At 43.8% G+C, this 119980-nt stretch overlaps 1 protein-coding gene and 1 long non-coding RNA gene across 8 annotated transcripts; one reads left to right on the top strand and one right to left on the bottom strand.

Moving 5' to 3' along the window:
* Positions 1–726: 726 nt before the first annotated feature.
* Positions 727–115766, bottom strand: DDX4 (DEAD-box helicase 4). Of its 7 annotated transcripts, none has more exons than XM_075932449.1 (21): positions 115643–115766; positions 115095–115182; positions 109774–109837; positions 95186–95260; positions 92881–92931; positions 86234–86284; positions 80360–80458; positions 79965–80042; positions 69467–69508; positions 66504–66551; positions 66359–66403; positions 63644–63786; positions 48523–48675; positions 45004–45158; positions 43329–43458; positions 32105–32271; positions 30552–30697; positions 26646–26745; positions 12173–12443; positions 11886–11993; positions 727–1464 (listed from the first exon to the last, which is right to left on the bottom strand). In XM_075932449.1, the coding sequence occupies exons 2-21, from the start codon at positions 115164–115166 to the stop codon at positions 1387–1389; spliced, it is 2076 nt and encodes a 691-aa protein (XP_075788564.1). In that variant the 5' UTR covers positions 115167–115182; positions 115643–115766; the 3' UTR covers positions 727–1386. The 7 variants fall into 7 exon arrangements, with proteins under 7 accessions (XP_075788564.1, XP_075788565.1, XP_075788569.1 ...); XM_075932450.1 differs by having other exon boundaries at positions 80360–80455; positions 115549–115677; XM_075932454.1 differs by lacking the exon at positions 115643–115766 and adding an exon at positions 115549–115615.
* LOC142829949 (uncharacterized) lies at positions 60775–98639 on the top strand. Its single transcript, XR_012904906.1, has 3 exons — positions 60775–61329; positions 72766–73270; positions 73495–98639. It is a non-coding gene; the product is annotated as an uncharacterized LOC142829949 (long non-coding RNA).
* Positions 115767–119980: the final 4214 nt, after the last annotated feature.

Here is a 119980-nt window from a genome sequence, read left to right on the forward strand (position 1 = left end):
GGTTACATGGTCTTGGTATCAACTTAAGTATGGCTTACCCAGCTGCTGAGCGCATGAACAAAAGGAAAAACAATGGGAAAAGTTTGTTAAACAAGATTTGTGAAAAAGGCCCCAGACAGCTATTCTTTGGGACAGAGTAACATGTCAACTGGAGAGGCTAGTCCAAGTGCTACCACCACTGGAACTCGGAGCACCCTAACCACTTACCCCAAGCAAGTGTCCCCAGCTCTAGAAGGGTAAGTAGCATAACACCCAGCCTCAGAGCACGACTGCCAGCCAAACTAAAATCATTGCACTGGACAGGAGAACTGGCAGGAGGGAGCCTGAAAGCAAAGCGTGAGTGTAGCCACGTCTGGCTGTTTGGGAAGGCTCAGCCCCCTACCCCAGTCTAAATCCTCTGCCATGTAGGGCAACGTTACTATCACCTACTAAAATTACAAACACTTAAGTCGATATGAAGGCAAAATGATATTAATGTCTAGTAGACATCAAGATTTAATATCTGAGTTTTGCTGTTTTGAGATTGATTTTTAAAAAACTTCTGTTTTGTACTTTGCTACAGTCAAATTCAGGATGGATACAGTGACCTTTTTGTTTTGTACAGAAATAGTATGTTTAGACTACAACATGCAATGTTCAGTATTTAGCTGAAAGACTTCATGTGTAGGAAGGGAACATTATAAAAGCCTACATCAAACTTAAGGTGAAAATCACTAACGCAACACGTGATCCTCACATTTTTATTAAGTATGTTCACAAGCAGTCATCTGCAATAGCTCTTTATAGGCTAACATGATGTTATCTGGCGCACACACTATTTTACCTTTGACAAATTTGTAAAGTTCAATTATTGTGCAATTACAATTTTAAATTTAAGTCTTGTATGTTGGAATATTCATTCTCAAAGTATCTTTTTGTAATGGTTGTTTAGTTCACATATAGGCCATGGATTTGTGAATTTGGTAATTTGGACCAAACTACTGTTTTCATTTTAGAAATAACACAATTAAGGGAAATTTCACTCATTCCGCAACAAAGAATACTCATTGCTAAGGTATAATCAGTAAACACACTTAATGATAGTTACTGTAATATATTTTCAAGAACAGAAGTCTTGCTCCAGGACACATGAAACTTGCTAAAATGTCTCTCAAAGTATTCCAAAAGTAGCAATCAAATTATGGAACACTATACATTTAGTAGATCCACATTTTTTGATAGAACCACCACTTTTCAGTAACACCAACTGTTCTGTAAACATTAAATATTTTACATAACTAAATCCTTTCCTGCCTAGCTAAGTGCAACATCACTCAATTTACAAGTTTTTAAAAAATGAAAGCTTTTGTATGAAAACCAAAATCTGTAACTTGGAACTTGTTAGTCTTAATCCCACGATTCAGCTGCACTTGTAGCGTATGACATAGTAAATCCTCCTGCGTTCATGTCTTTGTCTTGGAAAGTCTAGGAAAAAAAAGTTGATACTAATTTGTATACATTTAAATTTTATTTTAGAAGTTCATCTGTTTTAAACTGAGTCAAAACTATACAACAGGACTATGTATGCACGCCCAGCAGAAAATCCATTAGTGATTTCCCTTTTGAGACTGACCTGTTCTCCAGTGTCAGGCACTTGGGCTGCGGCTGCCTCCTGGGAAATGAAGGCAGTTCAGGATTGTCCACAGGATTATGGGGTTTGGCGATGCCTATTCTGGTATTTGACCAGATGATATGGAAACAATTCCTGGGTTCAAGCATCTCCACTGCAATCCCCCCAGCGTATTTCCTGATCTAGTCTGTAGCAAGTTGATCTATTCTTGTATAATCCCATCTTTGAAAGAGGCTGTTCCAGATCGAGCTGTTGACAGCACTCATGGTCACCTGAAAATTACCTACTAAGTTGATGCTCTAGGACATTCTGTAAGACTGGCAGATAGAGCTACCTGATGGAATGTTATGAGGTGTCAATTCTGGAGAGTAAAATTTTCTTGACTAAGGCAAAGGGGAGAACTGTGCTTCTTCTTGAAATAAATCACTACAGTTGTGTTGTCTGTCATTACTTGATTTGTCAATGCATGCAGCAGAGTTAGAAAACTACTGTGCACACAAGGCAATTGGCTCCGAGTTGTAGAACATTTAAATGGAAGTGACTTTTCAGGTGAATCAAGAGCCTTATGTCTGGCAGTGGTCTATTTGTAAGGAATTCTCAGGCAACCTGTACTCTCATGTCCATGTGATATCTGATGTGTACTGATTTCAGTCACTTTTGAATGGACTGTAGGTGAAGTCCAGTGTGTGATGGGATACATATAGAGTCTGAGGCATGCTTTTATAGGTGTCTATGGGTAAGTGTACAGATGGCTGACGTCTACCAAAATCCAGAACCTCTCCTCAGTAAATAATTCCTTGCTATTCTCAGATCTAATCTGATTCCTATTAATTTGATATGGTTTCACATGATAAGGCATTTGATATGGTTGTGCATGATCTTATCAATAAATTAGGCAAATAAAACTTACATGGGGCTACTATAAGGCAGATGTATAACTGGCTGACTAACCATTGTCAGAGTAGTTAACAGCTCACAATCCTACTGGAAGGGCATAACAAGGGGGGTTCCACAGGGGTCTGTTTTGGGACAGGTTCCATTCAATATTTTCATCAAAGATTTAGCTATTGGCATAGGGAGTACGCTTAAGTCTGCAGAGGACACGAAGGTGGGAGGGGTTGCAACTGCTTTGGAGGATAGGGTCATAATTTGAAATGATCTGGACAAACTGGAGAAATGGGCTACGGTAAATAGGACAAACGAGAAGTACTCCACTTAGCAACAATCAGTTTCACACATACAGAATGGGAAGTGACTGTCTAGGAAGGAGTACTGCAGAAAGGGATCTAGGGGTCATAGACAAGCTAAATATGAGTCAACAGTGTGATGCTGTTGCAAAAAAAGCAAACATGATTTTGGGATGCATTAAGAGGAATGTTGAAAGCAAGGCACGAGACGAAATTCTTCTGCTCTACTCTGCACTGATCAGGCATCAACTGAAGTATTGTGTCCAGTTCTGGGCACCACATTTCAAGAAAGATGTGGAGAAATTGGAGAAGGTCCACAGAAGAGCAACAAGAATGACTAAGTCTAGAGAACATGACCTATGGAGGAAGACTGAGGGCGACATGATAGCGGTTTTCGGGTATCCAAAAGGGTATCACAAGGAGGAGTGAGAAAAATTGTTCTCCTTGGCCTCTGATGATAGCACAAGAAGCAATAGAAAACCAGAATCAAGGGAGGTTTAGGCTAGACATTGAAAAAACTTCCTGTCAGAGTATGTCTAGACTACGTCTAGACTACAGGCTTTTGTCAACAGAGGCTTTGTCGACAAGAGCGTCTAGACTACATCCAGTTCTGTCAACAAAGCAAGCTGCTTTGTCAACGTGAGAGTGTAGACACAAAGGACAGTGTAGATGCAATAATGCCTTCTGTCGACAGAACTGTCAACAAAAGGCGTTAATTCCTGAGTCCCTTCCAGATCTATTTCTATGAATTCTATTGTTTAGGTCTTCAAAACTGTCAAAAGTTGCCAAGGAAGAAGCAGAGGTTCCAACACAAGCAGCCCTTTTACTCTTCTTCCTCTACTGAACATCCAACATCAGCCTCGCAGCAGCTAGTTTTATGCCACTGTCAAGAGCTAATTTGGAGTGATTCCAAATTTCAGATTTAGAATGAGACCCCATTCCTTGATAATTCCTTTGTTAGAACCCCAGGACAATTTTATGATTCTCAACCTGCAAGATGACTTCTTCCACATTATGATTCATGCAGCATATACAAAATATCTCCAATTCAAAGTAGAAGTGTCTTACTAAATACAAAAACCTTCTCTTTGGCCTTGCAATAGCACCAAGAGTGTTCAAATATTTAGTAGTCAGCTCACATGAGGAGACAAGGAATCCAGGATACCTGTATCTCGATGACTGGATCATTTAAGGAAGACCACCACAATAGGTGAATAATTCCACTTGATACTAGAACTTACTTTTCACACTGGGTTTTGGGATCAGCAGAAAAGTCCCTTTGTGGATTAAAGTAGTAAGCAAAGGGCCTCTGTCTGGTGAAGCTTTATGATTTGGCTGTGTTATCTTAAGAGCAAACAAGTACCGTGTGGCTCAAACTTGAGAATGGTTTCACAGACACCTTAAAAAGGTCACAACATTCAAATGGGAAGGTCATCAATGATTGTTTCTATCTCTTTTACTATTCCTGAATATAAAAGCATGGAGACTTGTATGGGCAACCAAAGTGTCTATTCACTGTCAGAAATGCCTAATACACAGTAATATTTGGATCACTAGCTATGCATCAGATACAATGGATTTCAGAACCTCCATGTGTTCTTGTGGGAGCTATTCTATCAAAATATTATCGCCTCATTTGTACAAGTGCCTAATAATTTGATACAAAGATTCAAAAACCCAGTTTAGTATGGAACTCTCCTATCAAACAAATCATGTCATGGTGGATCTGTGTCTCCTGTAGCCATTGTTGTAAGCCTTTGTTATTTTTAAAGCCACCATAATGTTTACCTGATTTTTAGATGAGGGTGCCACAGATAAGAAGAGGAGTGTGCTAGCCAAGCCTGGAGTAGGGATGTTTAAAGAGAAAAAAAGCCCACCAGGGAGTGAGGGCTCCAAGCTGAGACCAAGAGGTTTAGGGTGCTAGAGGGCCTGGGCTGAGACCAAGAGGTTTGGAACACAGAAGTGTGTGGGGACTCTGGCACTCATGGTTTGGAAGTGTAGGAGAGAACTTGGGACTGGGACTGAGAGACTCAGAATGCAGGAGGAACTTGGAGCAGGAGTTTCGGGTGTATGTGTGGGGGGCGCTTCAGGGTCCAAGCTCTGGGCTGAGCTTACCTCAAGCAACTCCTGGAAGCAGCATATCCCCCCTTCCAGCTGCCTCCTTTGCAGAGGCACAACTAGACAACTCAGTGTGCTGTCTCCTATCCACAAGCACCCCTATGTAGCTCCCTTTGGCCACAGTCCACAGGAAATGGGCAGTGCTTGGGTCAGGGCATGAGCCCTTTGGCTGCCCCTATGCATACAGGCCAGCCAGAAAGGAAACATACTGCTGCTTCTGGGAGCTGTGCTGAGCAGGGCAAGCTTCAGGCCCCACTCTCCAGCAGGAGCCCAGGGACTAGATTAAAATTACTGACATGTCAAAAGCAGCTCACAGGCCATAGATTCTCCCCCACCCTCCCTTCTTAGGGTTTCTCAAATATCCACCACAATCTGAGTAGCAGCACCCATCATTACTGAGGCAAACTGTTTCCTAATGTCAAAAAAGAGCAGCAAGGGTGATTGTCAGGGTGGTCACTGAATTATTGCCCAGTACAAAGAATCTCTTCAATGCCTAAGTACCTGAAGTATCAGCAACAGAGTCATTAGCACAAGAGTCACGTGCACAGATAATAGCACCAGAAACTGGAAACAAGGAAGTATGGATTGACACTTCTGGGTGCTTGGTGACTGGTTTATACCAATACTTTAAAGGGACCTGATGTGAGCCATGAACTGCCTTCTGGATGAGCAGCATGAGAGATTTTGTGGCATGGTCAGGTTTTGTATTCATTTTACTAGGTCCAACAGATGATGACATAGGCTCCTGTTTGGTTTCTATAGTGTACTTTTTTTTACCCCTTTCTGAGGCTGGATATGAGGAAGGTCTAGGCTGCTGTACGTGAGTGTGGTTAAAAAATTTCAGTCTCCTGGAGAAAGAACACCAGGAGCTTGGAGTAGGGCCACAGCCCACAAAAGCACCAACCAAAGCTGTTCAGGCTCGGTAGGGCCTTTTGTCTCAAGGAGGCTCTTTCTAAGCTCTCCAGGAGAAAGATCAAGATTGATCTCTCTTGATTCAAAGATGGTGGTGAAAAAGGAGCAAAAGATCTGACTATATACTTGGGATGTGTCCCTTTCCCCATCAGATAGAGACAGATAGGATTTGTGTTTTTAAATGGAATAGCCACATCTTAAGAGGGGCCTGTTTTGAACCTTGAGGACAACAATTCAGCCACTGCTAATTGATCCCAGTAACTTGAGTTCCCTAAATACAATAGCAATAGAGGTGGGATTTTGTTGTTCTTAATTTTTAAGGCACTGAATAAAGAAGACTGCTAAACTGCATCAAGGAAAAAGATGCACAAGGTCAAAAGTAATCTGGCACAGCAAGGGCTCCACCTTGCTGTCATGGGAAAGAAGAAGAAATTAAGGGATGGTTGGGTCCACTCCATCATTTATGCTCACAAGTGGATGCTAGAAGTGCAGACATCCTCAACAGATACTGGTCAAAACACATCCAGTCTTGAGTACATGAACACCGTAAGTAGAAACCATGTGGCCAATCGCTAGAAGAACTCTGACTAGACTGCTCATCTCTTATAGCTATATTTTCTATTTGGGGCACTGATGGTTTTGTACAAAACAGGGGAATAATGTGCTACTTTTGTTTATATATGAAGTAAACCTGGTTCTTGAAGATTACCTCTACCAAGAATTGTGTCCTCCAAGAGCAGTCATTTTGGAGATTTTTGCTGCCATAATTGCAACTAAATATGTCTTGAAGAAAATACAGGGCATTAGAGGTCACTGGTTTCAATGGCTGTGTCTCAGAATTCATTTACAAAATCCCAGGTATGGAAGACAAGGCAGAATACCTTTAGATAATCTACTGGAGACTTGTAAGAGACTCAGTTGTGACAGATGGCAGAACAAGGAGCAATGGTCTCAAGTTGCAGTGGGAGAGGTCCAGGTTGGATATTAGGAAAAACTATTTTACTAGGAGAATGGTGAAGCACTGGAATGGATTACCTAGGGAAGTAGTGGAGTCTCCATCCCAAGAGATTTTTAAGTCTCGGCTTGACAAAACCCTGGCTGGGTTGATTTAGTTGGGATTAGTCCTGCCTAGGACGGGGCTGGACTCAATGACCTTTGAGGTCTCTTCCAGCTCTATGATTCTAAGAGCTTGTATTTATAATATATATGAACCTCTTAAATCCAGTAACTCTGGGAAACCAGATATGCTCAATTAAAGATTTTGCCAGGCCTGGGAGGTTGCTATTGGGTCTGGATGTGAGAATACAGGTGCTTACCTGCCATCACATTCCTGGGAGCACACACAGCTCCATGCTCCCTGCCACTCGTAGACATTGCCCCTCAATGCAATGGGAGCGGTGGGGAAAAGCCTCAGATGAAGCAGCTCTGCACACTGTCACCCACCCAGCTTGGTGGGAGGGGGAATGGCAACACATACAGCCACTTCCTCCTCCATACTACAGGCATTCCCAGATGAGACACCTACAGTATGGAGATTTAAGTGTACTATTTAACTCTGAGATAAGATCTAATTGTTGAAAGCCAGACCCAAGACCAGGCCATCCTATAAAGAAACAGAGAAGCTGAAAAATGAATTTTCTTAAAATCAACCTAAAAAAAGAAAGATTCTGTTCTAGTCCTTGTCTTTCCATGATCATGGCCTTATGGTGCAAGGTAAACATGGAATTATTTTGTACAGCCTCAACTTTGTTTCAAATGAATGTAAATACATCTACATAGTTCCCTGGATATCATCTAGAAAAGTATCAGAGGGGTTGCTGTATTAGTCTGTATCCACAAAAACAATGATTCTTGTGGCATCCTAAGTATTTACTTGGGTTTTGGCAAAAGCTCACTATCAGTTGCATGAAGCGGAATTTACAGGCAGACAAATATACTGGACATGTGACAAATTGGGTTTTTACCTATGAAAGCTTATGCCCCCCAAAAATAAGTCTTTAAGATGCCACAGAACTGCTTGATGTTTTTGTAAGACAAGTCAGAAGGGTACAGTAGTCTGGAAACGGTCATCTGCTATCTTATTAGCAGATAGTTCATTCAGCATACTTTTTTTAGTGTCTCCTTTGATGTGGATGGCCTCCATGGAGCTAGCCAGCTTTACACTTGAGATATCATTTAGATAATCTGGGAAAGGATGTTTGCAAACTTTATCTGACTGAACCCAAGTGTGTCTAGGAAGGCAATACAATAGTGGTAGGGGTCTGGCCAGAGAAGGCATTGTCCCTTCTGATGTATAAACATGTTTTTCCCTTCATTTTTGCAGCCTATAAAGATAAACATGCAGTTGCACTACGACTATAACTTTCATGAAATAACTGTTTTTCTTCTTGCTTGTTCTCACTTGTTCTATAAAAGTACTTTCAGGGACATACACTTTGTAATCTCTGTAACCTGCTGATTCAGGAAATCTGTAGTGAAGAAAATTTTGTAAACAAACCGGGGGAGGAGGGGTAATAATATTCATCATGTGCCTGTTAATAGTCATTGTATAGGAGTTAATATGATTAAATAATGATTTAAGGGAAACAGCGATAAATGTGTGAATTAAACATACGAAAATGGATGAAGGAGTGAAACTGATGCCAAAATCATTGCTCACTCTGAACGTCATGTTGGGGAAAAGAGGTGGAACCAGTATTTACAATAAAGAGGTCCATTTACTCCATCTGCTCTTGGGTTTCCTGTTTCTTCTCTAACATCTACGTCCTGCTTTGAGCAGAGGGTTAGACTCACTAGATGATATTCTGACCACCTCCAACCTTAACCTTATATGATTTTTCTATATGAGCTACTTGATGGACTGCATAAGTTTGGGTAGTACCTTCATTTTCTCTTGCATCTGCTGTTGGAAATAGTTCCAAACCCTTAAAAGAAACCACACACTCTAGTGTAGAGTCTTGCCATTGGAGTAATCCCTGTTCGTGAGAGCAGAAGACCTAAGTATCTATAAGTAAAATATAATGATGTTATATATGCTAGATCTTTTAAAAATTTTCTATATTGGGAAGACAATGCCTGTCTCCTTATAGATCAGATATTAGGCTGATAATTCTCAGACAAAGGAAGAGCTCTTCCTTAAATCATCAATGCCAAGCATTCAGAACACTGTAAACAGAGGGACTTTGACTTGTTTACAGAGAGGTCCACAAGCATTGCATTTTGATTAATGTGTTCTCTAAAGAAACTTCTGAGTCAGTTTCAGTGTGTTCACTAAAGTACTGAGTAATGGGTATTATTTTATATGGGAAATGGTGAATTTAATGAAAAATTAAAAAACTGCTTTGACGAGAGCCAAACAGAATATAGTTTGACAGATTCACGGACATTAGCAATTCAATCTTCATTGACTTATCCTGTCTTTCAAAGTTTAAAACCTTGATCGACTTTAAAATTATATTAGAATACAAAGTATGGCTCTGGACACCAACTATTCCAAATGACAGGTTCTTGCCCTTTTTTGATGGATGGGAGGAGTGCTTTCATTTTCTGGGCATTCCAGCCTTCAGTGGCAAATGGTTTAAACTCAGGTAGCTAGGAGATGTTGGCAGGCAGCCAGGAGAGCCAATGGGAGAAGGTGTTGAGATTAAACTTGAAAGAAACTCTGTTTGCTGTATTGTTTTCTATGGGTGTGTCTAGACTACAGAGTTTTTTTTAGAAAAAAGTAGCCTTTTTCGAAAAAACTTCACCTGTGTCTAGACCGCAGCTGCATTCTTTCTAAAGTAAATTGAAAGGACGCGGTAGTTTTTCTGATTGTAGTAAACCTCATTTTACGAGGACCACCACCTTTTTTCGAAAGTACTCAAAAAAAAGCGCTACTGAATGCGAACTTTGCTTTTCGAAAGAACATCTAGACTTCAGAAAAAGCGGCTCGCTTTTTCAAAAAGTCTGCTTGTAGTCTAAATGCTCTCTCTCAAAAGAGGCTTTTTCAAAAGATTCTTTCAAAAAAGGCTTGTAGTCTAGACATAGCCTATGAGTTTAAGCCAGGAGCTAGGGGGAACAAGATGAATCAAACCAAGCAGGAATACCATATGCCTACTTACTTCATGTATCTGTACTTCAAGGACCATTGAATAGATAAACTTTCCCTATTTAGACACGATCAGTTTATTTTCTTTGTTTGGTTGAACTGCTCTGTGCTAAGTCCAGGTGTTCTCTCTCCCTCCCCCCCGCAATACACTGTAACTAAACTGAATCCCAGGGAAACAATTCTCTGTGCTTTAATCTGTTTTTCCTCAGTTGCTCTGTAACACCTAGCAAACAAGTATGCTTTACCAAGTATGTCTTTTTGTTTTGGTAATAAAATCACCTTTAAGGCTATGATCTGATTCTTATGTCCTGGAAGGCAATAGGTAGTCTGTGTATGTATGCCTAAGACTGAGAAGTCAGCTATCAGAGATTAATTTTTTTTTTCCAAGCTCTCGTGGTAAGAGTTTGGGGTACCCCTGTGGAAAAAGTTACCAAGTGCTTCCGTCCTGGGTTCAAGAAGAAAAGTTTTTTCCCCCTCATTCGGATGGTGGCAGCTACCTCCGAAGGCCAAGGAATCTGTGACCTTGGAGAGCTTTTAAGCAGAAGCCGACAGAGGCAAGATGTTTTAACGTCTCTTGAGGGCCCCCACTTTCTGCACTCTGATTGCCAGAGTGGGAAACTGCCTTGACACCCTTAACTCTAGATGATATCTTTCAGGTCCGCTGATCTTTCCATTCTTCAGAAACCAGGAAGCCAGATATGGAGTAACCTGAAGCTATACGAGATGCAGCACAGACATCATCCTCTGTATCCACCTTTTTAAAATTGGTGGCGTTTGAGAAATGAGACATACTAGCCCCTAAAGTGTTTGTGGAAGCAGGAAATCTGATCTGTATTGAGACACTGTGAAGTGGAACATCCTTAAAAGATATCAGGCCTTCCACTGGTCAGTGAGGGAGATGCTAGAGCTATCTTTTAGAAGTGATTGAACCAAGAGATTGAGGGAATTTTTGGACTTGTACGTTATCAGATCTTGTTCAGTGGAGTTTGTTGAGTCTCAAGAAACAAAAAGAACTGGCTTCTATGTCTAAACAGGCCCCCATCATCAGAGGCATCTCAGGAGATGTGGCATGAAAGGAAGGTCCCAACAGTTCATGTCCAGAACTATGGAAGAGCTCCATTTCTAAAGGTCTTGAGGTGTTTTCTGATCAGCTGCACTAGCCTTTGGTTTCATTTTATGGCCTACTCGGACACAATCAGGATAAGCAGAAGAAAGTGGGCTCATTTGGTCAAAAAAAAAAAAACAAACAGGAATTTTTGGGACAGGAGAGATATCGGCCAATCCTGTCCTAAAGTTATACAATGAAATGGCAATAATAACGAATGAGGTGGAAACAGTGAACCAGGACTTAGTTTTCAGCACTGCAGGTAGAAAAGTTTAATGCAGGGCTGAAATGGAAGGTGGCCAAGCCCTGAGTCTCATGGACAAATCTGAACTGCTCCCAGTATGCACAGGGAGACAGAGAACCCAAATGTCTTGAAATCAGAAGAGTCGTCAGGATCTATGTTCTACAAAAACTTCGTAGTTGTGCCCATCACTATCATGTCTAGATAAAAAGCAATGTGCTCACTTCTATATACACCATCACCTCCCAGTTCAAAACGATGAACAAGTGAGCCATACTAAAGCAGCTCAATAGAACTCAGCATGTATCTCCTTCACGCAAGGCAGATACAACAATTCCACAAATGTAATTGCTGCTTCTAGGTTAGTAGCTTCAGTATAGCTAAGTGTCAGGGCAGGGGAATGAGAAACAGCTTAAAACAGCCTCCTTTTCAAATACAAAGTTAAAATTCAGGCTCTTTTGTAACACCTGAGAACTGTCTATCTTCACCCTTGAATTCTATACATAGTTGTTTATTATTTCAAGTGCCATCTTGACCAAACTGTCTCAGCTACTCAAACTACAATATTAAAGGACAAATGAAGGCATTCTACACTGATATGGATCTAGCTTTTGTTCCAAACTTACTTTTCGAGTATCAACAGATGCAAAGATATTTCCTCTTGGATTGCTAAAGCCCATTCCATGAGTACTAAAAGCAATTTCTTCCAGCCATGATGGAACTTCCTGCTGAGCCTACAGAAGAAAAAAAAACACTCAAATTTAAATGCTAATTAGATTGCCAAACTACGTATTAAGAGTTTTTCAAGTGCATCACAGAAAAAATGTCTAGTTCATACATTATAATGAAGTCTTAGTAGTATATGAAAAAAAGAACATATTAAAGTTAAGTTGTAAAAAACTGGACAACATACATCTGAAAGAACTTTAACCAGAGGTTGGGCTATGTGACTGTCTGAAACAGAATCGAAGAAAGAAATCGCTTTGCCAATGTTCCCACAGCGTCCAGTTCGTCCAATTCGGTGAACGTATTCATCAATAGTGGAAGGAAGATCAAAATTAATAACATGTTGAACATTTTCGATATCCAGGCCTCTTGCGGCTACTGAAGTTGCAACAAGCACAGGACATTTTCCAGAGCGAAAATCCCAAAGAGCCTCTTCTCGTTCTCTCTGCTCTCGATCACTGAAAACAAAGTAAGTATTGGTTAGAATACAGATTTCTCTCTAAATGCTACAGATTAAGATACAGCAAGTGAAAGATCAACAAAAGCTATGCATATTAAGACATGCGGGCTATACTGGTTAATGAATGCTTCAAATGTTATACAACCAAACTGGCAACATTTCACTGAGAAGTAAAACTATTAAAATACACAACAGGGATGCTTAACTTGTACCTTTAGAGATAAATTCAGCTCTGCAGACTTCCAGCAAATTGTTTCGATAGGAGCACCTCAGGTCAGACCTGAGAGTACAATGATCACCGCAGCACTCTCGCAAAATGCCCAGGGACAGGTGCAAGGGACATGGGGGTAGGGGCAAAGGTGATAATCACTCCAGGGCCTGGCAATACAAAAGGGGCCAGAGCTCCTGGTCACTGCTAGTGTGGCAGCAACGCCCACTGGAGTCTTGGTCCCTTGAAATCATTCCCAGCAGGCAGTGCTGTGCACTCCAGGAATCGCTGACAGCTGCTTAGCTCCAGCCCCTCCCCTTCTGACCAAGGCCCTGTCCCTTCTGGAGGTGTGAAGCAGGGGTCCCCCACTTTGCTCAGGGACACAATATAGTGTGTAGAAGGAACAGCCTGAAATGTGAAGAAAAAATGATGGAAACTGCAGATCAGTTTTGTGCTTGGAGGAAAAAAAAAAAAGTGATGTTTATGTTCATACTGAAGTTGCTTCAATATACATTTGCAATTATGCTGCATCAATGTATTGCTGTGACAAACTCAAGATTACCCATATCCAGTAAAGCATCAGTCTACCAACTTCCAGTCATAGCCAAGATAGTTTCTGCCAGCTCCTTATTACCAAAGCCCTAAAAGAGGACATCACTGATCCCAGCTAACTACTCCCCCAACCATTCACTACATTGTCATGAAAAAACCTGTCTGATCAGTCCTTAGGTGTTATATGCTTCCAGAGGCTAAATGGAGCATAGCTACTCCACCAAGTCTTTGGGCCTAGGCATACTTAGGGCCTTGTAAATACCTTTAGGCCATAGACCTTTTGCTTAGAAAAAAAGAGCTGGATTCTGCAGTAGAGCTGCCTAGCCCCTAGGCTCAGTGCTGACTCCCCTTCAGACTCACCCATAACTTAAACATACCCTCTCAAAATCTCCAACCCAAGATGTAAGCCTTCTGAATTACAGTACAACACTCAGGAGGGCCCCTAGTATTATAATGCACTACACAAGATTCTCAACACCACTGCTCTTACACTTAAAGCACAGATAATCCAAAAAAATAAATATCTTAGATGCTCCCCACTAGCTCATCTTTCCCTTGGGAATCCTCAGAGAGCGCATGGATTCAAGAATATAGGCAGGGTCCCCAGCCTCATCGAGGCCCTACATACTGGACTGCTACTCCATCTTGTACTGTACAAGACACCCTCCGCCCCAATAGATCACTCTCTTACCCCTAAAAGACTATTTAGCTAGCAATAAAATGGAAACAAGGTAGCTCAGATCAAAAGGCACACATGGAGGATGTACTATTAGCAGTGGTTGACATCTGCTTCCCCAATATAAATTATTACACTTAAATCTTTTAAATCACATCCCACTTTGGGATGGGCACACAGGTGGGCATGGAATTACTCCAAACAAAAAGAGGCTACAAGTCTAGCTACCTAAGCATTTTGACTCTAACCAACCAATATGAATTTGGCCCAGTCTGCTAATGTCTTAAAGTACTCCTTGGAAAACTCTGCACCATTGTACAGAATTCATGTCAACCACAAATTTTGTTTTCGTCTCTGCAGAAAATACATTCTTGTGGGGTGGTGTTAATACCTTCATTCAACAGGAGCTGCTTTGGTGCCAGAACAAATGGCATCAACCAAGCAGCCAGCTACAAAAAAAGAAAGGGAGAGAAGAAACTGCATGCCTCACAATGTCCTACCCAAAGGGCCAGGTACGGCAATATGGAATATCAGGAAGGCTGATGGGGGTGGGACTCGATCAGATGGTTTCTCAGGAACTAGGGATATAGACTGGCGCAGGGGTACAGAAACTAGTTAGGTGACCACACAGAGGCAGGGACTAAATGGGAGTGAGTGCATGGGAGTGAGTGCAGGGACACATGGGGATGAGATGAGGTGGCTGAATGAGGGTACAGGAACCCAGAGGGAGAGGGGCAAATGTGACTGACCAAACTGGAAAAACTAGAAATCCGCCTAAGTCTGCATGGGGGAAAGTTCAACAATCGCTCCTCATCCACTCAAAAAATGCTCCATACGTCTCCTACCTGTACCCATAAGTTCTCCAGGTACATTCCATGGCTCCTTCCCAGCCATTTACCTTTCCCTCAGCTCCCCCATTATCCCCAATTCCCCCAAGTCTTTCCACTGATTCTGAACAGTGCAGGAAACACTTCTGTACCGTAGTTCAAATTAATTAAGCAAACTTCTGTATTAATGTGCTTACTACTGCATTTGTCAAAAACATGTTCTGAATTTGTCTGTATTACAAACATACTTGCTGACATTTTAAAATAAATTATAAAAATAAATCAAACTGGCATGATTCTATTGCAGTATTTTGACAAATATGCAAAATTTTAAACTATGATGCCAGGACTTTTTAACTTTTGGCACAGAACTCCTCAGAACTTTTGGCACAGAACTCCACAGATTCCGAAGAGGAATTTGAGGGCTTGTAAAATTACATCCCTCTCACTCCAGGCCCAGGGAGCATTATTCCTCACTGAAAATGCCACAATCAAAAATGTTGTAAGAAGCCAAGGATTCAATGTCTAAGAGAACAACATTACTCTTACATCTCTGGAGTTAGGTAGGAATCCAAGCATATTTGGAGCAAAGTACTCTCCCCCACCCTCCATATGCCTTACAATACCTCTAGGCAGACCAAAACATTCAGCCCCAGAGCCAGAAAGTAAAACCAAACTTCCATGAGCTTCAAAAAAACAGGGAAATGAAGATAAAAATAGAAAAGAAAAAAGATCACCGCAGGAAAAAGCAGATGGTAAAAATGACATATTACTGATCTCATTTCCTCATGTATTCTTGCTCCATCTCCTTGCCACCTTTTATTACTTAACATGAGACGTCAAGGCTAGTACTGGAAAAGCCAACTCTAGATGCTTGTGCCTGCTCTGTAATACTTTCATTACACTAGCACCACATGACTTAAAGTACACTTAAAGTAATGAAAACTGAAGTTGTTCATTTCTCCCTCCATTGTGAGACACAACTAACTTGGTATGGACAGCTTTAATTTGACTGCTTCTGGTTTCCTCCTCTCTGAAGATAAATAAGACTTTCGTCTCCTACCTTTCAAGAGTTTTAAATTCAAGTTACTAAAGTGATCTGAATAAACTTAAAAAACCAACAAATAGTCTGGTAGCACTTTATAGACTAACAAAATATGTAGATGGTATTATGACCGGAGTTTTGAGTTTTGGATGTGCAGACCTGAAATAAATAGGGAAGGAAGGGGCAGAGAACAAGGAACAGATAGTATGGAAATATCACATGGAAAAACAGGATGGCAGAACTGGGAATCAGTAAGCACCTGAAGATTGGGTAGTTAAAATGAAGCAGATAAGAATCAAAGGCAATAACAGGAATCTACACAAAGAGTTGTTTGCATCGTCATTAAATGTTAGGTTGATAGTGTCCCAACCATCTCTCATCACAATTGAGGCCATTAGCATGGGAACTGAACTCGTGGAAAAGGCTTCTCTCAGTTCTTCGGATGTTTTGTTCAATGGCTTGCCCAGTAAAGACACAATCCTCTCCAGAATAAAAGACTTGCCTTTGTCTGCCAGTTCAATGGGGAAGTACATAGGTGAAATGGCAGAAAACATTAACACACACAGACAGTGGCATTAAAAAGATGCAATGGTATTTAGTGTTGCGCTTTATGAGCGCGTGGACCTAAATGATCATAGAATCATAGGGCTTGAAGAAACCTCAGGAGGGCATCAAGTCTAGCCCCCTGCCCAAAGCAGGACCAATCCCAACTACATCAACCCAGCCAGGGCTTTGTCAAGCCGAGTTGAAAACCTCAAGGGATGGAGATTCCACCCTGTGACGGGGCAAGGGACCCAGCAGGCACTGAGCCCGCGAAGCCCCGCACTCCCCATAAGGTAGCCGAAGCATTGGCCACTGGCCGCACTGCAGCGTGGTGGTTTTGCTGGGCCTGCTCCACAGCCGCCTCCCCACATGTGAGGGAGGAAGCACGGGCGGCGGCTGTGGCACAAAGAGCCTATGGGGCGGGGCACATCTGGCGTGGAAACGCTGACGTGCAGATTCAAATGGCAGCCAAGAACCATTAGCTCTTAGAGGGGAAAAAAAAAAAAAAAAAAAAAAAAAAAGAGGAGCTGGGAGGACGCCCAGGGAACACGGGGGGAACCGCGAGGGGATCGAGGATGGGCTCCACGCAGGCGGGACACCGGGCCTTGACAGCATGACACGGAGGGAAGGAAGTGGCCCAGGACGGTGTAAGGAAAACCCCTAAAATCCCCAAGGGTTGGTGAGTTTCAGGGAATATCCCCACCAACCAGGCAGCAGAGCCTTTCCCCTGCTTTTAAGGTCGTGGGTTGGGACCTGGAGAGGGAGCAGGACCAGGTCCCCCTTCCACTCCACCACCCAGCAAAGAGGCCCAAATAAGCCTATTGATCACAGCAGTAGACTCAGACTAGGCTCGCCTGAGCCAAAGACTCGATAGGGAAGTGGGGAGCACTCAGCTGTTGGGGAGTCAGACACGGATAGCCCCGATGATGAGGCAGATGTAAGCCTGAGGGGAACCTACCCTTTAACACACCCCCACTTTAGGAAACCCATCCCAGTGCTTCTTCACCCTCCTAGGGAAACAATTTTTTTTTAATAACCAACCTCGACCTCTCCCACTGTAACCTGAGACCATGGCTCCTCGTTCTGCCATCTGTCAGTACTGAGAACAGCCCCTCTCTATCCTCTTTGGAACCTTCCTTCAGGAAGCTGAAGGCTTCTATCAATATTGAAGGCTAACTATTCTCTTCTGCAGACTAAATAAGCCCAAATCCCTCAGCCTCTCCTCGTACGTCATGTGCTCCAGCCCCCTAATCATTTTGGTCGCCCTCCACTGGGACCTCTCTAATGCGTCCACATCCTTTCTATAGAGGGGCCCCAGAACGGGACACAATGCTCCAGATGTGGAGTCTGGAGAGCCAAATAAAGGGGAATAATCACTTCTCTAGATCTGCTGGCAATGCTCCTCCTAACGCAACCTAATATTCCATTCCATTCGCCTTCTTGGGTACAAGGGCACACTGTTGATTTATATCAGGGGTGTCCAAACTTTTTTCAAAGAGGGCCAGATTTGATGAAGTAAACATGCGTGAGGGCCAACCATTTTGCCTGACATTCTTTGAACCATTAAAATTAAATGCAAATTAACTATATTATGCAAAGTTTATTGCAAACGGCATACTTTTCATTTTGTCACATGGATGACAAATCTAAACAGGTGTTAAATCACTCTGCCTTTCATATCTGAAGGCCAGATGAAAAAAAATCCAGGAAGCTGAAATATATATCAGGAACATTATAAAGTACATTACATATTATTGGTAATAAAGGTTGTCTGTCAACTTTTAAGTTCAAAAAATATGAACAGGAACATAACACCAAGTATACATGTTGTGACCAAATATATTTATAACTGATTTAGACCAACTGACATTAACTGAGATTTTACAATGTATTCATCTCAATTGAAAAAAAAAAAAAAAAAAAAACTTGCCTGCACTAATGTGAAGGGTGAAACTGAGATCTGGACTGCAGCACATAGGCTAGGTCTGGTTCTAAGGCAGTGGTTTTGATGCGCAAAATGTCACACAGGTGAGAGTCACTTAGTCTTGTCCTCACGCGGTTCTTGTTAAAGGTCATAGCAGAGAATGTCTTCTCACACATATATGTTGAGCCAAACAGGCTCAGCATTTTCTTAGTCAATGTTCGAATCTCTTGAAACTGGCTCTTATCCAGTTGGCGGTAAAAGTTCACAAGAGAGAGCTGTTGGTGACGGCTGCATAACTCGCTGTCACAATGCTGCTCAATGAGCTTGAGCTGCAGCTGATCTGGAGCATCATCGGGGTCAACAGAGAATGGAGAGGAAAAAAGGCTGATCTCCTTTTCAATAGCTGCAAAATCCTGAAAGCGCCATTTAAGCTCCCCAGCCAGAGATGCGATGTCTGCTGCATACCTTCTCGTTTGCGCACTGATATTGTCCTGTGGAAAACTGTTCATTATTTCCTGCAACGCTGAAAAATGTATGGTATTGGGCTGTGTTTGTGACAACTGCCTTATGACAAGTTGCAGCTTTGTTCCAAAGGCTTTGAGGTGTGAATAAAGCTGGTTCACCGCTGCATCTTTCCCCTGAAGACTCGTGTTCAGTACATTCAGATGCTTTGTTATGCCAACTAGAAACCCCAAATCAGCCAGCCAAATAGGATCGGATAGTTCTCGCATTGGTTGTCCCTTTGTTTCCAAGAATTCTCCGATTTCCTTTCTGAGAGAGTAGAAACGCTGCAGTGCAGACCCCCGACTGAGCCATCTTACATCGTTGTGATATAAAACATCTTCGTATTCAGCCTGGATGTCCAGTAGAAACTGTTTAAACTAGCGGTGGCACAGGGCTTTCGAGCAAATAAAATTAATAGTCTTTAGCACCGGTTTCATAACATGATCATATTTGAGATGTTTAGCACAGAGAACTTGTTGATGAATGATACAATAGAGTTTAATAGCTTTGCCTCCTTCTTTGATCACCTTGTTACAGATTAGGGTTGATAATCCACTTCGTTCACCAGCCATGGCAGGTGCCCCATCAGTAATAATCCCAGTAACTTTGTTCCAAGGCAGTTTCATGTCATCTATGGCGGAACTAACAGAAACAAATAAATCTTTTCCTCTTGTTTGGTCCATAAGGCTCTGGAGGTCAAGTAGCTCTTCAGTCACATTCATTTCATCGTCCACCCCCTCATAAAAATCAGCAATTGAGCTGTATCAGATAGGTCCGTGCTTTCATCACAGGCTATTGAAAAGAAGTCAAAATCCACTCCTTTGGATGTCAACTGTCAACTGTCTCTGAATATCTGATGAAATCTCTTCAATTCTCCATGCTACGGTGTTACGAGCCAGGCAAATGTTGGCAAACTCTTGCTTCTTCTCGGGACAGATATTCTCAACCATTTTCATAATGCACTCTGATAAAGTCACCCTCAGCAAAAGATTTGCAATTTTTAGCAATTAACGTTGCCACCTCATAGCTCACCCTTGTGGCATTTTCATTTGACTCATGGGCTCTTGTGAAAAATCGCTGTTGTGACATTAAAACAGCTTCAAGTTGCTTCAACTTTTCACTGCGGTCGCACCCTGTTAGCTTGTCGTATGTGCTATGTCTCGACTGATAGTGTCTCTTGACATTAAATTCCTTATAAACAGCCACAGTCGCTTGGCACATCAGACAAACACAGTGATTCCGTATTTCAGTGAAGAAATATTCCACTTTCCACCTGTCCTGGAAGCGGTGGCCCTCACTGTCAGCTTTCCTTCTCTTATTTACAGTCGCCATTTTTGAAATTGACCAGAAGGGGAAGGGATCATGTGAGCACAGTGCCAGAGGTTTTGGTCTAAGTGTGTTCGTCCGAGCACTAATACACTGCCCAACAAGAATTCTCTTGCCTTTGTGGCTGTGTGTGGTGAAGAGTCTAAGGATGAGCTCGGGCGTGTTCACAGCTCCACGTGCCCGAGCCCGCCAGGAAGCTCACAGTGCACAGCGCCAATCACAGGTACTGAGACATTTCCTGATCTCTGCAGCTGCAGACCGGGAAAATGTCTCAGTACCTGTGATTAGCGCTGTGCACTGTCAGCTTCCCGGCGGGTTCGGGTACGTGGAGCTGCGAACACGCCCGAGCTCATCCTTAGTCCTGAGTGGCGCTCGGGGATTCGTTGGGGGCCATAAAAGATAGATATTGCCAAATTACCTGTGGGGCCGTATTAAACCGGAACACGGGCCGCAATTGGCCCGCGGGCCGGACTTTGGACATGCCTGATTTATATCCAGCTTCTCATCCGCTGTAATCCCCAGGTCCTTTTCTGCAGAACTGCTACTTAACCAGTCAGTCCCCAGTCTGTAACAATGCTTGGGATTCTTCTGTCCCAAGTACAGGACTCTGCACTTGTCCTTGTTGAACCTCAGATTTATTTTGACCCAATCTTGTAATCTGTCTAAGTCACTCTGGACCCGATCCCTGCCCTCCAATGTATCTATCTCTTCCCCTAGCTTAGCATCATCTGCAAACTTGCTGAAGGTGCAATACATCCCCTCATTTAGGTCAGTAATAAAGATGTTTAACAAAACCCGCCCTAAAACTGACGGCGCAGCCCGCTAGAAACCGACCACCAACCTGAGATCGAGCCATTAATCACTATCCTTTGAGCCCGACAGTCTAGCCATCTTACAGTCCATTTATCCAATCCATACTTCCTTAACTTGCTGGCAAGAATGTTGTGGGAGACCATATCCAAAGCTTTGATAAAGTCAAGATATATCACATCCACTGACTTCCCCATGTCCAAGAGCCAGTTACCTCAGCACAGAAGCTAATCAGATTGGTCAGGCATGACTTGCCCTTCGTGAATCCATGTTGACTATTCCTGATTGTCAGGGCTTGACAAACAGCGGTGAAAACCGCTCGCCAGCCCCACACTGCGCATGCACAAGAGCCGCACTGCGCATGCATGCGCCGCCGGTAAACCGGGCACGCAGATGAAATCTACTCACCAGAGGTGAGTAGATTCTATAGTTTGTCAAGTCCTGCTGATCACTTTCTCCTCTTCCAATTGTTTCAAAATGGATTCCTTGAAGATCCCCTCCATTACTTTTCTGGGGACTGAGGTAAGGTTGACTGGTCTGTAGTTCCCTGGATTGTCCTCCCCTCTTTTAAAGATGGGCACTACATTTGCCTTTTTCCAATCATCCAGGACCTCTCCTGATCTCCACATGTTTTCAAAGAGAATGGCCAAAGGCTCTGCAATGACATTTGCTAACTCCCTCAATACCTTCAAATGCATTAAATCCAGACCCATGGATTTGTGTATGTCTAGCTTTTTAAAATAGTTCTTAACCTGTTTTCTCCATCACGGGCTGCCCATCTCCTTCCCCTACTGCACTGCTTAGTGCAGCAGTCTGGGAGTTGACCTTGTCTGAGAAGACAGAGGAAAAGAAAGCACTGAGTACTTGAGCTTTTCCCATATCATCTGTTACTAGGTTACCTCCCTCATCCAGTAAGGGCCCCATACTCTCTCTGATCACCCTATTATTGCTAACATGCTTGTAGAAACCTTTTATTATCCTTTCACATCCATTGCTAGCTGCAATTCCAATTGGCTTTCACCTGATAACTCCCCTGAAGTCTCAAGTAATATATTTATACTCCTCCCTAGTCATCTGTACCATGATTAGCAGTTCTTACAAGATACTGTGCCTCAGACAGTTTGAGAAGAGCGGTGCTGCCTAAAACCCACGAATGGCACAACAACAGGAGAAGACAGAACGAAGATGTTTATCGTTTTGAGGGAAGAGGAATTTACATCAAAAATATTTTCTGACACAACTGGCAGGGCCCCTGTTATGCTTGGAAAACAGAAACGATTTGTAAGCATAATGAAGAATCACATTGGCCACCCGATGATAAATTTTCATTGTATTATTCACCAAGAAAATCTGTGCGCTAAGATTTCTAACTCTGAGCTCAACAACATCATGACTGCATGACAACAAGCAACTACTTGTTGCTTGATCTGCTTAGACACATTGGCAGTTTCAAGCCCTGCTTGAAGTGGGCACTTGACAATGCGTAGCATTTCTCCCAATGTCACCCAATGCTCTTCCGTTCTTCCTTCAGCTCAGAAAACAATCCATTTTGGGAGGCGCTGATCAGGCATCTGGATCACATGACCTGTCCAGCAAAGTTATTGGTAGATGATGATCACTTCAATGCTGGTCATGTTTGATGCTTCCAGGACGCTAGCGTTTCATGCGCCTGTCCTCCCAAGGGATATTTAGGATTCTCCTGAGGCAGCGTGGACAGTATTTTTCAAGTGCCTTCAGCTGGTGTTTATATGTTGTCCAGGTTTCACATGCATACGGCAGTGTTGGAAGCTGTGTCTTGGCACTGATGTCCCGGTTCTTAAACACCCTTCATCTCAGATGATCAAAAGCAGAGTTTGCGCAGCTCAGGTGATGCTAGATTTCCGCATCAATGTCAACTTTGGTGGAGAGATGACTTCCAGGGTATGGGAAATGCTCCACATTTTCCAGCAGTTCCCTGTTGACTTCAATAGATGGTACATGAGATTGTCCTGTCGGTGAGGGTTCATAGAAAACCTTGGTCTTTTTGATGTTCAGTGTGAGGCCGAGATTCTCATACGCTTCATCGAAGGTGCTTAATGTGGTCCGAAAAGCTACAGGGAAAACAGCAGTGACCATATGGTCATCCGCATACTGGAGTTCCATGACCAAAATTGTAGAGGTATTGCTTTTGGCTTTTTGCTCATGTTGTTGTGAAGACGACCACATCAACTATTCCCCTTTATCTAAAAGGCTTATTAACCTATCCAAGAAAACTATCAGGCTGGTTTCACATGATTTGTTCTTTACAAATCCATGTGGTTACTTATCACCTTCTCTTCTGCATACTTGCAAATGGATTCCTTAATATTTGCTCCATTATATTTCTGGTACAGAAATTAGCTGATTGGCCTGTAATTTCCTGAGTTGTCATTACTTTTTTACAGACATATTTGCCCTTTTCCAGTTTTCTGGAATCTTTCCCATGATCTATGGCTTTTCAAAGACAATAAATAATGACTCAGATAACACGACTTCAAAATATTTTGTAGCTATAGTTGTTACAAAGTTTACTTATACACCCACACGTTTTCATGACTGTAAAAATCTAATCAAACAGTTATAATTGCCATTCAATTTTCATTAACAAGTCAACATTTTCTCAATCTACAAAATTATATCTATCAAGTGAAAATAGCATTATGGATTAGATGGACATTATGACCTCAATTACTGCAATTCATAAAGATGGGGACCCACTCGCAGGAGAGCACTCCACTCGTACAGTGTATGGAAAAGATCCACTTTCTACATGCAATACGCACAATTACATGTACCTAGGAAACTTCATTTTCTGTTATCTAATATGTAAAGGAGAATGTTTGTGCTCTAATAACTCTGGTATAAGAGCTACCGTAACCAAACTCTCCATAGGATAAACTTTTCTCCAGGAGAAGATTTTAAGGTAAAAGATGAGAGACCATGGACTACATGGAAAAGATGAGACCAATGCCTCTCCCTGGGGCTGCACAGAACTTGGCAGTGCGGGGAGAAGCGGATTCCCCGCCATTGCTGGAACCATATGGAAGCCCCTCTTCAATACAGCGATTGGCTTGGGGCCCAATGGCCCACCAATGGGCAGGTGGGTTGCTGCCGGGGCTTGCTCTAGGCAGACGGGGCGGGGCTGATGTTACCGCTCAGCTGCCACTTTGAAAAAAGTGTCAAGAAGGAGGTGCATCGGGGACCCGGAAGTGAGAGCCGGGGGAGGGGGGGGGAGAAATAAATGGGGGGCTGGGCCGGGGGGGCAGGACCTTTGGGGGGGCAAGTGGGGGGAGGGCAGGATTGGTGGGATGAAGTTGGACCGTTGGGGGTGAGGGCAAGATTGTAGGGGGATGAAGGAAGTGGGGCTGAACAATTCTGCAGAGAGTTAGTGAGAAATGAAGCCTATGGCAGGGGGATCCTCCTTTGAGGGTCACTGGCCCAAGGGACAGCAGTGGATGATGCTGGGTGGGTGAGAAATTAATCCAAGGTGGGGAGGGAGGAAGGAGGAAGAGAATCCCTCAAATCTGGGCACTGGTCCTGGGTTTGACACTGGATGATCCTGAGTGTGGGGAGGGGGTCAGAGAGAGGGGAGAAGGTGAGAGATGTAGTCCATGGGAGGAGCAGCTGGTCAAGGGAGTGGTGCTGGAGGAGGGACTATAGAGGTGCCAGCAGGCTTAGGTAGGGTACGTCTAGACTACATGCCTCTGTCGCCAGAGGCATGTAGATTAGGCTACCAGACATAGGAAAATGAAGCGGCGATTTAAATAATCGCCGCTTCATTTAAATTTACATGGCTGCCGCGCTGAACCGACAAACAGCTGATCAGCTGTTTGTCGGCTCAGCGCGATAGTCTGGACACGCGGGGGTCGACATCAAAGGTATTTGTCGACCACCCAGGTAAACCTCATCCCAGGAGGCATACGAGGGTGGTCGACAAATACCTTTGATGTTGACCCCCCGCGTGTCCAAACAGCTGATCAGCTGTTTGTCGGCTCAGCACGGCAGTCATGTAAATTTAAATGAAGCGGCGATTATTTAAATCGCCGCTTCATTTTCCTTTGTCTGGTAGCCTAATCTACATGCCTCTGGCGACAGAGGCATGTAGTGTAGACTTACCCGTAGTTGACTCCGTTTCATCAAAAAAGATGGGAGAAGAGTTTGAGGTTATCACCTTGAAATCTCTCAGATTCAATAGGGCCAGCCCCATTGATTGAGGCATTCCTATGTTCAGCTCTTAGATGAGAATTTGCAGATCCAGCATGCCTATCCCCTACTTTCCTACCAAAAAACCATTAGCTTCTACAAGGATAATTAGCAAAGATACCATCTGATAGGAAGCAAAACATTGCATTATTGAAGAAGGGCCTCCATATGCTTCCAGCAATGATGGGGAAACAAGCCATGGTGATTTGGGGGCTCTCGCTTCCACTGTACTTTTAATGGCTCCAAGACTCATGACATGGGAAGAAAACAGAGACAGATACAAAAGTCACAATAGAAACTAAGTTTGCCAAGTCAAATAGCTCTGATTCTTAACATTGCAATGCCTCTTTTTTTGAGTCAGAGATTTTGCTTTATGCAGCAGTAGAAAAGCATGGGGGTCTGCCATAATGGCCAGATGTCAGGCACTGGCAGCTGCGATGTGGCTGGAGGCTGTCAGGACCAGCTTCTGTTTTTCTAAATTTTGTTGTTCCCGTTTCCCAGGCAATGCTGAGTAAGTCCAGCTAGTTGAATTTAATTTTTTCTGAAAATATATCAAATGTTTATAACCACAACCAAAACAGGTGAAAAAAAAAAAGACCAGTGCAAAAATATTAGTTAAGTAAATATCAGGATTAATTTTGGTGGATGGAAAGAGGAAAAAATATTCAATAGATTAATGTTTTGAATTCTGTTTGTGTGGTTTGCTGTACAACTAAAACAGAACTCAGAACACAATGCGACCTCTGAAATTCAGATCACTATAAATCTCTAATCACCAAGTAAAACCTTTCATTTGAATAAACTGTTTATTGTCACAGACTTAGACCTATTAGCCTATAAATATTTACACTTAATAATTGGGCCACACGGTTTGCAGAGTGCACATACAATTTAATCATTCTCTCCTATTTTTGTAACTATTAAATACTTCCTTGTGCTGCAAAACATTCTCATTCTTTCCCATTTTAGTGCATCAAATCTCTAAACCATTATCTGTTAACAGTTTGAAATGTGCACACAACCGGTGTGAGATCTCAGTATATTCAGATGCACTTCAGAATTTGCATGCTGTTTGTGTATGTGCATCTCTTAGAGACCAATATATAGCCTTATTTCAACAGGTAACTTTGCATATACACAGACTATGTATTTTTTTATATATATATTTAATTAATTTCAGGGTATTTTTTCCTAACAAGTTATTTGTATATATTTCAATGATACAAAAGGGTGAAAATGGGGGGAAAATGAGTAATACTTTTCATAAACACTGGGAATTTCAGTAAAAATTCATTTTAAAAAAGGAAACAAGAGGGGCTTACATATACAATTTATCCCAGAGAAAACTGAAAAATATATGTACTCTTTTGGTAGGTAGAATAGGATTCTTTCCACCCTCAACTCCTATGCTGCCCAAAAAGCATTGAGAGTCAGAATCCTGGTTCCAAGTGTTTTGTTCCAATACCGGCTTTGCTCATGACAGGACTAAGTTTAACACAAGAAGTCATCTTACATTTAAATGAACTGTAACAGAGCAAAATAATTCGTTCTGTAAAACACTTACCCATGAATACTGGTGGTTGCTATTTTTTCTTGACAAAGAAAAGTTGCAATGAAGTCTGCTTTTTTCTTTGTTTCCACAAAGACCATGGTTCGCTCATCTCCTGCAACAGATTCAAGACAGTCTGGTAAAGAGGGACATTACAGACAGTCTCAAAAGCACTCATGTGTTTTTAACTTTATACCATGAATACACTGCCATAATTTAAATAGATTCAGTGTTTAAAGCTACAAGAGAGAAGTCTGATCATCTTGTTTCATATCCTGCACAATATGTCTCAGAATTTCACCTAATAATTCCTGCATCAAGCCGATGCCTTTGGGATGAAGTATCTTGTATTGCTTTCTTCAATGCATGCATGACTCAATTTATGCAATCTGCAGCTCCTGCCCTAGTCTTTGCTCACCAATAGCAATAGAAATAACAGTAGTATGCTATGCTTGGGCACAAGGAGCACAAGTCACCTAGTTTTTTAAACATTTGAGGGCTTATATTTCAAAATAACTGCATGCATGTGAAGGAGAGTTCTGTCAGGTACCTAAAAGGTCTAAGTGATTCAAGCTCATTTTACCTGCCCATCCTGCCATTTACTTAAATGGTCTCCATTACAGGACCTTCATAGATGGATAAAAATTATAAAAAGGTCCCCAGTGGGGGGCTCTTGCGTATTTCAAAGCAGAAGCACCCTCATGGAGGCTGGGATCAGCTGACCCTGGGTTCCATGCTGCTTGCTGTGTGGCACTGCCCCTTTGAACTGCCACTTGGGCATTTGAAAGCATCAGCACCGCACAGCTGAGCCCAGGCTCCAGCATGGCATTTCCACAGAACCTGGGATCAGCTGTACAGCACTGCCCCTTTGAATACCACCTTGACCATTTCAAAGTGGCAGCGCTGCACAACTGATACCGGGCTCAGCTATGCAGCTGCTACCACTTTGAAGTACCCTCTCTTCTCTCCGCTCCTTTGCTGTCTCTGTCTGATAGAGGCAGCAAGGTGGGGACGGGAGGGAGAGATCAACTAGTGGATTAGTTGACTATCTGATAAGCATTTGATTATCAGATAGTTGACTAGTCCTTAACATCTATACTCTGCATCCAATGGAAGTGCGGCTATGGTTCATCAACTCACTCAGCAAATTCTAGGTATGCAAGCATAGTTAACCAAACTATCCTATCCCAGGAGACTACCTTGGTTATGATAATCTTATGGCCCACTGCGATGAAGAAAGGCCACTCATATGGCCCACTCACTAACCTAGGCTGCCCCTCACAATGCTGAAGGAAGTCAAGGATTAGTGCTATAACACCTCATTATAAAGCGACTGGGACTTTTCAGTTTGGAAAAAAGAGGAGACTGAGGGGATATATGATAGAGGTATATAAAATCATGAGTGGCGTGGAGAAGGTGAATAAAGAAAAGTTATCCATTAGTTCCCATAATATAAGGACTAGAGGACATCAAGTGAAATTAATGGGTAGCAGGTTTAAAATTAATATGCAAAAGTTCTTCTTCACACAGCATAGTCAACCTGTGGAACTCCTTCCCAGAGGAGGCTGTGAAGGCTAGAACTATAACAGAGCTTAAAGAGAAGCTAGATAAATTCATGGAAGTTAGGTCTATAAAAGGCTATTAGCCAGGGGGTAGGAATGGTGTCCCTGGCCTCTGTTTGTCAGAGGCAGGAGACAGATGGCACGAGACAAATCGCTTGATCATGATCTTCCATCCACCCTCTCCGGGGCACCTGGTGCTGGCCACTGTCAGTAGACAGGCTACTGGGGTATATGGACCTTTGGTCTGACCCTGTACGGCCATTCTTATGTTCTTATTAGCACATTTCACATCAGCAGGACTACAGTGTGAAACTACATGCCATATTCTTCATAGTGATATTGTAAGATTGCAGCATAATAATCATGTAATTTATGCAAGACAGGTCATGTAAAGGGTCCTTGGAAAAATTATGATTTCTTGAATATGATTATCCTATTTGTAAGTATGATGGAGTGTGGTCACAAGACTGTTGGAACTGTTCCCTGGTGTGCTGATTATGCCATTGGCCCTTGCCTTCTTGCTCTCAGCTCCGCATCACTCTGTCATAGAATCACAGAGCTGAAAGGGACCTCAGGGGGTCCATCAAGTCAAGCCTCCTGCACAAAGCAGGACCAATCCCAACTAAATCGATCAAGCCAGGGCTCTGTCAAGCCAAGACTTAAAAACATCAAGGGATGGAGATTCCCTAGGGAACCCATTTCAGTACTTGCCCTCATGAGCCAGATTCTCTGGTCTCCGAGGGAAGGCACAGAGCAAAGGTAACTGCCTTCAATGAAGACCAATGTAGACATTGAACCACTTCAGCTCTGAGAATGCAGTTCTAGAGCACAACACACAAGAATTCAACCCTCAAAAAGAGATCAAAACCGCAAATAAATCAGTCTCTTTGTGTAAGTGTTTTGTCTAAATGAGCTTTCATTGTGTAAGCCCCCTTTATCAATGAAAGAGGGATGTGCACACTGATTGTTCATAACTATTATTTATACTGACTTGATAGTAAACAAAAGTATTTCTATTATATAGAAACAGAATTTCAGTGGTTGTAAGTGAACACAGATCAAAGTAAGTTACAGTACTGAAGTGAAGAGAAAACGCATAGCTAGTTCTAATACACTGATGCTTATTGCATACTTACCCTAAAAGGCTGTCCTTGTCTTAGACATTATCTTCAGGTCAGAGACTCTTTGCCTGACCACGTTTCTGTAGCTGGAGCACCAGGGGAGAGGACGAGAGGCAAGGGAGCACACGTGCGAGCAGCAGGGGAGGGGATGAAAGGCAAGGGAGCGCATGTGCGCAGCAGTTCCCTTGCCTCCCTGGAGCACTAGGGGAGGGGAGAAGGCCACGTGGCCTGGCTCCCAAAGCACCGGGGAGGGAGGAGGCCGTACAGTTCCAGCCTACCCAGCACAGATCACAGGGAGAGCCAGGTGCTGGGGGCAGCAACACTCCACCCCCAGAACCCCTAAAGTAGGCGTTCTTAGGGGGCAGAGTGTGGATGGGACCAAGCTGGTAGTTGGGGAAAACAAAGCCTTCCCACGCTTAAGCCACCAGATGCCTATAGATACCCCAATTCCAAGTGGCATGCTGGAGGAGGGGATCGAGGGAGGGAGAGCACCAGTCACAAAACAGTACTTCCCCTACTTCTCAAAAAAAATGCAATAGGACATGTGTTGAGACCTAGCATTAACACCAATATTACATTTACAAGATACAGAACACAACATTTAATAATGTAGTATCACAAATGAATACCTATCAAGTAGATAAAATTTGATTATATCTGTACTTGGCATTTCTGCAAATCAACAAATCATCTAGAAACTGGGATATTTTTACTTTGGACTGCATTCCCAGCCAATTGGCAGAAATCCAGTGCCGCCTCTCCCCCCCCCCCCCCCCAACTAAACAAACTTACTCTGATGGTCAATATTTCCCTGACGAACTCCAGTTTTAAAAAATAAACTGAAATTTGATCAGAGTGCAAAGACAGACTTATAGGCGGAATTACAAATTGTATAGTTCCTTCATAGCAATTTTTGCTTTATGGGTGCCAGCAATCCAGGAAACTTTTTTTTGTCCAGCACTACCCTATATTAATAGACTACCTAAAGAATGCCACATACAACATAAACATATCTAAAACAAAGTAACTTAAATTAACCAAGGCAATGAAATTCATTAAAGAAAAAAATGTTTTACTGAAATGGATAGTGTCTTGCTATATACAACAGTACAGTAACTAGAAAAATGGGGCATGACCTGCTTGAGCAGTGAAATCAAGGGCTAAAATAAATCTATTCACTTTTAAATTCTTTTCCAAAGAAAGAAAGAATGGGAGAAAAGGTAATAAAGGAAAGTTACTTATGCTTTGTAGAATTTCAACCAGTTTCTCTCTCTTGGAATACTGAGAAACTTGAAGAATGGTCTGCTGAACATCACTGCAGGCTCCACCCACTTGTCCAACAGCAACAAATAAATATTCAGGTTTCAAAAATTCTCCAGCCAGCCTTCAAAAAGAAGGTATACCTTATTTTAATGAGTCAAGCTACTTACACATCAGATAAGTAGCATAAAGCTTTTTATTATATATAAACCCAATTACCAGAACACAGATAAAGAATATAAGTTTCGACTTAAAAATTAGGACTTTTCCAGCCAAAATATATCCTGTGAAATATAGTACAGGCAGTCCCCGAGTTACGCGGATCCGACTTATGTCCGATCCGCACTTATGAACGGGGCTCTCTCGCCCTGGAGCTCGCAGGCAGTGGGACCGCCCAGAGCGCAGTGGTCCTGCCACCTTGACCTCCAGGGCGAGAAAAGCTGCTCCGGGTGCCCCTGGTCTGCTGGGGACCGTCTCCAGCAGACCAGGGACACCTGGAGCAAAGCCGGGGAGGCGGCGGGGTCCCGCGCCTCTGAGGCTTTGCCAGAGCAAAGCCGGGGAGGCGCGGGACCCCGCCGCCACTGCGGCTTTGCTCCCTGTGTCCCTAGTCTGCTGGGGGGGGGGGCGGGGCGGCGCAGCTAGTGCACCCCCCCCCCCCCCAGCAGACCAGGCTTTTGTTATGGACCCTGGGGTAGAGCAGCTGGGGTGCTGCCAGGTTGGTCCTGCAGGGACCTACCTGGCAGCCCAGCTGTTCTGTCCCAGGTTCGAGATTCAGCCACTGTTTAAACTGATCAGTGGCTGATTCCAGGAAGCTGGGGGCAGAGCAATTCTGCCTCCAGCTTCCTGTAGTCAGCCCCTGGTCAGTTTCAGCAGCAGCGGCTGAATCTGGAGCCAGTTCCGACTTACATACAAATTCAACTTAAGAACAAACCTATAGTCCCCATCTTGTACGTAACCCAGGGACTGCCTGTATTCCCATGAATGTTACAGGAATCCTGCATACAAATTACAGGAAGACTTTTTGCTCTACTTTTTTAAAATAATTAACACATTCTGTAAGAAGCAAAATTAACAGCTCTGCTTTCTCAAATTGCTGTACAAACAATTCTCAACATATCTGCAAAATGAGTATTCACCCCAATTCTACACATAGGAAACAGGATTAGAGCGCTGGATTACTGAATCTCAACAAGTTCAGTTGTTCAGCAGTTCACCAGACCTTACTGCTTCTAGCATAAATCAGTACTGCCTCTGCTTATCTGCGGAGAATATACTGATTTATGCTGCAATAATTCATGTTAACTCTTTGACACAGTGAATGCATAAACTACACAAAATGAGTTCAACCAAGGACTTTACAGCAATAAACCTAATATCTTAACAAGTCTGTTGAATATTAGTACTTAGTACAACAGTAATAAGTAACAACTTTAAATATTTGTATTTGTCCAAACAAAATCAGATCACAGATTTTAAAAAACCACACATTTTCTTCAAGTACATTTCCAGCTTTGTGCAAATTATCACACACCTTTGAATTTCTTCTGGGAAAGTGGCACTAAACATTAGTGTTTGACGCCTGTCTTTTGATGGCATGCCTGGACAAGAGATTAATTTCTTCATCTCTGGACCAAAACCCATATCAAGCATACGGTCAGCTTCATCCAACACCAGATATCTTACTTTATGCAGTCCAATCTTCAGTGGATTTTTATTTAAATACAGTAAGAAAGAAAACAGCTTTAAAAATATTTCAACAAAGAAACATTCAAAACAGAACAGGCTAAAACCAAGAAACTTTCCTTATCTATCAATGCCATTTTCTGAGACTATTTTATCAGTGATAAGGTATTCCTTTGTACTCTCATATAGCAGATCACATTTAAAATGCTTCATATTTCTCCTTAGAATCCTCTTATTCCTGCTCTTTTCTATCAGTACACAACTAAAAAAATCTAATAATTTGTGTGGGGGAAAAAGAAATTAAGTGCTTACTTGCACCACAAAATGTCATAGAATTTCAGTACAACACTGTTTTCTGATCTAGTTCAATGTAGTTAAAATATCAGTCTAGTTTGGACATATACATTTCATCAAAACCAAGTATGTGACATTTATTAGTGACAGGCCCCCAATACACCATACCCTTTGTTCCGTGACAGGTCCCCTTAATAGAGGTCTGCATTAGTGACACTAGGTCACAGAATTAACTAGCTATGACAACAGTTGTTTGATTATGATAGTCACAAATCAGAAGTAAGAGTCTGACTAGTAGTCCTAGAAAAATGGATGGAAATCCTACACCTTATAGTTCTTTGGTAGCAAGTAATATATAAATCTGCAGGAAGATCTGAGGTATCTTTACTCCCCAGGGGGTCCATTTAATGAGCACTACTTTAACACCATACATAGATTGTTGGCTGAAAAACACCTAATCATTAAAGCACAAATTATTAGGTCTGTCAAGTGACTAAAAAATTAACCCTCCATTAACCAATAGAATTATAATTTGGATGTTTTCTACATTTTGAAATATATTGATTTGAATTATAACAAAGACTATCAAGTGTATTATGCTCACTATTTTTATTAGAAAAATGTGAACTCTATACAACAAAAGAAACAATATTTTTCAATTCCCTTAATAAAGAGAGAACACTACACTATCATGGAAACTAATCCTGCAAATGTAGAATTATATACAAAAATGACTGCATTCAAAAGTAAAACTTTATAGAGTCCTACTAGACCACTCAATCCTATTTCTTGTTTAACCATTTGCTAAAAAAGTTTCTTTATAGTTGCAAGAGATAATGCTGCCTGATTCTTGCTTACCATGTCACCTGAAAGTGAGGAAAGAAACTATTACCTATCTCATAGTACCTCTTTTGAGATGTACTGCTCACATCTATTCCAAGTAGGACTGTATGTGCCACATGCACAGTCAAAAGATTTTTTCCCCTTAGCAGCACCAGTCCGGTTGGCTGTGGAGCCCCTGGAGCAGTGCTGTACATAGGTTACTGCCAACTCCCAGCCCACTTGGTTCCTTCTTATCAGAATACAACAACAAACAGGAAGCAGATGGGTCTTGAAATGGATATGAGCAACACATCTTGATCACTTAGGAGAGGTAATTAACTATTTTTTCTTGAATGATTGCACATTTGATTCCAAGTAGGTGACTCCCAAACAGTGATCTGGTAGTGACTCCCAAACAGTGATCTGGTAGAGGGGTAAGATCAATAAATTTCAAATTGGAGCACCTCTCTACTGAATGCAGCATGGTCTCTGACCTGCTGGGTAATATTGTAGTGAGATGTGAAATGTGTGAACTGAAGACCAAATCACCACCTAGCAAATATCCTGGATGGGAACATGAGGCAGGAATTTGGGTAGGCAATGCCTGTGTGGAATGTGAAATTAAGTGAGGAGCTGGAACCTTGGCAAGATCATAACAGGTCCTAATGCAACCTGTGATCCAAGAAGAAGTCCTCTTGGAGGAGACAGGCAGGCCTTTTGTTCCATCTGTGATAGCAATGAACAGCTGGTTAGATTTCCTAAAGGGTTTAGTACATTTTATATAGAAAGAAAGAACATGTAATATCCAGGAAATGCAGCCACCATTCCTTGTGGGTTACATGTGGCTTTGCATAAGACTGGTAGAAAACTGTCCCGACTGGCAGGATATGACGAAACTACTTTAGGCAGAAAGACGGAGTGCAGTCAAAACTACACCTTACTCTTACAAAAGACTATGTAGGGCTCTAATATCAGGGCCTTAAGCTCAGATACCCTTCCTAGTGAATGTAACTAGGAAGACTAACTTCTAGGAAAGAAAGGAGGAAGTAGGTTGTAATGGCTCAAAGGTAGGCCCCAATAACTTAAGACAGCAAGAGGTTAAGATCCCACAGAGGAATTGGCTGCCTCACATGAGAATAAAGCCTGTCCAGATCTTTTAAGAAGCAGTCTACCACTGGTTTAATAAACAAGTAGCAGCACACTAAGCCAGGATAGAGTGCTGAAATTTCCAGCAAGTGCACCTTTATTCAAACTGCTGCTAAACCCTTCTGCTTTAGATTAAGTTGGTAGTCCAGGAGAACTGGAATGGAGGTCTCCCTTAGCAGGATACTCTTTTGGAAAGACTAGATGGAAAAATCTCTTCCACTTAGCTAAGTGGCATAGCTGGAAATCTTCCTGCTATCTAGGAGGACTTCTCTGACTGTTTGAACATGCTAACTCCACATGATTTAGCCATGGAGCTTCCAGGCCATGTGGTGAAGGAACTCCAGGTTGGGGTGTTGGAGTCGACATTGGTCCCGAGTGACTAGATCCAGAATTGGGGCAGAGGTGTGATTATGCCCATAGAGAGATCTAGCAAGGCTGTGAACCAATGTTGACAGGGCTAAGCTGGAGCTACAAGAATTACTATGCATTGTCCTGATCCATCTTGAACAGGGCCTTGTGGGTGAATGGAAGTGGCGGGAATGCATAGTAGGAGGCAAACCCTCCACAGAATGTCTGCCAATGACCCATTGATCAAGGAACAGAACTGCTGGCACTTCCTGTTCTGGTACACTGTAAAGAGGTCTATCTGGGGACCCCCACTTTTGGAAAAGATAGCTGTCAACATCTGGGCAAGAGGACCATTTGTGGCAGCGGAAGGATCTGCTCAGCTGGTCAGCCAACTCAATCTATGTACTGAGCATATACAAGACTTTTAGGTGTATCTTGTGCATGATGCAAAAGTCCCAGAGCTTGAGGGTTTTGCAACACAGGGAAGAGGAGCAAGCACCACTCTGGTTATATACAACATCACACTTAGGACTGATACACATCTGCCCTGGAAGTGGGTGCAGAAAGTTTGTCAGGTAAAGCGTACTGCAGGCAGTTCCTTGACACTGACATGTGGCAGAATCTCTGCCTGCTACCAAAGGCCACATGTTCTGAGATCGCCTAAGTGAGCACTCCAGCCCATCACCGATACATCCATGACCAGAGTGAAGATCAGCTGTGATTTGGGAAAGGCGATGTGTGCACAGAGTGTGCACAAGTTGAACTAAAGAAGGGCAAGACCTGGGGTATGAGTGACCTCTCTGTCTAATCTATCTTGACTGTCTGGAGACCTGGGCCAGACACGCCTGAAGAGGGCAAAGTCAAATCCTGGCATGCCATACTATGCATGTACAGGCTGATATGACCAAATAACTTTAGACTGTTTCATGATGTCACGGTAGGGAAGGTTATAAGGTCTCTTCTAACAGTAACTCCTAGAAACTCTATCCTCTGAATAGGGATGAGTTAGCTTTGCCATATTCAGGGCCAGATCAAGTCTTAGAGTGCTGCATAGTCTCAGATGGTCCTTTGTTTGTACAGGAGACCTGCCCCGATCTATTACCCAGGTAGGGGAACTCCTGCCTTCTCCATAGGAAGGCTGCCACAACAGCCATGCATTTTGTGAACACATCAGGACCACCAATATGTTGAAGGAGAGGACTGCAAATGGAAGTGCTTCTTGCCTATCACAAATTGAAGAAGCTTCCTGTGGGATGGGATTGTCATGTGAAAATACACATCCTTCAGATTAAGGACAGCATACCAGCTGTGTGACTCCAGCAAGGATATGATGGAGGCAAAGGAGGCCATATGAAATCTCGGTCTCTTCATGAACTGGTTCAAGTTCTGCCAATCTAAAATAGACTGGAACCCACTCTTGGCCATGGAGATTAGGAAATAATGAGAGCAAAACACCTTGCACGCACCTGAACTCTGGAGGGACCTTCTCTACTGCTCCTAACTGCAGGATGATTGCATCTCCTGTGTAAGGAGTTGTTTGCAAGGAAGTTCTTAAAGAGGCTTGGAAAGGGAGAAATGGAGAACTGAAGGGAATGTCCTAGTTCTACTGTGCTTAAGATCCAATGATCTGAACTCACCACACAGCAGAAGTGGGATAAATGGTTTCCAAACAGTGGAAAAGTTTTCAGGATCACCTCTGGTAGACTGACCTCAAGCACACCTCCAAAAGGTCTCTTTGGAGACTGCCTCACTGAGCACTGGCTCTGTTTGTTGGAAGAGCTAAGAGGCCCTATCCTATTGCTATGGCTGCCCCATATTAGGAATAATAATTATAATCAACTATTTGACTAGTCAATAGAAAATCCATCGACTAGTCGATAAGCAGGGGAGCTGCAGCAGGGTCAACTCCCAGTATTGGCAATAACCCCGCTATAGCTCTGCCTTATAAATATATTAAGAGTCAATAGGCTCTTAATACATTTAAAGGGCTAAAGTGCAGTAGGGGGACAACATGAGCTGGGAATCAGCTCGCCCAGTTTGCACCAGCCCCAGCCCCCCCCCCCCCCCCCCCCCGCATTTCTGATTTTTAAACGTATTAAGAGCAGGCAAGCCCTTAATAAATTTAAAAAGCAGAGCTGCAGCATCTGGGACTGGGCATGAATCAGGAATCAGCTGACTCCAGGTTCGCGCCCAGTTCCTGCTACTCTCCTGCGGAGATGGTGCTGGGGGAAAAAACAGCTTTTAAGCTGAATTCCCCCCGCACCAGCTCCTGCTTCCTTTCTTGTTGCCTCTGCTAGAACCAGCTGGGGGGGGGGGGGGGGGGGCGAAGGGAGAGGCGGAGATTGACCAGTCAAGAAATTAGTCAATGATCCGATATGCTTGCTTATTGGATAGTCGACTAGTTGCGTACATCCCTACCCCGTACTAAAGTCCTGCCTGTGCTGGGAACGATAGTAGCGAGGTGGAGACTTTGTATATGTTGCACTTCTGGAGGGAGGCCAAAGACTTGCAGACACCAGCTCCTATATATCATGATGCTGGTGGACACTGAGCAGACTATAGAGTCTGCAGAACCTAATGCAGGCTACAAGGCAGTTCTGACAATGATCTTTCCCTTCTCCAAGAGAATCATGAACTCAGAGAGAATCCACAGGGAATTCTTTAGTCAAGGAATACCAAGAATTAAAATAATGACTCAGCACCCTTGTTGGTTTGAAATCTAAGCTGGAGACCCTCCATAGTATAGATTTTTATAGCCAAAGAGGTACAGCTTTATTGCCTCCTTTGATTTAAGGGTGGGACTATGTTGTTCCTGCCTCTCCTTGGTGTTCGCTACATTCACAACCAGAATGCTCATGGGTTGAGGGAACAAACTATTTCTTCTCCACTCCTCTTTTACTGTGGGAGGAATAGAGGTAAAGTTTGCACAAAGTTTTGTGGTGCTGGAAATGGTTTTTGATCAGTGTTAATTGCCTCCCTAGAAGAGGAGCGGACAATTTTTGATGCAGGGTTTTTTTTTTATGCAGATTTTTGATAGTCATCAAGTACCATACTTCTCTATGGGGGGGGGGGGCGGGGGGGTTGGGAATCAAGTTGGGAGCAGAAGGAAACTCTGGGTAGACACTCAGGTGCAGGAGTGGGTAAGGGGTCTGAAAGGGAGTATGGGTGAAGTAGGGGATTATGACCTGGGGCAGTGGATTGGGATGTAGGAATTAATTTTGACCTTGGAGAAGGATAGAGCAGCAAGTACAAGGTCTGGGAAAGAATTGTGACCTCGAGTGGGACGTGTCTGCAGAGAATTTGGGTGGTAACAGAGCAGGAGCAGGTAGTGACCTGAGGCAGGGAGTTGGGAAGTGGGAGGGGCTGGAATGTAGGAGGCAGGGGGTGGGGTACAGCAGGCAGAGGCTGGCTGAGAGTCATTTAGCTAGTTGGTTCCTAGACAGCAGCCCAACAGGCTCCCTCATGCAACAGCCCCAGGCTGCTCAAGGAGGTTCTCTGCATGTGCCACTCAGGGCTGCGAGTTCCTGTGGGGTGAGAAACTTCACATGCTCCCCCACCCCAAGGGCCAACATCCGGAGCTGGGACAGGAAATGCACGAGTGCACCATCTCTCACCCACCACCAGTGTAGGGTAAATTGAGGCAGTCCGTGGTATCTTGGTGAGAACTGAAACTCAAATCTGAAAGTATCAGGCCAAGCCTGAGAAGCATATAGTACAGCAGTTACTGTGACCCTGGCAACCACATTCCAAAAGGGCCTCACTTTGATAAGGCCGGTACCAAACAACCGCTCGAGATTGTTTTTCACTGTCTGCTTTGTTCCTAGAAAATAAGCTTGGATCCCAAAGATTGCGCTAAGGCAGTGGTCTCCAACCTTTTTACACCCAAGATCACTTTTTAAATGACAGACCAAGCCAAGATCTACTACCACGCCCCTTCCAGGAAGCCTCGCCCTCTCTCTTCTCCTCCTCTCCATCACTTGCTATCCCCAATCCTTATACAGCTACTTTAAAAAAAATTCCCACCATTCCTCGCAGCTACTCACCTGTGCTGTTGCTTGGTGAGTAGCTGCTCCTCAAATGAGGATATCTAATGTAAATGTACTGCGCAGGCGCGCAGTTCAGAGAGGGCTCAAGAGCTATTCTTAGAGCCTCTGAGATCTACCGGTAGATCGCGATCTACTGGTTGGTGACCACGGCGCTAAGGCAATACCACCTCGCAGGAGACACATTATATTTCCAGCCGACAAAATGACCATCAACATACCTTTGTTTATGTTGGCTTATTTAGCTTGTTAGGAATAACTACTTGTATTAGTAATAACATGTTTAATTGGCAATGGGCAGAGATACTATGTAACTGCGTAGACTATTGGCTTATGTGCATATCTCACTTCTGCTGCTAGACCTATCAAATCACTCCTCCTCTGTCCATCTGCTATATAATCTAATGTATGTTTTGGTTAAGTTAGTGCTCACTGGGTTTACCCCGATGAGTATTCCACCAGCTGTGTGAACCAATAAATCCTCTGCTTGTTTTCACCTGCATCCAGTGTGTCCAAGAATTATTCCCAACAACCAGGAATCTCAGTACCTAGAAGGCCCACCAGCCATTTTGAACAGCTGATGGTTCCTACTACATGCTGTGTGCGCGCTGGTGTGGAGGGGAAGGAGACTTCACACGCACCCCTCAACAGGTCAATCAGGGCCTGGGGTGGAGGAGAATGCAAAATCTCTCACCCTCAGTCCCCCCAGCCTACCCCTGCCAGGTGCACACCTCACTGTTCAAAATGGCTGACTGCTCCCTCTAGGCAGTGTGCACCGACTGAAGGAAGCTGACAGACATTTTGAACAGCCTTAGAGTCTTGGCAGGGCCAGCCGTGGGCTGGATCAAATGGCTTGGCAGGCTGTATCTGGCCTGCAGGCAGTATCTTGCCCATCCTTGCCCTAGAAGGTTTACCTGGGCTGAGTGTAGAGCCTGGGGCAGGGAACTTCCTTGGGTCAGGGGCCACTGACCCACAGAAAAAAAAAGTCAGTCGGGGCCCACAAACAAGAAAGCAGCAAAACGAACAAAAAACCCTCACTCATTGACACTCCCCACATACTCCTACACCAGAGCCTGGGGGGGCCAGCCTAGTAGATTTTGTGGGCTCCAACCCTGTCCACTTCCTCACCTTGAAAGCCCAAGTTCTGACCCACCCTCCTAAGTAACTATCGGTGGGCTTTATTGTCCATGGCTGCCAAAGATGTTGATCTGTCTTGTATTGCTTCGTTTAATGAGGACAAGGAGGGTCCAACTGATCTTCAAGCTCCCAGGAAGAAGATGGTGTGAGAGGAAGTACCAGCACACTAGTGACCCTTGCAGGCATTTATGGGCCTGCATCTGACGCAGTACTGGGCTGGGTGCCAAATGTGGCACCAATTGCAGAGTGGGGCTGGATGACCATTGCAGAGACAGCCAATGAAGCAGTGTGGAACCTCCCAGAACACTGTTTTCTGATCATCTCGGGGGTTCTTTGGCCATTCAGCAAGGTGCTCCTATCCAACACCACTGAGACAGACCGGGAACTGGGGCCCTGGACTTGGTGGTATGCCCAGGGCATCCAGAAAGCCAAGTGCATGCTAGTGGTTGCCACTGAGGTATCCAGGGCATCATCAGGGCCCAAGAGGCTGCTTCCTGCAAGAGCATCTTTAACAGTACCTACTTTTCCAGGATACATAGAAGTCTAGCTCCAAGTCCATGGTCAAGTCCAACTGAGGACCAAAGGGCTGCTGTCCCAAACCTGCTGGCAAGCAGTGAAAAGAGGAGCAGTGCTAGGGAAAGTGATCTTGGGGTTATCAGCAAGGTAAGGGAAATAGCTGGTGCCGCATGGCAGATTTGCCTCTTGATGGTGCCAGCACCCTAGAGGCCCAAATTCAGCTGAACTTGCATGGGGACTGTTGTACAATCTGCTGATGAGGTTTCTGTCAAGTGTTGGGGGTACAAGGCATGTCCAAATCCCCATATGGCTCTCTCAGGATAGGGTATCAACATGCACTAGACGCAATGGCATAGGCTACTCTCGGGGCACTGCAGCATGTCCAGAAACAGAACGCAATCCATTAGCTTTGTCACCCCGGTGGTAGATGACCTGCCTCTCTCCAGTCACATCTACCTTTTTTAAGACACTTTAAGACACTGGAGAATGAAAACAGTGCTGAGATGTTGCTGTGCCCATCTTCAATGGAGTCATGGTGGTGCCAGGAACATCACCTTAAGCTGGAGCAGCTAACTCCATAAGGACAAGCTTTAGACTGACATCCCTTTGTTGGTTAATGCCAGGGCGGAAAACCCTACAGAGCTTGCCCATGTCCATTTGGTGTGTTTCCTCCAAGCACTTACAGGAAGACTGCTGAGGGTCTCGTGTAGGCATAGGCTTCCGGGAAAAAGGACAGGTTTTAAAGCGAGGGGGCTGGGGAGGAGGTTGCTGGGAAACAGCACAGCGAGCAGCAAACCCTCCGCCGCTTTGCAGGGAGGTGGGGGAAGCCCCACGCCGCTGCCATCTACGAGCTGGCTGGGGAAATCGTATTATTCCGGGGACAGTCATGTAATTCAAAAAAGGTTCCCCCCCAAAAAAATCATGCTATCATGAAAACGTGGTAAGCAGGAACGTGTTAAATGAGGAATTACTGTATTCGGACTTGTACTTTCTAAATCCAAGTGTTAGTCTTAAGGCTTTTGAAAGCATACACCATGCCTTGTCCTTTACTAGCTTCAGAAATCTCAAATGGGTACATTGTTTGAGATTTGTCAAATCTGCAAAAGACATCCTTAAAATGAACAACAACATGTGCTGAGTGATCATCAGAGACTGCTAACACGTAAAATGTATGGCAGAATACATACAATGCAGAAGGAGACACAATTCTATCCAAAGTTTCCAATCATAAACAGAATTAAGGTTATTGTTTTTTTTTAATGATCATCATCACAGGACAATGTCCTCTAGAACGATTGTCTTGCAATTCCAGCCACAGAAGTCCCATGCTAATGCTTGTTCTCACTTTCAGGTAACATTGTAACAAGAATCTGGTAGAATGATCTCCTATAAATGTGAATAAGCTAGCTTGTCTTAGCGACTGGCTGAATAAGTAGGACTGAATGGATGTATAGGTTCAAGTTTTACAGTTTTATTTTGCAGTGCAATTACATACAAAAAATAAAATCTATATTTGCAAACTGCACCTTCATAATAGACTGCCCCACAGTACCGGAAAGACGTGAAGCAAAAATACTATTTATCATTTATAGTGCAAATATTTGTAATAAAAATAATAAAATCAACACAGTACATTTTGTATTGTGTTGTAACTGAAATGTCTGAAATATTTTTAAATCCACAAATATTAATAAAATTGGTATTCTATTGTTTAACAATGCATTTAATCACAATTTTTAGTCAGTCACTAATTGATTAATCAACAGCACTACAAGCTACCGATGTAAAATCCCATTTAACTGGTTACCACTTAACTGATTCAACAGGCAGCAGGTGGGCTACAGCAACCCAGGTACACCCCTCCCATGTGTCAGGGATGGGCTGGAGCAGCTCTTCCATCACAGACAGGATGCTTCAGCTGGCCTGAATCAGCCTTCTGGCCACAGCGAGCCCCCACCCGTGGCATATGGGGAGTTGCTCCAGCCCCACCAGTTAACCAGAAAGCCTCCTGGTTCTGGTTAACCATTCACCAACTTACGAACTGAATAATGGAAAAAATTAGCTATTTTCAAACAGGTTTAACTTAATTTTACAAATTAAGTTATATACAAACACTAAAAGCTGGTAATCCTAATGATTTTACTACCAAAAGATGACTCTGACAGCTTAGGTCAGATAGAATTTGCCTTAAAGAGAGACCCCTGGGGAAACACAAATTGATGGCCTGCTCCAAAGTTTTAATTTTCTAAAAAAATCAATACACAAGGAGACTGTGCCTATAAGTAAATGGGATTCATTACATTTAAATTGTGTAATCCTTTTCCTGCCATGTAACCTTCCAAACACTTGTCTGTCTCCCTGGCAGGTATTATGTCTCACTCAAGTTTGAGGACAAGAATATTGTCACAACTACATGTTTTAAGGTGCCATGTACTTTTATGGTGTTACAAAAGAGTCTAAATATAAATCCTACTAAGTGCTCTAAATATGCATCTACTTACCAGCATGTTAATTTTACACTGGCTAGTTATACTACTGCAACAAGTTTAGTATTTTTTTCAAAAATGTTACCTAATTAGGTCATGCAAATGGAATCACTATTTCACAAGCAAATTCATTCTAAACAATGTTGACAAGTGTGCCCATCTGTTTTCCCTGGGTCAAGTCACACTAGCACTGACATGTAGTCAAAATTATACAAACTTTAAAGGAATTCAAGGTAAATGATATCTTAAAACTGAATAGAAACATTAGGTAAGATCTTACCTTTTCTTTACCTATGATGTCCATAAGCCTTCCTGGAGTAGCACATAATATATTACAGCCTTGCATTATCTGACGAATTGAATGACCTGTTTGCGTACCTCCATATATCACGACTGGCCTTATACAAGTGCTATTGAATTGGCAAGAAACTGTGATTACATATGCAGAAGTCAATTTATAGTTACACACCTTCATTTATAACACACATGCACCTAGGAATTACTGTAATGTTGTCATAGCTACAGCATTTACAACTTCGCATGAAATAAACTGCTCAAGTCAAGAACTTAAACTCTGGTTGACGAAACCAAGATTGTGTGCTCGTGGTCTCTGAGGATTTACTATGACAAGTAATAGTAAATCATTGGGTAATTCTGCATTCTCTCATTTATTAATTAATCCTCCTTATCGTTACTATAGAGAGAAGTGTCACAGTTAATTTTTCTTGCACAACTTATTTTGCTCTGTTGGGCACATATATCATGACTGTCTTACATGGTTACGTAACACTTGCTCCCACATGACCTCTCAAAGTGATTAAAGCAGCTACCAAGAACACCAAGGGCTTGCACATGCTCTCACTTACATCAATAAGAAGTGCAAATGGATCTGCTGACAGATTTACTCCAGGTCTACACTAACAACTACAAGTAGAATTTGCTTTGACATATGTAGATTTCATTCATAGTGTCCCTTGTTTTATTCAACAGGCATCATCAACTCACAAGATGAACAACTTAGGCACTCTTCCCAGTTTTTGCCCAGGATTCTTAAGTAACTTTGCAGTTGCACCCAGTATGCAATCATTGTAAGTACAGTAACAAATGCACACAAGGAACAGATTTAATGCTGTGCAAGCAATCTTAACTGAGACACTTCTTGAGTGTCTGACAAGTTGTTTGCTTTAAAAGGACACATTCTACCGTGTGAAAGTTTAAAACTACTACGGTTGACCAATCAGTTTTGTACAAGATGTATTTTCAATGAAGAAAAGGCAGCAAAGTGCTTTGTGTATCAAAAGAGTGATTTGTTTAAAAACATAGTACCTAAAATTGTATTTAATTGTTGCACATATATGCTTTATCAATAGAAGTTGGGAAGACTATGAAGTTACAGTGCTTGTATAAAATATATTTTTCTAGCTGGTCCGTCTGCTAAGGGGGACACACAGATTTTTTTAATTAAATTAACAAAACGTACTCTTACTCAATTTAAGGGCTCAGTGCTGAATTTCTATCCTTCTCCTTTGAGGCAACAGAAACTGATGTTAAGAAAAGACTTTAAAAACTTGAAAAATAGAAACACTGAAGCATAGTTACTGTAATTGTTAAGATGAGAGAATGCCAAATAACCTTACCTTAAATTATGAAAGGAAAATAGTAAAATGAGGTAATTTAATCTAACGAACAAACTGGAATTCATTTCCTTAGAAGACGTTTTGTGCTTATACAAAAATTTATCAGAAATCACCTGAAACTATCCATTTTATCTTCTTGTCCATGTATTAAAGTTAAACTAGCCTACCCAAACACTCTTTTTGTGGCCTAAACTCCATTCTGATCTGAATATAAACCGAAATAGATGAGAGTAGGGATTTAAGGCAATGCCTCGTTTACGGGAATTAAATTAAGCCTCAATTTTGCAATTTTTTTTTTTTTTTTTTTTTTAAGCTTACCCATATGCAAACTTTCTTGCTTCGAGAAAGATCTGGTTTATTAGTTCTCTAGTTGGGGCTACAATAATACATTCTGGTTCCTGCTGTTCTCTGAAGTGACTGGCAGTTATTCCATCTTTCATCATATGATCCAAAATTGGCAAAAGAAAGGCTGCCTGGAGAACAAACATGAATACTTTATTAACATCAGATTTAAAATCTTTGTTTCAGTAGTGTCAGAATTTTGTGCAGCAATTATGTTCAAGGAAATAACTTTTCTAACTTCATATAAAGTTATAAAAACCTAGCAAGTTCTATATAAATTCAGAGACAAGTAATTCATTAATCGTGTAGTCAACAAAAATTCTGTCAACTACACAACTGATAAGGGTTAGAACTTCAACCACTCAGTCCCAGCAACTACCCTTGTTGCGACTGCTCTAGAAGCACTTTAAGAGCTGGTTCATGGGCAGGCTGGCTCAGTCCCGGCATCAATCCCCACTGTGGTCCTGCCCGTGTACCAGCTCGTGTCCCATGCAGAGCGGCAGCAGGAGTTAGTGCTGGGACCCAGCCTGCAAAAAATGTACTTGCATAGCTGCGGAGGGTGGGGGTTGATATGATTAACCAGTAAGTGGGTGCTTATCAGTTTACTACTTAAACACCTACACTATTTACATCCCTAGCTTACATTTCAAATCACTTATCCCTACGTATATTTTGTTGTTAAATTTATTTCCTTTTTCCTATATACCAACTCAGTGATAGGTTTAAAAGAATGAGTATGTCAGGGCTGTTCCCCACTCTCGCACTGCATGCAGAAGGTGGGGGCCCAAAGACCTTAAATACCTTGTCATTAAAGGCTCTGCTTACAAAAAAACCGACCCAGAGTCACAGATTTACTGACTTTAGGGAGCAGCTGCCACCACCACCAAGTGGATCAAAAGAAAAAAAAAAAACCCTTTCTTCTTGAACCCAGGAAGAAGCACTTTGACTTCCTCCAGAGTGGTAACCCCAAACTCCTTTACCGCAAGACAGAGATTGAAAAACAAAGAAAATAAACTCAAGTCTGTGGTATCTGACAGTTGTCTTAGGCAGGCAAGCACACACACACACAAAGCCACTGTTCCTTTCCAGAACACAAGAATAAACTCATCACCTTAAAAAAAAAAAAAAAGTGATTTTTATTAATAAAACCAAAGATATACTTGATAAGGCATACCTGATTGTTAGGTGTTACAGAGCACCCAAAAGTAAAACAAATTAAAAACACAGAAAAACTCTGGGAACAACTCTTAGATGATGAATGGGGGAGGGGAGGAATGGATTAATACGGAGCAGTTCAAATCAAACCATAAAAATAAAGAAAAATGCCCTAATTGAGACTAAACACAAGTTTTCCTTTATTTACTCACGATCCCTTCGTGGTTCAGTCCATGTCCATGCCCTGAATTGCTTGAAGGCATGGTAATCCAGCCTGGGTATAAATCATTCTTTGTGTCTCAACTGCTGGTTTAATATCCCCACAAAGAAAGCAGGCAAGGTATCTTTCATAGAGTTCAAATTTCAGCACTGTATCCCTATTGGTTCTTCTGGTCTCCTGCCAACACCCTTGCTAGCTACCTGAGTTTAACTCCTTAGTCACTGGGTGGGGCCAGCACTCCTATCTCATCACAAGGTATATTTACCCTTAGTTAAGTTAATAAGCAGTGAGGTGGTTTTTTTTAATCTTTAAAAGAACAAATATTTCTCATACACTTCAGGACATAGATTTGGGGAAATTCAGGACTGGGAGTGTGTTAGGATCATCTTGCTGGTTTTAACCGAGGCTAATGGAAGTTATGGTAGGATTGTGGGGCTATACACAAGGCGGCTGGGGTCCAAGCTTCTGAACTTGGGATGTAAAATCTCATTCAAGTGGCTAACCAGTTCAACATATTGTTTAACTCATTAACCCATTAAACAGGAGACAAGCAGCTCCCCCTCCCCCCACTCACTGCGCAGGAATAGCCCCCACTACCACAGGCAGGGGCTGCACCTGCTGGGATGCTAGATCATCTCTGCATGTGGAGGGCTACAGCATCCCAGTCTGAGAAGTCCTTGCATGCAGGGGGTCTGGGCCCAATGCAGACAGAGGATTGATACAGCCTAGCCAGAGCAGCACCTGTCCATGGCTGGCCCCCTGTGGGGCTGGAGCAGCCCCTGCTCACAGGAGGCAGGGAGCTGCTCCAGCCCCCCCCCCCCCAGTTAACCTTAATCGGTATACCTCAAACATTAAGGGTGATGCTTACTGTTAACCAGTAAAACCTTCACATCCATATTCTGAACCAGGATTGTCTAACTACAGACATCCAGGGTGTAACCTGGTAGACCGACTGTGAGTGGACCAGGTGGGCAGCTATAGCACCAAAACACTGAGACATCTGGGGTTACGGGGCAGGCAATTGTAAGGCCTGGATTTGCACCCCTGGACTGATGTCCATGACAGGAATATCATCTTATATAAAATAAGATACTTGAGATAGTTCAGTATTATATTTGTGATTTTGCTGCTAAAATACTGTTACTTTTTTCTGCTTAATTGCAAAATAAAGTATACCCAAAATAGTGTTCTCAGATTTTCAGAGTATTTCTATTAGGGCTTTGCAATAAATTGTCAAACCAACTTTCAACCTTTTTTCCCCTAAAATTATGATTTGTGCAGAAAGTAGGAATTTCTCAGTGTTACAAATAAGCTAATACACTGCATAAAAACTGAGCACTGAATTTCAGAGTTTGCAAGCTCTTAGCATAAAGCCTATAAGGTTTACATTTTGGAAACAAGGCAGTATTAAATTTTAAGAAAAACCAGGCCTACTAAGTGTTTACTTGAAAACACTTAGCTACCTATTCAATTGATTAAAAACCAAAGAGCTACTGCTATGGCAAGACAATTTACTGAAATATGCTTTCCTAAAAACAGAGTTCCATGTAACAGAAATCTGTAGACTTGGTATCTAACTCCCATTTGTACCAAAAGTAACAAAGTTGTACCACATGTAACTAAAATTAACATACAGCTCAGAATTTACCAGAATTAGTGTTAGAACCCTTAAACCAAAGAAATACTATTTGTTACTTAGAACAGTATTTCTCAACCAGTGGTATGAGTACCCTTAAGGGGACTCAAGAGAAGTCTGGGGGATACAGCAACAACTGAAATTTGGAGAAAACTGAATTTTTCATTTTAAGTTTCACAGTGTTTTTTTGGGTTTTTTTTACTTTTTACACCCAAAAATTTCATCATCCACCTGGCTATGATTAAGTTGTTTAAAAACAAATGTGTTGCAATGGTAGAAAAAATATGGTGTCTGAAAACTGTAGGTACTGGGGTATTTTTTTTTTTTTTTTTTAAAGGGGACACTTTATAAAAAAAAAAAAAAAAAAAAAAAAAAAAAAAGATGGAGAAACACTGACTTAGAAATTCCTGATGAGCCTCTCTGCAACTCTCTCATGTCACAAAAATAATGTTTTGTGTGTGTACATCGTTTGAAGACGACTTACTGTTTTTCCAGATCCTGTCTGGGCACATGCCATTAAATCTCTCCCTGCGAGAATAATGGGAATACTATACTTCTGCACCGGCGTCAGTTTTGAATATCCAGCTTTAGCAATATTCTTGATTAACGTTTGACAAAGATTAGCTTCTTCAAAAGTCTAGAAAAAAAAGAGAAAGTCTTTAACAGTATATGATTATATTAAAATTATTCAAAATCACAAGCTGGTAATTACAGGTAGTAAGTAAACTGCATGCTTGAAATATCAGAACTACCCCACTGCCCCATAGGAGTCAGAGTTCTCAATGTCCATGGGTACTTGACAATGTTCCCCCGCAATATCCTCAAACTGCTCCTCCACTGAGTCTCAGAGGGATAGCCATATTAGTTTATAACACATGGGTTGTGCCCACAAAAAAATTATACCATCTACATTTTTTGTAACGTTTCTAAGGAGAACCATTCATTGTTTAAGTTTCCTCCATATGAGTGTCATTCAGAAAAGTTTAAATGTTTGCCAGAGTAATACGGAGCGTTCCAATGGCTGAACAGTTACAGATTTCAAGACAAGATTCAAATGCCATTTTGGTATCTTAATAGGTGGAAACTCTGCTACTGTATCTGGTTTAAAGAAACTGCAGACAGAGCTGAAAGCCATTTCTTCAGATTGTGGACGTGTACTGAATGACGATTTCCCATGCTGCAAGTCTCACTTCCCCAAGTCCAAGTGAATTTCTTCTTAATCTGCCTTTTCCATCTAATCAACTTATCCCCAAAGTGCCTCAGACTGGCTTAAGTAGTGGAGTACAGGCAGTCCCCGGGTTACATGGATCCGACTTACATCGGATCCCTACTTACAAACAGGGTGAGGCAACCCCGCACTAGCTGCTTCCCCCCAGCAGACCAGGGAGACGAAGCTAGCGCCCCCCGCAGCAGACCACGGAGACGCGGAGCGGCTTTTCTCAGCAGACACCTCAGCTTGAGAATAAAGGACTGAGGGAAGTGAAGTGTGGGAGAATAAAACTGAGCTCTGGAGAAATGTTTGGCTAGAGTTTCCCCTACAATATGTACCAGTTCCGACTTACATACAAATTCAACTTAAGAACAAACCTACAGTCCCTATCTTGTACTTAACCCGGGGACTGCCTGTATTAAAATAGTTTCTAGATACAACATGGAAATAGAGAAGTCAACATACAGGATTAGTCCAGAGGGTCCATCAGTTTCCCCATCAACAGTACCTAGCAAAAATATTTTGGAAGAGGTACAAGAAACTCTGAAACACACTGTTATGGGGCTCAGTGGTTCTCAAAGTGTAATCTGCAGGTCATGGGCTTGGCACTCAGTGTTCCACTCCCCAAGGAGCCCACACTGACACTTCAGGCCTACAACCCCCTTCCATATGGTTAGAGCACTAGCACCAACTTCCCGCTACAGGGGGGGAAGGCAGGAGTCCTGAGCCTTGCAGGCCAGAACCAGCTCGCACGAAGAGAAAGGGCTCTACATGCTGGCCTGGAGACTTTCCCTGCTGCTCACACTGGCCAGAATCGCAGCTAATGGGAGCAGCAGGGGGCAGTGCCTGTGAGCAGCAAGGCTTGTGGAGCCAGGTAATAAGCCCCACTACCATGCCGGAACTCTGTACCCCAATTGCTCTCACATTACACACCTTCCCAATGAGACCACATCCACCCACACCCTATTCCTGCACCCTCCATCCTTCCCAGCAACTAGCATCCCCAACTGCACTCCACCTCTTGCCCAAACTAGGGATGTTAAGAAGTGAGAGATTAGCGGGGGAACTTCTGGTACTATAACCTCATCAAAAGATGCAGATGGATTATCCTCAAATGTCTGCTGGGCTTGTGTGACACTATCGTCATCAGGAATTTGACCCTCTTCCACCTGTTCCGAGTTTGCTGAGGCCAGAAGGCTATGGGATGGAGAGGCTGGTGGAAGGCTCTTCAATGATGCAGATGTGTTCCTGGAGTGGTGTCTGCAAGGCCCCCAATAATCCCATGGTGTCTACCAGGGAGGATAACTTGGAGGGGAATATTGCCAGTCCAGGTACCAATGGGAATAGTGAGGTCTTTCAGGGTAGTGTTGAAACTGAGGAGATGTAGCTAGAGGCGAATGTTGCGAGGAGAAAAACACTCCTCTGATCATATTCAGCAACTGCAGTGTTTTCTTGTGTCAACGGAGGTCTAGCGCAATGGGAGATGGACTCCAAGAGCAAGCTGATGCCAAGGGAGATTTTGGCCGAGTGCTACAGGCTTCAGCTGTAAACGTGCAATTGTCCTGTTTGCACCTAGTTAGCCTACTGCACCTGTGCTGCACCCTCCAGTGGGTGGGAGGTGAAGAGGGGTGCTTCCTTTGTAGGTGTTGGCTCTGCAGAAGGCTGTGCCGAGGACTTATGGGGCCTTTTGGCAGGTGGCTTCGCACTCCTTCACTGCACCGAGTGTTGTGGCGGTGCTATAGTCTGTCAGCACAGTCCCTCTCGTGGTGCTTATGAGAACATCTAACCTGACAGTGTGCAGAGTGCAGCTGTGGTGGTGCCTGATAAAGGTCTCACCACCAGCTTTGCTGATGCACTCAATGCGTCCCTAGTGGTCAATCTGGGGGACAGCTTGACCGGAAATGATCTTGCTGGAGAGACTTATCCTGTGGTGTTTGTGGGGCAAGGGAGACACAGATCTAGGTTTCAGATCTCCCAGAGTCGAAACGGGTTGGGGCTCTTCGGAAGGCTGCAGCGCCCATTCAAATAATATCATATGGAGCTGCATTTCACTGTCCTTCCTAGCCCTGGCTGAGAGACTCCTGTAGTGGTCAAATTTTTTTGGGGGGGGGGGGCATGTGTGTCCCCCAAACATCTTATACAAGAATCGTGCCCATCCGAGGCTGGCATGGGCTCATTACATTGGAAGCACTTCTTAAAGCCCTGAGAGCTGGGCATGGTAGAGTACTGCTGAAGCTCAGGCTGCGTTATTTCTTTTCCTTCTTCTCTATCTTTTTTTGGGGGGGGAACTTGGGGGGGGGGGCGCGAGTGAAGGGATAAGGACGAATGAAACAGGTCATGAGAAAAATCAGAGCTGCCACCTCAGAAGCGGTCCATCAGGACTGGGACTAGGGGAAAAAAGTGTCTTTTTATTTAATGAAGTTGTAACAAGGAATCATTTAACAGTAACAAAAGAAACTTAGTAACAAGAAACGTGTGAAGAAGTGAGCGCTTGAGAGAAGACAGATAAAATCTCTGTCCATGACCAAGGGGGGCTAGAGAGGAACTGGAGGGGAGGGGGTGATCAGGCTGCTGTGCGAGGCACCAACCTGTCAGTGGCACAAGGTGCCTCCCACACATGTGCAGCCCAACTATCAACTGCTAGGAAAAGCTCCAAACTGCAGCTCCAGGGATTACCCATCACCAACAACTGAGCACCCACAGGGACACCACCTGAAGAAGAACCTCTCCCCCTCACTCCCACCCCTTGGGGGCTGGAGTGTGAGGGAAGTAAGATATCACAGTCTGAGGCCACTTCAGTGGGGGGGGGGGGGGGGGGGTTTGTGGCGGCCTTTTTCTTCTATGTGGCCCCCGACCCAAAAAAAGGTTCTCCATCCCTGCTCTTAAAAAAGGTTGAAATCTTTTGGTTTGAACACAAATTAATATTTAAATCTTTCAAACTTAGTTTGTTAAACTAACATGATGAAAATTCTCAGAGGGGTAGCCATGTTAGTTTTAGCTTTAAAAGAAAACAGGAAGATCTCTGCTCATCTGAGGAACGGAGTGTTACTTCGTACAGTCACAATTGTTCTTTGAGATGCATAACCCCATGGGTGCTCCACTACTGGTGAAAGGTCACCCGGAGCCACAAAATCGGAGCACTGCAAAGCAGTACCTCCCCTCCCCCCACCGCTGGGACATGCATGTGAAGGAGGCATCTCGCGCTACCTACTCCCGAGCTCCTGACATGCCCGGCCCCTCCCTTTCAGTTCCTTTGCTATGTCTGAGTAACTAAGACTCCAAGTAGTGGGGAGGGAGGAAGGATTGTGGAGAACATATGAAGACTCATCTCAAAGAACAGTCGTTTCTGCATGAAGTAAGTAACTCCCCCTTTTTCCCCCCCCCTTCGAGTGATGGTCCCATGGGTGCTCCAGTGTTGGTGACTAGAGAGCTGTATTCAAGTTGGATGGAAGATGTCAGAGTAATTGTTTGGCGGTGGTGGACAAGACTGCAGTGGCCACCGCTGAGTCAGATGCTAGCTGTGGTAGTATTGCAGTGTTTCGCAAAAGTGTGGTCTGAGGAACATGTCGCAGGCTGTGGAGACAGCTGTAGCTAGAGTGAAATGTGCCCGTGGTGGATGCTGTAGGGGCCCCAATCTCCACAAGCCACCTCACTGAGGTATTAACCAACTGAAAACAGACCCTCATGTATAGGAAGGGAAGTGCAGCTGTGACCAGAGGCTCGAATGGAGGACTAGTCGAACAGTCCAAAAATAAGGTTCAAGTCCTATGCTGGATGTGGAAGTCTGCAGGGTAGGTATATATTCTGGAGACCCTTAAAGAAGCTTTTTGTGACCGGGTGAGTAAAAATGGAGAGGCTCTCCACCAGGGTGTGGAAAAGCTGTTATAGCCCAAAGGTGGACTCTTAGGGGAGCAAGTGAAAGTCCAGCTGTCTTAAGTTCTACAATGTAATTAAGGAGAACATTCACTGGAGATGTACGAGTGTCCCTCACTGCTCTTTGACACCAGTGAGAGAAACAAGTCCATTTTTGCACGTAAGTTTTGTAAGTGTAAGATCTTCTAATGCGGAGAAGAACATCCTTCACCTGTTGAGAGCACTGGGTCTCTAATATCCAAAACCAGGTAGGAGCCACACATGTAGATGTAAGGTGTGTGGCTGAAGATGCAGCATTGTCCCATGATTCTGGGAGAAAAGATCATATTGACATGACAATGGGTATGGAGGTTGAGTCAACAGCCTGTGCAGGAATGGAAACTATGATGGAGTTCAAGAAGTGCAGGAAAAGTGGCACTGTTTGCTGAAGAATCTGCATTCCATGTTGCAGGGGAAAATTGCTTTGCCCTAGATGAGGCAATAATGGAGACATATGATGAGCTGTGGCAAACGCCCACACTTATTCAACCTACTTGTAAAAGAGCAGACAGAAAATACTTTGTTCCCCCAAAGACACTGAATTTTTGTTCACACATCTGCAGCCAAACTCTTTGGTTGTAGAGTCAGCTCAGCACAGATCTAAACTGCCCCAGAATACAACAGCTAATCAAGACAGGGATACAAGAAGTTAGATCTTTACTGTAGAAGGGTCTAATCTTCCTCCACATTTCAGCGTAGAATAGCAAATTATAATGCCCTCTTGGTAAATCATGATTTTGATAATAACTTGAAATTGGGAGAGCTCATAGAACACCTTTCCGAATCAGAGGTCTATATTGAAAGCAATAGTCCATGAGGGCCACGCTATCACACATACCACTCTACAAACAGCTCTAGACGTGGTTGATACTATCACCAGGGAAGAGCCACAGTGGTTGTGGTGCGAAAGGCATCCAGGTTACAAGCTTCGGATGTTCCTCATGAACTCCCGTCTAAGGTGGAAGACCTCCCATGTGACAAGTTATTTGCATCCAACACAGATAAGGTCCCTTCATAGTAGCAAAGATTCAAGAACCATGCTGCGCATATTGGGCATATATACTCCACCTTACCAGCTCAAGTGTTGTACTCCATATAACTGTAACAGATATGGCCAATATAAGCAGCTCCCTCAAAGATCTTATGAGGATACTTGATCTTGACACTGTCCTCAGAGGTGTCGTCCCAACCAGTGTCACCCCGCTACCATTCGGGCCTCAAAATTGCAGGTTTGAGGGTCTGCATGACCTCCCCCACGATCCAATGCCAACACAGCTGTGCCATCTTTTTACCCACCATTTGTGTCCCTACCTAACACCCTGGTGAGTCCATAACATCGGACCTCTGGGTGCTGCAGATAATCTGTATGGGGTACAGTATCCTCTTTACTTCTACCCCCCAACCCTACTTCCTACCTTGCCCCTCTTTAGGCAGCGCTCTCACGAAAGCCTGCTAAAACAGGAGGTTGATGTCTCCTGATGCTCAGAGCCACAGAAAGAGTATCCAATGGATTCTATGGAAAGGAGGAGTGGGAGGTCCACTCAAAGTATTTCTTAACAGAGAAAAAAAAAAACAGAGGGTTGGAAACTGATCCTTGATCTCTGCAGACTGAACTAGTTTTTCAGGAAGCAGTGCTTCAAGATGGTCACGCTAAGCACAATTATTCCAGCATTGTATCAAGGGAACTGGTAGCTCTCGACCTACAGGACACATACTTTCACATTACCATTCACCCAGCTCATTGCTGTTACCTTCATTTCACACTAGGAGCAGACTATTACCAATACAAGGTTCTGCCTTTCAGCCTCTCCTCCGTTCCCTGAGTGTTTTCAAAGGTCCTAGCTGTAGCCACTGCATACCTATGACAGCTACACTTAGTTGTCTTCCCATACCTAAACAACTGCTTGATAAATGGGAGTTAAGAGATGAGACAGCCTCCATCATGAACAAGACCAAAGCCCTCTTCATTCATCCTGGTCTTCTAATAAATGCACAACAGTTGAAGCTAAAGCCAACTCAAGACACAAAGTTAATTGGTGCTCAACTCAATTCACTTTCACCCCGTGCTTATTTACCTCAACATGGATTCGCAGTCATCTAAAATCTCAGTCATATCCATGAGCCCTTCTACCGTAATACCTACCTGCCTTCAGTTGATGAGTCATACAGCTGCAACTATATACGTCATCTATTATGTACTCCTGCTATCCATAGCTGAAAACATCAGAAACGCATCTGTCTACACTCCCTCACACCACTCACTGCACAAGAGGGTTACTGTATCAACAGATGTCCTTACATCCCTATGCTGGTGGACATCAGTAGACAATCTCCTGGCAGGCGTCCCCTTCCACCAACCCCAGTCCATAGCATAAATCACAACAGACGCATCCCTGCTGGTTTGGGGAGCCCATCTTCAAGAACAGGTAGTCCAGCGCAAATGGTCTCCATACAAGATGTCCCTGCATATCAATCTGTTAGAACTCAGGCCAGTGAGAAATGCCTACACACACTTCGTGTCCCAAATTGCCAATCATACAGTTGAAGTCCTCACGTACAATATCTCCACAATGTTTTATGTAAGTCTACAAGACAATGCCTGCTCCCATTCCCTGTACACAGAGGTCATTCACTTATGGAACTGGTGCATTCACAACCAGGTTACACTTGTAGTATTATACCTACCTCGGGCGTACCAACACCACAGTAGACTCTGAGCCACAGTTTTTCTGCAGACCACGAATGAGAGTTGCATCCTGAGATCACAAGTCTGATCTTCTCTCGATGGGGTTGCCAACAATAGACCTTTTTGCCTCTCCCCACAACACCAAATGCCCCCGATTTTACTCCAGAGCAAGTCTCTGCAAGGCCTTGCTCAGGGATGCATTCCTGATCCAATGGAAGGCCCCTCTACACTATGCCTCTGAGTAACTCCTGGAATTGTTTAAAACAGTTGGTTGGGCATGTATCAGACGTTATGAACACATGTGGAAATAATGAAGAGTTATCTGTGGGAGAGGTATCCAGAATATGAGAGTCTGGATCCCTATCATCTGTCTGTATCCTCCTCTGAATCTTTGGGAGGGGGAAGATATCGGGATGGAGGCAAACATCTTTTTGCTGATGCAGAGTAGGTTGTCGAGCGCTGCCTATATAGATTCCAATGATCCTAAGATGCCCACTGTGGTGGGTAAGGTGGAAGGAGTTAAGCCAAGTGTTGGTACTAGGCAAACTGATGAGGTCTCTCTGCAACAGTGAGTGTGAGCCTGTCAGTGGTGAGTGCTGGGATGAGAACGCACTGATTTGGTTATCAGGAGGCAAAGGACTATGGTGAGAGAGTACTGGAAACCTAATCCCACGTGGGGAGGTGCAAGCTGGAGATACTGCAGGCGACAGACCTGTAGAAGCATGGCATGTCAGAGTGCTTGCCCTGTCAAGTAATGAGTTAGACCTACCAGATATTGCTCGTGTTAACTGCGGGTCTGTATCAAGAGCCAGGGTGGCTGGTGCTTACGGTGATGGCATTGAAGGAGGTGCCAGCTTGTTAGAACGCACCACTTTTGCATGCGGCGCTATGGCTTTTTGTGATGCCAAGCTCTTAAGCAGTACAAAAGAGTAGAGCACCCTGCTGCTTCTCTAGGAACCAAGGAAGTGCACCAATGTGGGTGCTACAGTATGGGCTCTGCCTCCAAATGTTTGAACTCTCTTCCCCTCTGCTCTTTCTTGGGAACGAGGAAGAGGGAGAGAATGAGCTGGAGAAGCTCTCCTTCATGGCTTCCTGGGGGGTGTGGAGGCAGCCTCTTTTTTTGGGGGGGCGGGGGGGGAATAGAGAGGAAGCCATCCTGGTTAGAGGAGGTGTCTTGAGCCTCAGCAGGCTGTATAGCCTTATCAAACAGTATCCTTCACCAGCAGAATTCTTTAACTTTTCTTGCTCTTGCCATCAGACTTGAACAGTGCTCACATTTTTGAGGGTTCCCCCCAAACAGCGAATACAGAGGGAATGGCCATCAGATACTGGCATGGCCTCTCTGCAGTCACAACATTTCTTAAAACCTGAAGCGGCAAACATATTAGTTAATATTTGTTAATCTGATTCCATTCCTTCCCTCCCTCCAGATAAGCATGGAACCAAGAGGCGCACTCTTTGCTGGGCTGGAGCAACTAACACTGCGTTCAAGTCCTGAGGGGAAGAAAAAACAGATAAAAATAAAGGAGAGAAACTATTTACACAAATTTCTAATGGTAACTCTATAAAAGGAACCGTCCAAACACTAAATAACTGAGGTAATGAGCGTATGTTGAAGTCTATCTGTAGAAGGCCTGAAAGGGAAGGGCCAGGCCGTGCGTGAGAGGCGCTTGGGAGGTAGTGGCACGAAATGCCTCCTGCGCATGCGCGGCCTGATAGGCGGGGTGGGGACAACAACTGCCTTGCAATGCTCCATTTTATGGCTCCAGGTGACCTGTCACCAACAGTGGAGCACCCATGGGGACATCACTCGAAGATGTAGGTTTTACCTACAAAATCTTATGCTACCTATATGGTTTTGTTAGTCTGTAAGGTGCAATAGGACTACGTGATTTTTAAAATGAAGTTAAACCACTTAATCTGTTTTATGATTATGATATTTAGGGCTCTCAAGCGATTAAAAAATTAATCACATGATTAGTCACACTATTAAATAAGATGACTCCGGCTGACCTCGGGCTACGTGCAGCGCTGCCCCTTTGAAACGCCCCCGTGGCATTTCAAAAGGGACACTGCAAGTGGAGCCCGGGATCAGCTGTGCGGCACCCCCTGAATCATCTTGCAGAAGAAGAAACAAAACAAAATCAATTTAAAAATTAAATAATTTTGGCATCTGACCCTTCTACTGCCATAAGCCACCTTTGAACAAGTTTTATTTTAGTCATGTTAGTATGGGAGCTCTGCTTCAGGCTAAGCTGCTATCCAACTTGCTTTAATAGATAAAGAGTTTCTTGCATAGGGTGCTCATACTGCTAGTTTAAGAGACAACGTTTCAGCAATACCATAAAATCTAGCTACAGACAAATTCCAATTTTAATTTAGGAGTGTGTTTTAACATGTTTTAATAGTGAGGGTTGTAACCTTGACTTCTCTTGTGGTAGCCTTAAAAAAAAAAAAAAAAAAAAAGAGTTCAAATTAAAACTATACTAGGAAGTTTGAAAAAGAGGTGAAAAAATGAAGAAAATGTTTTGGAGAATCATATTTAGTAAAGTATTCCTCTGAGCAACTTCTAATTAGTTAAAAAAAATTGGTTAAAAAAACATGGTCTTCCCAAAACACCTGTTCCTCAAAGCAGAATTTTTTCCCCCACTAAGCAGTAGTAAGATGAAGGCCTAAAACAGGGCCACTCAACACACACAGCCCAGCAGGGCTCAACATGCAGATCACGGTTGGGATCCTTTGAACATGTCCTCCACTGGGAACACACTCCACAACAGTAAGGCATCTCCCACGAGGGGTGAGCATTCAAAGACAAGTGGATGGAGTGACTTGAACAGACAGGAATAAGGTGTCAAGTGTTTCTAACCCTCAGGGAGGAGGTTCTAGGAGCACCAAGACATTGTGGAAAGTGCTGGCTGCTTAGCCTTGTGGACAGAGCCTGAAGGGTGCTTACTGGCTCATACTGGCCACGTTTGGGGCCAGCAGCGCAGCTGGGCAGCCCTGCCTCTGTCCCGCACGGAGTGATGGATGCCCATGTGGGGATGTCAGCCCCGCTGGAAATCCAGGATGGGGCTGCTCCCAGGCACATGTCTGGCCTGACTCGCCCAACTCCCTGCCCGCTGCAGGTTGGAGCACTCTGGCTTGGTAAATTTTCTTTTTACAGTAAAATCACTCCAAGAAAAACACAACCTCAAGCTTCAAGCTCAACACCCAAAACACTGGTATAACAATTTTCTTTTTTACTGAGAAGCATTAAAAATGTGCTGAGTCCACGACTAGTGAGTTAGGGTGTGGGTGAGTGAAGAGAAAGTCATTGTCTTTTGAGGGAACAAAGTACTTTCTGTCAATTTTCCTGTTAGTTGCTTGGATAGATGCAGGCGTCTTCCACAGATCTTCTGAGGTCTCCATGATTGCCTCGTCTATGGGTAATGTCAGATGTAGATTCTTTAACAATTGGTATTGTTTCTTCTGCACCTCTTGCAGGGAGACATTCTGGCTTGTCACTACTCTCTTGACTAGTTCTTGGAACTGTTTTAGATCGTCAATCGTTCCAGTGTCTGATGGTACTACGGCGTCTTCTGGTTGTGCATCAAGGGCATCAGAGTGTGTGACATTTACTGACGGAGTATCTGAGTCGTCTGAGATTCGTTCCACCTCATCCTCCAAAAAACTTGCTGGAGGTAGGGGTTGTGGCCGAGGCAAACTTCTCCGGGATGCAGTGGAACGAGGTGGGGAGCGGTGTCCATATGGCTCCCAGTGTTCCCACGGTCCCCATTGCGGTGGATAAGGTGGAGGTGCGTAAGGCCAGCACGGGTGCCATGGGCCATGTTGTGGCGGAGCCCTATAATGGTGAGAGCGAGCCCTCCCAGGTAACGGATGTCATGAGGAATAGACCGTGTGGTGGTCATCATCAGGAAGGGGAGCATCGTGAAGAGACAACCGTGACATCGACCTGGGAGGGGATTGCCTTGATGGAGACCCCTCAGGAGAGTAAGAAGTAGAGGGCAGGCACAGATAATGATGCCTGCTGTATGGATCAGTCTCTTGTTGGGGCTAATCCCTAGAAGCCTCATCTGGCTGCTTGGCTGTGGGAGGACCAGCGGAGCATCAGCTGTTGCCAGAGGCTTCGGAGGCTGCCCATCGTTTTGCTGCGGTGCCGTGACTTTAAGAGGCACCACAGCTTTAAGCCATGGTGTAGCTTTCAGCGCTGCAGCGGCTTGAAGCAGCGCCGGGGCTGGAAGCGGTGCCGCACTTGCAAGCGGCACCAGGGTTTGAAGCAGCGCCAGCTTTTCATGCCGTGCCGGCTGCTTAGAGTGCTCCCGGGGCCGCTCAGCTGTTGAGCGCCCCGATACCGGCGCAGAGTGGGAGGATCGCCTCGAAGCCTTAGTGGCAGGGGACTTCCCAGCCTGGTGTGCCTCTCTTCTATGTTTGGGAGAGGAAGAGGCTGGAAGAGAGCGGGATGGAGAGGCTCTGGGTCTCGGGGCATTTCTGGAAGGCGGCGGAGGCAGCTCTTGCCGCGGTGCAGATTCTTCTCCTGCAGGCTGTAGAGCTTTTTCAAATAAAATCATCCTGAGGCGGAGCTCACGGTCTTTTCTGGCTCTCGCCGTCAGGGAATTGCAGTGGGTACAGTTGTGGGGAGAGTGAGTCTCCCCCAAACACCGTATGCAGTCCGAGTGGCCATCTGAAGCTGGCATTGGGTCCCGGCATTGACCGCACTTTTTAAACCCTGAGGAGCCGGACATTGCAGGCTCTCTCCCTCTTGAAAGTATTATATTTATCTTCTATATTGTTATAGTTTATGTGGTTTTGCTTTTTTTTTTTTAAAGTCTTTATGTGTTTCTTTTTTGACAGGCGGGAGAAAGCCGGTTCACTAGAGTCCCGGTCTGAGGTAAGTTCAAGCCCCCTGAGGGGGGGATTTAATTACATTTATTTTTCCTATTTCTAGGGTTTTTTTTTTTTTTTTTTAATAAAGAAACAAGGAAAGAGTAACTAGGATAAAACAGGGGAAGCTAACTATGCATCAATAACTAAGAGGAAAGTAGTCAGATAATCTGACAGGGAGCTCCTGACTGCTCTGTCTGCTGACGAGGGCGGTTAAAGAGGAACTGAAAGGGAGGGGGTTGAGTCACACTCCTCAGGAGGAAGGAAGAGCTCAAGACGCCACCTGGGCATGCGTGGCTCAACAGGGGAAACTGCAATACAAAGCTCCGATCTGCGGCTCAGGGCAACCCTTCACCTACAGTGGAGCACCCACGGGGACACTACTCGAAGAACAACAGAGGGTTTTCAACTATGTTTGGGAGATGAAATTCGCTTTTGAGGAGATAAATGGAAAACCAATGTGTTGTCTTTGTCAAAAGACTATTTCTGCGTTAAAGAAAACAAGATTCACGGTGCTGTTGCAAGTTTATCACTCTGAGTTCCAAGACTCGTATCTACCTGACAGCAATTGAAGAAAAACTAAGATACGCTTCCCTTACCAGGTAAAAGTAGTCAATATAGGGGTCTTCTGTTGGTGTGTGTTTTAGTCGTTAAATTTCTGGACTGTCATTGCTCATTAAAAGTTGTGTCATATGGGTGGAAATTGGGTAAAAATTACATTTTATTAATATCAGCAGAACTGACTTAAAAGGGGTCTGTGCGTTGTATAGACTTGCCTTAATCTTTGTATTCATGCCCATCTGTGTGAAAGAAGCTATTTTCACGTATATGCAACCACACTTAAGTTGCGGCATTCGGTATGTGCTGTGAGTATCACTGTCCCCCAGGGCTTGCAAAGTTGAGTAGCCCTGGACTAAAACTTAAGCCCATGTAGCACAGGCCTGGTGAGAGGCCTGAGACCTATCTAACAACAGACAAAACCTGGCTAACAAAGCAAAGCTAAGCTGTGAGCAAGAGGCAGGCTGAGAAACAGGACTGAGAAAACACAACACACTAATTGATAATAGGCCCAGGTGTAGAACAGTATTTGGTGCTTTCATAAGTTGAAAGTACATGGTACTAGAAGCTCATTAAAACGACCTTGGTACACACTCCCCACACACACAGACCCAGGTTCAGGCAAGAATCTAAAATGAAAGCATGATGGATAGAAATGATCTAATCCAATGAGAAGGTACAGGGCAATGGGTGGTACTCAAGTAGCATCAGAGGATGTTAACCTGACGTCAGAGGGAGGGAACCTGACACATCAGCAACAAACAGCCATAGAGTTTTGGCCAAAAACCTTCAGAACACAAAAGAAAACCATTGCTTTAGACACATGAACAGTAATTTCAGGGAAAATTTTAGTTAAAGCCATTTGTTCCACATGGAGCACCCAACCATTCAGTATCAAAGTATGCAACTGGCTCTCAGTTCTTAGTTTTGTATCCCTAAATAGCCGGACGATCACCAATTGAAGTTATAAAGTTTGTTTTTTGTGTCTTGGATTCTGGGTCATTTTCAAGTTCACACACACTAATGACACTCAAGACTGGTCTAATCTGCCCTGCAGCCCAGCTCAGCTGCACATTGGCTCCCAGCCCCTCTCCCCACACTCCCACAGCACAGCTGAGATGTATGCCATCTCCCATTTCCTCCACAACAGACCATGTAAACTGCACATTACCCTCTCCCCCCACATAGTTCTGGCTCCTGACCCCCTACAGCACACCGGGACTCTCTGACCCTGGAACATCTGTGATCCTTCTGGACCATGGATGTTGCCAGACCAGAGAGTTCTGGTTTACAGAGGTGCAACCTGCAGTAGGAAAGTAGGAATAAGAAATCCTCTGGAAAAGGGCTTATTTTCCAGAGAATCACGTCTAGACTGGCGCTTTTCTCCAGCTTATCCCCAAGCCGGAAAAAAGCGGCAGCCATGTAAATGCAAATGCCGCGGGTGATATTTAAATCCCCCGCGGATTTGCAATTGCGATGCGTCTCATTAGCATCCCTTTTCCGGAAAGGGATGCCAATGTAGATACAGCCATGGTGTTTTAGTTTCTCTCATTATGAGCAATGGAAACAGACTATCCAAGGGGAAAAATGCTGTATTTTCTCTAACCAAGGATTCTCATTTGCTCTAAAATGAACAGATTCACAAAATGTACTTTTTACTAAAATCTTCATGGTTTTCTAGAGGTCAGTATTTTTTATAAAAAATATTACAAAGGGAAAAAATGGGTTTGTACCTTTTGCTTCTTTTTAATAAATATCTGAAGGCCCAAAAGATAGTTTGGGTTCTTTACTTTAAAAATTAGAATCCTAGTAAATCTGGAACAATTTAATGGTGGAGCTAGTGAAATTTTGCAACACTAATACACAAAGCACATCAGCTGAGAGGTGAAAGGTGGGTTTTGTTTGTTTGTTTTTTTACACACTCAGGCTTTGGTCTGACTGACATTTAATTTCAGTAACAATTTGGAAAAAATTAAGATTCCACATTAAGGCTTTTTGTCACCCTTCAAAGTTGTGAGAGCTAATAAAATAAGTCCCTAAAAACAAAGTGTAGTCCTGTGACACCTTTTGCTAACCTAAGGTGCCACAGGACATGTATGGACTAACATGGCTACACCTCTAAGTCATTTTAAAAAGTCCCTGAAACTCTACCCCTTTCCCCAAAAAAAGAAATATTTGTACAAAAATAAAAAAAACACCCACACCCACCATAGCCCTATTTTGCTACTCATTTTCATCAAAAGGGAAAAAAAAACGAAGAAGTTTTTTATATAGTACAAAGCATCAAAAGGTGTAGAAACTAATTTTTAAAGTATCTTTTGCAACTAGCTACAAGTAAAAGGCTAAAAATGCACTAACCAGTATTGCTGGAGGAGGATCAAGTCCTGAGACCTCCACAAGGATTGTGTCATATTTGTCAAAATTAATTCCTGTCTGGTAGTGTGCAAATATGGCTTCTTCATTGTCAGGTGGAGGTGGAGGCACATAGGTCACCTTTGGACCTTCAGAAAACAAAAGAAAATAAATTATTTCAGATACATGAACAGTAAATTTGTTCCATGTTCTACTGAATTGTTTGGGTGCTCCACATTATTAATCTGAACTTAATAATTCACGTACGAGAAAACCCTTCCCATTTCTCAGCAAAGACCTCAGTAGTGTGCTGTACAGTACTGATGTTAATACCTTTTTTTAACCCAAAATATACTATTGTACTTTTATAAGACATCAAACAACATTTGGGGCGGGGGAGGAGGAAAACGTACCTATAGTTGCCGAAGAATCTATCACAAAGCTATCTGCTTAGCATTTTTTATGTACAAATGGCTCTTCCAATCAATAGAGATAATTAGTGAGAGTCTACCATGTAACTACAAAAACAAGAGTGTTTTTGACACTAGAAAGTGCTGAAAACAAATTTAGTCCCAACTTTGTCTGGCACCTCAGTAAACTGCAAGTAGCCCTTGTATGTGGAAGTGAAGCTCTTTGTAAGTGCATTAGGAAGAGCAAACTGTTCAGAAAAGTATGTTTTAGAACAAGTGTTTGATCAGAATATAAAAAAATTTGGATCTAGAAAATTTTTTCAAGACTCATTTGCAAGTCATCTGGTAAAGCAGCAAGAAAAGCAACTGTAGAGTGACTTTCAATATTGACCATCGACAAAGTATAATCATAACTACTGATTATAGCTTTAATTTGGGGAGGGGAGGGGAGGGGGATAGCTCAGTGGTTTGAGTATTGGCCTGCTAAACCCAGGGTTGTGAGTTCAATCCTTGCAGAGGCCATTTAAGGATTTGGGGCAAAAATTTGTCAGGGGTGGTACTTGGTCCTGCTGTGAAGGCAGGGGACTGGACTCTATGATCTTTCAAGGTCCCTTCCAGTTCTAGGAGATAGGCAATCTCCATTATTATTATAAAAATTCTAAATAAAAAGAAAACAGTAACACATGCATAATTGTTAATTAACACATTGTACAGTAAAATCATAAATTATAAGGCCAAAAAGGATCATCTAGCCTGAACTCTTGTGTGTCACAGGCACTTTAGAGATAATGGGTGAAATTAGGCACAATAACTTATACTTCTCTAAAGCAGTCTCTCTCAACCAGTGGTACAAGTACCCTTGGGGTACTTCAGACATCTGTGGGGGAGCAAGAGGAGGGTACATCAACACAACTGAAATTTGGAGAAAGCAGAATTTGTGTTTTAAGTTTTAGAGTGTTTTATTATTTTTGTACTTTTTACACCCAAAAATTTCATCGCCTGCCCGGCTACAATTAAGTTGTTTAAAAAAAATGTGTTACAATGGTAGAAAAAAACAACATTGTGTCTGAAAACTGTAGGTACTGGGAGTACTTCTTTTTTTTAAAGGGGGTTTATAAAAAGGTTGAGAAACACTGGTCTAAAACATATCTTTCAGAAAGGAACAAGTTTTGAATACTTGATGAAACAGAGACCATCACTTTGCTTTGGGGTAAACTCTTCAAATGGTTAGTCACCCTTTCAAAAATGTGCATCTTATTTGCTATTTGAATTTGTCTGGCTTCATCTTCCACTGATTTCTTGTTATCTACTAGATTAAACCATCCATATTACCTAATATCAGAAGGGTAGCCATGTTAGGCACTTCCTCATTCTTGCAGATTCAGACTATCAACTAGTTCAACGGTCAATAGAGATTCCATCGACTAGCCAATTAACCACATTTTAACATCCCTATCACTGACCACAGAGCTGACAATATGGGTCTATACACCCCTGTGTTTAGCCCATTTAAGTATGCTGATCACATACTTACGTTTTATTACTATTCGGATGTAATAAATGGATTATTTTTAGGCATGTTTAGTTGGCCTTAGACTTTAAAAAAGGAATTTGATTAAATTAGTTTGGTGTTTTCCCATAACTCCAAATATTAATTCCAACAAATTCCCTTCTTCTACAGAACAGATTATAAATGCCAGAGTAGTCATCCTGAACTTTTGAGGCTTCTCAAACTTGTTAATTTTTTAGCAGTAAGATTAGCCTGCAACCGCCATCCTTTTTTGGTAGTAGGAAGTATTCTGAGAAGTCCCTGCACCATAAGGAAAAAAGGTTGGTTCTATTGTTGCTAGTTGAGAAGAAAATCCACCTCTTGCTTAAGTAGAAGCTTGTGAAAGGAGTCCGTTAAGACGGATCAAGAAAGGGGTGAAAGGCTTCTGTCTTTCAAGTAAATTCAATACACTTAAGTGAATTCTATTCATCAAACATCTAGGGAAAAAATATTTTAAAGTGTCACAAAAATTATGGCAAAGTGATAATTCCCAATTCTGTTTATATGGTGCCTATGGCAACTGAAATGTTTTGAAAACGTTTAATGGGTCTGTGGATTGCCTTGGTGGATGGACACTAAGATGGATCCATTGTGTACCTGAAGGTATTTACAATACATTTTTATATAACGTGCTTGGCACGAGTACTTCACTCAAATTATATTTTCAAATTAATGAAATCTAAAATGGAATAAAAAACAAGGGTCTTCTGGCCTTGTAAGTAATTCTACCTACATGCATTCCCAATGAATTTCTCTATTTACCTTGATAATCACCATCTTCATTTTCACCATCTGACTTCCAAGAACCTTAAGTAGAAAAGAAATATATTAAGAAGAAAGAATAGTCTGGCAATTAAAAAAACAAAACATTGAATTATTTATAAGCTACCTTAGATAAACTACTTACTTCTTCCTGAACCTGCAATTACTTCTTCATTGTAACCTCTGTATCCCCCTGTTAAAAAGTGTCATAGAAGAAAACTTCAGGCTCTAGTGCTTTTCAAAAATTAAAAGTACAGTCACACCATACAAACATGTACAATGGACAGCATGGAAGGAGCTTAAGTCCTTGTGGACATAAAAAAAATGGATGATAGAGGCAGAGAGTTGTAAGTGCCAGACAGTAGTAAGAGAGTAAATGGGCAGCAATTAAAACATGTGAGCTAAGCTACTGAAGACTATTATCCAAAGTTTGCGTTTAATACAGTAAAGAAGAGTGTGACCTGATGAAAGCAGTGAGTTGGGAAAAAAGGATTGTCCTGTCTGTTTCAATATAGGTGACAGCCACATAAACACTCACATGGTGGGGGTCAGAGTTCCTGTAAGCCAAACTAGAGGATCACTGTCCTGAATGCTGCATCATTCCTTGTTTGCTGAAACCTACCATGATAGTACAAGTCACCCACAGAGCATCTACAATCTACTCTTGATTCAATTCATCATGAGGCCTGTGACTCTCCCTGCAATTTTAAGTGAGAGGACCCACTGCTAGGCTACCAGGGCAATGTCATGCTCCATGGTTCCAACTGTCCTTATCTTGATGAGTAGCACAATGAATAATGGTGCCACCATTGGCAGCACTGCCATGCTGAAGAGCAATGTCTCGACGCTGAGCTGTGCTGAAATCGGTTCCTAGGCAACAAGCAGTGCCACAACAGGGAGGGGAGTGGAGTGGAGTGGAGACTGCAGCCAATGCTGAGAGTTAGACTGGGGTCTAAGCAGGGTGCCATGTTGCTGCAGTGAGTGTGGTCTTACTGCAGTCTCCTGATAATGAATGGGATGGAGAGCAGTGTCTCTGTCAATGCAGGCTTGTCCAGCGTCGATGCTTGCCCGTTTGTGGCCAGAACCCGAGCTGCCTGGTTTACTTTCTGCAGACCTGGGCTTGGAAACAGCCATGCCAGGAGATTTAAGAGATTATGTTCCACCTCATACACCAATGGCATCGATGGTGCTGCCACAGCTATGTCCCCATCTTGGCTCCCCCTATAGCTAGGGGTTTTATGTGCCACACTCAATGGTTTTCCTGCTGGTGACAGTCTACGGTGCTGGTTGAGCTGCCTTCAATTGAGTGTGGCCTGCCATAGATTGCACAATCTTTCGAAGGGGAATATCCCCGGTCATAACGACTGCTTCTTCAGCACTAACGATCAGTGCACCAGATAGTGGGCATCACCTTCTTGAGCACCGAGGAAGTACACTAGGAGAATGGTGCCAGGGAGCTCAAGCCACTCTACGTGTCCCAAATTCTGGTATGCTTCTGGTACAAGAGGTGTTCTGCACTGGGTCTGGTTGCTACTGAAGCAGGACAGAGAGCCATCTCCATAAACAGGAACTTCAGACTATTGCCTCTTCTTTGGTCCTTAGTCTGAAGTTCCTAAAGATCTAGCTCTCATCCTGAATATAACCTTCTCCCAATCACTTTAAATAGTTCTCTTGAAGGTCACTGACTGCCATCTGCTTTCAGCATATTGCCCACTGTGTTTAGATCCCTGGGACCAAGCAATGTCACAGGGCCCAAGCAGGAAAGCCTCGCTAGGCAGGTACTTACCCACTATTACCTACTATCACTACACTTATGTCTGAGCTATTTATACTTTTCTACTACAGTCTACAAGTTTGCCGCCCCCCCCCCCCCTCCTCTCCCCCGACTGGTCTCAAACAAAGGAGTTTGCCAGAGTAGGGAAGGTCAGGCCTTGGGGCTCTCCTGAGTACCTGCCAGCCTCTGGCTGGGCTCCCCTGCCACCGGGCTGCCAGTCTTTCAGAGAATCCCAAACCAGAGAGACTCAACCTGTATTTACAGGGAGAAAACTATGGGCATCTCTTGCTGAGCAAGAGATAGGAGCATTCCAATGACTGCCACATACAGAAAGAGTAAACTGAAGAGGGGTTGGGCCAGCAGGTGCTTATATACTGCACCAGGATGGTACCACTCAAAGGGTACAAAATACAACTCAACATACCACTAGGGGGATGAAATCTTCCAATAATGCTTCACACATGTGCACACCTATTCTGGAATGGACATGAGGAAGCCCTCCAACAATCATTAGAAACTTATTTTCCTAAAATATACAGCTACACCACCACTTCCTAATAGCTAGTGACAAAAATGATCATGAGATGCTAAAAGTATCCTATACCTCTCTACAACATGATCAAGATTCCTTCAAAATTCAACAGTCACTGAACCAAATGATAAAGGAATTCAATGGATGGAATTAAATGCTGGAAAACTAAAAATGTTATATTTGTGAATGACATGCAGCATCTTACCCTAATGGTTTGATGGAAGGAAAAAGATGGATGCCAGCCCGGACTAGTGTTTAAGCATATGCACAGTAGCCATGGCAACTTCATCTATTAACTAGCTAGTTGCCCTTTCTACATCCTGAACACTACAGTTACACTGCAAACATTGGTCTAATGCTTGAAAACCTAACAGAAATGCTTAAAAACCATCCTTGGTACTATATTTTCATTATCCAAGAGGAGGGAAACGAAATAAGCAAACAGAATGAAAAGCAAATGTACCTTTTTAAAAAAAGCGGAACAAAAATATTTCATATATAGTGGATACAGAAATTTAAGACAGAGAAATTTAACCAATATCACGTCAAGATACTTCTGCTAAATACTAGCCAATGCAACTTTAAGCACTTTCCAAAGAATAATAAAATAAATCAGCCTCTTAAGGTAGATATTATGCCATTTATAAACAGAGAAAATGAGGCATTGCAGTGACATATGATTTACGCAACTTGCCACAGAAGCAAAGTAGGAATACAAGACCCAAAACTTCTGACTCCCACTTCCTTCCAAATCACTAGTAAATACACCATCTTGTGTAACCCCAATAAATACAAATCTGACCTTGTCTTCCAAATCCTCTGCTTTTGTTATTGTCATTATCACCTGAAAAATAAAGACAGAAATATTTAAATTAATTGGGTATGACAGTGCTTTACAAATCCTAATATATTATCTTTAAGCATTTATGACTACAGATAGCAGGATCTCTCCTCTGTGGAAGCAGGCTCTTTGTTGGCCAGGCCTCTCACACGTATTGCCATCCATGCAAAAGGTCAACTTCCCCTTGATGAAAACCCTTACACTATGTAACTTAAAGGTCAGCGACGAACAGGAACCAAAACCAGACCTAAAAAGTTCATGTAAAGTTCATGCTGGTTGTGCTGACTGTACCATGCCCGATAAGGCAGGAAAGGAAAAACAGGAAACCATCTCACCTCCTTACTCCTGTCACTTAGCAGACAGGGTCTGCTAGCCTATCACAAAAAGTGAGCAAAAGCTCTCTATAAACCAGCTACCCCTCCTATATCAAATTGAGGAATCCCGAATAAACATTGGATGGCAGAATACGAGCCAGGCCCAAGGACTAATCACCCGAAGGCCACCTCCTGCTCACCAAACCAGAGTTCCTGTAGAGTGTAACGTATACCAACTATGCTGTTGTTGCTGTTGTACTTTGTGTTTTTTCTAAGTGTGAGTATTACTATCTAAACTTAGTTAAAAGTTTTGTTAAGTAGTATTGTTAAGAGTTTTAGATAAGTAATTAGACTTGTGAGTAAGATTAATGTAAACGTAACTGTTGATAATCCCTGGTCCCTTATTGACAACTATTGGGACTTAGAAAAAGCTCAGAGAATTTTCAGTTATTGTATTGCACTTCGCTTATTGCTACTACTAATAGTTATTTGGCGGCCACGCATGTAAGAGACTAAAAGAAAAACTATAATTGGAAGTATTCTAATAAAAGTTTAAAAGATATTTAGTAATGGTTTGCCTGTTTCTGCGCCTCCCTGGGACTAGCCACATTTCCGAACCTTTTACTTTTAACCACATCCTCAATAAGCAACACCAGGCAATAATTGTGTCAGCCATCTTACTAGTAAATCCTCATGTAAAAATAAAATACAGGACTATGTAGCACTGTAAAGAATAACAAGATGGTTTATTAGATGATGAGCTTTCGTGGGCCAGACCCACTTCCTCAGATCAAATAATGGAAGAAAATAGTCACAACCATATATACCAAAGGATACAATTTTAAAAAAAATGAACACACATGAAAAGGACAAATCACATTACAGAACAGAAGAGGGATGCGGGGGGGGGGGGGGGGGGGAAGGAAGGTGAATGCCAGTGAGTTAATGATATTAGAGGTGGGGAAGGGGAAATGTCTGTGAGTTAATAGTATTATAGGTGATAATTGGGGAACCTATCTTTGTAATGTGTAAGATAGCTAGGGTCTTTGTTAAGTCCCGTGCGGAGAGTGTCGAATTTTAGCATGAATGCCAGTTCAGAGGATTCCCTTTCAAGTGCAGATTTGAATGTCTTCTGAAGTAGGATTCAGGTTAGCAGGTCATTGAGACTGTGTCCTTTCTGGTTGAAATGGCAAGCAACTGTTTTTTCTTTGTGATCCTGTCTAATGTCTGTTTTGTGGGCATTGATTCTTTGGCGAAGTGTCTGACAGGAGTTATTCTTCTATTGGTATAGCCACAACATGCATCAAACTAACACCAATTAAGTTGAAAGAAGCACCGGTATTAGGGTTTTTCCAACAACTATAATTTTTCCACACTTCTAGCAGACATAGCTGTGTCAGTAGAACTTTGTAGACTAAATCAGAGTGGAAAGGAAGGACAGTGACTAAGGTACTTGAAATCCTTTAACTCCAGTGGACCAGTCCTATAAAGCATCTCTTGGTATGTGATAAAACAGCAGCTTCCATCCAAAAAGCCAACCTGCATTCAATTATGGGACTTGTTTAATTTTGTTCACTAAAAGACAATTACTTTTTCCGTAACTAGTGTTCAAGTAGTATTATGTGTGTCCATTCCATATTAGCCACACGAGTTTGCTACATGCACTGGTACTGGAGGTTTCCCCCATCAGTATCTGTAGGGGAACAGCTCTGGTACCCTCTGGAGAAGCACCTGCATGCTGCCATACAAAGGGCACTGCTGGCTCCCCTACCCTCAGATCCTTCTTGCCAGAAATTCCAATAGTGGTGAAGGAGAGTAGGTCATGGAATGGCTACTAGCAATACATCTCAAAAGAACACCAATCATAGAAGAAGTGTCTACTTGTGTCCATTCCATATTAACTCAAAGCTATACCAAGAGGCAGATAGGAGTTTATCAACATTTAGGTTGCAACACTGCTCTGCCAGACCCAGAGTCATCTCTGGCCTACTGAGGGATGAACAGTATTCTGTAAACATAGACAGAGGACCACTTTGTGGCTCTACAGATATCCTAGGTAACAACGGATACCAGGAAGACCACTGAGGATACCTGCCAAATGGGCTCTGATGACAGGCAGCAATGGTTCTCTCCCCTCCTCTTCCCCTCCCCAGCAGCTGGTAACAGGTTTTTAAAAGGTGATAAGGGAGTTACTCAGCTCGTGCAGTAACCAGTGTTCTTCGAGATGTGTGTCCCTGTGGGTGCTCCACTCTAGGAGAAGGGTCGCCCTGAGCTGCAGATCGGAGCTTTGCAAAGCGGTTTCCCCCCTATTGAGCCACGCATGCTCAGAAGGCATCTCGAGCCCTTCCCGCCTCCTGAGAAGCATGACTCAACCCCCTCCCTTTCAGTTCCTCGTCTCCACCCGAGTAATTGAGACTCCGTGCAGAGGGGAGAAAGGGAGGGTCGTGGAGCACCCACGGGGACACACATCTCAAAGAACACTCGTTACTGCATGAGGTGAGTAACTCCCTTTTCTTTTTCGAGTAGTGTCCCCGTGGGTGCTCCACTCTAGGTGACTACCAAGCAGTATTCAATGTATGGCTGGAGGGAGCCAGAGTCAATGTTTAGCGGTGGTAGAGAGCACCGCTGTAGCTACTGCTAAGTCATGTCTAAGTTGTGGTAGGATTGCATAATGTCTGGCAAAGGTGTGGTCTGAAGACCATGTTGCTGCTCGGTAAATATCCCTTAAGGGGACATTGTTCAAAAAGGCTGTAGAAGCGGCCGTGGCTCGAGTGGAATGCGCTCTTGGTGGGCACTGTAGTGGCTTATTGCCCAAGATATGACACTTGACTATGCATGTCGAGATCCATTTTGAGATTCGTTGTGATGATAGAGGTGTTCCTTTTGAATGCTCAGCGATGGATATAAAAAGCCTTTCGGATTACGAAATGGTTTCGTTCTCTCCAGGAAGAAGGTGAGAGCCCTCCGAATGTCCAGATTATGCAGAGTGGCGTCCTTCTGTGATGCATGCGGTTTTGGGAAAAAGGTAGGTAGTACGATCAGTTAGTTGACAAGGAATTCTGTACAGACCTTTGGCAGGAATGTTGGGTGAGGTCTAAGTATGATCCTATCCTTTGTAAAAACTGTGTAGGGGGGTTCTGCCATTAATGCCCCAATTTCACTCACCCGTCTGACGGAAGTGATAGCTAATAAGAAGCAGACTTTCATAAAGAGAAAGGGGAATGGTACTGTAGCCAGAGGCTCAAAAGGAGGTCTGGTGAGGTGGTGGAGAACAAGATTTAGGTCCCATAAGGGGGGTGGTGCCTTATAGGGTGGGTATACGTTCTGGAGCCCTTTAAGGAATCTTTTAGTGATAGGATGGGCAAATATGGAGAAGCCATCAATGAAGGTATGGAACGCTGTTATTGCAGAAAGATGGACTCTTGAAGAGATTGACAGTCCTGACACTAAGGTCTAGAATCGATGAGGAGTCCTGTGGCACCTTATAGACTAACTGAAGTGTAGGAGCATAAGCTTTCGTGGGCAAAGACCCACTTCGTCAGATGCATCTGACGAAGTGGGTCTTTGCCCACGAAAGCTTATGCTCCTACACTTCAGTTAGTCTATAAGGTGCCACAGGACTCCTCATCGCTTCTGCAGATTCAGACTAACACGGCTACCCCTCTGATACTTAAGGTCTAGAATGTAGTCCAAGATTGTATTTAGTGGGGCGACACGGGGTTCTACCTTGGTTCGCAGGCACCAGTGAGAGAATCGTGTCCATTTTTGCAGGTAAGTTTTTCAAGTGGACTGTCTCCTACTGTGGAGGAGGATGTCCTTCACTTGCTGGGAACAGTGATTTTCTATCTCCGAGAACCAGAGAGCAGCCAAGCCTGAAGGTGTAGGGTATGGAGCTGTGGGTACAGTATCGTTCCATTGCTCTGAGATATCAGGTTTACACGGTGTGGTAGCATGTAAGGAGGGTGAACCGCTAGCCTGTGCAGGTACGGGTACCAAGTTTGGTAGGGCCACGACGGGGCTATCAGGATGATTAGGGCTCCGTCTCTGCAGATTTTGCGTAAGGTTTTTGGGATTAGCATTATGGGGGGGAAGGCATAGTGTAGGGGGGCTGTCCATTTGATTAGAAAGGCAACCCCCAGGGAATGTTTGCCAAGTCCTGCGCGTGAGCATAACTGGGGGCATTTGGCATTGTGGGTAGACGCAAAGAGGTCTATGGATGGCCATCCCCATTGGTTGAAGATTGAGTTTAACTCCCACTCGTGATCAGAGGTGAAGTTGCAGCTGAGTGAATCTGCTCTGGTGTTGTTCACCACGGGCAGGTAGGATGCTATCAGGGTGACATGGTTGTGGATGCATGAGTTCCACAGGCAGATAGCTTCCACACAGAGGGAGTGGGCTCCGCCTTGCCTGTTTATATAGAACATTGTGCAGATGTTGTCCGTTAGGATGCGGACCATCTGATTGGCAATGTTGGAGGCGAAGTGTGCGCAGGCATTCCTTACTGCCCGCAGTTCGAGGAGGTTGATGTGTAGTCGTGCCTCGGATGGGGACCACCTTCCCTGAACCCCTTGATCGTTCATATGTGCTCCACAGCCAAGAAGGGAAGCATCTGTGGTAATCTGTATAGTGGGTTCGATCTGTTGGAATGGAACACCTGTCAGGAGGTTGTTCGGTATCGTCCACCATCGTAAGGATGCAAGAACGTTTGGAGGAATAGTCACCGTCTTGTTCAGGGAGTGTCGTGACGGTATGTACACACTTGCTATCCAGAGTGGGAAGCATCGAAAATGCAGACTAGCGTGGTGGACTACATAGGTGGTGGAAGCCATGTGGCCCATTAGTCGGAGACAAGTAAGTGCTGTAGTGGTAGGAGTTGTAAACGTTACGCTTATAATTTCTTGTATAGTTATGAAACGTTGTCGAGGTAGGTATGCTCGAGCTGTGAGAGTCGAGACGTGCACCAATGAACTCTATATTTTGAACTGGGTGCAGTGTTGATTTGTTTTCGTTGAGTAGAAGGCCTAGACGATTGAGGAGGGATGTGGTCATACTTATCATGGAGGCGGTTCCGTCCTGTGTTGAGCCCTTTAAAAGGCAGTCGTCTAGGTAGGGGAATATGATGACATTTTGGCATCTGAGGTACGCAGCGACAACTGCTAGTACCTTTGAAAATACCCTCGGAGCTGACGAGAGGCCGAAGGGGAGAACATTGTATTGGAAATGATCTGGGCCGAGAGTAAAGCGTAGACAGTGTCTGTGGGCAGGATGGATAGTTACATGGAAATACGCATCTTGCAGGTCGAGGGCTGCGAACCAGTCCCCTTGATCTAGCGCAGGAATGATTATTGTAAGGTGCGACCATTTTGAAGCGTTGTTTCCTGAGAAACCTGTTCAGTTTGCGGAGGTCTAATATGGGCCTCCAGCCCCCCTTTTTTTCCCTCCATCAAGAAATAGTTCGAGTAAAATCCTTTCCTGTGAAACTCTACTGGTACTCTTTCTATGGCTCCAATTGAAAGGAGTCGATCGACCTCTTGTTTTAGTCGAGTCTCGTGAGAGGGGTCCCTGAAAAGGGACAGGGTAGGGGGAAGGGTAGGTGGGGTAGTGGTAAATGGGATAGTGTAGCCTACTCGAATTATGTCTAGAACCCAGCGGTCCGATGTTATAGATTCCCATTGTGGGAGGAACGGCCGCAAACAGTGGGTAAAAAGATGGTCATGTTGCGTTATTGCTAGATCGTGAGGGAGGTATTGCAGACCCTCAACCACCTCTTCAAATTTGCTGCTTGGAGGACTGAGCAGTTGGTGGGCAGCCTTGATTAGGCCGCCTTCTCTGAGGTTGTCGTCTTGGCCTAGTGTCCTCATAGGGTCTCTGTGGTTGGTTGTATTGCCCATATCTGTAGCGATTGTACGTGTTATTGGGGTGTATCATCTGCGTTTGAAAGGCGGTGTTGTACATGCCCAATGTGCGAAGTGTGGTTTTCGAGTTCTTACTGTTGTGTAGCATTTTGTCTGTAGAAGCTGCAAATAATTTTTGTTTATCGAATGGTAAGTCTTCTACTTTGGGCTGAAGTTCTCGGGGAACTCCAGATGACTGTAGCCAGGAAGTTCTGCGCATGACTATCGCCGTAGCTGTAGTCCTAGCTGCTGTGTCAGCAACGTCCATTGCTGTTTGGAGAGCAGTGCGAGCAACGGTATGGCCTTCATGGACTATTGCTTTCAAGATAGCTCTTTTGGACTCAGGGAGATGTGGTATCAGTTCTCCCAACTTCGAATAATTATCAAAGGCATGATTCGCTAAGAGGGCAGAATTTGACATTCTTAGTTGTAGGGTAGAAGAGGAGTATATCTTCTTGCCAAAGAAGTCTAGCTTTTTATGGTCTTTGTCCATATTGCCATTCTTGTATTGCAGTACCTTCGCTCTTTGCTGTGCAGATTCAACCACTAAGGAGTTTGCTTGTGGATGTGTAAAGAGGAAATCGTTGTCTTTTGGTGGAACGAAGTATTTTCTGTCAATATTTTTATTAGTCGGTTGGATGGATGCGGGTGTCTTCCACAGATCCTCAGATGTTTCCATGATTGCCTCGTCAATTAGCAGGGCAATCTTACTATGCAACGTAGGATGCAGGTTCTTTAACAAGTGATGTTGTTTCTTTTGCACTTCTTGTAGGGAGACATGCTGACTTGTTGCTACTCGCTTGAATAGTTCTTGAAACTGTTTGAGGTCGTCAATCGCTACTGTATCTGATGATGTAACTGCATCTTCCTGTTGGGCACTTAGGACGTCTGGGTGTGTGATGTTTATTGATTGAATATCGGAATCATTGTCCGAAATTCGTTCCTCCTCCTCCTCTGTGTGTGTTGCAGGAGGTAGGGGCTGTGGATGAGGCAGACCCCTTCGAGATGGTGTTGAGTGGACTGAGGACCAGCGTCTGTATGGATCCCAATGATCCCAGGGCCCCCATTGGGGTGGGTAAGGTGGGGGCGGGTAAGACCAATAAGGGTGCCATGGGCTTTGTTGTGGTCCAGCCCTATGATAGTAGGAGCGAGACCCCCTTGGCGACATTTGTCGCGAAGAATATGTCGTGTGGCCGTCATCATCCGGTAAGGGAGCGTCTTGCAGGGACACTGGGGACATAGATCTGGGAGGGGAATGCCTTGCAAAGGATCTCCCAGGTGAGCAGTCAATGGGAGGGAGGCATGAATGTTGCTGCCTGCTGAGAGTGTCAGACGCTGTCTTAGAGAGCTCTGTAGCAGACTCATGAAGATGCCTCTCGCTGTCTGCTGCCAGCGCCGGTGCAGAGCTCTGGTTTACAGTTGCAGCCGGTGCCGGCTGTGTATGGGGTCTCTTCTGCTGCGGTGCGGAGCATTTGAGCGGCGCCGTCCCTTTAAGCGGCGCCGGAGTCTTTTGCGGTGCCAGGGCTTGAAGCAGCGCCGGCTTTTCTTTCCACCCCGGGTTGTCAGCGCGTTCCCGGGACGGCTCAGAGGCAGCGCGCACCGGTTCCGGTGCTGAACACGAGGATTTTCCCTCTGCTTTATTAGCAGGGGTCCTCGGACTTCTTTGCCCCTCTCCCTGGGTCTTAGGGGAGGAAGAAGGCAGGAGAGAGTGTGACGGTGAGGCTCTCTGCCTTGTAGCTTTTGGTAGCAGGGGGTTTCATGCTGCCATTCCCCCGGCTCTGTAGGCCGCAGAGCCTTTTCAAACAAAATCATCCTCAGGCGGAGCTCTCTGTCCTTTCTAGCTCTCGCCATGAGGGAAGCACAATCTGTGCAGCTGTGGGGTGAGTGAGTTTCCCCCAAGCACCGAATACATTTTGTATGGCCGTCAGAAGCCGGCATAGGCTCGTGGCACTGCTCGCATTTTTTAAAGCCTGAGGAGGCAGACACATTTCGGGAGCTTCTTGTTTCTTTAAACTGTTGGTATTTTCAGTGTTTTATTTATTTGTGACTGTTGTTATAGTCCTTTCCTTTCATGTGGTTTATATTTTCTTTTTTTTTTTAGCTGAGGAGCCAAGAGAGCGCGCACCGGTTCACCGGGGCTCCAGTCTGAAGCGAGTTTTAGTCCCTGAGGGGGAATTTTGTCAGTTTCGTTCTTCTTATATAAAAATATTTTATTATTTTAAAGAGAAAAAACAAGGGAAACTAACTTGGAGTAACAAGGGAAAAACTGTGGTAACCTAACTAATGGAAATTACAGTCTGAGAGACTGAGAGGGAGCTCCTGCTCGCTCCGTCCACTGACGAGGGCGGTTAAAGAGGAACTGAAAGGGAGGGGGTTGAGCCGCGCGCTGCAGAGGGCGGGAAGGGCTCGAGACGCCTTCTGAGCATGCGTGGCTCAACAGGGGGGAAGCTGCTTTGCAAAGCTCCGATCTGCGGCTCAGGGAGACCCTTCACCTAGAGTGGAGCACCCACGGGGACACTACTCAAAGAAGAACTAGTTGGAAATACACTGTGAGGAAAAACAGAAGGCCCTTTATCACTACAGTGGATAGGATGAAGAACTGAGTTGATACTTACAGAAAGGCTTGGTACCGTCTAGATAAAAAGGCCAAAGCTAGAACATGAAAATGACTCTCTTCACTGGTCTAGTGTGGTTTGGAGAAAGAAAAGGGAAGGGAAAGGACTGAAATATCCTATTCATATGGAAAAAGTAACCACTACCTATGGCAGGAAGGATGGGTGGGATCATAGATGCACCTTGTCCTTACAAAAAGGCTGTATACGACAGTTATCTGACGTTAAAGCTTTAATCTCAGATATTAATCTTGCCAACATCACCACTACCAGGAAGGCAACTTTTCTTAAGTGGGAAAGGAAGCAGGAGCTGAGCAGCTGAAAAGGTGGCCCAGTGAGTCTACAGAGGACCGAGGAAGCACAGGGATCTGCATCCCTGGGAAGAGTCTCAAGAATCTGACCCATGTGTTATTAGAAAACACAGTCTGGCCCTGCATTGGGAGGTGAAACTTGGATATAGGAGTGCATCAGGCCCCAGAGCCCGAGTGCAGATCATCTCAGATGGACTGCACAGAAGAATGCCAGGGAAAGATGCCATGCTTGGACTCCCATCGGGAAAACCTTGTCCAGGTAAGTCAGACTTCCTACTTCACAGGACATGCTGGACCTCCTCGGAGCAGGTCTACTCTTCCAAACACAGCCATAGAGCAACACAACCAAGAGGTGGTAGACTCCTGCACCACAACCTTGCGGCGTTCCATGATCTTGAGACAGCAGGTCCGGTTGGGTAGAGGCCAGGGAGAGGTCTTTGTCAGTTTCATGAGCATACCAAGCCACAGCCCTTTCATGAGTCAACTTTTTCTTGTTACAGTGTAAAATATAAAGTGACCATTGTACTGTGTTGCAAATTTATATATTTTCTAATGTAGTAAACATCCAAAATTATTAAATCAATGCTGTTCTATTTTTTTTAAAGTGCTATTAGAACTGAAATAGATCATGACTCTTTAATCTTGCATTTTTTAAAGCGTTTAACAACTCCACTAAACAGCAAACTAAATAATTATCTATTGTCTCATAATAAAATATCAGATTATCAACTCAGATATGCACCACAACCAACTGTTAGGCCCTGCTGGACATTCTGAAAAATTAAGTTAGCTGCCACATATAATTTCAAGATCTGAAATACTGATTCTCTGGAGGAACCACAAATTTAAAATACTAATTCTAAAACAAAGATTAGGGAAGAGGTGTGTCAGTTCTTAGGAAGTGATGGGTAAATTAAATGAACCCAACCTGCTAATTTGGGCTGTAGATAGCAGACATGACCACTCCACTGATGCATTAATAGATCTTAAAAATTTAAAGCAGCAAGGCTGGGAGTATACACATAATTATGCACGCATATCAGGTCAGCAACAACAAAACAATTATTTAACTTGGTTCCTCCATGTGCTACCCCAATAGCAGATAACCTGCTTTTCTCTTAAAAAAGAGCAACGACTAAAAGTTTTGCAGAGCCCTCCCATGTCAGTTAGTTTCTCTCTCCACTCATACAAAACAAACCTAAATTAATACAACAGTTGGGCAAAGAATGCTCAGGGTTTAAGTGGAAGGGAATGAGTCAAGGAGCAAGAAGATCCAAAGAAATCCTAAAAAATGATTTCAGTAACTTTTTGTAAAAGTATAATCTTACCTGTAGGACCACCAAATCCTCCTCTCCTAGAGATAAAGATGCTACCAGACTGCTGCTCTTGTTGCTCATTTTCGTTAACTGTAGTAATTCATACCAAAAGTAATCAGCAAGTGTTACAAAGCCTAAGTGTTCAAGCCTCAATTAGCAACTTCAGCACAATTAACTAAAAATACGTAACTGGCAATCCCATCAGGTTATATTATTTCCAAAAACTTCCCACTCCGCAATATCAGGAGCCACTGAACACACATTTTAAGTTTCCGTCTACTTCTGAAGTACAAAGATCAAATCATAAAGCTATCTCTTTCACTTATTCCTATAAATTTTTGGGAAAGCTATCTAACAGAATTTTTGTTCCACAAATAGCACAATCAGTAAGCCTTACAACAACTTACTGTGACTTTGTCCAAATCCTCCACGACCACCTCTGAAACCGCCTGTACCTCTTCTTTGTGTACCAGATCTTTCTGAACAGTTCCCTTCTTGAAAACCTGCTATACAGAATAATTGCAATTTAGCATTTCAGCTCACACTAGTATTCAGAATCCCAACTTTACAACAGGGAAAACTTAGGAACAACAATTTTTAAGTGACTTACCCAAAATTTCAGACTCAAGTTGTTTTCAGCAAGCTACTCTTTATATTAAAGCAAATTTATAGAAAAGCTATTCTGAAGCAATCATAGTTCACAAGACAACACAAGTGAAAAGCTACCTAGAGGTATACAAGTGGAAGGACTTAAGACCTTGGAGTATTCCTTCCACACTGCACTTGCTGATTTATGGATTAAGATACACAACTACTCTTTATTTGCAATCTATTCCTCCAACTCCTCATGACCTATATAGCTTGAAAGCATCTTCTTGCCAGTTTTGGTTGATATTGGAGCTGGGACTGACAGTGAAGCCTAGGGAGTCAGTGTACTCTTGAAAACAAATATCCCTGGGGGGGGAGGGGGGGGAGAGAAGGGGAAGAGAACATGGTAAACAGGACACGAGACCACCAAATAAATGCAAGTCTGTCAGAGAGACGTCCACACCCACCTACTACTAAAGCTTCTGCTATAGACATTGTTCTGCTTGGCAAGCAAAGAGGTTCAATGGAGGTCAGGGAAATCATATGGAAATTTGAGCCTCTCCAGATAGTGGTTCAAGTAGCAAAGCTCCTCAATGAGTCACAGCCCTCCTTCGGCTTTGAGGATCAAAAAAAGCAGGAATAAAACCCCTGGGAATTCCACCCTCATCCTTCCCAAAATTTGTAGTAACCTTCTGGTTTCCTGCATGAGCAGTGTTGTGCGATGAGTCCCTAAAGAATGGAAAGGGGATGGGAGGGAAGATTAGAAGTGAGCTGCAGTGTTACAGCCCTGCCACACTGGAATGAGAATCTTGTGGTCTGTAGCTACGAAACACCAAGAAGTGAAGAGGGGGTGCAAACAGTAGGAGAAAAAAAAACAAGCCACGTGGCAAAGATCCGGTGGTCCAACATGTATATCATCCTTAAGCGCACCCTCGAAAGGGAGTTTGAACATGGTCATGGGGCAGGTGGAGCCAGACTGAGATGAAGACTGAGGTTGCTTGGACTGTCTCTTCCTGAACCTGGTATATTTGTCCTGCTCAGTATCCTATCTGGATTGGGAAGGCTTAGCGAAGAGACCCTGAGGCTTAATTTTTCAAGCAGTATCCAAAAATGTATAACCCCACCGTGCAGAGGGCAGTGCAGAAATCTTTCAAGCCATGCAACTTTGTTTGTCAGCTCCACAAAATAGGGATGCACCATCAGACAGGCAGTCCGGCATGGACTACTGGGCTGCAACAGAGAGTCCCAATAAGAGCAACCAGGAAACCCTCTTCACCGATACCATTTATGCTATATACAGGCTGCAATGTATGCCATGTTTGAAGCAGCCTGGAGTGCTGCCCCAGCTGTCAGGATGCCTTCTTCCACCATGGCCTGAAACTCCTTCAACTCCTCTGAAAGACAAGGCTCAAACTTTACTATAGTCTGCCACATGTTAACACTGTAGCAGCAATGAGTAGGCCCTCATAACCTATCTGGAGTTGAAGGCTGGAAGATTAATCAAGTTAATGCAAAAATAAGTTGAGTCTCTTAGAGTCTATTTTTTGGGGCTGCCCACTGATCTTGCCATTCATGGCAGTTGATAGTCTTCACCACCAGGGAACTTGGAGTAGGGTAAGAATAAAAGTAACTCATGGAGGGAGTAAGGCCACCTTGGGTGGAACTGCCTGTCCCAGGACCCCAAAGAAGATCTCTTCTGATTCTTCCAGCTCTGCCACCTGGCAATTCAAGTTCATGGCCACCCCCTTAAACTCCTATGAGCCTGTGCATCACCCTGGGGAACCATCAGAGGGGCCCTCCACAATGGCTTCATTGGGAGAGGAGAAGGAGGAAGCCTGTGCTGGGAGGGCCTCTGCAGGACCTGGGGAGGCAAAGGTCTGGACCTCCAAATCACATTCCACCTGAGGGATGAAGCTTGAGCGACACCTGCAGCTGGAGGGAGTGTAGCAAATACAGCAGACAGTACAACTGACGTGCCAGCTACCAAGCATGGTACGTGGGATGGCACAAAGAACCTCCAAGGATTCCATGGGTACCATTGGGACAACCAGGTCTGCAGCCACTAAGCTGTCTGGGAATCCATCTGCAGTACCCAAGCCATAGATAGGAGTGCCTGAGGAAAGCTGACAGTGTGCGCGATGCCAGGAAACCAAGAAGGACATCTATGGTACCAAGCACCCGTCAAAAGATTCCGACATGCAGGACAGAGGAGTGGTGTGAATGGTCCCCTGGAAAATGACCACTGGGAGACCATTCCTAGGGAGGAAAACAGAAAGGCGCATACACGTCTAATTAAGTGTAAAAATATAATCAAACTAGGGAGAAGTTTGAAGAACAGCTAGCCAACAACTCAAAAAGTAAAAGTACATCAGAAGCAGAAAGCCTTCTAAACAACCAGTGGGGCCCCTGGATGATTGAGATGCTAAAGGAGCACTCAAAGATGATAAAGTAATTGCAGAGAAGCTAAATGAATTCTTTGCTTCAGTCTTTACAGCTGAGGATGTTATGGAGATTCCCAAACCTGACCCGTCCTTTGTAGGTGACACATCTGAGGAATTGTCACAGATTAAGTGTCATTAGAGGAGAATTTGGAATTAATTGATAAACTTAACAGTAACAAGTGACTGGGACCAGTGGCATTCTCTATTAACTATGGTTTGTAACCAATCCTTTAGATCAGCTTCTGTACCTAATGATAGCTAATGTGACCCCAATATTTAAAAAAGACTCTAGAGGTGATCCTGGCCATTACAGACTAGTAAATTTAACATCAGTACCGGGCAAATTAGATGAAACAATAATAAAGAATAAAATTGCCAGACACACAGATGAACATAACTTGATGAGAGAACATCAACATAGTTTCTGTAAAGGGAATTCATGCCTTACTAATCTATGAGTTTTGAGGGGGATCAACAAACATGTTGATAAGGGGGATCCAGTGGATATAGTATACTTAGATTTGCAGAAAGCCTTTAGCTAGGTCTCTCACCAAAGGTTCTTAAGTAAATTAAATTGTCATGGGATAAGATGGAAGGTCCTTACATGAACTGAGAACTAGTTAGACAGGAAACCAAGGGTAGGAATAAATGGTAAGTTTTCTGAGTGTAGAAAAGGTAATTAGTGGGGTCCCCACCCCAAGGGTCTGTCCTGGGAGCAATCCTATTCAACTTATTTATAAATGATCTACAGAAAGGGGAAAACAGTGAGGTGGCAAAATTTGCAGATGATACCAAACACCTCAAGATAGTTAAGATCAAAGCAAACTATGAAGGACTTCAAAAAGATCTCTCCAAACTAAGCGACTGGGTTACAAAATGGCAAATGAAATTTAACGTTGATAAATATAAAGTAATTCTCATTAAAAAAAATAATCCCAATTATACATACGATATGATGGGGGCTAATTTGGCTACAGTTACTAAAGAGAAAGATCTTGGCATCATTGTGGATAGTTCTCTGAAAACATCCACTCAGCATGCAGCAGCCAAAACGTTAAGAGTCATTAAAAAAGGGATAGAGAATAAGACAGAATATTTTATTGCCTCTATATAAAACCATGGTACACCCACATCTTGAATACTATTTAGATGCGGTTGTCTCATCTCAAAAAGATATACTGGCATTGGAAAAGGATCAGAAAAGGGCAACAAAAATGATGAGGAGTTTGGAACGGGTCCCATATGAAGAGAGATTAAGACAGACTGACTTTTCAGCTTAGACAAGAGAAGACTAAGGTAGATATGACAGAGGTCTATAAAAAAATGACTGGTGTGGAAAAGGGGAATAAGGAAAAGTTATTTACTTATTCCCACAATATAAGAACTAGTAGTCACCAAAGGAAATTAATAGACAGCAGGTTCAAAACAAACAAAAGGATGTTTTCTTTCACTCAGGCACAGTCAACGTGTGGAACTCCTTGCTAGAGGATGTGGTGAAGACTAAGACTTTAACAAGGTTAAAAAAAAAAAAAAGACCTAGATAGAATGGCTAGGACACCATTCCTACCCATTCTGGCTAATAGCCATTGATGGACCTAACGTCTATGAATCTGTCTGGAAATGGATGACAGGAGAGGCATCACCTGAGGATTACCTGTTATGTTCCCTCCCTCTGTGGCATCTGATATTGGCCACTGTTGGCAGACAGAATACTGCGCTAGATGGACCTCTGGTCTGACCCAGTATGGCCGTTCTTCTGGTGACTGGCTACTGGTAAAGTACACAAGAGTGGCTGTTGGAACAGTGCTAATTGCCCAAAGAGAGGTGCCACGAAGCAGAGTGGTACCACCTACCCCTGTGCTCCTCATGGACCCACTGCAGGGGAGCAGTACTGACATGGGGAGCAGTGCCAGGGAGCCAGCAACCTGTTCCTCACAATCCTGGTGAGTATCGGTCCCAGGTTTACCATCTATAACAGGAGGGCATGCCTTTGGGGATCTGCGCCTAACTCCCAGAGAACCTTGCCTCAAGTCCTCTATGGCCCTGGATCCTTCAAGGAACCAAATGGGGCTTCAAGCGCTGCAGTCCTTGTCCACATGGACGGGAGACCTTAAGACATCCTGCAAGAGGGAGTGAGGTCTCTGCAGTGATAGAGGCAGTGCTATGGTAGGCTTCCCTTTATGGAACCATCCCACAATTACAGGCGAGGGAAGCACCAGCATCAACATGATGTCCTGGGCCACTGGCAAGGCCTCCAGCATCAACCACACCTGGAGTCTGACTGGTCATGAACCAGAGCTAAGGCAGATTCCATTGGGAGAGTTTTGAGATGCACATCTCTCCCCTTTTTGGTGTGAGGCTTAAATGATTTGCAAATGTGGTACATATCACTAATGTGCACCTCTCCTCAGCACCCCAGATTAGCGACCCCCACTGTGACAACTAGCATGGGCCAATCACAACTACAACAGGACTTGAAACCCGGGTACCAGGGCGTGCCCCAACTTGAGGCTAACTCCCTACAGGACCTATGACTATCTAATAGATAACAGTCAACTAACAAATAAGAACTATTTATAGGGAAAATAGAGTCCAACAAACTGGAAGAGGGAGCAAAAGAAAATGCTAAGGAGAGCAAGTTCTAAGCATTATCACTGGCGGCAAGGATCTGAGGGCAAAGGAAGCCTGGAGGCGCCCTATATAGCACAGCATTTGAGCAGCACTTCAGTGGGCACCTGACCTGATTCCCCCTATGGATACTATTAAAGAAAAACCTTACAGCACCAGCGTATGTGGTGAGCACACACACCTACATTGAATGAACATGAGCAAATACTCAAAAAACAAATCCTCCTGTCAAAATAAAGCCAAAAAGAGTGACTATAAAAAAAATTACCCACTCAGATGCTATCCCATGTTAAACCCAACCACACTATTATATGCATATCCATCTACATAACTCCATTAAGGTTAGAAAAAAGCATTCCAAGACAGACACTGGAGTTCCCTCTCTCAGCCCCGGATAATAAGAAGGTTCTGACGGACAGCTGGGCCCAGTCTGCTCTACGAGCCCTCAGGAAGAGCACATGCTTGGTCTCAGACTTAAGAGTCAAAAGGCTGCAATCTCTAACACATGGGAAAATGTGCACTAAAAGTTGAATTTATATGAACAGTCAGTTGAGAAGGTTTGATTCCCTTGGAGGCAGCAAATTTATTTGCTCTATCCATATCACTTGTTCTTTGTTGCCTTACCTCCTCTCCTGGAAAGTGTTCTGCTTCTTGATTGGCTGTCTCCAGTAGAGTCTTCAAAACAAATGCATTAAAATGAAAATTTAAACAAAACTTGTCATGTCTGTGCTGTGCTTAACTGTATACATCAATAAGGATTTTGGATCTTAATACTTGGAAGGCTAAACTGGGTTGAAACGTACATAAAATTACATTAGCTGTTTAATATCAGACAATTAAGAACACAAAAAAACTTTCATACTTGGGTCAGCCCAAAAGTCTTTGTTGAGGGACTTTGTCAAAGGCCTTCTGAAAATTTAACTATGCTGAATACCCTTGTCTGCATGCTTCTTGACCCACCTCCCCCTTCCCCAAAGAATTCTAGAATATTAGTGAGGCAAGATTTCCTTTTATGAAAACCATGTTGACTCTTCCCCAACAAATTATGTTCATGTATGTGTCTGACAGTTTTAACTAGTTTGCCTGGTATAGTCAGGCTCACAAGCCTTCTGGGATCACCTCAGGAGCCATTTTTAAAAACTGGCATCACATTAGCTATACTCTCCATTCATTTTTTACAAAATCTTATTTAAATTATAGATTATAGACCAGAATCAGTAGTTTTACAATTTCACATTTGAGTTCCTTCTATGAATACCATCTAGTCCTAGTGACTTAATGCTGTTTAACTTCTCAAATTGTTCTAAAACCTCCCTAACACACACCTCAATCTGGGACAATTCCTCATATTTGGTCATCTCCCTCTCTTTGCCACGAAAACTAGATTAAAGAATTCATTTCATTTCTCTTCAATGGCCTTATCGTTTTTGAATGCTCCTTTAACATCTTGACCATCCAATGGTCCTACTGGTTGTTTTAGCAAGCTTCCTGCTTTTGACTTTAAATATTTGTTATTATTTCTTGAGTTTTTGGCTAGCTGTTCAATTTCCTTTTTTGCCTTCCTAATTATATATTCACACTTCACTTGCCAAAGTTTAGGCTCCTTTCTATTTCCCTCACTAGGATTTAATGTCCACTTCTTAAAGGATGCTTTTTTGCCTCTCATTGCTGCTTTTACTTTCTTTATTTAGCCATGGTGGCACTTTTCTAAGTTTAGGGGGGAAATTTGAGGTATACATTTAACTTGAGCCTATATTATGGTGTCTTTAAAAAGTTTCTGGGCAGCACGCAGGGATTTTACTTTACTTTAGGCATTTTATCTTTTAAAATCTGTTTAATTTCCTCATTTTTATGTAATTCCCCTTCCTGAAATTAAGTTCTATAGCGTTGGGCTGCTGTGATGTATTCCACATCACAGGGATACTAAGTTAAATTATATTATGGCCACTATTACCAAGCAGTTCAACTATATTCATCTCAGACCGGATCCTGTGCTCTGCTTAAGACTAAATCAAGAATTGCCTTTTCTCTTGTGGGTTCTAGAATCAGCTTTCACAAGAAACAATCATTTAAATTATCAAGAAGCTTAATCTCTGCATACAGTCCTGCTGTGACATATGCCCAGTCAATATGGGGATAGCTGAAATCCCTCATTACTTTGGGGTTTTTGTTTTTTTTCTTTTTAATTGATATAACCTTTCTGTTCTCCTTGTGCATTTTGCAATCACTATTCAGGTGATCAGTAATGTATCCTCATTGCTATATTCTTATTCGAGCACAGAAATACTGTTCATAGAGATTTTACGGTACTATTTGGTTCATTTAACATTTTCATTCAATACTATGCTTTCACATATAATGCCACTCCCCCCCATCCACATGAACTGTTCCGTCCTTCCCATATATTTTGTACCCTAGTATTACTGGGTCCCATTGATTATCTCCATTCCACCAAGTTTCTATGGTGTTCATTTCAGAGACTGCCACCAGGGAGGTCATGGACTTCACATGCTTATCTACACTAGCCTAAATTTGTCCACAAGGGCCTCTTTCCTATCCTACCCTTTGAAGTCTGGTCCTGAAGTTTTTTTGCTGCAGGATGGCTACTTTTAGATCTGCAACTGTGTGTCCAGGAAGATTGAAGTGTTCCCCTAGAGGTTTTTGTATGTTGCCATTCCTAATATCAGATTTGTGTCCATTGATTATTTTACGTAGGGACTGTCCAGTTTGGCTGATGTATATAGCAGTGGGGCATTGTTGGCACATGATGGCATATATTATGCCATATGTAGATCTAAAAGTAGCCATCCTGCAGCAAAAAAACTTCAGGACTAGACTTCAAAGAGAAACTGCTGAGCTACAGTTCATCTTCAAGTTTGACACAATCAACACTGGATTAAACAGAGACTGTGAATGGCTTGCTAACTACAAAAACAGCTTCTGCTCTCTTGGAATTCACACCTCCAGATCAGCTGCTAGAAGTGGGTCTCATCCTCCTTGATTGGATCCACCTCGTCATCTCCAGCCTGATCCTGGCCTGCATATTTATACCTGCCTCTGGAAATTTCCACTATATGCATCTGACGAAGTGGGTCTTTGCCCACGAAAGCTTATGCTCCTACACTTCAGTTAGTCTATAAGGTGCCACAGGACTCCTCATCGCTTTTGCCACTGCATTGCAACCAATTTCCTATAGCCATATTGCATTAAGATCCCAATATTAGGAAGCACTGGAAGAGGATACAAATAGCATTTACCATAATTGTTCCTGCAAATCCTGACTATAATTGTGCATGTTACACGTTTACAAAGTACATGAGATGGACTGGAAATTAGTCCTGAAGAGGATATAACAACTATAGTGGTGGGAGTAAACCTGAATAAAGTGTTAAGTCATTCTAAGAGACTCTCTCTTACTGATGGCTTTCAGTAAGTGAAAAATTGTATATTGCCTCTAACAATATGGTTTTTCCTGTAGCCAACGCTTTTCTCTGCAGCTAGATTGAAGAGCAGCAGCCATTAGCTGTAAAGCTTGTAGTTAAATACTCACATCATATTTAATTGTATTAAAATAGTGTCACACAAGGCTATTAGAAAGATCCTGTCCTAATGGCACCTACTGTCACCAGATAAAGAAATAGATCTCAAGATGGTCAAAGAAAACTTAGTTTAACAGTATTCCATCTCACAATAAACTGTTTATCGTTGAGGTTGTGAATCCTCATTGCACGATTATGGTCCTCTTTTTCCTATCGTTTGTCTGTATGATCTCTGTTGGCTTTTCAATTGTTTGTCTGCTGAATAATTCGTTTTGCTAGACATCAATCAACTAAGGTGGTGGGGTATGATTGGTTAGATAATTGTTACAGTATGATATGACTGGTTAGTAAAATTATTCTTAAGTAATTAGTTACAGTATAGCTAAACAGGACTCAAGTTTCGCTATATAGACTAGGGTCCAAGAAGGAGACCAGCAGGAAAGAGAAAAGGAAGAAAGGAACAGCAAGAAGGAATAAAGACTTGGAAGAAGAACTCACCTCAAAGACCCGAGTTGCCAGAACTCTTCTGCACAACCATGATGTGCAGCAACTAGGATCTAGACAGACTGACCCTGCCTGGCCAACAGGCAGGTTTGCCTACCTGTATCAGGATTGGTGAGCATGACAAAGTATGCTTAACATGTGTATTCTGCAAGCGTGGTAATTGTAAATATAGAGTAAGGATATTACTGTGCAAGGCTCTTTCAGTGGCAAAAGATCCTACAGACCTGCAGGAAGTTACACCCTAAGCCCTAGGATTTGGGTAAAGGCCTATGTCCCAAAAGCGTGGCAGGGATAAAGAAACTTGTGCAGGTAACACCTTCAAGCACTGACGGATATACTTGATTTTTTCCTCCCTTTAATAATTTAACTAACCACCCACTTTTACAATGTTACTCTTCAGTTTCAACTGTTGTAGAACACATGCTTATGTTGAAAATCAGTTGCCAAACATGTAAAAATAATTAAGTTTACCCATAGTTTTCTCCTTTAATCTGAAATGTAAAGTAATCATCTAATATTTGTTATACAACAGACTTCTTCCCCTAACGAAAAATTGAGGTTGTACTTGTTTTTCTGAAAATACTAAAGGCAATTCAGAATCATCTATGAAGTTGCCAAATCACAGCCTTGTTCTCAGAGTCCAACACGGGTAGGCAAAAGGGTCACCGCGGGCCAGATTGGGCCAGCAGAGGCCCTGATGCTCCCCCAGGCCCCAGTTGACCTGGGGATGGGGGAGCACATGAAGCCTCCTTCGACCATGCCAAATGCATGTTGCACTTTGAAGCCAATCAGGGCCTGGGGGCAGGGAGCTGCGTGAAGCTCAAAAGTGATACGTGCTCCTCACAGGGCGGGAGGAGGCTTCCCGCACTCCCCCACCTGATTGGCCTGGGGGAGCATGCCAAGCCTCTTCCAGGGCATGGGTGCCTAGTGGAAGGGGGGGCAAAGGGGCTCCTCCACCCAGACCAATAATGGTATGGGGCTGGGGTAGCCCCCCTCCCGGGATGGCCCAGGGCTACTTCAAGAAATTTTGAAGTGGCCCCCTGGGCAAAAATTATTGCCCACCCCGGTCTAATAGAATAACTCCATAGAGGTACCTGCAGAACTTAGCTGGGATGCATGCATGGTGAAAAGATCAACCTACATGAAGAAGAGCTAACATGTTCTTCATTCTAGGATCCAGAGCTCTCCCAACTTCAAATTGTCAGATTAACAAAAAGCAACAGGAAAGAAAAATAGAAACCCACATTCCCTCCTTTTCCCCCTAAAAATCAGTTGGTCTTAGGCAGCCTTAACTGCCTCTCCCTCCCCTCCCCCCGTTTGTTTTTTTTAAAAATCAGTATTAATAAGTATGGAGAGCCCTTGAACATTTTTACTCAAAGCATAGTTTTATTGCTCCTACATTTAGGAGCTACAAGGTGTGTGGTGGCAGGGTAGGCAGATATAGGAGAATTATTTGTTTTTTAAAAAAGGTGGAAATGTCATGTTTCATCATCCTGAACTGTGGAAAAAAAGTCTGAAAAAATGTACAGCATAAGTACTGCTATCTCCACATATCACTTGTTTGAAATAAAATGGAACCACACTCTAAACAGAGTAACACGCGTTCCCTCAGGCCTACTTCTGGGTAGAGATAAACACAAATAGAACCACACTTTAGTAGGATTCGGAAGTGGTATTGGATCCATTCTCTGACCAAAGTTTGCCCATACAGGTTTTATCCCAGAAAAGCAGAGTGCCTTCTCTTGGAACTTTCTTACTGTTATCTATTTAAGATAAATACTAGGCTACCATTACCATACCATTTAACTGCTTCTCGCTTTAACCTATTTATCCTCAGCAATTTGTAACATAGCAGTAATTTGCTATGTCCATTTTACAGGTGAGAAACTCAAGGGCAATAGCCAAGTGATATGCTCATGGTTGCATCAGAACTGTGACAGAACAAAGACTTGAACCCAGTGTCCCATGCTTCTCAGAACAAACACAAAGATTTTGTCAGTACGAGTAATCCTAATCCTTAGATTTCTGAGTTGGCTGAGTGCTTGGCTCCTTGGTTGTGGTTACCACCACATTTATTAAGCTTCTATCCATAGAGGATTTTACCCGAGAATTTTGAAGCAGAGGATTTGATATTAACTATTATCTACTGTCCAGAACAGATATGGTCTTTGCTGCCAGTCTTGAGTCTATAATTTATTTGCTTAGATGCTGAATTCAGTCATGTTTCTAAAAAGTCCCTGTACTTTTGGCTGTCATACCAGGATATGTGGTTCTTGTCAATCCCTGAGGAAGCTTTGGAGTCCCTCAAAGAGAATGTCCATTTTTCTATTTACAGGGCATTTTCTGATAACCCTTGGCAAAGATTTTACTTGCTGCTGTCCCAAAAAGAGAGAGTCAGATGTAATAGTAAGGACAGTAGAAATTCAAAGTGTTACCAGCCACTGACAGAATCCAACATAAAAGTTGAAAGAGCAAGGATGTGTGAGCTACACTGGTTATTTGCAGGAAGAGAGGCACTACCAACATATCTGGAGGAAAGTTCAGAACTCAGAAAAATGAGTGGACAATTCCTGAAAAGAATGGCATACAATGCAGTATTACAGCATGAAGCTACAATCCCTCTGTATGTGATTCCATACAGGACAGAAAAGACAAGACCTTAACCACCGAACAAATTCCTCTGAACCACAATCTCAACCATTAACCTTTAAACATTAAGAATATTTTTTGATAACCATTAGCTTAATTTTATGCTTTTCTCTGACCAACAATTAAGGCATGTTTTTCCTAAGAGGTTACATTTTACTGAGAGGGGGAGCTCTCTCTAAGTTTATTGCTAAACTGTACCCTCAGCCTTGGACATATTAACCTTTTTTTGTTCAGATCAAGACCAGTTAACACTGCATTTTACCATGTGCATTAATATTCTATTCTTTCAATGAAAAGCTTTCATAGATATGAAAACAGTGTCATCATAGAAGTCTCAACACAAGAGCTTCAAGAGGGAACACTGGTATACTTGTAATAGCAATTATAAAATATGCCACATGAAGCAGTTAATTTGCTCCCTAAAATATTTAACGTGAACATATTTACACACTAAAGTATCAGCCACAATCATATCAAACCACCTCGCTAACAAACAGTTCAGCATGACATTTCTACAATACGTATACATGCGCTGATGGGGAATTATGCTATAAAATGAACTAGAAAAATCAAGCTCACCTCTCTGAAATCCAGAGTTGTTTCTTTCTTCAAATTTATTTCCCAATGCAGCTATAAAGAACAGACAAATAAGCTGTAGTAGAAGAATCAACACTGTTATTACCATAGAATCAGAAAGGTAGCACAGACCACAGCAACTCACCCCAAACATCAAAAAAATATTAGGATCAGAGTAACTTGAATGTGGAGACCTTTTTTAGATCTTTTTACATAGGAGGTACCCAAGGCAAATCACACTGGATTTTGGCCTGGCAATGAAGGCAGCCATCCCAACATCTTCTAAAAACTGATGATTCCCTATCCCACCAGCGAGGGGAAGAGAGAATAGACCAATTTACGTAGGGACCTAAGAGAATAGTCAACTACTTGACTACCTAATAAGCACAAGCTTATGGGGTACTCAAGTGGAGTATTCAACTGCTTGCTTCCTTCCCACCCCACCCACTTAGTTTGTCTCTTATGAGAGGCAGCGAAGTGAGACACAAACAGGAGCCAGTGTGCTTACAAGCTAGTTCATCCCAGCACTGTCTCTGTGATGCTGCCTGCCCCTCAATCCCCAGCCCAATAAAGGCAGCAGTGAGGGCAAGAGGGAGTAATAGGGAAGGTTACTACCACCAAGCAGCCCCTGTTCACAGTGGCCGGCCCGGGCTGCCACAAACGGGCTGCTGGAGCCTGCATGAGCTGGGACAAAGCAGTCCCTGCTCGTGCCAGCTCCAGACTACTGGGACAAAGCATTTCTACATGTAAAATGCTGAGCTTTAGTAGTCCAGAGCCAATGAGAGCCATGATTGCTCAATCCTAGCTCACGCCAGCTCCAGGAGCTACCTCTGCTATAGCTCTGCAGGGCAGCCCTCTAATCACATACAGGTTGGACCTCCCAAAACTGGGACTCCCTCATTTAGCAACATCTGTGGTCCGGCAAGAGGTGTTGCAGGACCAGAGAGTCCTGGCTGGGAACCCCAGTAGCAAGAGGGCTGGTAGCACAGCAGGGACCGCAACAGCCCCAGTAGCACAGCCAAGGCCAGAGAGACAGCAGCTGCAATAGCAGGGCCGACGCAGCACAGCCACAGGGGGGAGGAGGGAGCATGCAGCAGCCAGAGCTGGCAGCAGGGGGGCAGGTGATCTGGGGAGCAGATGACAGGGGCTCTCCTCTGGTCTGGCAAATTCCTTCATTGGGCACTGGACCAGAGAGGTCCAACCTGTAGTCAACACAAATTGTATCAGTTACACAAATTAGCCAAACAACCCATCTTTAAGTCATACCTTAAATCTATGGTATGTCATCTCCATATTTAGATATTAATTCTAAAAATCTCAACCTTTCATACTCTAGCTTTATCCATGAGAACAGCAATAGTCCCTTTTAAGGCTGTGTCATCAATTGCTGGGAAGTTACTAGATGCAAAAGCCAACTGATAAAAACTCTGCCAGCTCCACTCCCAGGGAGGAGACTTTGCTGTCGCAGCTAAGTCCAGCAGGCAGAGGCTGATGGCTGTGCTCCTGGGGAGGCATCACAGCAGGCTCTGCAGTATAAAGCTTAGCTTTATACTACAGAGCCGCAGCGCCTGTAACTGCTACGATTTTTAAAAGGATACACACTTACCATATTAAATTATTTTGATCACCCCTAGTCCCAAGCCATTTCCCCCACTCCATATGGGCAAAACTCTGATTCCTAACCGGTCTCAAATTTATCCCCACATTTAAAAATGGTCTTTAATCTCTTCCACACCAGTTTGCACAAAAGCATGAGAGAGAAGCTTTCTTCCAATATATCTATATATCACTCACACACACACACAATACTCTGTACGTACAAGTAGCACCCTAGAACTGCTATGTTCATCTCTACCATATAATTATTTTGTACCAAGAACAATATGTGAACTATTTTTAAAGTCTTGATCTGTTGAACATGAATTATGAATATATTATTGGTTTGCATGGGTTTTCATTAAATGTCAAATTATAAAACACTGGAAATTATGAAATTCCTTTGAAATATGTTGTCAGGATGAAAAATATCCACAATCAACCTTTCAATTGCAACAAGGAACCAATCAGATCTATTTCCCATTAAAGGAAATCACTCTACCAATGGCCATCCTTAAGACATTTACAAAGCAAGTTTACAAAGCAAGTTAAATTTCTCTTGCTCTTAATCAGCAAGGACCAATTTATTTAAACAAGTACAAAAAAAATCAATTTCTAAGAGCAAAAGTTCTAGGACACTAGTACCAGGCCTTTGTTTTTAATTCCAAATTAAGAATTGATATGAATAAAACTTTAGGTAATACAAAATCACCTCTGTTCCCAAAACTCCTTCCAGTACCAAAACCACCCCGCATGGGTTGGTTTCTGATAGGTCCCACACCAGCATCTGTGGGGGGAAAACAGACAGAACTACTGATTCAGATATCAATACATTTAACTATTCCAAAATAACCAAAGTTAGGAATATGCTATACCTGCAGCCATTAGAGAAATCAACTCTCAAGAAACAGCCTACAGAAGATTAAAACCTCTCTAGTGCAGCACCTCAGAACCCAACTGGTGCCAAACCAGAGAATTTGCAAAACCAAAGGAAGTTTGCCTAACAGCATTACCAACACTTCCACTTTTTACTAGGCTCTTAAAAGACATTTAGGAATACATTAGAGCTAAATAACAGCACAGAACACAGAGCAAGTACTGGGGACGGTCAAACTTTACGGGACCCAAGAAGCTTGGCCATACCCTTGGTAGGTGGGCATCCAAGCTAACTAAAATTATGCCAGGAGGTTGCGGGACCAGAGAGTGCCTGACTAGAGAGGTTCAATCTGTAGTTACTAGGTTGTGCTAAAAACAAGAGTCCAATTTTGGTCTTGTAAGGTAGCAAACATACTACTTATCATACAGAAAACCAGACAATATGAACATAGTTGGCTCTCAGGGTTGGATTTTGGGGAGGGTTTTTTTGGTCCTGAACAACTAAATCCAATGTTGTTTAACTGAAGTTGTCACTGGAAACATTTACTTTAAAATTGCCGTATGTACACTCTTATCTGCGACAATACTACAACAATCTTTTAGTTTAGACAAACTAAAAACATGCTCACAACAAAACAGAATGGTGTTCATGGACGGACAAACAAGGACAAAAAAGGTATAATGACGGCATTCCTCGGCATTGTATATCAGCAAATTGACTTATTGGAGTAACTTGTATAGGAAAGAGTGCAAGAACATTAATCTTAAATTTAGAAAGATACAAAATGTGCACAACTGAAGCACTTAAAACTGCATTCTGTTAAGCTGGCCTATCTAGGTATTTTGGCACTTGTACGAAAAACCTGAACATGCTCCTAATGAATATTGCCTTAAAGTAGGGATAGGGTAGGTAATTTATATCATGAAGTACAATGTTATTGATGCAATTATCGCAAAATAATTTCTAAAGAAATCTTGCATTGATTCAATACACATTTATTCATAGAAATAAAAATTAAATACAACAAAAACCTCTTCTTCATTAATAGAGTTTCACTGAATGCTTTAAACTGCAACATAGTCTGGATTATAACATGGTTATACTTAAATAATATACAACTTGAAAAATATACTTAGCTATTACACAGGGGTCAGCAACTTATAGCTCAGTAGGTCATCAAATACCTCTCTTTTGGCAATACACACGGTCCTGTCCCCCTGCTTCAGCCCTTCCCCAGGTCCAAAGCCGCGGCCAAGGCAGGCTGTGATGGCAGCTTGCTCCGTGTGCTGGAGCTGAGACTGGGGCTGCAGTGCAGCTGCTCCCACAGCAGCTTGGCCAACAATGCTCCAATCAGAACCCAGCCCTCATCTGGATGCAGCATCCTGAGGCCAAGCCTCTATCCGCAGGCAAGCCCCGCACTCCAGCCCTGATCTGGCTGCAGGAAGGGCTGGCAGCAGTATCCGCTCCTCCTCCTGTGGTATGGGGAGGACAGGAGGCCATGATCCACCTGCAGCAATCCTAGCCTACTGCTATATGGATGCAGCAGGCCAGCCCTGGGCAGGTAAGGTAATCCAGCCCCAGGGTCCTCCAACATACTCTACTTCCCATTCCCAGCACCATGCTCTGCCTCTGCACTCCCACACACTGCGGATGTTAACTAGCAATGAATACATTAAGTCAAGTAGTCAATGGAATTTCCATCGACTATTCGATCTACATTTCAGAGGCGGAATGCCACAGGGAGCCCAGGCCCAGCGGGAAGTCCTGCTGACTCGGAGCTCCACACTGGTGCTTCCGCTTTGAAATACCAGGTGGATCCCAGGGTCAGTTGGGGATCTCAGGCTCCACCTGGCATTTCAAAGCAGCAACAGTGCACGGAGCCCAGCGCTGCTGCTTTGAAATGCTGGGGGGACCCCAGGATCAGCTGGTGACTCCGTGCAGCATTTCAAAGCAGCCTGGAGCCCGGGACAAGGCAGGCAGAGAGAGAGAGCAAGGGGGAAAGGGGATGCGGATCAACTAGTCCTTAATATCCCTATCAAACTCCCCAAACCCCTGCCGTAAGATTGACAGAAGATAACCTGAATACATGCATGAAACTGGATTTGACGAGTTATGACGTAAACTTCAAAGAAATGTGTGAAAAGATGCAGCAGCAGAGGTCCCCTTATATAAAGTCTGTGAGCACAATGTTTCATTCACGGTAACTGACATGATTAATAATATTAAGTTGTATACTTTTAGTAATGCAAATGGATAGTCTTATATGGCTCTTTGTTGATAACTTGTTCTGAATTTGGATACAGTTTGACTCTTGGGTTTGAAAAGATTGTATTACACCTATTCCAACCTCTCCAACTGTTTTGGAAATGTTTTTCTTCCCATTTTCTCTTGCCTTGTTTTTATTTATATTAGAGAATATTTTAGTACACTCCCAGCGGGAGTGAAAAACAACAAGTAATCAATCACATGATCCCTCTCCTGTCATCCATTTCCAGACAAACAGAGGCAAGGGGCACCAGTCCTACCCATCCTGGCTAGTAAGTATTGATGGAACTAATCTCCACGAATTTATCTAGCACTTTTTTGAATCCTGTTCAAGTCTTAATCTTCACAACCTCCTCTGACATGGAGTTCCACAGATTCTCTTCATGCAGCGCACAGTCAAAGTTCCTCTCTTTGTTTTAAACCTGCTACCTATTATTTCATTTGGTGACCCGTAAGAGCCAGAAGTATCCTTAAGTGCCCAAGGAGTCAGGGCGTTTTAAAAACAGTCAAAAAATACACCAAGAATTAGATTTTTCCCAGCCTCCAGTTCTCCTTGGTATCAAGGCCAAAACAAAGGCCATCATCAAATGCCCCAAAACTCCCAAAGAAGAGATAGAAGTTCAGAGGAAACCTAATGCTAAGGTTCAAACAACTCCAAAGAAAGTCCCAGTTCAGCATCAAGCAATGCTAAGTCTTCAAAGATTTCCCTCCCAGAAAGAAAACACAATTTGCCAAGACCAAAGTAGATGAATCTGACAGGGTTGAATTTTTATGTTAAAAAAGTGAAATCTGATTTAATGAGTCAGGAAAGTATTCTTATGAATATCAAACTAAAAAAAGAAATGCATCTTACGGGTGCTCATTCTCTCTTTTTTAAATATACAAATTTATGAACATTTGCCATCTGTCACCTAAGATTCTAGATGCCTTCAGATTTTAAAGATTCTAAAGGTAGTATGCACATACAGTAATCTTCCGATAATCCGGCGCCTTTAGGACCCAGGGGGTGCCGGATTATCAGATTTGCCAGACTATCGGAAGGGGGGGCTATGAGGGGCCTGGGTGGGGGGGATGCCACCCCAGACCTCTCATAGCCCCCCTCTTCCGATAGTCTGGCTCAGCCCCAGGTGTCCCTGATTCAGCTGCTGCTGGTCAGTTTCAGCAATGGCTGAATCGGGGACGCCTGCAGCAGAGCAGCTGGAGTGCTGCCGGGATGGTCCAGTAGCGTTGACCCTTGGCTCGGCGAGACCAACCCGGCAGCACCCCAGCTGCTCTTGGGGACGCCTGGGGCAGAGCAGTGGGGTGCTGCCAGGTTGGTCCCGCAGCACCACTCCTCAGCGCTCCTGGACCGACCAGGCAGCCCGCCAGCTGTTCTACCCCAGGCGTCCTGATTCAGCCGCTGCTGATACTGATCAGCAGCTGACTCCAGGAAGCCAGAGGCAGAGTTGCTCTGCCCCAGGCTTCCTGGAGTCAGCCGCTGGTCAGTTTCAACAGCGGCTGAATCCAGATGCCTGGGACAGAGCAGCTGGGGCGCTGCCAGGTTGGTCTGGTAGCACCAACCCTTGGAGCTGCAAGACCCACCCAGCAGCACCCCAGCTGCTCTGTCCCAGGTGTACCCAAGTCAGGTGCTGCTGAAACTGATCAGAGGCTGATTCCAGGAAGCCTGGGGCAGAGCAGCTCTGCCTCAGGCTTCCTGGAGTCAGCCGCTGGTCAGTTCAGCAGTGGCTGAATCAGGGACAGTTGGGGTGCTGCCATGTTGGGTCCCGCAGCCCCGAGGGGCAGCGCTACGGGACCTACCCGGCAGCACCCCAGCTGCTCTGCCCCCGGCTTCCCCGATTCAGCTGCTGAATCGGGGAAGCTGGGGGCAGAGCAGCTCCAATGGTCCGGCTGCCCAGAGCACTTCTGGGTTCCTGATGGTGCCAGACCATCAGGCGTGCCGGACCATCAGAGTTTTACTCTATTACTTAACCACAAAAAATAATAATAATCTGAGTAGTTCCCTAACTACAACACTATGTAGTAGACCTTGAAGTCATCCATTTTAAGATATGCCAACGGAAAACAATCCATCTTCCAAGTAAGGATGTGAACGAGTAGTTGACTACCCGATAAGCTCATCAGGTAGCACTATTGACTACTTGATCCCTCCCTTCTCCCCCCACCGCTCTGCACTCTTAAAGGGACGAGAGGAACTGGCGCAGACACTAGCTCAACCTCCGGTGTCCTGCTGGGTTTTAGGACAACCCTCCCCCTCGCTGCCACTCAACATTCTGAAAGGGACTTGCAGCCATCTCCCTAGTCTCAGCACAGGCTCCCCCTGCACTCCCTTCCCACTGCCATTCTGCATTCTTAAAGGGACAGAGCAGCTGGTCTCAGCACAAGCCCCTCTCCTCTCTCCTCCCTCTCCCCACTGCCATGCTGCATTCTTAAAGAGACAGAGCATCCAATCCCACAGGTCTCAGCACAAGACTACCCCCTGCTGCTTTTCATTATTAGGGACAGGGGAGCCTGCATGCAAAGTTGCTGGCTCAGTCCTGGTTGCCCACCTGTAGCATTCCAGCCTGACAGCCAAAGGAAGTCCCCCCTGCTACACCAGCAAAGGAGCATTACATTCTATGCCGCCCTAGCTGGGCTGGCAAGGGGGCTGGGAGAGACTGGAAGTGAGAGCTGCAGCTGTGCTAAGGCAGCAGGTAGAGGACAGTCCACCTCAATTTCAGCCCACCTGAAGGGGGGGAGGGAGAGAGGTGTGCCGGGAGAGAGAGAGAGAGAGAGAGAGAGAGACAGTCTGATCTCCAGCTGCATTGGTCAGCATGAGAAGGCACTGGGACTCCCTTTGAGCCCCAGAGGGCTCGGGGGAATGGGGTTGGGAGAAGAGAGAGAAGTTCTGGCTGGACAAGAACTCCAGTAACCATGGGCTGTGTCTACACTGGGCCACTTATATCGGAAAAGTAGTCGCTTTACCGGAATAACTTGCCAGCTGTCTACACTGGCCGCTTGCTTTTCCAGAAAAGCAATGACGATCTACTGTAAAATTGTCAGTGTTTTTCCAGAAAAACTATGCTGCTCCCGTTCAGGCAAAAGTCCTTTTCCGGAAAAACTGTTCTGGAAAAGGGCCTGTGTAGACAGCACAGGAGTCTTTTCCGCAAAAAAGCCCCGATCGCGAAAATGACGATCGGGGCTTTTTTCCGGAAAAGCACATCTACATTGGCCAACGCTTTTCTGCAAAAAGTGCTTTTCCGGAGAAGCATCCTGCCAATGTAGACGCGCTTTTTCCAGAAATACTTATAACGGAAAACTGTTCCGTTTTAAGCATTTCCAGAAAAGGGTGCCAGTGTAGACGTAGCCATGGTGTCTTGTTTTTTTAAAGGAATCAAAGTAGTTGTAACCTGACATGTCTGACTGAACTCCAGCCCTCGGGCTGCAGTGACACTCACTAGGTGAGTTGTGTGCCCCCAAACAATTTCTATGGATTCCACACAAGTGGAATTATAATTTCTTTGGAGACAGGGCCAGGCTTTGAAAGTTATTACGGGTGGATGCCAGATCTTTGTTTTCTAGTGTCGTTCTCTTGGTTCTTCAGGGTGCCTCAGTGACTCTCAAATAATTTAACAAGCACAACGGCAATGAGCATTTGTAGGATGAAGGCCTAACTCATATTACAAGGTCTTTCAAGTGGAGAAGCAATCTCCATAGCAATGTGTTCAAGTGCTCGGTTTCTTTTCAGGAAGGGAAAGTTTACCTAGTAACCCTACTGTGACTTTCTCTGAGAAATACAATGAAACCAAGAAACGTTTGCCTTTTTCCACAGGACTCTGGTGTGCAACATTTGCAGTATGTGGATCCAACACATTGAACTTGAGTGCTCTCACTACCAGATCCCCTGTCAATAATGCAGAAGGCAGCAAGGAGAGGGGCTTGTGCTGAGACCCACAGGATCAGCTGCTCTGTCCCTTTCAGAATGTGGAGTGGCAGCATGGGGAGGGTTGTACCGAGACCCGGTGGGGGACCACAGACTGAGCCAGCAACTTGGTACAACATCTGCTCTGTCCCTTGAAGAGTGTAGAGCAGCAGCTGGGAGTTGTGCTGACACCCAGTATGAGCCCGAAGTGAGTGTTTTAACTGCCCTTCCATAATGACTAGTCCAGTAGATTAACATCCCTACTTCCAAGGTTCTTCTCGAAGTTTTCAAACCCAGCTTAAACCATAAAGCTGATAAGGAACAGTGCAATTCTTCTAGTCACCTCCACAAGTTTTATTTCATCACCAACTAGAAATGCTCTTTCAAACTTCTGTCATTGGTAGCAATACATTTTTTTAAAGAAACAGAAGAGGAAACTGAAATGGACAAATAAGCGCACACAGTAACTTCATCCCACAGACACCTTAATATAAAGGTGTTGCCTTATATATTAAAAATGTATGAACTTCAACTGAAATTGAGATGGACATAGGAGACAGTCTTGAGTCTCTCAGAGTTAGGTTAAAAGGGGTAAAAAATAAAGGGATGTCATGATAGGCAAGGCTCGACAAACTGTGGCAAAATCCACTTGCCAGCCCCACACTGTGCATGCGACAGACCCACACTGCACATGCACGCACTGCTGGTGAACGGGGCGACGAGCTGAAATCTACGGGCGAGTAGATAAACGGATTTGTCGAGCCCTGATAGGGGTTTACTACAGAGCACCTACCCAAGCAGAAGAGGTGGATGATGCTTTTTTTAAAAAAAACAAAATCACCGAAAGCACTGGACTTAGTGGTGATGCACGACTTCAACTATCCAGACATCTGTTGGATAATCCATGCCATGCTCTAGTCGTTTTCAAGCAAGTTCTTGGAATGCATTAAACACTTTTTTATTTCAGAAGGTTGAGAAAGCTACTGAAGCTGTCTAGATTTGATTTTAACAAATACAGAGGAACTGGTTGAGATGTCATGATTCTAAGGAATGATGGAAGCGAGACCAGCAAAATAAAAAGAGATTAGATTTCAGGAAGGCAGGCTTGAGTAAACTCAGAGAGCTGGTGGTTAAGATCCCATAGGAAGCAAGACAGCTGGGAAAAAAATGAAAACAGCTGGCAACTTTTCTAAAGGACATTATTAAGGGCCTAACATCAAACTATTCTACTGCATAGCAAAGATAACAAGTATGGCAAGAGACCACGTTGGCTTAACCAGAAGATCTTAAAAGTCAAAAAAGTCATATAAAAACAACGGAAACTAGGTCAAAATACAAAGGATGAATATAAGCAAACACTAGGGAGGGAGTGTCGAATTGAACAATGTCTATCATAGGGTCCGAGTCTTCGGACACCTTCTCCGCCTGGACTACCAGTCGGCGTAGAAGGTCCTGGTGTGCCTCATATGAGTCTTGTGAAGGCCCGAATGTTCAGGACAAGGGAGGTTAGCTCACAAGTGCTGCGCTTCCCGAAGGGCCTGGGGAGGTTTGACCAGGAGGTAGCAAATGGCCCGAGTTAAGAGACCAGGTCGGGGGGGGGGGGGGGGGGGTGAGTCGCCAATGGAGTGGCCTGTGGGCCCAAAATGACGGAGCTCAGCCTGGATGGGTCCACACCCTGGCTCTGGTGATATGCCCAGGGTGTCCAGAATAGCCATTGGCCAGGAGGCTGCAGGGGCCACGTCTGTTGCAACATCGGCACTGGGACCCACTGCACCCACTGTTGCTGGTAGAGACAGGACAGACCATGGTGCCAGAAGCGGGACCTGGAGCCCCAAGATAACCAAATGGATTCCACCTCAGAGTCAGACAAGTACTCAGAGGCGGACCAGGTGGGGGCCGACGTGGGCACCAAAGATGCTGCTGCATTCCTGGCCATGGATTTGGGTTTACCACAGTGCAGGGGAGAAGGCGGCAGTATGGCAGTGCAGGAGCCCTGTGCAGAGGTAGGTACTGCAGGGGCCGGTGCCAAGCACGGGGCTGAACATTGGTACTGCGCCATGGCCAGTCCCCAGAGGTTGCTGGGGTGACAGTTGTCAGCACCGCGAACAGTGCCAGCGGAGCAGGGTGAGTTGAGCCATGATCCCTGGCCCCCAGTGCCAAGTCCTCAGGCGACCTCGAAGGAAGTCAGTGCAGACCCGCCCCATGACATCTGGAGGGGGTCCGAGTGGGAGGAGGAGGAGGGAGACCAGTCTATGAGGACCCTCACTGCCTCAAGGGCCTCTGAGGGGGAAGGCTCAGGAAAGTCCCCCAGAGGGCTGGGTTCCCTGTGCTGGGATGAACGCCTGCCTGACCAAGATGGCCCAGGCTCCGGACCTGTGGTTGGCATGTGCCCCGCTGGAGGGCACATGCTTTGGTGGGGACCTGCCCGATAGGCTGTCTCTTCTTCTGAGGTGCCAGGGCCTGGGACAGGTGCTGGGGCCTACGTGGTGTCGGGGAAATGTGCTGCACTGACATGTCCCACACCAACGCCGCTGTGCTCTGGGAGACCGGTGCCGGGTCCGACACCAGTGCCGGCCTGAGGACCACCTCCATCAGGATGACCTTAAGGCGCGACTCTCACGTGCTTGGTGCAGGGTTTGAAAGCTTTGCAGATTTTGTAGGCTTCTGTGAGATGAGCCTCCCCCAAGGCAGGCTGAATGCCTTTAGGCAGGCTGAATGCGGCTTGCCACAGGACATGGGCCTGTGGCACTTCTTACAGGGCTTGAACCCTTGTGGACAGGGCATGCCCCACCATGGGCACATGGCATGCCGTGGCAGGGAACAAACAGAAAGCAACAAGAGTCTTAACTTAAATTGCAGCTCTTTAGCCTGACTAACTGGAAACAAAATAAAATACTGGAGACGATTGCTTAACAAGAGCTGAGGGTTGTTCCAACAACCGTCACGGCGGTAAGAAGAAACTGAGTGGGTGGAGGGCCAGCGGGGGTATATATTGGCCAATATGCCGGTGCTACTCCAGGGGGCTCCCTGCTGGCCCGACTGGTACTGCGGAGGGCAAAATCTCCGACGATGTGTGCACACACACCTACATGGAATGCACATGAGCAGTCACTCAAAGAACAACAACTTTCTTTTATTTGTTTTAAACCTGCTGCCCATTAATTTCATTTGGTGGCCCCTAGTTCTTATATTATGGGAACAAGTAAATAACTTTTCCTAATTCACTTTCTTCACACCACTTATGATTTTATATACCTCTATCATATCCCCCCCCTTAGTCTTCTCTTTTCCAAGCTGAAAAGTCCCACTCTCTAATCCCTTTTCATAGGGATCTGTTCCAAACCCCTAATCCTTTTAGTTGCCCTTCTCTGAACCTTTTCTAATGCCAATATAACTTTTTTGAGATGAGGAGACCACATCTGTACGCAGTATTCAAGATGTGGGCATACCATGGATTTATATAAGGGCAATAAAATAGTCTATCTTATTCTCGATCCCTTTTTTAATGATTCCTAACATCATGTTTGCTTTTTTGACTGCCGCTGCACACTGCGTGGACGTCTTCAGAGAACTATCCATGATGATGCCAAGATCTCTTTCCTGATTAGTTATAGCTAAATTAGCTCCCATTATATTGTATATATAGCCGGGGTTATTTTTTCCCCCATGTGCATTACTTTACACTTCTCCACATTACATTTCATTTGCCATTGTTGGCCAATCATTTAGTTTGAAGAGATCTTTTTGAAGTCCTTCAGTCTGCTTTGGTTTTAACTATCTTGAGCACTTTAGTATCATCTGCAAACTTTGCCACCTCACTGTTTACCCTTTTCTCCAGATCATTTATGAATAAGTTGAATAGGATTGGTCCTAGGACTGACCCTTGGGGAACACCACTAGTTACCCCTTTCCATTCTGAAAATTTACCATTTATTCCTACCCTTTGTTCCTGTCTTTTAACCAGTTCTCAATCCATGAAAGGATCTTCCCTCTTATCCCATGACAACTTAATTTATGCAAGAGCCTTTGATGAGGGACCTTATCAAAAGCTTTCTGAAAATTTAAGTACACTATACCTACTGGATACCCCTTGTCCACATTTGTTGACCGCTTCAAAGAACTCTAATAGATTAGTAAGACATGATTTCCCTTTACAGAAACCATGTTGACTTTTGCCCAACAAATTATGTTCTTCTATGTGTCTGACAATTTTATTCTTGACTAATGTTTCAACTAATTTGCCCAGTAATGACGTTAGACTTACTAGTCTATAATTGCCGGGATCACCTCTAGAGAAGAGTAACAAAAATGATTAAAGGTCTAGAAAACATGACTGCAGAGGGAAGACTGAAAGAAGTGGGTTTGTTTAGTTTAGAAAAGAAAAAACTGAGAAGGGACACAATAGCAGATCACAGCTGGAGGATTCTCTGCATCTTGGGGTCTTCAAACTATCTGAAGGCTTCAATATCTGAGATATAGGGGAGAGAATTATTCTAGGAGGGGGTTGGTGAGAGTCTCTGGCCTGCATTGTGCAGGGGCTCAGACTAGATGATCATCATGGTCCCTTCTGACCTTAAAGTCTATTAATCTATGAATCTATAGCAGTTTTCAAGTATCTAAAAGGATATTACAAGAAGGAGGGAGAAAAGTTGTTCTCCTTGGCCTCTGATAGAACAAAAAGCAATGGGCTTAAATTGCAGCAAGAGAGATTTAGGTTAGACGTCACATTAGAATATATTTCCTTACAGTCAGAATGCTTAAATACTTGAATGAATTGCCTAAGGAGATTGTGGAGTGTCCAACACTGGACACATTTAAGACAAGGTTGGACAGATAATTATCAGGGATGCTCTAGATCAGGGCTACTCAACTTTGGAAGCCCCAGGGGCTACAATGATCCTCTCAGAACATGCTGAGGGCTGCAACTTAAGTATGGTTGCATATGCATGCAAATATATATGCAAATAGCTTCTTTCACACTGATGGGCTTGAATACAAAGATTAAGGAAAGACTACACAACACACAGACCCCATTTAAGTCAGTTCTGCTGATATTAAAAACAGGTAAATATTGCGGACTTCCACCCATATGTTCACAGGATCCCACCTGCGGGCCCTGTGTAAACCCACACGGCACCACAGGCCACAAACAAACAGGCCACAGGTTGAGTAGCCCTGATCTAGATGGTGTTTGGTCCTGCTGAGAGCAGGGGACTGGACTTGATGACCTCTTGAGGTCCCCTCCAGTAATTTATACCTTACACAAAGAAAATAAGCAGCAATTACATGTCAGTTTGACTCCTACAACAGACAGGAAAGTTAAATTCACTTTAGAATTATCTGCATGAATACTAAGTTCAAAGCCTTATCTTGCTTCAGTAAGACATAAGCCATGCAGATATGGCTATCATTTATGGACCACGCCACGTTAAGAATGAAATAGAGCACTTTTCAAATCAAGCATACAACATCCACTTAAACACCAAAATGCAACCACTTCTGTTAGGAAGTGATAACCAGTACACTGTATACTGCACAACCAGGTGAAAATTTGATTCAGAGAAGTTGTAATGTAATATGGGAAAATCTGGACAGTTGAAAGCTACAAACAAGACTTCTCCTTGATGGAGGTGTAGTAATACGAAGGCCTAAAACAAAAGCTCATGTAACATAGGCCTGGTCTGAGACAAAGCTAAGCTGTGAGCAAGAGGCTGCCCCTGCTCACAAAACTTGGCATGAACAGGACAGAAGAGCAAAACACTAATTGGTAATAGGCCCAGGTGCAGAACAGTAATTGGTGCTAGGTACTGACTCTAAAATAGTAATTGGTACTGGGCATAACTTGAAAGCATATGTTAACACCAATTCATTAAAAAGACCTTGGAACTCACATTCCCCACAGACACAGACTCAGATTCAGGAAATGGTCTAAAATGACACCATGATGGATAGAGATGATCTAATCAGATAACGAGGTACAGGGTGACAGATGGTATCTAAGCAGTGTCAGAGGGTAGTAACCTGACAATGTAAGGAGAAATGTGTAACTTGTTCGTACCTGTATATATGAGTGGTGTCGGGGGGGGGGGGGGGGGGGTCTTTGACCAGCCGGGGGCAGTACAAGTTTCCCACTGGTTGAACTGAGTCCATTGTTACGAGTACATAAACGTACTGATTCGGTAGAGTCTACTGATCACTATTACTGCACTTTGTTAAACAATAAACCTGGCTGGGCATCTTTGATCCTTATCTGACTTGTGGTCTTCGGGGACAGAGTCTGCTGTAGTCAATGGGCCCACATCACTGAGCACACACAAAAGCAGCCTTCTGGTTATCATCACGGACAGAGCCCGAGACCTGTCCCTACACCACAGCAGTAAATCTTGACCCTACTTTATCAGTGACTTGACAACAGGAAATATGGCTCAATTTATATGGAAATTTTTTCCCTGATAATCATCAGTTACCTACATACAATCATTTTACTGTTAGTGTGTCTGCTTCATGCCATTTTAAAAGACACTGAGGCCACGTCTAAATTATGGGGACCAAACCAGCATAGCTACAGCACTGCAGTGATGCTGCAACAACCCAATAGCCATGGCTTGACAAGCAGCAGCGAGCCTTGCTCACCAGCCATGCGGTTTGGTACGCTGCGCATGCGCAGACCGCGCTGTGGCACCATGCCAGGCTAAAATCTACTCACCATTGGAGAGTAGATTGCCCTAATCGTTGAGCCCTGCTGATAACAGACACAACTGACACAGAAAGAAGAGATTTCTCTCTATGGTCTAAGGGCACCCCCTTCCTGAGTAGCAGGCAGGCCAGTGGTTTTCCAACTGCAGGTTACAACCCAGTATTGTGTTGTGGAACATCAGACATTGGGTCTCATTGCTGCAGGATGATCGGGTGACCAGTAGGGTTGATAAGGCAGACAATCTACCTGTCCTGGCACCACAGACTGGGCTGTCCCCTAGCAATGTCCAGCATTAGGTGGGGGCAGGGGAAGAGAGTGCACAGGTACTCCACATATTGTTCCTCCCCTGAGCACTAGCTCTGCATTCCCATTGGCTGGAAACCTGCTGCTGGCTGCTTCTAGGGCACAGCATGGTCTGCAGTGACAGTAGAGGAAAAAAGCCTGCTTTAGCACCCCTGCTACATCACTGACCAGGAGCCATTCAAGGTAGTAAGCCCCTTCTGTCCCAGTCCTAACTCCTCCCTTAAAGCTTGAGCCCCTGCCATGCCAAACCTGTCGTCCTCAACCCCACTCCAGAGCCCCCACTGATCCCGGGCTACATGAGGATTTTCAATCTTTGAAAAGCACAAGAGCCCCTGCATTTCAAAGCCGTAACGCTGTGCTAGCCCTTATTGACTAATCACAATTTAACATCCCTACTACATGCTGGATAAAAGTGTCATAAGTTTTTACATCCTGTTGACTGTCAGTGAGAATATTCAGCTCCTAAATTAATCAGCTGCTTCTGAACATTCCACATTCTAAGCACAAATTGAAACATTACTGAAAAATGGCCAAGATTTGACCTCATGAATAGCTTTACTAAGCAATTTTCAGAAGTTATACCATTAACTCTTCATGCAGAGGTTCAAATGAGATTTCTTGAGTAATATGAACATTTTTAGTAGTCAGGCAAGCATAATTACTACTTATATAATGTTACTTCTGTTAAAGCTAGTCTATACAGTGCCTTACAAATTTATATGATTCAGACTAAGTTTCTGGGCATTCTCTAGCTGCCTAGTGTATCTGATTAGCAGTTAGCTATTGCCTTGGTAAATTCTAAAATGTGCACTATGCACAAACTAAAAAATATTTTTCTTCTACTCTTTCACTTAAAGCAATCTTAGACATTGCTTAGACTATTAATACGTGGTGAAAACAAAATACAAAGTTTTAAGTTTGTGTCTGAATTTATATTAATTGCTAATGTTAAACGTTTATAAGCAGCTCTTTAAACTCCCAAAGTCATCCTCTCTATTTTAGGTATTCTAAAATTAACATTTTATTTTATTTTCAGCTCTTAAAAACAGTAAGAACAAACTCAACCTCACTTTTGCAAGCTTATGATCCATTTTCTAAAGAATAAAAGAATGGCTGTTTTATAATCAATGTTCTTTACTGTAATGTCATGTACTAAAAAATACTCATTGGATGGTATGACTGCAAACCTCCTATACCTCCTATGCCATTAAAGTGATCCAAAACACAAATGCTTACAAATAGAAATGCTACACCACATACCTGCTGAATTTATGCTTTGATTGTAGTTAAAAGAGTGGTCATTGGTTCTTCCAGAATTATCATCCTAGAAGAGCCAGCAAGACACATTAGACCTTATTATACATACTTCTGGACTAAGTGAAGAAAAAAAATACTTCAATTGCAAATTTATCAATTACAAGATTACACAATACACCAAGATGATAATAAATGCTCTAACAAAATCATGTTTCAAGCCTAAGAATATTTTCCATTTAATATGCCAAACATTAGCAGCTCTCAAAATCTTTACCTTCTACAGTTGTTAAATGATTAAACTGAGCAACATTTTTCACATACTGCCAGGACACAAACTAGAGATGTTAAGAAGCGGATAACTGACTAATCACGTAGTTGATACAATTTGTATTGACTATACGATTAATCGCTAAGGAGCTGCACTGCAGTTCAAATGTAGTAGAGTCAGGCACACAGGTAGCCCAGCTGCTATTACATTGAAATGCAGAGCCCTGGTGGGGGTAGGTCTGGGACTCTGATACAGAAGCAGCAATGGGTGGGGTGGACTGAAAGTCAAGTAGTGCCTACCCTTATCAGATAGTAGATTACTCAACTAGTGGCTTAAGGTACCTCTACATAGCAACATCATTTCGAAATAACTAGTGTTATTTCAAAATAACGGCCTGCATCAATACAGCAGGCAGTTATTTTGAAATATTGTCAAAATACAGCCAAGCTTGAGGACTTCACTGACTCCTGTAACCCTCATTGTACAAGAAATAAGCCAGAGAGCACTCTTCCCATTTTGAAATAGGCGCTACATAGACGCTCCCAATTTCAAAATAAGAAGTTTCAAAACAAGCTACACAATTGATGTAGCTTAATTTGCATAGCGTATTTCAAGGTAAGCCCTGCTGTGTAGATGCACGATAACACCCCTAACAAAAACACCACCCATATTTTAGGGGCAGCCAAATGCATACTTTCTTTTGACCAGTCCCTTTAACACAGAAACACTGTCAATTCTCCAGAACAAGTACCACACTTTTTTTTTTTTAAATGGCCTTTTTTGGTGCTTTACTTTTCTTTAGATGAACTGGAAGCAAGTTCCTACTTTTACACATTAGAAAATTAGGAGTGTTACACCTGATCTTCCCTGGTTCTGCTGGAGAACATCACAGAAGTATGTTCATAGCGAGATTTTACAATTAAATCATAAAATGATGTTAATCATCATTTAACACACTTTAAATCAAAATTTCAGTTATACTGGTTTGCTTTCTGCAAGCATTTAAGTCTAACCAAAAATCCAATTCATTTTAACATTCATGTTTGATTTCCGTGGTTTCACCACTGACTGCACCTTCACTGAAAAAAAAAAAAAAAAAACCATTCTAATTTACCCATTTCTTATCAAGCACCAATGCAGTTCTATTAATGTTAGTCTATTATATTTGAAGGGTTGGAGAAGTTTATTTTGGTTTTAACGATGTGGATTGAGTTAAATCAAAGCAATCTAAATTACAGATTTTAGTGATGATTTGTATCAGCAAGCAGGAAACCTAGATTTAAAACCAATATTAATCTTGTTTCACCTTTGCATTTTTAGTTATTGTTCTAAAGAAAAACTCATTGGTCAATAACCATTTTAAATGTGTTCACTGGCAAATAAATATAGTCTTTATACAAAATTTGACATTTTTTGCTAAACAGAATATTAAACTATACAGATTTAATCCGTTATATAGTTTAGCATACAGAAATTAAGAATCTGAACAAATCTAACAGATTATAAAATTATAAAGTTCTGGTTTCATGTTTTTAATAATTTGTGCTAAATTCTGATGGAAACCGGCAAACAACATTTTGATGTTAGTATTAAATAAAATTACCTCAACTCAACTGAGTATCTAAGAAAAAAATTATTACATCAAGGCTATATTAGCTATAGTTAGTGAACTGAATTGTTTGTTCATCATGTCCTTCAAAACTTTAGAACTAGTAGATCTCATCCTCTGATGAGATGCTTGCTTTTAACCCATAGACTGAAAGAGGAAAAACAGGCTTTGTTCCCCCCCTTCAATTCCCAATTTATCAGTGAACAAGTCATTGAACTGAAATAGTTGCATAAACTGAAATGAAGAAAATATTATCTAGCCTGCAGGAGAGACTACTGCTGTCAAAAGCTGGTTTAACACTTCACTTATAAGAAGGCTTGACCTTCTTTGAAACTTCAACAAATATTTCTGCTTAATATATTTTTAATATAAATCAAGGATGTTAAAATGCAGTCAATTGACTAGTCGATGGAATTTCCATCGACTAGTCAATAAGCACTTCTGCATTCCTCGTTTGAAATGTACAAGAGCCCCAGCAGGGGAAGTCCCACTGACTCTGGGCTGCACATGGGTGCCTGCTTTGAAATGCACAAGAGTCCCCAGCAGGGGCTCTTGTGCATTTCAAAGCCATGGAGGCTGGGATAAGCAGGGGGCTTTCAGTACCCCACTGACCCCGGGCCCAGTGCTATGGGCTCCCCTGCCCTTTTAATCACCCTGAGGCAGCAGTTTCAAAGGTCCAACGTCCACACAGCTGATCATCTGTGCGGCCGATGCCCCTTTGAAACTGCTATCTCCGCAAGATTCAGAGAGCAAACAGGGGAGCTGACCCCAGGTTCCGGGGAAGTGCTGCAGGAACCCCAGGGTCAGCCACAGGGAGCCCAGGATCAGCTGGGAATCCCCAGCTGCCCCGGGGCTCCAGGGCTGCCCCTTCAAATTCCCACAGAGGAGGTGTTTTAAAGGGGCAGCCCGCCACACAGCTGATCCTGGGATCAGCTGTGCTGCTGATCCTGGGATCAGCTGTGCTGCTGCTGCCTCAGGGTTTCAGAGTGGCAGTGCCTGCACAGGCACTGCCACTTTGAAGTATCCCTTTCCCTCCCCCGCTCATGAGGGTGAGAGTATCTGGATTCTTGGTTGGCCCCAGGGGAAGGGAAAGAGCAGAGAAACAAGATCTGGATTGTCAGAGGTTTTTTTAACTCTGGAAGGAATGTGCGTGTACTGTTACAGATGTACTTACCAAGAGGTATTTTGAAATAAATACCAAAATATTTCAAAATGGCATGATTATATAGTGTTATTTTGATGAACATTTCTGCAAATGTTCAATATGCATGCAGAATTTTTATTCTTTTGACACACACTTGCCTGAGGAATAGGATGTGTATACTAGAAGTCAGTTCCTTTGATAACATATGAATCAATATAATTTTTCATATACTCCTGGCTTAGACTGATTTTTTTTAAAATTTGCCCATAATGCTTTTGCACAGCCAGCATATGGTAAGTTTTGTGCAACTTTTTCCCTCCCCTCCCAATGTACACATCAAGTATTGAATAACTAGCTACCCAATCCTTTATAAATCCATAAAGAAAACACTGAAGTAAAATTTACAGATCAGTTACATGCATCACTACAAGCAGAGACCTAAGCAAGTTAGAAAAGCAAGGATATTATATTTTGTGACCTGGGACTTTTAACGATTGTAAGTGGAGATTTTCAGGGAGCTCTAACAATTGAGAAACTGATTTCACTCCTTTTGTTTACTGGAACCTTCCCCCCAATTGGAGAATAAAACTTCAAGTGTGACCCTTCTGCCACCCATCCTTGTACAGGGAGTTAGGGCTAATTAACATCAGTGAATAATGTAACAGTTAAAAAGTGGTTACACACTGCAAGCTCTGCAGTGTAAAGCTTATACTGTGGAGCCCACAGTGCAACCAGCTCCCACAAAGTGGGAACCAGAAGCCAGTGCACGTGGGGAGTTGGCCTGCTTCTGGGGAGCTGGCTGATACCTCATGCTGCAAATTCTATATAGAGGAAGACAGGCACTTGTGCTGTATAGAGACTGTTCCAAGTACTGATAACCTCCCTGGAGGAAGTTTGAAAAAAAAAAAAAAAAAAACCAGAAAAAAAGGAAATAGTAAAGGACAAAACAAAAAAAAACCCAGAAAAACAAAAACAGAAGATTAAGTGAGCAAGACTGGGGAGGTACCCTACTTTTAACTTTATTTTGCTTATAAGACAAGAATCCAATGGTGATCAAGGGAAAAGAACTTGAGAATAGGATAATTTTCTGAGTATTTCCAATACACTGGAAGGTTAAGAGTGTTTTATTTACACAATTCATGGCAAACATTAGGGATGTAAGCATAGTCGAATAAACAATTAACCGATAAGCCTGGGCTTCTCAATTACACACACTCCCACTCCCCTTGCTGCCTCTGATACAAAGGTGGCAAGGGGGGGGGGGGGGAAGAGCAGGAGCCAGTGCCCATAAGGAGCTGGCTTTAAGCAAGTGCCCCACAAGTACTGGATCTGCCTGTGCCCCCTCACCGCTGCCTCCAATGGAGAGGCAGCACTAAGGAGGATGAGTGGGGACAGGTTGGAGCAGATATGCGCAGGACTTTCAAGACAGGACCCCGCACATATGGGCTTCCACAGACCCAACTGTCCCCCTTGCTGCCTCCTACAGAGGCAGCAAAGGCAGACAAGCAGGAGCCAGTGTTTGGGGGGGGGGGGGGGGGCGCCCAACTTAAAAGCCAGTTCACCCAAGCACCAGCTCCGTGGTACCCCCTACCCCGCCCCCATTCCATTGCCTCTATCAGAAGCTGCAGGGAGGTGAGGCTGCCAAGGAGCAGCCTCTGCCCATGGGGGGTGGGTGAGAGGAGTCCAAGCTCCCTGAAGACCAAGGCTGCTCTGCATCCCACAGAGCATCCACTGTCTGTGGGGAGCTTAGACCCCCCACACGATCAGGAGCTGCTGCCACCCCACACTGCTGCCTCTGTATCAGAGGCATCAGTGCAGGGCAACATGCAGCCAGACCCGGAGGAAAACTGGCTTTCGGACTAGCTCTCCTTGTGGACCAGCTTCCACCTAGCATCCCATGCTGCTGCTGCTAAAGAGACAGCAAAGCAGGGTGCTCTACAGGAGTGGGGCCCCAGCACATTCACTGCCAGCCCCGCCCCCAAGGTCTACTGAAAAGTCATGTAACCACCAAAAAAAATGCATGCAGTTACACAACTTAAGTTACACAGTATCTAAGATCCCTAACAAACATTAACATCTTACAAAACCAATCTGCCCCTACTAACACATTGGAAGTCTAGATAAATACTCCTTTGCTTCTCCATAAACTATGGGCCTGCAACGAAGTCGCCTACCACTCTAAAGAAAGAGAAAAGGATCCTGCTGATTTCCCCTGGCCTGGATTAAGGTTACAAAGAGGCGTGGGGCACGCTGAAATGAAGCCGGGCCCGGCCTCCCTTTGCCCCCATTTCATGGTCTCCTACCAGCGGCTGGAAGTTTGGTACGAAGGAAGCCACGCGGCCCTGGATCTCGGTGTCCCAGTCCTCGTCTCCCATGCTGCAGGCGCTCAATCTGCGTGAGAGGGCAAAGGCCTTGTTACCGGCGGCTACGGGAAGCTGCCCGGCCAAGCAGAGCAACGGACAAGGCACTCGCGAGGTCCCCGAGCCGGCCCGGCAGCGGAAGAGCTTGCAAAGCCCGAATCCTCCAGGAGTCCCTCACCTCCTCCAACCCAGGGTTGCCCTTCTCCGCAGTGCCCCATAGTTCCCACTCCGTCCCTCCGGGACTCCCCCTACTTGCTGGCCCAAGCAGGCCGCCGCCCTCAACCCCGCTCTCTCCGCGGGGCTTCCCACCCAAACTCCGCCCGCTCTCTAGACCAGCGCTGAGCAGCGAAACCATCGACTCTGCCCCCGGCGTGGCGGGAACCCCGCGCCCTCTCACCGCCTCCGCTCCTCACGCGTCACAAAGGCCGCGCGCGCGCCCCTACAACGAGGCTTCTCCCACTCAGCAGCCGCCGCACGTGCCACTACCTTACCAACCCCCCGCGCAGCTGCCCGTCTTTGTGTCACGTGCCGCGCCCGCCCACCAATGGGCCCGCGGCAGCCGTAGCGCCCTGAGGGCGGAGCTTGTGAGTCAGGCTCTCAGCCGTGGAAGTTGAGCGGGAGCACGTGGCGCTGGCTCCACGTTTGTCTGAGGCGGTTGCGCGCCCCAGGATAGGAAGGCGCCAAGGCCGGTCTAGGGACGATTAGTGGGGCTCTGTGACGCTAAGCACGGCGCCTGGCGAAGCGCTAGGGGGCGCTGGAGAAGCGGCGCTGAACAATGAGCTGCGGGTCATCGGATAGTGATATTTGTGTTAGCCTCCCGCCCGGGAGCCCCAGTGAGACATTCCGCAGCTTGCTTTGTGAGCGGGAAGACGAGACTGCAAGTTCGAGCCTGTTGTGGTAGAGATCTGACTATTTAAGGAACTGTCACCCTGATCCACAGAGGTACACACCATAGAGCTCTGGCCTCCACTGCCATACACCAAATGGTTACAAAACATTATAGGCATCTCACGCTCTCAGTTCCTAGTTTTCAGGGTAAAGTTTGCACAGCTCCAATAGTTTTGTTTTTGTGTATGCAGTCTGGGCTCCCAGAGGCCTAGCTCCTGCTTAAGCCCCAGAGCAAACCACAAATTGAGGGGAATATTGGCAGACTATTCCCTGCCTCACATACAGATAAAGGGCATAAGATGGGCTCAGATGTTGCCTACTAGATAAGGCCCCATTCAAAATCTGGGGGGAGATAGCACAGGTCATCAGAATTTTTAGCCCTCTGCAAAAAAGGTAGAAAGAATTCATATAGAGGTTTCCTATTCATCTTAAGAAAGGTACATTAACCATTGAACTATTGGATAGACTTATGTGAAGCTACCTTGTTTCTACCAAACCAGCAAAGCTACAGAGGCATTTCTTTTTCTAGGTCAATGAGACCAAGTATCTACACTGGAATAGGGACAGAGGAGAAATGAATGACTCTGTAGCCCACCTGCTGATCAAGGCATGGACCTAGGAGATAGAAGACTCAGGATACCATCTCCCTGTTCTAAATACTTTTTCATTAGTTATCCATAGTGGAATAGCTTCTACAAGATGTTCCTTAGTTGGCGGTTTGAAATAAGTTCCCAAGAGATGGGATTTAAATAGGGTTCTTACTCTGTGTCAGCCAGAGAGAAGAATTGAACCTGGGACTCTGACGTCTTATGTGAGTACCTTTACTACTGGGCTAAAAGTAACAAGATGGGTACTGAATCCTTAAGCCCCATTGCTTTCAGTTTAAACTAACTTTTACTGAAATATTTCCAAATTTTATAAAAAGTATTGCCTGTTTTTTTCTAATTTTGACCCTTTTTTATATGATTCAAATATATACAAATTTGTATTTTCCTAATGAAACATTGCATGAAATATATGTATTATGCTAATATATGTGCAAAGCTGTCTAAGGTTATGTATTTGTCCAGAAGATTCATACAACTAACAAACAGGCAGCTGAGCACCAATGAATCTTATGCCCACCATTAGGCCTGCCGTCAGGGGGCAGGAGAGAGGGTAGTTTCCCTGGTGGTTGCCCTGGGACTTGAAGATTCAAAGAGGCTGGGGCTCTGGCTGCCACCACTACCAAAATAGCAGTGACAGGCAGCGCCCTGGACCCTTTAAATTGCTGCTGGAGTGCCATCCTGCACACTCTGGGCAGCGCTAAGAGTTGGGAAGATCCTGCACCCTGCTCTGAACAGTGCTGAGGGCCAGCTGCTTTCAGCCATACCTTTTCTGCCCTCGGTTCCACCATGTCCAGGGGAACAGAGCCGTCCCTCCCTTATTGGGGGATCCACAGAGGCTATCAGCTCCACTGCCCATTATGTACACATTTCAAGCTGTTAACAGATAATGGTTTCAAGATTTGATACACTAAAATGGGAAGAAAACAAATCTCTATCAGAATATGTTTCAGAACACAAGGAAATATTCAAAAGTAGATTTTTTTAAAACAAAACAGGAGAAAGGATTAAATTGAGGGTATGCACAGCAAATTCTGAGGCCCAATTATTAAACTTAAACATGGACAGGTTAATAGTTCTAAGTCTACAACAGTAAACTTTTTCTAAATAAAAGTTTTATTTGGGGATTAGAGAGATATTGTTTTCTTAAACTCAGAGATAGCATTATATGTCCAGTTCTATTTTTGTACTGCAGCAAACCACACTGATGAACAGAATTCAAAGCATTATTCTGCTGAATACTTTTCCCCTTCTCTTCCCATCCACCACAATAAATCCCAATATTAACCCAGAAAAAGTAATAGTTTTTGCACTGATTTTGATCTGGCTTTTTGTGACAATAGACACCGGTGAATTCTCAGGAAAAAATAAATAAAATAAAAACAGAAAAACAAAGGCTCTTATGCACTTTCCAGCCACTTTGCATTGAGCAAGGCAGGTGCCTAGACTTGTTCCCACAAGAAATTATTTAGACACCTGACTCCAAGAGATGGGTTCCTGTTTGTGGCTCACTGAGCAGAGATAGGTGCCTCCCTGAACTCTGTGTTTAGGCACCAATCTCCCATGGCTAACTTAGTTGGCACTGTGCCTAGGGTGCTAGGTGTTGTGGATTGCATTCTGTGATGAATATCTATCTCCACTTGTTGTACCTGGACCCTAGGAACCTATTTCAGAATTTGTATATCACCCCATTGTTCCTGTGATTTTTCTAGGAAACTAGAAATTAGATGTGCCACAGTATTGCAGTGCATATATCCGTTTCTGGATTCCAGCCTATGTGTATCATTTCACAAGAGGAGGTGTGGGGGTCGCTGTTGGGTAAGCTTTGTGTGTATGCCATTGTGCAGAAGCGTAGCAGAGGGACATTCAAGAACCAATTTCTTGTGGGTGTAACTGTTTGGCCTAATTTAACACTGGAATAAAATTGAGTGCATCCACACCAGCCACACCCACATCAGCCTTGTATAACATCTGTGCAGAGTGTTTGGGGATTTACCCATTATTCAGATTCCTTGAATAATTGGACCAGATGAACAAATCAAGATAGTCTGTTAAATACAGTGTTTGAGCTAGCTTGTTAATCCTTTTAAAGGCAAAAGGGTCATCTCCTCAAAGGGATAATTTTTTGTGAGTCATGCAGGTGCTCTGCATTCCATATTGGTTTTGTATGGATCTGGAAAAATAATGTGGGTGGGGAGATGACTGAGGGAATAGAAGGAATTCACCAACTGAAAGGAACTGTCAGTCTTGACAGTTGTCAGAGAAGACCTCTTTGAATTCACATCGCCAATTGTGCCAGTATCTTGTGGCCACATGGGGGGACACAATCCATTGAGCAACCACCAATTCAGACTACTCCTATAAACATGTTGGGATAAGTTATGCTTATTGCTGCCTCCCTAACTGATTGAATCACTTCTGTGTTTGGCTTCAAGATGGTTTCCAGTTGATCCAGAGGGATAAATTAATGTAAGATTACTCTAATATAGAAAAAGCCTCAGTAATCAAGAAAAAAAGATAACTAAACTAACATCTTAGGCTAAGGCTTTGTCTTCATTTAAAACTTTAAAATGCAGCAGTGGCCGCACTTTAATGTGACAGTGTCACCATAGCAGGACCCTAGGTAAACCACTTCCATGAAGGGAAGTAGTAATTGTGCTGGGCTCCTAGCCATGTAGCACTGTCCACACTGGTACTTTAAACCACTATAACTTGTTGCACTTGGGGTGGGAGGAAGGGTAGTTTCACACTCCTGAGAGTAAAAGTTACAGGACAGTAACTTGCCAGTGTAGACAAGCCCTAAGTCTACACTGCCACTTTACTGTGCTGCAATTTTCTGGCTCAGGGCTGTGAAAAAAACACCACCCAGAGCATAGCAAGTTTCAGCACTGTAAAGCACCTGCATGAACCATGCTACAGCAGTTAGCTACTCATTCCCCTTGTGGAGGTGGTTTACATAGGGTGTGTCTAGACTACATCCCTCTTTCAACAGAGGGATATAAATTAGGCACTTCGAAATTTGCAAATGAAGCCGGGATTTGAATTTCCTGTGCTTCATTTGCATAATCGCATCATGGCACTCTTTCGAAAAAGCCCTATTTCGAAAGTAAAACCACAGTCTAGACACAGTTCTTTCGAAAATAGAAGCCTTTTTCAAAAGATCCTGTAAACCTGGAGACAGAGTTTACACCAAACAAATATCCCCTTTTATTCAGTTTTCAGTGCCTGACTTGTACAAAAGTATATGTATTATTTTGAAATATTGCATGTGAAAATGACATATGCAGTTTATTACAATGTGCTAGTTAACTATCTGCCAGCACTGCTTCAAGGCTT

The sequence above is a fragment of the Pelodiscus sinensis genome, chromosome 6 (genome assembly GCF_049634645.1).
Source record: "Pelodiscus sinensis isolate JC-2024 chromosome 6, ASM4963464v1, whole genome shotgun sequence".
NCBI lineage: Eukaryota > Metazoa > Chordata > Testudines > Trionychidae > Pelodiscus > Pelodiscus sinensis.

Coding starts and splice junctions, on each gene's coding strand:
- DDX4 (XM_075932449.1), bottom strand. CDS start 115,166: ATGGGAGACGAGGACTGGGACACCGAGATCCAGGGCCGCGTGGCTTCC. Junction 86,285..92,880: donor CAACTCTGGATTTCAGAGAG/GTGAGCTTGATT, acceptor TTTGTTTTGAAG/ACTCTACTGGAGACAGCCAA. Junction 45,159..48,522: donor AGACAGGATCTGGAAAAACA/GTAAGTCGTCTT, acceptor TTTGTTCTCCAG/GCAGCCTTTCTTTTGCCAAT.